The sequence below is a fragment of the Phodopus roborovskii genome, unplaced genomic scaffold (assembly GCF_943737965.1).
Source record: "Phodopus roborovskii unplaced genomic scaffold, PHOROB, whole genome shotgun sequence".
NCBI classification, from domain to species: Eukaryota; Metazoa; Chordata; class Mammalia; order Rodentia; family Cricetidae; genus Phodopus; species Phodopus roborovskii.
The window spans coordinates 107,684-229,579 of record NW_026126461.1 but is presented as its reverse complement, the minus strand read 5'-3'; the positions used below and the strand labels follow the sequence as shown (position 1 = coordinate 229,579).

The 121,896-nt window shown below is 42.1% G+C and overlaps 4 protein-coding genes across 5 annotated transcripts; 1 reads left to right on the top strand and 3 right to left on the bottom strand.

Moving 5' to 3' along the window:
* Window positions 1-333: 333 nt before the first annotated feature.
* Psmd1 (proteasome 26S subunit, non-ATPase 1) lies at window positions 334-72,892 on the bottom strand. Its single transcript, XM_051190703.1, has 24 exons — window positions 72,724-72,892; window positions 66,759-66,802; window positions 65,901-65,974; window positions 65,584-65,753; window positions 63,979-64,184; window positions 61,326-61,469; window positions 59,190-59,416; window positions 56,179-56,239; window positions 54,698-54,826; window positions 53,018-53,106; window positions 52,141-52,219; window positions 51,186-51,359; window positions 48,795-48,906; window positions 47,131-47,327; window positions 46,154-46,249; window positions 44,378-44,442; window positions 22,340-22,454; window positions 19,174-19,290; window positions 11,042-11,144; window positions 9,495-9,664; window positions 7,281-7,373; window positions 5,218-5,304; window positions 4,242-4,388; window positions 334-505 (listed from the first exon to the last, which is right to left on the bottom strand). The coding sequence occupies exons 1-24, from the start codon at window positions 72,737-72,739 to the stop codon at window positions 359-361; spliced, it is 2,862 nt and encodes a 953-aa protein (XP_051046660.1). The 5' UTR covers window positions 72,740-72,892; the 3' UTR covers window positions 334-358.
* Htr2b (5-hydroxytryptamine receptor 2B) lies at window positions 28,221-40,179 on the top strand. The gene is made up of 3 exons (XM_051190704.1): window positions 28,221-28,582; window positions 36,698-36,898; window positions 39,287-40,179. Exons 1-3 carry the CDS (start codon window positions 28,252-28,254, stop codon window positions 40,177-40,179), a joined length of 1,425 nt encoding a protein of 474 aa, XP_051046661.1. The 5' UTR covers window positions 28,221-28,251.
* An 11,164-nt stretch (window positions 72,893-84,056) lies between the features above and the next one.
* Window positions 84,057-88,955, bottom strand: CUNH2orf72 (chromosome unknown C2orf72 homolog). Of its 2 annotated transcripts, none has more exons than XM_051190702.1 (3): window positions 88,322-88,955; window positions 86,139-86,252; window positions 84,057-84,310 (listed from the first exon to the last, which is right to left on the bottom strand). In XM_051190702.1, exons 1-3 carry the CDS (start codon window positions 88,953-88,955, stop codon window positions 84,186-84,188), a joined length of 873 nt encoding a protein of 290 aa, XP_051046659.1. In that variant the 3' UTR covers window positions 84,057-84,185. The 2 variants fall into 2 exon arrangements, with proteins under 2 accessions (XP_051046659.1, XP_051046658.1); XM_051190701.1 differs by having other exon boundaries at window positions 84,059-84,310; window positions 86,139-86,255.
* A 23,655-nt stretch (window positions 88,956-112,610) lies between these two features.
* Window positions 112,611-121,067, bottom strand: Spata3 (spermatogenesis associated 3). The gene is made up of 3 exons (XM_051190653.1): window positions 120,227-121,067; window positions 114,656-114,821; window positions 112,611-112,725 (listed from the first exon to the last, which is right to left on the bottom strand). The coding sequence occupies exons 1-3, from the start codon at window positions 120,525-120,527 to the stop codon at window positions 112,611-112,613; spliced, it is 582 nt and encodes a 193-aa protein (XP_051046610.1). The 5' UTR covers window positions 120,528-121,067.
* Between the last annotated feature and the right edge of the window lie 829 nt (window positions 121,068-121,896).

Sequence of the window (121,896 nt, the reverse complement as noted above, 5' to 3'; positions counted from 1 at the left end):
TGCTGGGGAACAAGCACCTTGCTATACAGCCAAGCCTAGCCTTGAAACTCCTGCGTTGGTTTATAGGCATGTGCCTCCATGAGTGGCTTTGTTTAGCCGTGGTTAAGAAGGCTCTTTTCTGGGGCCAGCTCCCCACTCCCTGAAGACTTAAGAACAGGGTGCAGACTACTGGCTTTGAGGAGCTGGCAGAGCATTACAGCACAAAGCCAAAGAAAGACAAGTACGCAGTAGCCCACGTGCAGATGCGCCGAGAAGCTTTACTGCTATTTGGGTAAACAAGGAACAAATAAAGGGAGGAGTGAAGCCACACTCTTGCTCCCCTCCAGCAGTGACTGATGAGCGCTCACCCCAGTGGTCCTTAATCATCAATATACTCGAATGGCTCTGGGGGCTCTGGCTCTTGCTCCTCCTCTTCAATTTTTGGGCCGTGTGCTGCCACAGGTTCCACAAGTTCTTCGATGTCTTCACTGGTGTCTTTCAGAATTATGATGCCTCCAATGGAGAGCTGCACACATAGAGAAGGAAACAGAGTAAGCGCCACTCACCTTTCACAATGCTCTGCCATCTAGAGTGGGTGCTTGTTAAATGGGCCCTCAACACTTGCTGCGCAAGGTAAAGGGTGAGGGGTTACTACACCAGTGTAAAACAACTCCTCTCCACTGAGGACCAGCGCACGGTGGGCTCTATGTGCAGCCCAACTAAAGAAGTGCTTTCCAGCCAAAGAAATGATTATCAGCCTCGGTCTGATTGTGGGTAGAACGTTTACATAGCATTCGACTTCCTTCCTACCTTACTGAAGACAGTGGTCTTGGATCAGCGACTTTATTACCACTCGAGAGCCTCTCTAAAACAAGGGAAAGTTAGCCCCAACCTAAGGACCATCCCCAACCTTTTTGCTTTTATTTATGTGTATGTTTTGTCTGTATGAATGTCTGTGCACCAGGTGTGTGTAATGGCTGAAGAGGCTAGAAGAGAGCAATGGTTTCTCTGAAACGGGAGTTACAGATAGATAGCAGTGAGCAGCTATGTGACTTTGGGGACCAGAACCCGAGTCCTCTGGATAAGTAACAAGTACCCCTAGACCTTTGATATGAATGCATATTATAGTTTTTTGTTGCCCCCCACAATAAATGTTGTGGCTTTAATGGCTGAGTCATCTCCCCAGCCCAGTATTATAGTTTTTGAAACACTCTAGTCTAATTGTGTGACTCATGAAAAGTTACAAATAAAAGGCAGTTTTTTTCCTTCCAGCAATTCCAGAATGTCAGAGAAAATAATGAATATAAAAACATCTGAGTGTTTTCACTGTAATCTAGAAACCACTGTGATGTAAGTAATGAGAAACCAGATGGAAAGACAAAAGAAAGTAGTAGCAATTCTATTAAGCCCTCTCTTAGCCTATTAGCTGATTCAAACACCAAACTAGTGAACCATCTCTGGCATGCTAATCTTATTCCGTTTGCTTGTCTGTGTCAAAGGAAATGGAAAGCTGCTCCCTGTAATTGAATCAGTCAACAGTGGCAAGGCACATCTGGAAAAAGCACTTCTACAAAGCACATTACAGGGAAGGGAAGAAGAACAAGAGCATCAGTCAAAGGACTCATGTGGGTCAGTGTCTCTGCAGCTGAACCTAATCTGATTTTACTCCTCAAGACTCTGCCCTGCCTGCTGTAAAACTGGTGTGCCTTCAAGAATTTCTAGATTATTTTCCCTCCTAACGAATGCACGCACACCAAAGAATCTTCAGCTATCCCTTAAGAAGTTTGCTTTTCTTGCAAAGAATGCATTCTAAGAATGGACTCTGCCTTAACTATCAACAGCCTAAGAACAACAGAGAATATGACCACTGCCCTCATCCTCCATGGCTAAAAGTTACATGAATTCCTAGTGGAGTAAATGGAGATGAACCTCCAAGCAGAATAAAATATCGACTCAGAAGAGATTTCCAAGTTTCTGGAAACCTGTAACTAGGGGTTCTAACGTCTACTATATGCTCATCAGAGCTAAATGATCTCACTCTCACTGTGCAACACAATCCACACATCCAAAGAGCTGCTTATAGTTGTATCTCATTTTAGGTTAGTGCTTTCTGTGCTGGCAAAAATGTTCATTTGCTAAGGAGAAGAGAAGACAGATATTCTGTTGTCTAAAAGGCTATTAAGAACCCAAGATGGTGAATTCTTGCTGAAGCAAAGTAGGGACATTATCAGCCTTCTTTTTCCTTCCCGAGGGGGGCATTGAGATAAGAGTCTCAGTATGTAGTCTTGGTTGACCTGGAGCTCAGACTACAACTCACAGAGATCCACTTGCCTCAGTATCTCAAGTGCTGGGATAGAGGAATGAGCCACCAAGTTCCACAGAGTTTCTTTCAAACCCACCATCTGAGGCACATATTAATGACCTTGCCATTGAGAGTATATAGAGTGGACCAAAGGGCAATTTCTTTCTTAGATGTACATTTGAAGGAGTGCTCTTTTATTAAGATGAAGTAACTCACACAATATAAAACACACTCCTTTAATGTATAAAACCCTGCACCAATGACAGGAAATCAAGCTGGAACTGACCTGGAAATGCCCTCCTCCACAGTATCACTAGAGTAGAGGCAATTATTGTACTGATTTTGCAGGTGAAGAAAATGAAATGCAAAGGAATTACTAAGTCACACCACTAAAGAAAGGAGCCGGGATATAAACGCAGGCATGCCCACATTCAGCTTGAAACCACGACACACCAATGAACAATTTCCATTTCTTGTCTTTGTCTCTGAAAGCTGATAATCTAGTCAGGAACACCGTGGCTCACAACCGAAACAAGAGTTGTTTTTAATTTATCACTGGGTTGATAAAAAATAAACTTACTCCCACATGATGATCCATCAATCTCATATATGATATTTTAGACAACAGACTCAATATCTGGATATCTTGCATGGGTTGGTTACAGGCTTTCTAAACTTAAGACAATTGGGTCAGGAGTAGCATTACAGGCACTGAGGAGCCCTAGTCAGGAGGATTGTCTATTGGTTCAAGGCCAGTCTGGGGTGCAAAATGAGTTCTAGGCCAGAGTGGACTATAGAGTAAGATCTGGTCTCAAAAAAATAAACAACAACAACAACAAAACCAACACCAAAAAATAAAGTGACAAAAAATAAATTGAAACAAGAATACAGTAACATGCAAAAATTTCTGGTTTGAATGTGTAATGTTATGCAGAGGCTTAGTTTGAACACTTGTGCCCAGAGGATGGTATTGTTTTGGGAGCTTATGACCCTTTGGAATGTAGGGCACAGGTGGCAGACATAAGGGCAAGCCTGGGCTTGCTTCCCTGACCCCACTTCCTAGTCTCCTGAGATGCAAGGAGCCCCAGCACTCATAAGAAAGTAACCAATATACACCTGTTTCTAACAAGAAACATGCTGTCTTAGGGTTGATGGACTATCACAAAGATCCTTTTTTATTGTAAATTTTACGTTTAAGACAACAGTATAATTATGGTCACTTATTTGGCAGGGCCAGGTTTTGTTTTCAGTGCTTGCAAAGACCACCCCCTCACCCCCAATTCTCATGACAGAGTTTCTCCGTGTATGGTCCTACCTGGCTGTTCTAGAATTTACTTTGTAGAGCTGGCTGGCTGGCCTCTGCCTCTCAAGTGCTGGGATCAAAGGTGTGTGCCATTGCACCAGACTGCATATTAATGTCTTTGATCTGTGCTTATTAATTAAGATAGTTCTATTTTACAAATGGAGTAAACAGTAAGAAATATTTAGCACTTGGACCAAGGTCACAAAACCTATGAAGGAGTTAAAACTCAGTCCAGTGTGTCTGGCTTGTAGTTATGTGCCTTAATCTGTGACAGAAGAGGGAACATAGTTCTTAGGAATTACTATGGCAGGGTGGCGGTGGAGAAGGCCTTTAATTACAGCACCTGGGAGGCAGAGGCGGGGGAGCTCTGTGAGTTGGAGGCCAGCCTGGTCTACAGCCAGCGCTATTACACAGAGAAACCCAAACCCAGTCTTGAACCCTTGAACCCTACCTCCTCATTAAAAAAAAAATTACTAAAGAAAAGAAAAGCTCTCCAAAAATCTCTACAAAGCTGAGGGGAATGTTCTTGTTTGTTTTTAAGGTATTAGTGACCTTGCTCTAAAATTTTTTGGGGATTTATCCTCTTCTGCCAGTCCTACCTAGTCCTACAGACTAATATCCCACCAGCAAACACAGCTAAGAGCAATCAGAACTTACTGGTTTGAAAGGCTGGTATCTGCAGGTCTCTGTCATGGTTAAGACCTTTAGCTGGGCAGGCATAACTCGTGCTGGATTATCCAACAGCTGGAAGTTTGGTTCAGGTTCTTTTTTCTTCTCTTTTTCTTCCTTCTTTTCTGCTTCATCCTAGGATGAGAGAAAAGCAATCAATAAAGGATCACTTTTGTCCCACATTACTTGAGTCTGTCTGATAAGTCTATAGACCACTGTCAGGTACAAAAGGCAGTGACAGATACAAAGTACAACTAAAATGATAGCAGACTCTACTTGGGTGAGGATGATATGAATTGTTTTAAAGGGTTTTCTACCAACAGAGATCAGGAGAGGGTCTATTTAAAGAGATGACCATCAGTCTTCCTGAAAGACTTTCTCTTTTATGGAGTCACTGTCTACTCAGAACTTTGTTCTTCAAAGCCTACTTTACTTGTAACTTTCCCATGGAACTCATTCCTGTTCTGTACTCGTCTACCTGCCTACAAATGGACACTGTTATGGGGGTCATGTGAACTGTCCTCTGTAAGTTCATGCATGTGAACATCTGGGAACTTTTTGGACATGGGGGTCTCACTGGTAAAGGATGGGCCTAAGGGATGCAGAGTGGCTCTGCTCTGCTGCCAGCTTGAATGCTCTGCTTTCTGATCATGATATGAGCAAGCAATGCTACATACTACCTCTGTCAAAGATGAAACCCCAGCCACCATGCCTCCTGTCCAACAGACTGGATATCCCTTAAAACCATGAGCCCAAACCCTCTCCTCTCTGCAGCTGTTACAGCAACAAGAAAAGCTATCTAATACAGACATGGTTTTCTAGAGTCTCTAATGTAATGAAGTGATTCTGTATGCTAGAAGCAGGGTAATTAACTGAAAAAGCTAAGCTAAGTGCAAAGCACAAGAGTGTTTAAGGAATCTCGACCACAACAGGTATTAAGATGTAACCACTGATCTACACTTACCACTTCCATCTTCTCCTCTTCCTTTTTTTCTTTTTCTTTTTCCTTTTTTTTAGCTTTGGCAGTAATAGACAACACAGCAGTGGAAACCTAGAAACAGTCAAAATGGCAACTGTTATAATCTCTCACCTACACACTAAGACACAAGTCCAAGGAAACAGTCTTGCAGGGTGTCCCTGTTTTCCTCACACAAGCATTATGAGAGGGTTGCTTTTTGTATTGACAGTGTAGTTCTGTAAACAACAAACCACTGGAGAATAAATGGGAAAGCAAGTAGGACATTAAGGTATATCATTTGCTTACTATCATCTTTAGCTACTGGGGCTGTGTCCTAAACAACCACGCTCTTCTGATCTGCCTTGGGTGTGAATTTGCTATCATCTGCTTCTGAGACACAGACTTGAATGCTATGTTCTTGTTGGCTTTATGGGGAAAGCACTGGAAAATTCTTGGTCACAGAGATGTTCTCAGAATAGATACCTTGAAATGGCAATACACAATAGTTAGCTACAAATGGTCTTCCTTGATGAATCTCACTTGAAATCAAGGGGGAAACAAAACTTTGAAAATGGAGTAATATATGTTATGAAAGCATATTCGTCACTTGCTACCTTCAATTTGGTCAATTGTAAAATTACTTATACAGAAAACAAAGCAAAATCAACCAATAGTTAATATGAAACATCTTAAAATAAAGAACAATTTCCCACACATTAGCATCATGAAAAGGTTGCTTGTTTTAGGTGATATACATGAAAATAAATAATATTAGTTACTTTTTTCTGTATAACTGCCTTGGCTATCCTGGAACTTGCTTTGTAGACCAGGCTGGACTGAAACTCACAGAGATAATGCCTGTCTCTGTCTCCTGAATGCTGGGATTAAAAGTGGGTGCCACCACTGCCTGGCAATATGAGTTACTTTTGACCACACAATTCCGTACCTACTATTCTAAGTGACAGATAAAACTGCACAAGAACACAGGTGTGTACATAAACACTTTTATTGTAGCCTCATCTGCAGTATATCAAATTAAAAAAAGTCCTTAAATGTACATCAGATAAAAGAAATAATAAAGATATTGCTCTGCAGCTTTGGGGAAAAGTTATACACTGAAAATACTGTTACAGTAAGATGTAGGAGGTAGGGTCAGCACATAGAAAATGCTGGCATTTTGGTGTAAGAGGTACTGACAGAGAGAGCAGAGCAAACGTTTGCATGTTATAACTCTTGTGCCATGGGGCTGGGATACCAAGAGAGGAAAAGGCCCTTTCCTTTATTTTTAAGTCTAATGTTAGTCATCACATCACATTTGCTTAAAAAAACAACAACAACAAAAAAAAAAAAGGTAAGAGCACACGTTCTTCCAGAGGATTTGAGTTTGGGTCCCAGCACCCATGTCAGGCAGATAGGCTGAAACCTAACTGTAACTCTAGCTCCAGAAGGGATTGATGCCCTTTTCTAGTCTTTGAGCCCTGATGAGCCCTGAATGCACGAGTGTGTGTGTGTGCCAAACCTGACGACCTGGGTTTGATCCCCATGACCCACAGGGTGAAGGAATCAAAACTAATGCTTAAAAGTCCTTAACCTTCACAGATACTGTGTCGGGAGTGCACGAGCATCTACACACACACCCACCCACCCACCCACCCCCACACACACACCCACACACCAGGGCTGAAGACATAGCTTAACCGTTAAGAACACACACTACTCTTCCAAGAACCGGAGTCTGGTTCCCAGCACTCATGTCAAGCAACTCACAACTGCCTGTAACTCCAGCTCCAAGAAAGATCTCATGTCTCTGTAGGCACCCACACTCAGATGAATACCCCACCCCATCCCACATAACACATAACTAAAGTTGTGTAGCATGATGGCACATGCCCTTAATCTTTGTACCCGGAGGCAGTAGCTGTGAGTTTGAGGTCAGTCTAATATACTAAAGTCCCAGGTTAGCCAGGACCCCATAGTGAGACCCTACTCAAACCAAACTGTATCACTTAAATAGTCAATAGCTCCTCTAACAAGAAAAAAAATGTTACTTAAAGACTCAAATAACATACCTTTTCCTTTTCTTTTTCTTTTGGTACTTCCAGAGGGGCAGGATATGCAAATGTGGATGGTTTACAATTTGATTTGTATTGAACTTTCGGCATCTGAAGAAATAAAACATTCTTTTGTTCTCTCCATGGAAATAATATTAAGACATGTATTTTGTTTTTAACAAGCATATGATGCAAAAGGGAGATGGACAGTTTCCATGTAAGTTAAATGATCAAACAACAGAGCTGGTTCCATGTTAGTGCTCTAGAAAAGTGTTGTGATCTAATTTTGGTACTCAGTTTCCTACAGATCCTAAAGCTTTATCACAGAACATGTTATCACTTTCTCTTGTGTTTTCTCACAAACCACCCAGTGTTAATTGGCTAGGTACTACTTATGCTGTGAACATGGGAACAACTGTTATCTACTTAGTAAAGAGCTATAGGTTCCTTCTGCTCCGTAAATGTTCACGACCATTCCTTGTACCACACTGACAACTTACTAGTCTGGATACAGTTTCCATATCACATAATCATGCTTTCTAACACGGGCCTAATGGAAAACTAGCTTTATTACTTACAGAACAAACCTGCCCTCTAGCCTGCATCTTTCTTTACTTAGCTACTTTGCATTGATGAAAAATGGTAATAAGCACCATATTTGCTAAGACAGAAACTTATCTTGTCTATCTCACTTTCATTGTGAAGAATGAAAACAGCATAAAATTGTTTGGCAGATGCAAGCCTCCAAAGATTACATAAGAGGTTTAATAACAATGTTAAATATTAGGGATTAGGAAAACAAAATTCTGTTGTTTTGAGAAATAAAGATGCTGAATATTTGCCACTGTAAGCACTTTTAACATTGAAATATTTACTGAAGAATAGTTGTATAGCTATAATGAAATATTAATATAAGGAATTATTTAAGACAAATTTGAGCTTAAAAAATTTCATTCTGAAAATTTAACAAATCATCTTAACAACAGTGATGACAGAATATAAGAGGTATTTAAAAGTCCAAAAGCCTTTAAGGAAGAACAAGATGAATCACTAGGTCACAGGACTGAGGAAAACCCAATCACAAATCTCATTAAAAAATGTGATTAAAAATTGTGAGTACGTAGCACGTAAAGCTTTTAACCTTTGTAATCAGTTTTATCCCATCAGACTCCCTGATTCCTCACTGCTGGTCTTGTTTTCTGCCACTACTGAAGGAATACTCTCCTGTGTTTTTGTCCCCTATACTAGTAATTCTTTGTTACCTAGGCAAGGAGGTTTTTGTGCTCAGAGACGCACTAGGGGAACCAGTAATGTTAAACATGCAGGGTTGCCTCTTCAAAGAGAGAAGTGTCTAATCTGTTTTCTGCCCAGAGGGAGCGGATGAGGTTAACAGCCTGGTGACCTCTGTGCTATCTGTGTGACTGGACACTACCCAGGATCCTCCCCCAGACCCTTATCATGAGCTTGTTTTTCTCAGTCGATCTATAGAACTCATCTTTATGGAAGATAGGTACTTTACAAAGTAGGCATAGCTTTGCTGTACATATGAGACTGAGTTAATTCTCGTCAGGAAAATTTTCACCAATCTGTGCTATGCTTAAATATGCCTAAAATAAACACTCAGGGTCAGACTCTCAAAGTTTCTACCAACACTGGCTACTGAACTGTGTTGAGCCTCTTGCTGCCTTTGAAATACAAGTGGCCAAGCATGGTGGTCCAGGCCTGGAATTCCAGTGCTCTGGAGGTTAAGGCAAAGGGACCCTGACTGAGTTCAGAGGTCACTGAGCTACACAGAATGACTCTATCTATTCCCCAAACCAAAAATACTACTAGCCAGGCATGGTGGCACATGCTTTCAATTGAAGTATTCTGGAGGCAAAGGCAGGCAGGTCTCTCTGAGTTGAAGGCCACCATGGTCTACATAGTGAATTCCAGGCCAGTCAGGAGTGATACCCTCTTGCGAAACAAAAACCAAACCAAAATGCCCAAAATGCACAGAATGGCTTATAAACACTCTTATTTTTGTATTAAGTATCCATACCATCATTCCCTCTCAAAAGATGTGTCCAGTGCTACACAGTCAGCAAACATTTCCTTTCAAAACTGCTACACACAAACTCTACTCCATAAGGACTAAAGGCTAACTCAGACTGAATGAAAATATGCTACCCACAACGATCACCTTTCAAGTTTCACAGGATATCCCACAGAGCTCAGGACTCACAGCCATACCTTTAAGTCCTTGTTAAGGCCAATGACACAGGTAGGAGTATAAGCCAACGACAGGAAATGCGAAAGGGGAAACCAGAACCAGAACTGGGTAAAGACAAGGACGCCAACCACAGAAGGCATATGAGTGTGTCCAGTCCTGGACTGTAAGGAGATTGTAACATTATGACCACCTGCGGAAAAAGGGAAAAACCATGAGCAGAGCAACCCACCAAGATGAAAAAGTATTTCCAGGTACTGCACAAGGGAAGCAGCTGGTGATATATTTTTTCTGTTTTTCTTTAAGACAGAGTCTCAATATTTAGCTCCGGCTGTCCTGGAACTCACTATGTAGACCAGGCCAGCCTTGAATTCACAGAAATCAGACTGCCTCTGCCTCCTGAATGCTGGGATTAAAGGTGTGTACCATTGCACTCAGTGATTTATTTTATATGTATGAGTGTTTTGCTTAGGTGTATGTATATGTACCATGTGGGTGTCTGATGTTCACAGGGACAGAAGAGAGTACTGAATCATTGAAATTGTAGCTACAGGAGGTTGTTTGTGACCCATCTGATGTGGGTTCTGGGAACTGAACTTGGGTCTTCTCTAAGAGCAGAGAGTGCTCTTAACCATTGAGCCATCTTTCCAGCTCCACGAAAGGAAAATTCAACAATTAATTCTGGATTCCACATATTTTTTTCCCCGAAGATAAATATGATAAACAATGAAATCAGCTGATTTTAATCAGAAGTTTGTACTGTGAGAGGTAAAAGGATTGAACCCCAATTTGTTCTGTCTCTTGCCACATCCTTTAGACTACTCCTTTGGGAAGTCTAGAGAAATACAGTGTGTAAGCCAGTGAGTTAGAAGGAAGAGCTGAGCCATCAGTTACAGAGTTGGATTTTTGCAGGATGTACTGGTACATGACCATCTATGATCCTGGGAGGCTGAGATAGCAAGAATGGTTTGAATTGAGGCTAGCTTGGATTACAGAGTGAATCCTGTTACTCTTTCCCACAAAAGAAACCCCAGCTGAAAGTCACCGAACACTTTACTAAGTAGACAGAACTGTTCTAACTCTTCTCTAATATTTTCTGATCCTCCCAACAGTATAAGGTAGACCTCACAAAGCAAGAAAGAGAACAAAGAGAGAAAATAACTTGAGCTTATATAGCTGTTACATAAAAGGATTAAGACTTGCTGAGCACTTGTCAGCTACTTATAAGAGGTTGAGGTAAGAGGATAGCAAGTTCAAGGCCAACCAGGGCAACGTAAGACCCTGCCTCAGAATAAAACATAAAAAGGGTAATATGCAGTTACTCAATGGTATAATTATATATATTCCATGTGTGATGTCCTGGGTTCAGTCCTTAGCAGGGAGGCAAGAGGGAATGGTGTGACATATATGTTTGTGCTTGAATAACTGAAAATTATCTATGGAAACTATACACTCCTCAAGCTCTACCTTGGAATAATTTGCTTCAGATTTCCATGATGTCATACGAGACATTAGATTAGCTGTTTCATTAGATTTACATAATACATCTGGAAGACCTAAGAACATTTACCTGCATCCAGTATGCCTTGGGCCAGAATAGCGCCAAATTTGGCCATGACATCATCGTGCTTGTCATTGATGACTTTGGAATACAGCTGCCTGAACTGATTCACCTGAAGAAGCAAGAAGAAAAATTACGGTCTAACTCTGTCCATTTGTTGTGCCATTAAAGAGCACCCAATAGACTGTGTTAATGGTATTGAGACTGAGCTCTCAATTTCAAGACATTTAAATGATGGAGATGGACCAGATGTGAAGGCAGAACAGTTCTGTGCCTGAAATCAGTGTTCTAACTTCCTAGTGTGGTAGCACCGGCTGTTTTCAGTCCTCATTCCACAGTGGATGACTCAGACTCAAGGGAATGCTGAATGAGATCTCATTCTGCACCAGGCAGTCAGCAGGCCCAAACTGTCAAGCAAACACTAAGGCTTTTCTTTTCTTTTTTTTTGCTGCACTTTGAATTACATGTATGCTGCTTACTGCCAACTGAACAAATCTCCTAACAGGCACAGCCCTTTAGTTCTACCTTATGTAAATGACCCTTTACTCAGACTGTGAGTGTAATCATAAACATTAAAGATGTGCATTCTGAACACACACCGGTTTTTGAAGACATGGTCAGAATCAGTACTCTTATGAGTCAACCTAGGGTGAGATTATCAGTAATTGTTTATGCTTTAGTATTTTCCTAAAGTTACTATATAGTTCTTTCACATAAAAATACTTATAATGTATTCTTAATAAACAAAGTGATTTCTTTAATTGTTTGGGTGGAGGTGGGGCACCATCTTATGCTTCTTCCATGTCTTACACTTCCTTGTTTTCCCAACAGTGCTTTCAAATGGTAGGCACTCAGGAAGATGTCTGCTTGTTCAAGAAGCACATGCTCTGCCAAAAGCAGAAAACACCAGATCTCAGTTTCCTAACATAATGACTTTAGAACACATTCAGAATCTCTTCTGTTTGTACTGGTCTGAAGGCTACAGCGTGACCCTGTGGCCGAGTAACAGAATCAGACAGCCCTGGCATATGACTCTCTGCTCTTGGAAGCCTTTGGGTAAATTACTAATCTGTCTGTCTGTCCTGTGTCCCTTCTCTTTTCAGATGGGTCTTCTTGTAAGGCGGTCCAGGTCTCTTGAGCACAAATGATACTTTTGCTGAAGCCTCCTTAGTGGCTGGGATCATAGGTATGTTATGACTGTATCTAACACTTACTAGCTTTTCTGCGCCTTAGCTTTTCCCTCTCATGGAGGTTTATACCATCTCCCTCATCCATGTTCTAAAGACTAACAGAAGCAATGTGTGGTCACATGAATGAGTCATTTCATACTTCAGTGAGCATGGATGTCTTATGGAGGCAGACTCTACTACCTTCTGGACTATCAGCTCTGCCACCTAAACACTGCTAACAAAACAAGATTCTTAAAGATGGCTCTCAGTTTTACTCACCACTAAGTCATATACTTCTAGCCATACATCTTTAAAAACTACAACATCCAACATACTTAAATCATCACTGAGTTCACAACTAATTTTAAATAATCTAAGGTTTGATGTTTTTACTCTGACTCAACAGGTCAAATACCTTTGATTCTGAACTTGTTTTAGATAAATACTTACATTACCTTATAGAGGATGGAAATATTTAGCTAAAGACTAAAAAATATCCCATGAACTTATAAAAATAAATACCAAAGCACTGTATGTACATTACAAAGGAAAATTTAAATACAATCTTATCATATAGTTTTCTAACTAGCTTCATTGTTCAGAATATAATTGGTGCCATGGCCAGGCACAGAGGCACACACTTACAACCCCACCCGTCACTTGAGAGTAGAAGCCAGCCCAAACTACACAGGGAAATCATCTGTCTCAAAAAAAAAAAAAAAACAGTAAAATGAAAAGAATGGTAATATACCCCCTCTCAAAATAAAACAAAACAAAACAAACAAAAAACTAGAACTTGTGGAAAATAATAACTTAAAAAATTTAGTTTATTCTGTGATCCATGTGTTCTACTATGTACAAGTTTCTGAAATCTACCTTTTCTAAAATCATACATTTTAAATATTCATCATGCTCTGCATTTGATACCCTATACTATTAGAAAAATCAGAAAGGAACAAATTCTCTGGAGCTATTTCTTCTGCAGAGCACACTTCCTTCCCTCCTTCCTTCTTCATTCTGGCTGCAAAAAATTATCTTGACATATCAGGAACAGGTTTGTCATCTGTGTTTAGAACTTAAACTATACAACTGTAATTCTTCCTTGAGGCCAGATGAATTTGGAATTTAGATTTAGAAACCTAATATGAGGACTGGAGAGATGGTTCAGTGGTGAAGAGCAGTAGGACCTGGGTTTGAGTTCCAGGACTCACAGGGCCATTCTATAATTCCAGTTCCAGGAGATCTGAGCCTCTCCTGGCCTCTGCAAGTATCATGCACAGCACCCGTGTGGCATACAGACAAAACACCCATACACATCTCCAAAAAAAAAAAAAAAAAAAAAAAAAAAAAAAAAAAAAAAGACACACAACCTTTGTATTTCTGGTAGAGTGTGGGACAATATTCCATAATCAAATTAGTACGTCTTTAGCAGCAAACACACAGATATTTACCATAAGTGGGATAAAAGCAACAAATGACTCATTTCTGGGTCAGATTCTATAGTCAATTGGGCCCTTAAAAGCAAACCCATAAGGTTTCAAACCTTCCTGGATTTTGCAACAGTAAAGGGCTATGAATTTCATTTCATGTAAAGTCCATATATCTTTGCTCAGTTGACTTTGCCCCCTATACTCCTAGCCCTCTTTCAAATGACTTACTGTTACTTCAAACTCTACATATCTAAAGTAAAAATGATTCTTATTTTTCTTTCAAGATATTATTACTGATAACTTCACGATTTCACTGTACAATGATTTAAACTGAGATATCTCTGTCACTCATATTTTGATCACTGGTTCTTTGGTGGTGATGTTTTAGAAGGCTGTGGAACTTTTAGGAGGTCAATCCTAGCTGGTTAAAGTAGGTAACTAGAAGGTCACTTTGAAGGTTATAGCAGTGATTCTCAACCTTCCTAACATCCTTTAATATAGTCTCTAATGTTGGGGGGGTGACCCCCAATCATAAAATTATTTAATTGCTACTTCGTAACTATACTTTTGCTACTGTTATGAATCATAATGTAAACACTTAATATGTAGGATATTGAAACGCATAGGTTGAGAACCACTGGGTTATGGCCATACATACCCCTGCTTCTGTTCTCAATGTCTGCTACCAGATCCACTGCTATGCAAACAGCCACCATGGAAAGAGTCATTCTGTCATGTTTTCTTTCTATGATGAATTAAAATTCCTCGAAGCCATGAACTCAGATGGTTTCCATGAGGTATTTTGTTCACAGCCATGCAAAAATGGCTGATAAAACTTGTTATCCCAATCATACATATTTTCAGCTTTCATCTCAATTTTATTAATTTTAACTATGTGATACTGTCTCCTTCCTTCCTTCCCTCCCTCCCTCCTTCCTTCCTTCCTTTCTTATTTTTTGAGACAGGGTTTTTCTGTGTCGCCCTTGCCATCCTGGAACTCACTCTGTAGACGAGGCTGGCCTCAAACTCAACAGATATCTGCCTACCTCTGTTTTCTGCGTGCTGGAACTCCACTATGATAGTGTCCTATATCTTAAATATCTTACAAAATTTTGTGTTTATAAACATTTTTCTATAGAAAATGAGTATTTAAAATCTAATATTTTTAAACTTACATAAAAAATAGTTCTAGCTTAAAAAAAAGAACGTGTGTGTGTGTGTGTGTGTGTGTGTGTGTGTGTGTGTGTGTGTGTGTAGAGGTTAGAGAACAATTTTTGGGAGTGTAGCTTCAGGGATCTAACTCAGGTCATCAGGTTTGGTGGCAAGTGCCTGTACCTGCTGAGTCATCTCTCTGGCATAAAGTTATGCATTTAAAATATTTATCAAATTCTAAATGCTAACCTTATACTTCTGGAAGCAGAAATGCTATTTTTTTTGATCAAGGGAAAAGAATTACAATTCTTTAGATTCATTTCTGATGAATCATGATAGCCAACAAAAGCCTAATCTAACCAAACTACAATTTCATTGTAGAAGTAAGAAGTTTAACAAGTTTGGCTAAACACGACCCTGCTTCTAAAACAGGTACTTGTCAATGGTGGGACAACATCTACTTGTCAGTGGTCAGAGAAGATTCTTTGCACCAGATCACAGAATAAATGATGTTAAGACAAAGAAGAGCACTAGATTTCATTATTATTAGTTCTAAATGTACTTTGTGTGTGTGTGTGTGTGTGTGTGTGTGTGTGTGTGTGTGTGTGTGTGTGTGTGTGTGTGTGTATCCTCAGAGGCCAGAACAGAGCATTGGATACTCTAGAGCTGGAATTCAGCAGCTAGTGAGCTGCCTGATGTGGGTGCTGGGAATTGAACTTGGATCCTCTATTAGAGCAGCAAGGACTTTTAAGGAATGAGTCATCACCTCCCCAGCTCTGAGAGCTTATTTTTACATTGTAGTTTTTTCATCTTTTTACACACTATATTACCATGTAAATGTTCAAATAAACTGCTAATGGTGGATTTCATTTAACAAGACAAACAACAGATGATTCATGAAGAAGGGAGTTAGGTTTTTGAGAGAAACTAGCTCCAAGAACCCATTAAAAGGTTAAGTGTGCACTTAAAACCTTCTAAATTCTGTCTGTAATAATACAGAAATGTTCCTGTGATCCTGGGTTTATGTTTCTGGGTGTGAACAAATGAGAAACTGATATAAACAAGGCAAAGACATACTGGCATTACTTAAACCAAGAGCACAATGTGCAGGCTGTGTTAGAACTATGACGTAATATTATACAAACACTTCAGTCTTCCATTATGAATCTTACACAATATCCAAGGTCATTTTCCTTTGTAATTCTATGAGGAAGGAGTATAATTATCCTCTTTTTAATCATTTTTTATGTATATGGATGTTTTGCCTGCATATAAATCTCTGTACAATGTGTGTGTCTGGTGCCCACAGAAGCCTGAAGAGGGTATTAGCTCCACTGGGACTGGCATAGTTGTTGAGTGTGTGGGTGCTGGGAATTTAACCTGAGTCCTTTGGAAGAGCAACCAGTACTCTTAACTGCAGAGCCATCTCTCAAGCCCCAGGATATAATTCTTAATTCCCTGATGTTTGTGTTTGAGTACTGATTTGAAAATGTAGAACTCTGGGGATTTGAGAATTTTGTTCTCTCTAAAAATACAGACATTATTAAACAGTTTTACTTTTGTAGTCAGGATGTAAACATAGACATTTGATCAGCCAATGCATATTAATTACAGAGCTAGCAGCTATAGGTACATTTAAATCTTTAAATTCTTATTTTTAAAATTTATTTTTAGTACATAGTATTTATGTGTCTGTATGTGTGTAGGTGCATAAGTACCACAGTACACATGTGGAAGTCACAGGACAACTTGTAGGAGTTAGCCTTCCATCCCTCCACTTTGTGGGACCTAGGGACAGAGCTCATACTTGCTGGCAGGTGCCTTTATCCACTTTGTCAGTATTACTTAAATGTTCTTAGTTCTGATACAACTAAAGACATTTTTCATACCATTGTTCATACCAGTTGAGACTCTCTCTATTCAAGATCAAAACTTGCAATTGTTTAAAAAAAAAAAAGTCAATTACTTAAACTGCTGTACCTTGTCTGTTTTTCTAAATGTGATGTTTCTTAGTCAATTTAAAAATGAAAACCAAAATACTGTAGTTTATTCTACTTCAAAAGGGTTCTGCTATCCTGTTAGTTTGAGGTTATGACTACTAAAAACACTACAATTCTTTTTCTTAAATTTTTTTTCTTTTAAGATAGGTTTCTCTGTGTAACCCCAGCTCTCCTGGAACTTGCTCTGCAGACCAGGCTGGCCTTGAAACCAGAGATCTACTTAACTCTGTACTGGGATCAAAGTCGTGTTCCCCACCCCTCTCTCTCTGCGTGCGTGTGCGTGTGTGTGTATGTGTGTGTGTGTATGTGTATGTGCATGTCTGTGAGATAGGCTCTCATGTAGCCTGGGACAGCCTCAGACTTACTAATGTAGGCTGGTCTTAAGCCCCTGGGATTACAACCAGGCACCTTCATACCAGTTTCATTTTAATTAAGTAATTTATTTATTGTGTGTGTATGGCATATGCATGGAGGCCAGAGAAGAGTACCAGGGATCCTACTTTCTCACTCTCTGTCTTATTCCCTTTAGACAGGTCTCTTTCTCATTGGACCTGGAGTTAGGCTGGTAGCTGTGATCCTCAGAGATCCTCCTGTTTCTGTTCCTCACAGTGCTGGAGGTACAGGTGCATTTGTGGCCATGTGTGACTTTTACATGGTGCTGGGGTACTCAGGTCTTCATTATTATGTAGCAAATACTCTTACAGCTCCCACACCTGGTTTAATCACTGAAATTCTATAGCTAGACTATGAAGATGGCTAAACTTTTGTCTAGTTAACAACAGAAGCAATGTGAAAGCAGTATGTGAGGTCTAAGTGGATAAATATTTATATATGACTATTTGAGGAGGTACATTCTTTAATGACATTGCTCAGCTGGATAACCTCCAAAGGCTCAGTGCAACATCAAAAGCAGAAATAAAAGCTGCTCATATGTTAGCTGCTATATTTAAAGCATGAATAAATGTGGTCTGTGTTTGCAAAGATGTTTATGTTCTGGAAGGCATAGTATATTAAGCAATTTTTGGGAAAAACAAGATGAGAAGTCAAGAGTTTATGTGCAATAATGCAATAATACAACTTTCAGAAACTCTGAAATGATTTTCAGAGAAGCAGTGGATAATGAGACAAAATGACAGTGGCTGCTTAGAAACTAAAGGCCCGTCAGACCAAGCTCCGCGGAGGCAGAGGACACTGCAGAGTCTGGCATCTCTCTTTCCTGACTCTCTTCCTCAGGACCCACTGCTGAGGCTGCAGATGCAGAGAGGCCAGTGGCCTTGCTCCTTTCCCCTCCTTTTTTTTTTTTTTTAAAGACAATGTACTCACTATGTTGTCCAGGACAGCCTTGAACTTGTGACACCCCTGCTTTTTTTCCCCCGTTAGTAATGTTTTCTTTTTTATTGCTTCTCAGATATACACAATCAATTCAAGGCTGCTAAATGCTCTAAAAGTTTAAATACAATATTATGGACACAGGCTAAGTACTTTTCTTTCTTCTTTTCAGTACTGGAGATTAAACCAACACATATAACTTAACCACTGAGACCCCCCTGCCCCATCTGTTTCAATACCGAGTTAAGGTCTTTGCTAAATTTTCTAGGCTGGCCTTGAAACTCCCTGTAGCCAAGGTAGTGCTAGAACTTGAGGCCCTCCTGAAAAGCTAAGATTACAAGCAGGTACCATAGGTACCACTTTGCACACTACCACTAAACACATCAAGCAAGATATACAAATATACAAATAATACATACACACTTCCTGTTTTCAACAGAATAAGATGTTTTGGCTGTGTCCAGAAGCACCACACAGCAAAGATTAGTATAAGTTAAGCGACTGTCATGAGTGAAGTATTAATTAAGTGCCTCAAAATCTGCTATGCTTAATCAATAGCAGGTGCAGCCTATCTTTCTCCTTCAGCAAAGATCCAGAGAAAGAGGTTTCAGAGGGACCACTTGGAGGACTTGTGGCCAGAGGTCACTATGCACTGAATTTCACATTAAAAGTGACAGACATTAGTCATTAGCTGAGATACTAACATCAAGAGCTACTTTAAAAAGTTCCTGAGCCACTAACACTCTGCCCAGGATTGCCTAGGAGGGTAAGAATTCTTTTAAGATGGAGGTTGGATTTACACATAAAGTGAAGGAGGATATCTCACTGCCTCAGAAGGCTGGGGAAGAAAAGTCAGATTGAATTTGCATTCTCTAACAGGATACCCAGTCAGCCCTCTTGAATCTAAAAGCACACGGGGAGGCAAAAACAAAATATCAAAACAAACAAAAAGCTGATTATATTATTTTACCCCATGAGTTATAATTTCTTACTTTCAGTGACTAAGATAAACTACTAAAGAAAAGACCAAACCACCTCCCTTCCAGAGTTTCTTTGCTCACCTTTGGACAAGTGATTTCGGTCTGTTGGATCATGATGAGAGCTGAAGCTATCAGGGCCCCTTGCCTCACGTAGTTCACAGGGTCATTTGTCATTGGCTCTAGTAAATTAATTGCTTCCTGAAATTGTTACAAACAAAAACACAAACAAAACTTTAAGTGAAGTTGAGATGGCTGCATTTTCAAATTAATTAGTTTCAAAGGTATTTTAGATTAGGGCAATGTTTAAGGTTCCTCTTTCTTTCTTTCTTTCTTTCTTTCTTTCTTTCTTTCTTTCTTTCTTTCTTTCTTTCTTTCTTTTTTTTTTGAGACAGGGTTTCTCTGAGTAGCCCTGACTGTCCTGGAACTTGCTCTATAGACCAGGCTGATCTCAAACTCATACAAGACTTGACCCCTGAATGCTGGGACTGAAGGTGTGTGCCACCACTGCCTGGCTAAGTTTCCTAAATAAAAGTAATCACTTGCCAAATCTCTTTCAGCTAGGTACAGATACGTAGGCCACACAAATTATCTATAAATAAAGCAGACTTGTTTAGCACGAGTAATAACATTTTTCATTGTATTAACTTGTCAGATACCATGTTTCAAAGAACATTTGCTCCTAGATATCATATTAAGTTTAGAATAATATGGAAAGAAAAAGATCCAATTTGTATCAAACTTATGAGAGCTGATATAAATATAAAATAAAAGTGGAAAAATGCTTAGCAAAATATCTTTCCTTTGTTTATAGAACATATGTATTCAAAAAAAAAAAAAAAAAAAAAAAAAAGCAGCTAATGAGACAGCTCAGCAGGTAAGGAGCCGGCTGTTAAACCTGAAAACCTGAGTTTGATTACCAGGACCCACACATAGAAAGAGAAAAACCTAACTTCTGCAAGCTGTCCTCTGACCTTGACATATGTGGGTGGAATGCATGTATTCTCTCCCTTCTATAACAAAGAAAAAAAATTCTTACATATATTTAATGATCTCTCTAATAAAAACAAAGATACAAATTTTTCTTTTTTGAGACAAGGTTTCTTTGTGTAGCCCTAGCTGACCTGGAACTCTATAGACCAAGCTGGCCTTGAACTCAGCGATCCACCTGCTTCTGCCTTCTGAGTGCTGGAATTAAAGGCATGCACCACTTTAATTATGTGTATGTGTGTAAAGGTAGGGGTAGGTATGTGCATACGATTCAGGTACCCTTGAAGGCCAGATGAATGTGTGGGATCTCCCAGAGCTGGAGTAAAAAGGTGGTTGTGAGCTACTTGATGTGGGTGCTGAGAACCAAATTATGAACTGCTATAGGACTAGTCTGTGCTCTTAACTAGAGTCATCTTTCAAGCCTCTGATACACACTTCTTTGTTTTTTGAAACAGGGTCTCACTATATATCCCTAGCTGGCCTAGGACTTGGCCTTGAATCCAGCAAGCTCTATCTGCCTCTGCCTCCCAAGTGCTGGGACTAGAAAAATGTGCTACCATGACTGTCTTCATAGATGTTTACATAAGAAATTTCCTCCCTAATAAATCAAGTGCCAAATATGATTGCCAGTCTAGCAGTTAACATTTTACTCACAGAAATCTTATGTTTCAGTAAAGGGGCATAGATATTAAGCTAAATAGTTATAAAAGTAAGTAAGGTGGCAATAAGTGCTTATTAAAAACAAACAAACAAACAAACAAACAAAAGACCAGGAAACTGGTTATGGTGGCGTAGTCCTGTAATTGTAGTATTTGAGAAGCTAAAGAGAGAAAATTCAGACTGAGCAACAGGGCAGGGCTCTGCCTAGAGAGGGAAAGGGGGGGAGTAGAGAATGAGAGAGAGAAAGAGGGAGAGGGGGAGAGAAGGAGGGAGGAAAGGAGGAGAGGGGAGCAGGACAACCGATTAGGATAAAACATCAGGAGAGAATACAATAGCTCTAAAAATTATTTTTTAAAAAACTATTTTATTTTTTATGTACATTGGTGTTTTGCCTGCACTTATGTTTATGTGGTGGTGTTAGATCCCAAGGAACAGGAGGAGTTAAGGATAGTTGTGAGCTACCATGTGGGTGCTGGGAACTGAACCAGGGTTTTCTGGAAGAGCAGCCAGTGCTCTTAACCACTGAGCCATCTCTCCAGTCCCAGCTCTAAAAATTCTTTTTAAAATTAATTTACTGGTGTGTGTGTATGTGTGTGCACGTGCCTGAGTTTGTGTTGGCATGAATGCCATACTGTGCAAATGGAAGATAACCTCTGAGAACTGATCATCTCTTTCTACCACATAGGTCCTAGAGGCTGAGCTCAGGCTGCTAGGTTTGGTGGCAAGCACCTTTACCTGTTGAGCTATCTTGCCAGCCCAAAGGAAATTTAGAACCTTTTTTGCATTAAATAATGTTTGTATGTATACAGTGAGTATCAATGATGTGTGTAGGATGAACGGGGGGGGGGGGGATATATCTAATACAAACACTCTTTATTAGAGGAAAAAAGTCACACAAGTTGGGCCCGAGAGATGGCTCAGTGGTTAAGAGCACTTGATGCTTTCCCAGAGGACCTGGATTCAATTCCAGCATCCATACACAGCTCCAGGGGGCCCAATGGCCTCTTCTGGCCTCCACAAGCACTACATGTAGGGTTTGGAGATATACAAGCAGACAAAACGTATTTAAAAAAAAAAAAATACTGAGTTAAAAGAAAGGTCCACCCAAGGTGTCTAGGATGTACACACGTGTGCTATTTGAGACAAATTATGGTGATTGTATCAGTGCTGTGAATCGAGATTTTATGTCACAGTCATCTGGGAAATTGATACTTCTGGCCTCCATAGCACCTGCACTGATGTACACATACCCACACACAGACATGCACCCATGTATGTAATTAAAAATAACAAAAAAAATGAGTTAATTTTGGGTGGCTTCAGATAGCAATCTTAATTTCCACAGTACCAGTTAAACAGAGGGAATAACCATGTGACATGGCAGAGCAGTTCTCAATGGTTACCCACAAGTACCACGTTTGTTCTTAGGGGCCTCAGGCACTGCAGAGCGGTAAGGCGGGGAGCACTGCAAAGCTCTGTGTGCCGAGCTCAGTCTCAGACATCACGCTGCATCTGTATTTCCACAGCTGTTTCATACAATTCTCTGCAGCGGAAAAGCCTGGTGCCAAGGAAGAACTGACCCCACTGGTTTGGGCCTTACCTTGTTTCCTGTGCCAGCACAGCAGATCCCCAGGGCCATCGCAGCTCCGTAGCGCACATGAGGGTTGTAACTCTCTGACAACAAAGAAACAACACTTGGACACTGTTCAGGCGTCCTAATAGGAAGCAAAGAAGACAGTGTTATAGACAACAAGCTATAAACCAAAATGGAAGAACTTTAAACACGTTTATATTGTCTTATTTTAAGACACAGGAAACAACGTACAATTATAACAAACAGGTTATAGGATTACAAATCTTCCACAGAGCAGGAAGATCACCACTTGAGCACAGCCTGTGTTACACAGGAAAGTCAGAGCCATCAAGGAACACACATTTCTAAGATTATTAAAAACAATTGAAAAAAATCTCCCAGAGAATTCTACACAGAAGACTGTCAGGGGCTTCTGAAGCAAGTTCTCTGCATGCTGGGTATTTTCTAGCACCTTTCGGAGTGTAGAATAGTCAGGCACACGCAGCACATTCCTCTGTACCCGCTTTCCTACTTTCTGGGCACTATACATTTTGTTACATTAGACAAGGCAATTACAGAGTCATTATGATATTTCCAGGGCAGCACAAATGTATAAATACTCCAATTCCAGCACTCTGGAAGCAGAGGATACCTGTGAGTTTGAGGCCAGCCTGGTCTACATTGTGAGTACCAGGCCAGCCACAGCTACATGGGGAGTGGGGTGGGTATGATACACTGAAATAAGTAACAAAATTCAGATATTTTATTTCAATGAAAAGTTCTTTGCTTACAGCTAATAATCATTTTGCCAATGTAACATTTGTGCAAACCTTCCAAGGGGAAGATTTGAAGACGGGATTGCACACAAATCACTGACATCATCTAACCATAAATTGCACATATGAATTTCTTTGTTTCAACACTCTTGGCTTCTATCTACTATTTCTCCACTGAGTATTTTTTGCAACTATAACATTACATCATGCTAATAAATCAAGATACTTTCAGAATATGGAATCTTTCCCCTCCACTCTCTAGCTCTCTTTACCAACAGAGGAAAAACTAGTTATATATATATACACACACATACACACACACACACACACACACACACACACAGGCAGAAAACACTGTTTTTAGCAGGGTCATCCATCACAAAGGAAGTTTTGAAGATATAAAAATTTGTGATATTTTTCTGGTAGAGTTACAAGTGCCAGATGATATCAGAGGCTTGGCACAATGCATAGGAACTAAAATATATTAGCCCCTGTGAGGCCTTGAACTAACTCCCTACAATCCAAGCACCATCCTGAACAGAATCTAGGGGCCAGTAGGAAGTCTTTAACCGAAAACATCACTGATGCTTCAGTCAACTACAGAAAGGAAGAGAGGACTAAAGAACAACCCCCCCCCCACTTCTCATAATGACCATTTGTCTATATAATTCCATTCTATTCATTCCCTCAGATTTCCCAACTAATATGCCAGTGAATCAAGTGAAACCCTTAACTCTTATTTCTGCTTGCATGGCCTTGTTTGGTTCACTGACATAGAAGGAATATAAGCTTAGAATCAGAAAGAGTGGGGTTCTAATCCTAAGGTGGTTATTTATCACCAGGGAGACAAGCTCTGAATTTTACTGAGCCTTAATTATTTCATCCACAAAGTATTATCTCAGACATGTCTCTATGCTGTCACCATTGAAATCTAAATGCAAGACCAGAAACTGGCTTTGGATCAGATCAGGCATTTGTGTGTGTACCTAATATGTTGTAGTTGGATCTCTAGAAAGTCAGTGTAACTCACAGTCAAAGGCTCTTTCAAAACAGTATTAAACAAGCTGGGTTTGCTAGATAGCTGGTTATACTTAAGCTTCTCACTTTCAGAATTCCTTAGCAACTTTTCGGGGAATTAGTGACCCACAGAATTTAACAATTTGTCATTTAGTTGCAGTAAGGGCAGGATATTTCAGATAGGGAAAACTGACTCATAAAAAAAGAGTTCACCTAAAATCCTATCTTAAAACTTGGCTTATTTTATAATCTCCATCTGAAAGTGGTAGGAACATGCCCTACTCCCAACATTCAGTTTTCCTTCCCTTCCTATTCACTGTACAGAACTCTAGGTTTCACTCTATTTTCATGCATGTGTATAATGTACTCTGACTTTACCCACCCCTCTATCATCTTTAGTAGAAAACCACTTGAAAGAGAATACAACTGGGACTTAAGTGTTTTGTTTCTCAAATGGCATTATTATTTTGTGAGATGTAAGGAGAAAAAAATTCTCCCCGGTAGCTCAAATACTAGGAGCTGTTATATGATTTTACTAGCTAGCTGACTGCAGTTGAGACTTAAACTGGTAGTGAGCGCTGGAAATGCAAAGGTTTAAAAAAACAAAACAAAACAAAAACCCTGTCAGTTTTAGTCTAATAACATTCCAGATCTGACACATTCTTGAGAAAACCTAAGTGTTTAGACAAGGAAAGACAGCCTTTAATAAACTAGCTTAGGCATTTAATCTCTTTTGAAGAGCACAATAAAGCCATAAGCTCTTCATAGGCTAATGTTAGGGTTTCCGGCAGACAGCTCTAATAGACAAAGGAGTTTCTAAGCAGTGACTGAAATTGCAAAAACACATCAAAAGCAAAATTTGTAGAGTAATCTTTGCACACATATGTATATATAATGATTTACAGTAACAGTAAATGAAATCATGATAAAATTGCATAATCATTTTGCAACTTATAAAGAATCAAGAGACCTCAACATGACTATCAATGATTGCTAATACATCATGAAAACAATTAGACTTTATGTAAATCATCAGTCTTAGCTCTCAATTAGGAAATAGACAAATACATGGGGAGAGAGAAAAAGAATCTGAATATTATCAAGGTTCTAGGAAATGGGTCAGTGAGATGGCTTGGCAGGTAAAGCACCTGCTGTCAAACCTGACTACCTGAGTTTGACCCTTGAGACCCACGTGACTAAAGGAGACAAATGCAAACTGTCCTCTGATACATGTGCTTGGCATACACAGTCCTCCCCATACCATGTACACACAAACTAAATAAAATAGTAGCAAAATATTAAGAAGAATTTTAGGAAGTACAGAGAACAAAACAATACATTAAATTACAATACTGAGATGCAATCAACAGAAAGTACTATGAGAAACCATATAGGGATGACGCAAAAGAAGGAAGAAAGAGAAGAAGAAAAGAAATAGATCTTGAGGATTATCAAACTGTTGATGGGGACAGGAAATCATTTTCTTCAGTGTTATAGCCACCGGTAAGATGCCCATGCTCTGTAAATGCTGGGACACAGACACACATGAAAGTAGAAGCAGGCTAGCTGGGAAGAGGAGAGTGAGTGGTGAGTGGGAATGGGAGAGGATGAGTGTCTGGGGCAGCTGACCTGTCGAAAAGTACCTGACAAGGGGAGTGAGGATTGAGAAAGAAAGAGGCAAAAGACAGAAGCTAGAATCGGGAGGGCTCTCAGTGAATACTGCCGCTGTCTTAAATTTATACCCAAGGCAAAAGGAGGAGGGCAAAAGACTTCCTTTCTTTGGTTCAAGGAACAAATAAGTGTAATCACCCCCTTAATTCTCAAAGCATTTGGCCTTTGGCCAAATCCTGCCGTTTGACCTTGAGGAGCAAAAACAAGCTTGAACTCTCTGATCTTAAGTCAAGATGGAATGGGGTCACTGTGGACTCCCACGGATAAGGCAGAGTAAGAGGATGTGAAATATGATGGAAATATTTTATGAACATGTATGAAAATGTCATAATAAAAAAATACACAAACCCTGCCAGGTGGTAGTGGCGTCAGCGGTGCACACCTTTAATCCTAGCACTTGGGAGGCAGAGACAGGCAGATCATTCTGAGTTCCAGGACAGCCAGGGCTGTTACAGAGAAACCCTGTCTTGAAAAACCAAACCAAACAACAACAACAACAATAAAAAACAAACAAACAAACAAACAAAAAACCACAAACCACATCAGTAATCTGGATGTAAAGAAGTAACTAAATTCCAAAGGACCTATGAAGATCTTTAAAGAGGAAATACTATTACTAAGCCAGTCTTACAGTTTAAATTTCAGGAGCAAAATTGTAAAGACTTATACATTACTTTTCAAAAAATGGACAGAAATTCTTTTTTTTTCTATAAATTATAAACTTTTCTCAATTAAAAGTCAGTGGAAAAAGAAGTTGCCAATGAACCAGCTCCCAAATTCAGAGGCTGTTTAGAAATGAGCAGTGACAAAGTTTCTGCCAAAATCTATGTATACAAGCACATGTAGAGCTTTCTGTGCTCTTCTATATAAGGCTGTGATGTGAGCAAATTAATTGTGCTCCACAGCAAAGGCAGAAAGCTGGATGAGAATCTTGTTTCACTGCTAGAAATTACTAGTTCCAAAACCTCTAGACTATATCTTTTTTCCTCAAAAGGGAAAAACAGCTGAGGCTTAATTCCAAATAAAATCATCTTACACTAAAATAAGAGTTTATTACATTTCCCCCAAATCAAAGATGACACATAAGGACGTAACTTGAATAAGGGTCATGAACTGGTTGGACACAATTAACGAGTGGTTTTTATGAATTACAATGAATGCAGCTATGGTCTAATAATGACAGTATGGAAGAGGAAATAACCTCTCTGGCAGGCGTACAGATGCACAACACATTTGTTTCACTGCTTCCAAGTACCAGTGCTGGAGACTCTGAGTAAGTCAATGGGAGGAGGATGTCAGGAGAAGGAGTCCCAGTGAACAGACACAGGACGGCATGCTTAGGAAACACACGCAGATGAGAGGTAAGTAGTTAGCAAATACATATGGAACTAAGTTTTTGTTGTTTCCATCTTAATCTTCAGGAGCTGTGCTTCCACAGTCTTTTATATCTATTTAGTGGATTACAATTTATAAAAACAAATTTAACGGGGTTTGTGAGTATAATGAACAAATAACTTCATCTTCCTCTTAAGGTGCTTCTTAAGGGAACTGGGAAGGGCAAGGGAAAAATAAGCACTTAAAAAAATGGTTCAAATCTGGCAGACTTAGGTGACCACAGTTAAGACTCTGTAGAAGGATGTAGTTATTACTAAAAGCAAATACTTGGCTAGTAATACTTCAGACTACTTTCTCTTCAACTGAAGGAATTATAAAATGAGTCATAAAAAATCATTTAAATCAACACCAATCAGACAAATGACTACACAGACTCAGATTCTCAGCTGGTAAATCCAGGCCTTAGGTGGGCTTGAGTCTTACTGGGTGGGCAGCCAGTACTTGCTAATCCATTACTTGCAACTATTTAGAGCTTTTATTCTGTATGTTTTCTAAAACTAAGAGGGAAAGTATTCAAGGCTCAGATAGCATGGTGTGTACTATCTCCTCTCGTATTACCTCTGTGGCAAATAAGAAACAGCATTTTTGTGGGCACTGGCTGAACTGTGACATATGCATACAGGAGGGGGGTACTTTGTGGTTTTTTATTTTATTTTATTTTTAATGTTTTCTGGAAATGACACAACCTCTCTGTAACTAGGGGGAACTCTCGGATATTTAAGTTCAAATTCATCTTTTAAAATTACAGAAAATAAAAAAAGATGAAAAACTAACTTTTTTCCCCCCTTCTTCTTCCACATCTATTGGTGTTTTCTGAAATCATTGAGTTTTCTGAAATCTAAGCTTCTAGAAAAGACTAGAATGTGAATGTCTTACCGGCAAATGTGGGCAGATGTGTACACAATCTCATCTTGGAGAACCTAAATCTTTAAAAAGGAATATAAGCCAACTTTGGCTTTGAATGGCTGGCATGGGTACAATGCCTTCCAAAAGCAGATGACTAGCTTAGCTACTGACCATGGTGACCACTGTCTGGAAATGGACTGAATCACAGAACAGCGAACGCCTTGCTCTTACAGAATGTCTGAACAAAGCACAACTCCTGAGCACATTTTACAGAATATATGTGATCACCTGATTTCGTCTAACCATTCTGGATTAAAGACAGAATCAGTAGGAAAGGAAATGAAGCTGACTGCCGAGGAACAGGGGAGCAGAGTGCACTGGGCAGCACTGCTGATACTCATGGTGATAATACCCACCATCGGTGGGAACATCCTTGTTATTCTGGCTGTGTCACTGGAGAAAAGGCTGCAGTATGCTACCAACTACTTTCTAATGTCCTTGGCGGTGGCTGATTTGCTGGTTGGATTGTTTGTGATGCCAATTGCCCTCTTGACAATCATGTTTGGTAAGTATTTCCCCTTGTTCCTGACACTGAAACCCCCAACTACTAAAAGCCTGACATTCATTTGATCTTTATTTCCTTTGGAACTAAACATGGACCTGGACTAAAGACACAGACGGGAACATTCCCTCATTTTTTCTATGATTTGTAATAAATGTGAAAGGATACAAAACAAATTCTAGGAACAATTTTATTTCCACCTTAGCCATCTTATAAAGCCATTAATTTAGCAATATTATTCACAGATTCTGCATGCATTACCTAAAAATTATATTAAGTAAAAAACAAAAAACAAACAAAAAAAAAAAAAAAAAAAAAAAAAAAAAAAAAACAACCCACACTTTTCAAATTCCCTTTAACAAAGTAATCAACAACTTTAACAATTCTAGAACTTTAATAATAGAATCACTGTATCACTGAGTCCTATTCCTACTACAACTCTTGCCTTGAACCTTTAAGAAAAGATGTTTATTTACAAAAAGAAATGGTCTGGCTCAGAGTACCTCAAGATAAGACCCATCTGTTTAATTTTTTTTTTAAATGATCATCTGTGTTCCCAATAAACCTGTGAGCCCATAAAATAAGTGGAATGGATTCTGAGTTACTATAAAAATATAGTTTGACTTTCAGTAGGCATAAGGAGTTTCTTATGTGTGTACATCATCCCAAACTATGTGAGTAAACACAAATGATTCTGTTGAGGAATTATGAGGGCTCCAAGTCTCAAAGCTAGCATTAAAAGAACACTTAATTAGTCAATATTTGGGATAAACTGATATTCCACTAATAAATCACTTAAGAAAATTATAGATGCTCAAGCTTCCAATAATTGTACTTACATGTGGAGAATTAAACACACAAGTTATAGAACTAAAATTTACTAACCCAGAACACACTGGCATATTAAATTAAGAAGGAAAAAACCCCGCTATCCCAATTATTTTTATAAGAAACAAGAGGGAGACATATAAAATGAAGAACTTGTATCTTCACATGTAAGATGATGAGTTAAAACTGCCCACTGCAAAGAAGCACTTGCCCGGCTTTAAACGACAAACAAGAATCTACTGCCTTAGTAGATTCATCAGTAGTACTGTTTTCTCTTCTTTCCCTTTCTTTTGGAGATTCTGTAATCTCCTGAATAGCCTAATGATATATGTTAACCACAAAGACTAAGAAATACACTGTCATACAATGTGAAGCTCAAAGGAAAGAGGGAGGATGTAGGCAACGTATGTGGAAAAAGACCTCACAGGAGTAAGATCCCAATTCTCAACTCCACATTCATAACAATAGCTTAAAGATAAAAGTACACCCTTTGGTGCTTCACTAGGCATATGGAAAATATTAAGATGTATTATCTTTGTTTTACTAACATGAAATTAAAAACACTGAATAAAGAATTGAAGGAATTTTACAGAAGTAAATTTTAACTTGAAAGCTTAGTCCATAAATACCAAATATCTGCTATATGCAAAATTCTGAGCTAGGTAGTTAAGTCATTGCTTAGCATAAGGAATCTTAACAGAGAAAAGACTACAGTGTTCACATTAACTGACAAAAACTTCACAAGGTTTCAAATAGTAGGCATCCCATGAGCTGAAGAAATTGCTTATATAGAAACTATTTCTTAAGATATTCTTAACAAAAAACAGTAGAAAACTAAACATTTTAACATAAAATATATAGAACACCTACATATTTAGGTCTTAAATTATAACACATTTAATAGTATTTTATTCTTCAAATACTTATAAAACAATTAACATAAAATGTCTCATAGTCCCAACCAGTAATTATGCTGTTATCAGATTTGGGGGTGAGGAATCAACCCTAACTAACCTGGGAACATAATCATCATTTAAAATGTCACAGCATGAATTCATTATTTAAGCCATAGTCTGTGACCACAGGGCATATGGATACAAGCTACCCCTGGAAAACATCAAACGAATGTTCATAAACTTGAAGCTGTGCACAGTGTAAATGGGTGGGGACCTGACTTCAAATAGTAGGATCTTTGTATAGCCTTTCCCAGCCTGATAAATACAAAGACTTTCTAAACTAATACATTTTTATTATTTTATTTTATATAACAAAGTCCAATTAAATGAAAACAAACATTTATACACAATATTTGGGAATTTGGGCGTCATTCTTTCCAAACTACTTCCTGCTGGTAAGGGGCGCTGTCATGGGGGATTCGAAGAAGATTCAGAAATCCTGGCTGTAGTCTGTAGGGCTGCTCTAAACTAATACATTTGCATGAATTTCTGATAATTTTTAAAAGTAAGTACATGGTGTATGATTTTCTCTAATTACATAGGGAATCTTCAGAACTTCTGAAGTCTACAAACCAAACCTAAGTGTTCTTGGTTATATAATCAAAAAGCTATTACAGCAAGTTCAATGAAAGCAAGAAAAAACATTTATAGCAGTTAAATAATCTAATAAAGTCAAACTTTAAAAAGAATGAGCTAGAAATAACGAACTGGCCCTGGTGTTCTTAACTAAGGGATATTTTAGTCAAACATTTATTTGTAATATTTAATTCCATATTGTCTGAATTTCTGCTTTACCAAGATTATGGCAATCTTGACATAAAACAACTTTTCTGCCAAATCTTCTTTGGGAGCACTGGATGCCACCTTTACAGGTTTACTTATTTACTTACTTTTTATTTCTACTGTTTTACCTACTATTCTTAAAATCCATGATCACAGTACAATAGCTTTGGACACAAACTCTAAAAATACATACATTAGAAATACTTGGGCAGTGAAGTCTGAGGCAGGGAGACTGCAAACTGGATGCCAGCCTGAGATTTATACAGCATGACCCTGTTGCAATAACAAACACCTTCAAACCACGAGCCACTGGCGAGATGGTCCATGGTAAAAGTGGGTAAAGGTGCTTGGTGGGCACCCCCCATCATCTCCAAGATCCACACAGAGAAAGGAGAGAACTTACTCATTCCTGTTGTCCTGTCCTTCACACGTGTACCAAGACCCATGCCATGGCGCACGCGCGCACACACACCCCAAAATAAAGTGACAACAATAAAGGAAGACAAAGCCAGGCACTTGGGAGGCAGAGGCAGGCAGATCTCTGTGAGTTTGAGACCAGCCTGGTCTACAAGAGCTAGTTCCAGGACAACCTCCAGAGAAACCTTGTCTTAAAGAAGAAGAAAGGGAGAAAAAAAAAAAAAAAAAAAAAAGAGGGAAGGAATGAAGAAAGGAAAGATAAAAAGAATATGTGAGTAAGAAACAGAATTATCTCTAATTTTTTTTCCAAATACATTAATTTTTTTTATCAAATACATTACTGAAAATGTGAAGGCAAATGTATATAACATTTGGTTATTCATTTGTGTTTTCTTTCTTTCTTTCTTTCTTTCTTTCTTTCTTTCTTTCTTTCTTTCTTCCTTCCTTCCTTCCTTCCTTCCTTCCTTCCTTTCTTTCTTTCTTTTGTTATGTTTTGTGTTATTGTTCTTCAAGACAAGGTTTCTCTGTGTAGACCAGGCTGGCCTGCCTCTGCCTCCGGGTACTAGGATAAAAGGTGTGCATGAGCACACTGGGCTCCATTGCAACAAATTTTAGTCCATGTTCTATGAGCCACAGTGAGAAGCAGTACCCATGGAGGGGGTGGAGCAGAGTGTATTAAGGTGGATGGAGGCTGGACTGGAAAGACTTTCTATTTATCAAATGGGAGAACAAGGCACTAAAACACTTTTTGGAAAGTGGAAATATAAAAAGGCAAGGACATTTTCTACTATGTACTAAATAGGTGAAAACACTTAAAACACTATCATATTAGCCAATCCCAGGAAATGCCATATGCTCAGATGAGAGGAAAACACACACAGACACGGACACACATGCCAAACCAAATCCCCCAAAACCAAACAATACCAACCAAGTAACCAATCTAGAAGCTTTGTACAATCTAAGCACTAACCACGTATTGCTTTTTGAAATATATATATATATATATATATATATATGCGCACAATTATTTTGTTTAAACAGAAGTTACTTGGGGCTGTCCTGCAACAATTAAGTTTCTAAACTGTGTGCCTTTGTGAACCTTATAGGCATAGTCTTTTCAGAATGCCTTTAAAATTCTTAAAATGAGGGAGATATTTTGCAACACATTTTGAGACTGATGCTAAATATCCTTTTTTTTTTTAAAAATGATGTAACTTAGCTTTCCAAACTACAAACTTGCCTAGTAGGCAAGGAGATTTCACATGCAGTGAATCTATCTCATCAAAACATGAAGCTTCTGGCTTTAAAAATAAAAATTAAAATCTTACAATTAACAAAAGAAAACCCAAGTAACAACATAATCCTCTTCCAAGCAAAAGCATGGGCACAGCCCAATTACAATATACATAATTATTAATGTTCAGTATAGTAACAAACAGCAGTAGAACCCAACTTTTACGATAGATTTTAGTGTAGTTGTTGTGTGTGTTCCTGCTGTGTCCTCTGTGTTCCCCAGTACAGGCTTAGGTTCAAGCAGATGCACTGCACTCCTGCTCTACTTGACGATAAAGACACGGTTTTACACAGGTGGCCCGCCGTGTTTCTGAACACGTGTGCCTCCACTGCTAGTTTGAGTGACTAGTCACCGTTCAAAACAGTGACAACAAACACTGTCATTTTCAGTGCTTTCTCTGAACACCGTTTCAAAGGTTTCACACATATTATTTTACTGTATTTCAAACCAATACTGTACCAAGCTATAAAACAGGTAATACTAGTGCCCTCACAGACAGACTCTACACCAGGTTAGCTAAATTGTTGGAAAGGATAAAAGGAGTGGCAGCAATATGTGAATCCAAGAGGACTGACTCATGCTCAGAATCACTGCTCTACTCTGCTTTCTCAAAGACAAAAATTGATCCGACCAACCTGAAGTACTGTATTCAGCATATGGGATTAACAAGAAAGCCTATAGAATTTTGGGGATGATGAGGTAGAACCCAGTATTTCAATTAAAAATACAATTCACATTATGTGACAGGATCCTTAGGTCTCAGCTAGTACTTGTACAAATCCTAGAGATCTATTTTCTGAGGAAGGTACTAGAAATAGGCAATGCCTATGAAGTTGCTGAACCTTGCAGGGAGGCAAACAGAAACTTAGGCAGCACGTGAGTGGCTACCTGCGTGTACATGGTCTTTACAGTATGCAGTTTCACCATGCAGTGGTCTTCTGACAGCTGAAGCAACTACTTCTCAATTGTTCCTCAAATGTTACTCTATGACATTTAACCTACAATTATGTTGGGTACCCATAGAAATGCCATTATTCAAATATTCTTCTCTGGTTGTAGTTCAAAGACAGGAATGGAAGAAAGCTGAAGATGGGATCTGTGGGTTGGCATATAGCTTAATGGCAGAGTGCTTGCTTCGCCTTGAGGCTCTGGTTCAATTCAGGGATGGTGGTGGTGGTGACGGGGTTTGAAGAAAAGGGTACAGGGCGAGTAGAATTTGTTTTTCAGAAAAACTTTATGTGGATCCAGGAAAAGCAGTTATTAATTAGTCTATGTGCCTGATTAACGTCTCACAGATTATTTTTCTTTTTATTTTTTAAACTTAAATCTTTCCTGTTTCACTTATTACAAATTTAATTGATATCCAATCCAAGTCCCACTGAAAATTGGTGGAACATAAGTTACAACAAATAAATGTAGTTATAAGTCAAACTTGATGCTTGCTATATGCTACATGGGTGCCCACCACAAGATTACATCCCTAGCTTCTTTTGTGCTTTCCTAAATTGTTACACTTTTGTTTTGGATGTATTGTCAAGGTTGGCTTTCAACTTACTGTGAGGCCCTGGCTAGCTGGAAAGTTTTCATTTTCCTGCCTCAGCCTCTAAGTGATGGGGTCACAAGCAAGTGTCCATTCTTGCTTTCTCCTCCCCTACCCCCCGCATTTGTTTTTTCAATCTTATTTTATGTGTGTATTTTGCCTGCATGTATGCATGAGTACCATGGGTGTGCCTGGTGCTTGCAGAGGCCAGAATGGGGTTTCAGGTGCCCTAGAACTATGGCTACAGATGGTTGTGAGCTGCCATGGGTGCTGGGAATCAAACCTGAGTCCTCTGGAAGAGCAGCCAGGCTCTTAACCCCTGAACATCTCTCTAGCCCCTTTCTTGCTTTTAATAAAAGGTTTCTGTTAATTTAGTGGCATATTGTTTTCATAAAAGTATCCATTAGTATTTTATAAAAGGTGGAATCTTAAAGATCTCTCTTAATTTCACATTACTCCTGTTCTTTCTTAAAATTCTATACCATTGTCAGATATTTCTGATTAAAATAAGAATGTTCTAGTGACCTGCACTGATTTTAATTCCCACGTCTCCAAAACTGGTGTTCATAAATATATTAACTCTGGTGGAAAATCAGGCTAACGGGCTTCACAGGCCTAATTAAGTCAGCGCTGGAAAGTTTGCCTTTTTAGCCTATAAGAAGAAATACTGTGGGTCAAAGAGTCAAATTCCAAAGACATGTACTTTTTATGTGTTCCCTGTGGCTTCCTGCTCATGGCTACAAGATTTATGACCAGAATTTTCCAGACCTTTATTTTCAAATGTAGAATACATAATTAAGGATAGCTAAGGAAGCAAGTTTAAATTAGTAGTAAAGTATTTTATTTTTATAAGTTCTACAGAGACTGTGTGCACTTGAGGATAAAACACTGTAGCCAGGTGAGGTAGAAAGTTCGCATATTTTTAGGTCAGCTTAAGTCACATAGTGCTATCTCAAACAAAACAAAACAACAACAAAAACAAGAAATTCCCAAACCGAAAAACAAAACAAAAACAACAGAATCACAGTAATGTCAGTGGTAGAAAACCTGCCTAGCATATTTCAGGTCCTGGATTCCATCTCTAGCAACACACATGCTCTTTCTTGAGTGTTTTAATTTTGATGCAGGCTCTTGCTATATTGCCAGGTTGGATTAATGCCTGGAATAAAGTGACCCTTCCCTGTCAGCCTCCACAGTAGCTGGGACTTTAGGGACTACACGATCCTATAGTTCAGACTTGAATATTTTTATTTCCCTACTCCTAGCCCAGGACCTAGAGTATAGCTTCCCTTTAGTTCCCACTGTGAAACTCAATCATTGATTGTTTTCCTTTAATGTTAAGTGGTTAAAGAATGCATTGCCATTCTTGTCTTAGGTCATTTTCCACTGATGCTAGAAAACTGGAATGCTACAGTTAAGAAAATGGAATTGCTTAGGTTCTATCTGCAGGTCTTTGCTTTAGTTTATTCTGAGAGACTCTCATGAGGTCCTAGTGTGCTTATGTGTGTATGAGAATCAGAGGGGTTGATGTTAGGTGTCTTCCTCAATCACTTTCCATCTTATTTTTAGAGACAGGCTCTCTCAGCTGAAGCCAGAACTCGCTGATTTGACTAGGCTGGCTGGCCAGCAAGCAAGCCCCAGGGGCCCTTTGGTTTCTTTCTGTCTCCCTAGCACTGGGGGTTACTCGTGCAGACTGTCCCCCACCTGGCTTGTATATGGGTTTCAGGGATATGAACTTAGTACTCATATTTGCATGGAAGCACTTTACCAACCAAGTCTCCTCAGCTCCCAGATGCTCCTTTCTAGGAGACATTCTAGGAGACACCAGTAAACGCAGGTACAGCTTTTAAGACTAAAATAGCCGTTACTACAAAGTCTTTCATAGAATAGATGTTTAAACTTTAATTTCCATACAGAAATTAAATCACCATACACCAAATCCATGTGGGGATTTGGTTCACTGCATTCTCATACAATGCTCATATATGTCAGATGGAACCTAAGAGCCTGCTTTTCCAACCAATGCCCCAGGTGATATCCATCTCTGTTCACTATTTGTAATCAGAATACACAATGTTCTAAAGAGCGTTTTCAATTAATATTTTAATTTTGATGAATAAATGTCCTCCTCCATAAACTTATACTCAAAGACTTAATTATATTTGGATTGACTCATTTGCAACATCAATAACATCTCCACAGTCATTTTAAGAGGCTTAAAAATATGTACTGGCTTAAGAAAAAAGATTAAACTGAAGATTGCCATTCTATAAGCAAAAAAATTCTTTTTCTTTCAGAGGCTATATGGCCCCTCCCACTGGTCCTGTGTCCTGCCTGGTTATTCCTTGATGTTCTCTTTTCAACTGCCTCCATCATGCATCTCTGTGCTATTTCAGTGGATCGCTACATAGCCATCAAAAAGCCAATCCAGGCCAATCAGTGCAACTCCCGGGCTACTACATTCATCAAGATTACAGTGGTATGGTTAATTTCAATAGGTATGTGGGGAATGCCAGAGGTATTGGTGCAGCGTCCAGTCTTTATTTCCATATGGCCAGAATGCCAGGTTTGGTATCTAGGAAAACTGAGAGGTCAAGACAATCCATTGATGTCCAAGAACTTGCATATCGCATTCACTGTGCAGCTTCTAAACCATTACCAGTAAAACCTATGCTAGCAGCAAGTCCATGTCTTCGGAATTGCTGAGATACCACCACACTTCAATTTTGATATTTAGGAAGTTTAAATCCCAAAGTGTTGATATTTGCCAACAAATCATTAAGGTCTAATTAGCACAAGGAATCTAGCCACCAAAGTAGCAAAAATGAAATGCATCTTAAATCACATCTAACAGCATAAACAAGATAGGAGAAACAGCCAACCAAGTCAAACTTTGTAAGCAAGTACTAAAGACCATAAATTCACCCAGGAAGTCGGCATTCCAATGTGTACAGACTGAAGGCAGTTAAATATCTACTTTAGTGTCTTAACTGTCCAAAAAAAAAAATCTAAGGTAGATGTTAAGCCAATGTTTAGAAATGGTTTATAGAAAGAAATCAATTTCCTTTAAACTGTTCTATGCTTCTACACTAATCTTTTTAATTTTTTTTTTAAGATTTATTTTTACTTTCTGTCTGAGTGCTTTGCCTGCACGTATGTATGTGTGTTTTGTGTATGCCTAGTGCCTGAGGCGGCTAGATGAGGGCACTGTACCTCTTGGAACTGGAGTTTTGGTTGGTTGGTAGCTACTTCTCCAGTCTACTATCACCTTTAAGGCTCAAAGATAGCTGCTATTAGATACCTCAAACCAAGTACAGTGTCCATTCAGAGCTCTCTTAAGTTAGTGCCAGAAAAAAAACTTGCAGATCTGTAACAAATGATCTGACCACCACATTCACTGATTCTCAGTAGAAAGAAATTTTTTTTTTTTTTTTGACCAGGAAAATTATGAATTCTGAAGAGTTGGGGAGTAAAAAAAAGCAAAACCAAAATAAAACAAAACAAAAAACTACTGCTTACTTCTCTCTAACCAGTGTTAAAAAAATGTGCTCAATAAAGAAAAACTTAGAGATTATCTTTACATTCCTGAAACAACGGCTTTAGACACAAACTTCGTTGGGAGTAAAAAAAATCAAGGTATGCTACTAGCCTGGCATGTGACAAAAGAAGAGTTTAAAAAGCATCTGCTCAGAACAGAGAATTTTTTTTTTTTTTTTAATCAAACAGCAGATGACCAGAATGAGAAAGTCACTGTCTAGTGAGGGAAAGAATAGCAGAAATAACAAGGTTACAGTCAGCAACCTTTTCTAAATGAGCAGGAAAATGGTGATAGATAAATTAAGGCTGGATAACATGACTTTATCAACATCAAATTTTTACTAAGTATAATGCGCAAGCTTGTAGGAGAATAAAATCGTGCTCACACATGCACGAATGCACACACTCAGACTCTTCCCCCAACCCCACTCCTTACTTTTACCTCTCTGGCTATCAAATACAAGTTGTTCTGGCTGAAAGAAGCCATAGTTAACACACTAGTAATGAGTATGGCTGTGCTCTGGTAAAACTTACAGAAATAGAATGTTAGAGTGCTTATAGCAATAGATGCTGACCCCCTGGCGCAGAGCACACAAACCCTTCTTTCTAGTGATAACTATGAAGCAGGTGGGAAGGGTCCAGGCGGCCACTGTAAAGGATTTGAGGAGCTACTGGATATTATAAATACGTTGTGAAGAAAACAGAGTGCTTTTGGACTCACAAAATAATACAAAATAAAAGATCAATCAGCTCACATATTTAAAAATATCTGCTGTTTTGAAGGTGTGACCTTGTGTTATTTCATTTTCTAATAACTACTTTCCTAAGCAACATCACATTTAAATACCTACTTTATAATACTTAAAAGTATTTAAAACACAGCATGAGGTACACAGATTCTCAACTATTAGAGGAACTCTTAACCTCGAAAGTAAGTCTCATAATTTGTACACACTTGTTTATTAAGCAGCAATTTTTAAAGAAAGACCCATTTTGTTTCTCTAAAAAGTTAGGATTAAAAGACATTCACAAATACCAAAAGATCAAATTGTTAGGTGAAACTGTATAACCTCAAGATGGTAAATAAATAGATAGCATTTGAAAATTAAGACACCAAATCTCTAAATTCTCTCTAAATTAACTACTCTGAGCTCTTTCCCAACCTGTTAAAAGAAGATTTGCTCAGTTGGATTTCATTTGTCAAGGATCCACAGATAGCACCTGACAGACTTGAAGCTGAGGTCCCAGGATTTACAATGCACTCATCAGCACTAAATTTAATCTCAAAACAACTAATCTAAGAACAGGTCATGAAAATGACTCCGTTTCTCTTGCTTCGTCTTCCTCAGGCATTGCCATCCCAGTCCCTATTAAAGGGATAGAGAATGATGTGACTAACCCAGACAACATCACCTGCGAGCTGAAGAAGGAACGTTTTGGCAATTTCATGCTCTTTGGCTCCTTGGCTGCTTTCTTTGCACCTCTTGCAATCATGATCGTCACCTACTTTCTCACTATTCATGCTTTACGAAAGAAAGCTTACCTGCTTAAAAACAAGCCACCTCAACGTCTAACTTGGTGTACTGTGCCCACAGTTTTCCAAAGAGAAGAATCGTCTTTTTCATCACCTGAAAAGGTTGCCATGCTGGATGGTTCTCACAAGGATAAAACTCTACCTAACTCAAGTGATGAAACTCTTATGCGAAGACTGTCTTCAGTTGGAAAAAAATCATCCCAAACCATTTCTAATGAACAGAGAGCCTCAAAAGTCCTTGGAATTGTATTTTTCCTCTTTCTGCTTATGTGGTGCCCCTTTTTTATTACAAATATAACTTTAGCTTTGTGTGATTCCTGCAACCAGGCTACTCTCAAAATGCTCCTAGAAATATTTGTGTGGATAGGCTACATTTCCTCAGGGGTGAATCCTTTGATCTATACCCTCTTCAATAAGACATTTCGGGAAGCATTTTGCAGGTACATCACCTGCAATTACCGAGCCACAAAGTCAGTAAAAGCACTCAGAAAATGTTCCAGTACACTCTACTTTGGGAATTCAATGGTAGAAAACTCTAAATTTTTCACAAAACATGGAATTCGAAATGGGATTAATCCTGCTATGTACCAGAGCCCAATGAAGCTCCGAAGTTCAACCATTCAGTCTTCATCAATCATTCTCCTAGACACACTTCTCCTCACTGAAAATGATGCTGAAAAAACTGAAGAGCAAGTCAGCTATGTGTAGAACATGACGTCTTCATCTAACTCAAGTAAGATGATGAATATGACGCAAGTGCACCAAGAAAAATGCATAGAATTAAAAAAATCATCTCCTGGAAGCAAGAATTAATACTAAACAAGGTCAAAACATGGATGAAGTAGTTCTGTATGGCTACAAAAAAAAGCAACCCCTACTCTGGTTTTCAAATGAAATAAAATTATATAAATCGACAAACTTTAGTCTTCAAAGAAAAAAAAATCAATATCATAAATTATTTTAAGTTCCTAATTGTATGTAAAGTTGTGCTAAGAATTAAATAAAATGAAAAAAATGTTAACTCTCTTAAGTTTTTAAAAACATAAGGCATAAACAATAGTGACAGGACCAAAAGACAAAAACAGATGACTAAAACAATGATTACAGAGCTAGGGAGATGATGGTTCAGTGCTCAGCATGCAAGAATGAGGGCTTGAGTCTGGGCTCCCTACACCCACACAACTTGCCTGTCTGCAATCTTATTGCTGGGAATGCAGAGACAGGAGGATTCCTGAGCTTGCTGGCCTTCTACTAATGTTGAATCAGTGAGCTCCACATCCAGTGAGACGCCCCACCCTCTAAAAATACCACAAAAATATGATATATACTGGATCCCCCCCAATATACATGTAAAACCCTAAAACCAAAACAAAGAATGACAACAAAAAACCCTTCTGATAATATTTATAAGAGTGACTTAATAGTGATCAGGAACTATGGAAACCCGATCCAGAGACCTAAGTAGTTAAGTGAGTGATGTCATAGACCATGTTTACATCTGCTTGTATATACCCAACGATGTGGCTGAACTTCTAGTACAAAATTTTTCATTTATTGTTTGTTATTTCACCCTGTGCTATTAGAGCTGGAAACGAGTCCTATACTGGACAGCTAGCAAAATTTGTAAATGATATTCAGTTTAACTGTCCTCAGTTTTTGCATCTACATCTTGTGCCATTCTTAACAGGGATTAAGTAAAAAGCAGTCCTGTTGGTGTATTCATTTAATGATACCAACACAAATGGTAAACAAACTTAGGCTAGAGGAGGTGGCAATCAAGAAGACAAGCCCATATTTTAGCTTTGCTATCTAAAGCTGAGCTGTACTTAGACCTCCTGGTCTATCAAGGATACTTTCTAGGCAACTGAGTTTAGGATAATTATTATCTTAGGAAATGTGCAGGATGGAGAATCTCAATGTAAGTAAACCAGCCATATATTCCTCCAGTGGAATAATCTTTTCCTAGAACATGGATCTATGCATAGACCCCAACAGGTACATATATATGTAGGGGTTCTGTATCATCTGGCAGGCAAAGTATATCTCAAATTTAAATTAACTTATCATTAAAGCATTAGGCATTTCCCCCTAGTGGTCCTAATATTTTCAACAGCATTCAGATGTGTTAGTTCACTTAAAAAATAATTTATACTTCCCCATCCCCAAAATAGATTAAAACAAACAAAAGCCAGGTTTGGGTTATAATTTGGTTTGAGGTTATAATCTGATAACTCTGACATATGTTAAGATTTATATTCTTGTCATAGCAAACATTATTTTCTTCCCCTTCCTGATGCTATAAACTCAGGGCCTAATGAATGCCAAGACAAGTGTGCTATTGCCAAGCCACTCCCCAACCCTAAGGCGGCTACTGTCAGACATCACACTGATAACAGTCTAAGGTCTACACTTTATACACCTGGAAGCACACAGGTGTTTCAGGAATTCTACTCACATGGTTACCAGTAATGCTACCAAAGCGTTCCCAATATACTCTATGCTGTTTGCAGATTTCCATTACTGCTCACCTACAAAAATAATAACAGAATCTATATAAACTAGCTTCAGATGTCACTTTAAAGATTCTTTGACCTTGTCTATAGCTAGTGAGATCATTCTAGCATTTCCAGACAGTCTACTGACTGAAATGTAACATTAATATCAACTATTTGTAAAAAGGAACAACATAGTTTCAAATTTTTACCACTGGTATTTAATTGTAATTTCTATTTTATGAATAGAAAAGAAATCTGTTATTTGATGGGCTAAGCTAGAGAGATTACTAAGTGCTTAGAGCACTGGCTGCTCTTTCAGGGTTGATTTCCAGCACTCACATGGCGGCTCACAACTAACTCCAAAGAATCTGATGGTGGTATGAAAGCGACACACAGATACACACATAGGCAAAACACCCATATAAATTAAAAGGAAAAAGAAAAAGCAGGTCTCAGTATATGTAACCAAGGTTAGCCTTAAAGTTATTAGAAGCATGTATTACCATTATGCCTGTCAATTTTTTAAAATGTATGTTTCATTTGTTTGGTTTTAGTCTGTCCTCTGACACACTGCTGAGGATCAAACTCAGGGTCCTGCAGATGATAGAAAACTGTCTTACCACTGAGCGACATTCCCAGTCCTATTTTTATCACTGATCATAGACATTATAAAATAATAGTCTCCAAATCTGGAGAAAGGCTGAAAATAGTACATCTGCATGGTCTATTCTTGTGAATAAATAGAATAGTATAGATGAGAATTTTACACAAAGATAATTTCATTTAAGAAAGAATGAATATATGTTTTTGATATTTATTTCCAATAAGCATTATCTAAAGTTTTTTTTTTTTTTTTTAATCAAGAAAAAATAAATTTTAAGAGGCCAGAGATGATGGTACATGCGTGCAATCCTAACACTTGGGAGGCTCAGGCAGGATGATTATGAGTTAGAAGCCAGCCTGGGCTATACAGTCATACTGAGTTAGAAGCTGGCCTGGAGCAAGAACCTAGCTCAAAACCCAAACCCTGATTCTACCAGAGTAAAGGGAAAGACAAAATGGAGGGCTCTAGAGAGATGGCTCCGATGTTTTTGCAGAGGAAGGACTTAGGCTCCACTCCCAGACCCCACGTACAGTTCCAGGAGATCTGACACTGGTTTCTGGCCTCTGTGGGCACTGCACACATGTGATGCACACACATACATATAGATAAAATACTTGTACACATACAATAAAAAAATTAAAAAAAAAACTGGAGCACATACTTGGAAGCAAATAATGTCACATGAGAAAAAAAATGTAAGAATTTTAGACAAAGGACAAACACTTCTCAAATATTAAACACAACAAGGAAATCTGAGGAACAGTATTTTGTTATAGCCTCTTCAAGGAAGACAGAGCTCTGACAAAAACACAAGGAAGAGAAAGCTAGATTTATCATGAGACTGTTAGGAATCTAGGGCTCATCATTTAGCTCTACAACAACACAAACTTCATGAAATTTAATAGCCTTAGCTTAAAAATATGTATTTAATATGGGCAAATAAGATAGTTTAGTAGGTAAAGGCACTCTGCTGCCAAGTCTGATAACTTGAGTTTGACCTCTGGGACCCAAATGGTACTAGAAGAGAATTGACTCCCACGTTTTTTTTCTCACTTCCACACCGGCACAATGGTACACACATGCCCACAGGCATATGTATATACAAATAAGTAAATACAATAAAACATTTAAAAAGAAGCTTACTGATTTCTAAGTTCCTTTTGCCTTTAAATATTCATGTTTGGAGAATATGCATTAAAGTAAAAATTTAAAAACTTGCTCTTTGACTTTAGTCCCCTGAACTAATTGACCACATTTAATATTCTTCATCTATAAAAAAGGTTTAAGCAAGAGAGTTTCTCAATCTTCTAGCCCCTACCTATTCAAGAAGGTACTCTGGAAAACAACTTATCAAGGTGCTTCAATAAGCCACACACAGGGTATATACTGGAAACCTCTGCTATTTAGAAAGCGGAGGCAGGAAAATCTCTTGAGCCTGAGTTCAGGACCAGCCTGGGTAATACAGTGCAAGTACATAATTCATTTGACTCACTAGCGCCACCTGGCAATCATGGTGTGAAAGGAGTGTACTAACAAAAGATGGCTCACAGGTGACACCTGCTGCTGAAACTGGGATTTAGCACATATATGAGCCACAGGAAATAAGGGGCAAAAAAATTAGAATAAGCAGATATTACAGGAAACTGAATAGAGAAAATTATTTTACTTCTCAAACACAACATTGTTCCTTTTCATAGACACAAAACCAATCTTACTGGCCCCTCTTTAAAGTTCAATATGTTCAGGTCTTTAAGAGTCTACTTAAGAAATGGAATACAAACAGAATCTAAAGCTAAAAAATTATTACCTGAATAAAATGAAGCCAAGTGATTCTACTGCTGCTCTCCTGACATCATCATTAACATCACTGACCTAGAGGGAAAATTTAAGATGAGTGTAACACACATTATAACATACATTCCTTTAATAAAATGATATAAATGCCCATTAGTCAAATGTAAATTAGGCCTAAATAATATTTCTTCATTAAGTTTTTCTCCTTCCTAAGTATATCAAATGTATTATATACCTTAAATGTATACAGTAAATAAATATAAGAAATAATGACAAATATAATTTTTAAAAAGTCTTTCTTGGTTCACCTTTAATCCCAGCACTAGGAAAGCAGAGAAAGGCCTATCTCTGTGAGCTTAAGATCAGTATTATCTACATATGATATTCAAGGTTAGCCAATGCTACATGGTAAGACCCTATTTCAAAAATTAAAAACAAAACAAAACAAACAAACAAAAAACCCTCTCTTTTCTTAATTTAGAAAAAATAAATCCCACTTTGAAGCTTCTTAGATGCCGTTGTGGCCCGGTGAGGTTTAAGACTAATTCAGATGCATTATAACTTTTGGAGGTATAAGGGACACAAGCATTCCTTCAATGTTGTTTTCAAACAATATGCCCCAAGATCAAGCAAAATGCAATTTAATTCATACTATGTTGACTGTGGTAGTTTGAATGGAATGGCCCCCATAGGGCTTACAGGGAATGGCACTATAGGGAAGTGTGGCCTTGTTGGAGGAAGCATGTCACTGGAGGTGAGCTTGGGGGTTTCAGAAGCCCAAGGCAGGCCCGTGTCACACTCTGCCTGCTGCCTGCAGAACAGGATTCTCAACTACTTCTCCAGCATTATGTCTGTTTGCATACTGCCATGATGACAAAGGAAAAAAACCTCTGAAACTAAGCAAGCTCTGAATGTTTTCCTTTATAAGAGTTACTATGGTCATGGTGTCTCTTCACAGCAATAAAACCCTAAGACAAGGATCCACTAGGTGGTGGTGCAGGCTTTTAATCCCAGCACTTAGGAGGAAAGCGCAGATGGAGGTCTTGAGTTTGAGGCCAGCCTGGTCTGCAGAGTGAGTTTCAGGACAAACAAATAACCCCACCCCCAAAAACCTACCTAACCAAAAAAAAAAAAAGACAATGATCAAGCAGAAATGCTAATAAAGTGGGACAAGAGTCTTAAGAGATGAGCAACCATTTTATACCTTACTGCACTGGAAATGATGGTTTTCCCTTTTCCCATTGTCCAGATGATAGAAATTCACTAAGTTACACGTGTGTGAATACTATTTGAGAGGACAACATTATTCTTAATAAACTACATACAGACTGAGAAGACTGTGGAAAAGGCTTGTTGGAAAGCATGGGCATCAGATTTACTGTGCAGCAGAGCTCTTGAAATAGAGCATGTTCCTGTTAGAGGTACCTAAACCTAATTTCACTGACTAGAAAAAGTAGTTTCTTGACAATCTTTAGAGCTGCTTATTTTAGGATGAGCACATATTCTCATGACCTTGTCTCTTACAAATGAGAATGCTCCTTGGTGTAGAGTTTCAGAAAACACACTTGACTGTTTTTGAAGGCTATTCATGTTGAAATAGTATTGTTCTACTTCATTCTGAAAATCTACTGTTGAACTATGGTTTACTGTGTCCGATGAATGAAGATCAATAGTTCAGACCACCGAGGTCGGTCACATATGACACATGGTGTAGGTAACTTCCACCCTTCATTGTTCACCTGCAAACTTTCCCTTCCACTTTACCCCAAAAGAAAAGCAGAGTACTTACAGCAACATGTAGCAGGCGTCGGATAGCTTTGTTGTTACCAGAGCCACAATAAGCCATGGCTACAGTATACATTCCAGATCTCCGAAGAATTGGGTCCTGAGAAAGAATAATTCCAATTAATCCTCAACATACTTCCAAGAGTGGGTGTTGCTGGGCATTTTGAAGCAAGCCTGTGGTCCCAACTACCTGAGAGGCTCAGGTGGGAGGTTTGAGTCCAGCTGTTACAGGACAACCTGGGCAATGCAATGAAATCCCCTCTGAAAACAAACACCTCAGGTATAGTAGCACAGACACCACGCAGGCTCATTTAATGAATGAACCATAAACTTTAAAACAATTCGTCTGTGATTAGTAGTTTTCAAAGTGAACAGGGAAAATACTGCCCTCACCTTTTTTGGTTTTTCAAGACAGGGTTTTTCTGTGCAGCTCAGGTTGTCCTGGAACTCACTCTGTAGACCAAGCCAGCCTCAAACCTACAGAGATCTGCCTGCATCTGCTTCCTGAGTGCTAGGATTAAAGTGCCATCACCATATTCTAATTTGCCTTTTCCTTATCTAATTCTTGGGCATGGAACACTGAGTGGAAGGAATGTGGAGACAGATAGCTGAACAAATTAATTAGTAATCCAGCCAATAAACTATAATGTATTGAACACATTACAGAGAAGAGTGTAGCTCTGGCCACCTGCTGCACACAATACCATCATATAAATAAGAGATATCAGAAAACCTTTACTCAAGTATAAAGAATGCCAGTTTTCTGATGAAAAAATAATAAACATTCAACCTTATTAAAGGACTATTACACTGGAAAGAGACAGGTGGGTCTCTGTGAGTTCCAGGCCATCCTGGTCTACAAAGAGACCAGGCTGTTACACAGAGAAACCCTGTCTTGAAAACCAAAACAAGGACTATTAAAGCATTCAAAAACATTATAGAATAAGAATGTAGGTTGCAGGGGAGAAAATAGGATCTCACCTTATCACGACAGAGAGACTCAATGAGAGCATCAGCCTCTTCCATTCTCCCGTACATCACTAATGCAATGCCAACTGCTAGACCACGCAGAATCTTCTCATGTTGAGTTTCTTGTGCATAGCCAACCATATCCTCAATGGCCTGAGCGTTTTTAGAACCTAACATAACCAAACCTAAGGCCAGGCCAGCTGCCTCTCCTGGAGTAAGAAGTAAAATGAGCACCAGTTATATTTATAGAGTTAATGAAACATATCCAATTGAACGAAGCTCCTATTTGCATCAATTACCAAAACAACCATTAGCCTAGACTACTGATAGGAACTAAATTTTAGGTTTATTTTATGTGTGAGTATTTTGCCTACATGTATGTGTATATAACCACACATGTGCCTGGTGCTTGCAGAGGCCAAAAGAGGATGTTAAATTCCCTAGAACCAGAGTTATGAGTAGTTCTAAGACACCATATAGGTTCTGGGAACCAAACCCAGTTCTTCTGTAAGAGTGGCAAGTGCTTTTAACTATTGAGCTATGTCCCCAGCCCTTGCCACCCTCTAAAAAAATACTTTTTATTATTATTTACTTGTTCATGTGTGAACCTGATTGCATATATGTGTGCATCCAAGAGGGTCAGAGGAATGTTGGATACCCAGAGCTTGTATTACAGATAGTTGTGAGCTGTCTGATGTGGGTGCTAGGAATTAGAACTCAGGACTTCTGTAAGATCAATATGGACTCCTAATTGCTGAGCCATCTCTCTCTCTCCAACAGCAATTCTAAAAAAAGAGACATCTTTTATACCTATTTTCCATTTAAGTCTTGACATATGACCATCAAAACTTGTAATAAAGTCAAAAGACATTATGGTAATTTCTATTTTTTTTTTAAAACATTTTCACCAAACACCATAGAATATGCTTAGGACACAATAGTTCTTTTTTAAGACTTTCTGTTTGTGCCAGGCAGTGGTGGCCCATGCCTTTAATCCCAGCACTGGGGAGACAGATGCAGGTTAATCTCTGTGAGTATGAGGCCAGCTTGGTCTACAAAGCTACACAGAGAAACCCTGTTTCAACCCCACCCCAAAACTAAACCAACCTATCAAACAAACAAACAGAACTGTCCTATTTGTCCACATTACTTCAGTTACAGCACTCTGGATAGGCCCCTTTAGAAAGCCTACATTTAAATTAAAAAAAAAAAAAAAAAAAAAAAGAAGAAGAAGAAAGGAAAAAGAAAGTAATAAGACAAACCTACTAAATGGAGAAAATCCACTCCCTATTCAACAAGAGAAACCCACTGTATTTTTAGGATACTAGCCTTCTCCATCCTGCCCAATGCAATGCCAAGTGCAAAACTAGGCAGAATTTTCTTATCCTGAGTTTTTTTTAAATTTGTTTTTATGTGCATTGGTGTTTTGCCTGCAAGTATGTCTGTGTGAGGGTGCCAGGTTCCCTATAACTGGGGCTATAAACAGTTGTAAGCCACCATGTGGGTGCTGAGAATTGAACACAGGTACTCTGGAAGAGCAGAGAGTGCTCTTAACCACTGAGCAATCATCTCTCCAGCCCTTCAACCTGAGTTGTTTAAAGAGGCTATAAAAAGAAAAAAAAAAAAAATCACAATTACATTAATTACAAAGTTTGTTTTCAGTGACAAATGCTTACCTGTCACAGCATCATCCTGATAAAGGTTGGTTTTCAGCAGATCATATACATCCTGTCGTGCAGTTCCCATTGCAGCCAAACCAAGGCCTAGGCTGCCTCCATGTCTAACAATCTAAGGCAAAAAACATTGGTTCAGATAATCTAGAATGCAGTACTTTAGTTCTAAAGTACACACATATGTTCTCTCTCTCGCTACTCCCCTCACCCCCAGGCTGGTTTCAAATTCACTATGTAGTTGAGGATGATCTTAAACTGTTTGACCCGTCTTCGAAACTGTCAAAAATATTTTGACAGGAAATATACAGAGGGCGGCTTGTTAAGAAAGATCAGATAATCAAGAGCCACATGGTAACCTCACCAATTTTAAGTATGACGTCTGTGGTACAAACAGTGACTGGAGAAGTATGTGAGAGAAAATAGACAGTGTACCTCCATAAATTTACAGGAGAAAGACTGAACACTAAGAGGCAAGTACCAGTGAAGGATTAGGAGGCAGGCAGGGGAAATCTGCAGATGTTTGTGGGCCCAGGAGAAAGCACCTACTAAATATGGTTGTCAAGCAGGATGGGGCCAGAGCACAAAGCTCGTCCTCATCTGAAAAGGAGGCTTTGGAGGTCGTCCATTTCAATGCAGTTTGCTCTCACTGACAACACTCCAGCACTGCTCTGGGAACCCTTCTTCCCCATTGGCTGAACTTGGTGGATCCCACCCCACTTAACTGAAGCCAGGGAAATAGAACAACCCATCTCTAGAATTTTAATGTTTTCAATTAGAGAAATCCAAGAACAAAAATATTTTAAGTTTGGTCATAATAACAACAGGTTCCTGAAGACAGAACCACATCAGCTCCTTTTGATATGTAAGGCGTCACCCAGAGTTGCTCAGCTTTAAGTAAAAACCTAGTTCATCAATATCCTCATCAATTATATAAGATACTTCTGATTATGAACTCCTTGCTTCAGTCAGAAGAGGCTTCTTTTACTAATGTTTTGTTGTTTGTTTAGTGTGAGAGGAAATGAGGTAAAGATGTGTGTACAGACATAGACACCGTGTGTGAGGAGCTTGTTAGCCAAGACAGACTATCTTCTTGGCTCAATTTGTTTCACTGAAATTTGAGGCTAAGGTGTTCTGCTTCATTTAACTACTTTCTAAAAATTCACTTGAACCTGAAAGCTAAAAGTCGAAAATCCTATCTCAGGTTCATTTAAAATAACAGGACTGCTTAACAATTTTTTTTTCAAAAGAATAACATTAAAGACCTTATCAATGATTAAAATAAGCAATAATACTGATTTCTCAGAGTATATGCTATTTTGGACATCCTGCATTTCCTTTAAAATGATAGTTAATCCAGGTGAGAAATAAGATCAATACAGTAATAACATTCCAAGATACTTAACTGAGACTACTGTATGTTTTAGGGACAATTAAAATGATGTCTTGCTTATTTCACCTGGTTTTAAAGGACTAAAACGTACAATTTTAACTTGCAGAGAAAGAAAAGGGAGTTACCTTAAAAAAAAAAAAAAGAAAAGAAAAGAAAAAAAGGATAGTGGGAGGACTGCTTTGTGTAATTTTGGCACTCAAGAGAGTGAGGAAGGAGCCTGGGTTAAATAGCAAGACCCTCTCAAGAAAACCAAAACTCAAACAAAAACAGAACCAATACAAACTCCTAAATTACTATGGAAAGTATTATTTTTGGTATTCCCAAATCCTTAGAAATCTATCCACTGGAATACTGAGCAAATTTATAATCTCCTTTGATGGGAGATGTCATTCTGTATATGTTTCTCATACTGGTTAATAAATAAAGCACTGTTGGCCAATAGGAAAGGAAGATAGGAGGGATTAGGAGACAAGGAGGAAGAGGAAGTAGTAAGGAGGAGTCAGGATGGAGAGCCTGGAGAGAACAGAACCGCCATTCCTCTGTTCTCGGTAAGATCACGTGGAAATACACAGAAATGGGTTAATAATTAAGACAGAGCTAGCCGATAAGAAACTAGCACCTGGCCAATAGCATTGTATCAAATACAGAGTCTCTGTGCATTATTTGGGGCTGGCGGCGTGGCGGCAGGACAAGACCAGGCGGCGGGTGGAAAAACCGTACTCCTTACACTCCTTGATCAGTGGTTCTCAACCTTCCCAATTAATACCTTCCCATTAATACAGTTCCTTATGTTGTGGTAAGCCCCAAGCATAAAATTACTTTATTACTACTTCATAACTGTAATTTTGCTACTATTATGAACTGTAATGTAAATATCTGATATGAAGGTTATCTGACGTGTGAATGGGCCATTTGATCCCCAAAGTGGTTGCAACCCACAGGCTGAGAATCACTGTCCTAGATTCTCAAATAATGGAAATTTATTTTTTCATCCCAATACTTACATCATTGCTGGCATTCTTGAGCTGATTAAGGAGATAGTCAATTATGTCTCCACCATGATTGGCATGAATGAGACCCAGTGCATAGAGACCTCCACCTTCCTGATAGGCTGATCCTGGAGAAGTATCCTTGGGAAGGTATGTTGCCATTAACTGTAATGCTTCCTTCTCATGACCCTGTCACAAGAGGTAAGAAAAAGGTGGAGGAACACAGATGTACCATCTTCTCCACAGAATGCCCACTTGCTGAAGAAGGTAACAGAACATGCTCTCATCCTAACAACTCCACTCCTCAATATGAGTCTTTAAGAGATCTAGGCACACCCTGGTTAGAAAACAGTGGCAGCATTCCCATTGGGCTACACCTGGCCTGGCTCTAGAGTGTTAGCACCTAGCCCTAATCCATTTTTTGTTTAGCAGATACCTGTTGTTTGTTTCTTGTTGCCCTATATATGAATTTTGCCTGAGAGTTTCTCAAAGACACAAAGCCTATGTCACTATGGGGACAGGCTTTGAGGTTTCCTATGCTCAAGCCACGCCTAGTTCAGTTTACTTCCTATTGCCCACAGATCAAGATGTAGGCTTTTAAGCTCCTTCTCCAGCACCATGTCTACCTGCATGCTACCATGTCCTACTGTAATGATAATGGACTATACCTCTGAAACTATAAGCTACCCCATTAAATGATTTTCTTTATAAGAGTTGCAGTGGTCATGGTGTTTCTTCATAGCAACAGAAACCCCAAACTAAGATAAACTGTCACAAAATGGCTTAGTCATCACAGGAAAGGGATTTCTGTTGGAATACACTTTTTTAGTGCCTTCTTTATCCTTTCCTATCCAAGGACTGGTCTGACCTGACAACATATAACGAATTACAATAAACTTATGCTTCTTAGCCCCAGAAAAATGGGCCTCTTCTCTGATGGTCAGTCACAATGAATAAAATGTATTATTACCTTATGTATTACACCCAAGCTGGCAGTTGCAGTAAATTTGGCCCAGTTAGTGGCTCTGGCCAACCATTCCAAGTTATCTCTATAAGAAAAGAAAAAAAAAAAAAAATGCAACCTGAGCATTATTAATCCTAACTTTCCTCCTAAGTAAGCTGTACCCTTTTTGGAGAGTCTAGCACTATAGCCCAGACTGGTCTTTAATCAGTGACCCTCCTACCTCAGCTTCTCAGGCACACATGTATGTCTTACTATTCTCAAGGGTTTTTTTTTTTTTTTTTTTTTTTTTTTTTGAGATAGGCTTATCTGCGTAGCCTTGGCTGTCCTGGAACTCAGAGATCCTCCTACCTTTGCCTCTCCAGTGCTGGGATTAAAGGTGTGTGCCATCAATGCCCAGCTCTGAAGATTCTTAAAATGCATGATATATAGTCCTACTCTGAATAAAAGGAAAATCATACATTTATAAATATAATTTATATCAATTGTTCCTTTCAGTTACCAAGGCAACTAATAAAAGTAATGAATTTCACTTTAAATAAATATGAAACAAAAAAATATATGTAATAAGCAAAACAAAATTCAAGACTACTGAAATACTATCAATGGAGTCTTTGTTAAGAACCACTTAGAGGTCTGGAGAGACAGCTTAGTGATTAAGAGCAGGTACTATTCTTATAAGAGAACCCAAGATCAGTTCCCAGCACCCAAGTCAATGGCTCACAACCTCCTGTAACTTCAGCTCCAGGGGATCTGACACCATCTTCTGGCCTCCAAATGCAACTGTACATACTCTACCCATACACATAGGAATACAGATAATTTAAAAAAAAAAAAAAAAAAAAAAAAAAATTCCACCACAGTGGAATTCTCCAGGCATATTTACCTAAGAAACTGGTCACTGGTAGTACCACAGTGCATGAATGAATTTGCTATTACAGTTGCTGTATGACATACAGAATTTCGTACTGCATCCTACAAAAACAAGTACAGACTCCTTATCACTGGCAAAGTATTTATACATACATACACTCACTCACATACACTTGTACACATCCAATTTTGTACCAAAATTAAAATATGAATCTGGAGACATTTCCTTATAAAGATGAAATAGCTAGTCTGCAAAAACAAAACAAGTAGTATTATTTGTGGTATAATTATTACTAACCTAAGGTCACAATCAGATTTTTGTTTTATGGGACAGATATTCATGTAGCTCAAGCAGGCCTGAACATGCTTGAACTCCTGATATTTCTGCCTTCACCTCCTAAATCTATGGATTCTAGGCCTACATTACAACACCTGGCTCAATCACAGATTTGAAGTGTGAATTTATAGATTTCCTACTCCTCTTCTCTTCTGAATAGTTTAACTATGTAGTTAACTATTCAGAAATTTCTCTTCAGCATCTTGTTTAAGGGTCCAAGGTATTGGGGTAACTTAAGTAGCAATGCTACGACTCTTCTGACCTGCATGCACCCTTGGCAGTCACCAAATTATAAATGCATCAATGTAGGAATGTAGTTATAGTGCCGGGTATATAAACCAAGGCTTTTTTACATTTCAGACAAACACTCTATTCCTGAACTACCTCCAAAGCCCTAACTTATTGACAAATTATGTGAGTCCGTATCTTTTTGCCATCTGTAAACGTGAATTTAAGGTTTCAAAAGGCACTATATACATGCCTAAATCGAATCCTGTTCAGTCACTGAACCGTGTACGGCTGTAAGAAAAGAACAAGTGTCTATGAGAAGGGATACTGAGTAAGGAAGAACAAATATTTTTTTAATGCTATTTATCTTTTTACATAAAATTTTTTACTTCTAAGAAAGAAAAGTTTATTTAGTATACTGCAAAGAGAGCAGTGGGCACAGCAATAATAGATGAGTACACCTGTCACCTCTTGCTTTTGGAGACAGGGTTTCTCACTGGCCTGGAGATCAAGAGGCTAGGCTGGTTAGCTAGTGGGCCCTGAGGAATCACCCATGTTCCAAACATTTACCCTCACATCCACCTTTTTTTTTTTGGTGGGTCTGGGTACAGAACTCATGTCTTTGTGTTTAAAAAACAACTAAGCATTTACCAACTGAGCTATCTATCACTCTAGCTCTTTAGAAAATTTCGGAACTAAATAGTAATCATGCCTATTCAAAAATTAAAATTTGTTTGGATCAATATCTCAATAATGTAACAACAAAATCTTGATTGTGCTACAATGTTCAACTGTTAAGTGAATACAAAAAAATAAAAATGTATTTAAAATCAAACAAAAAAATTCACCACATTTCTCAACAAGAGACTAGCACACATAAAAGGAAATCAATCTTTGTTAATTCCTTTTCCTCCAGTAAGTGAGAGTTTTCACTACTCACTGATCTATTTTAGTGCTGGGGGGTAAATCCAGGGATACATTCACACATGTTCAGTAGATGTTCTTGCACTGAATTCAGCCACACTCATTGGTATTTTTACAAAAACTAACAATTTCCTTCATTATAGGAAACAAAACAAAGCCTTCAACAAGATGTAAAAGAATGCTCCATTATGGGAAATGTTCTACCTTTGTATTTTTCAGAATCATGAGGTCTGTGTTATTATTTCGTATTAAGAATTGCAGGTGTAATTCAATAGCCATTTCACCACTTAAAATTTTAATCATTTTCAATGTCTGGTCCTTGGGCTCTGGACTCTGCCAAAACAAAAAAGAATGAAAATTTATTATTAATAAAATTCACTAACCCAATTTTATTTCATCAGCCTTAAACCAATGAAAGCAGTCACAGTTGCATGCATGCACACACACACACACACACACCCTTACCCTTCTTCCCTCATATTTTAACGATAGTATCTAAAAAATTCAACTGTCAATGTTTGGAAGAAACACAATTTCCTTTCTTTATCACATTCCACTGAGATAAGACTACAAGTTTGAGAGAAGAACAATCTATCCCAATGTAGCTTTTAAAACCAAGATTTATTTTATGATTCTTTTTTATTTGTATGTGTATGTGCTTGTATGAATGTATGCCATGTGTGTGCAGGTGCCCTCAAAATTCAGAAGAAAGCATCAGATCTCTCAGACATGGGAGCTACAGAGCTACAGGTGGTTATAAGCCTCCCAACATGGGTGCTGGAAACCAAACTAAGGTCCTCTGAAACAGCAGCATACACTTCTAACAACTAGGCTACCTCCCAGGCCCCCATGGTAGCATGCATCCATCCTTTCATCCATCCATCTTTTTCAAGACAGGGTTTCTCTGTTCAGCCCTGACTATCCTGGACTGACTCTCTATACAGACCAGGTTAGCCTTAAATTCAGAGATCTACCTGCATCTACCTCCTGAGTGTGGGGATTAAAAGTGTGTACTACCATTGCCTGGCACTCTTATTTATTTTTAAAGATGTGTTTAGCTGGGTGGTAGTGGTGCTTATATTTAATCCCAGCACTTGGGGGCAGAAGCAGGCAGATCTATGTGAGCTTGAGGCCAGCTTGGTCTATAGTTCCAGGACAGCTAAACATGTTACACAGAGAAACTCTGTCCTGAAAAACCAAAGACTTGTTTATTTTTATTTTATGTGTATGGGTGTTTGCCTTCATGGATTGGTTATGAACCATTTGAATGCCAGGTGCCCATAGAGACCAGAAGCAGGTAAATGATTCCCTAGAATTGGAGTTACAGACAGTTGTGAACCACAATGTAGGTGCTGGAATTAAACCTGGGTTCTCTGGATGAATTTTCAAAAATACCTTTTACAGAAAATCCATTTTTATAAAATGACTCTGGCATAAAAAACAAACAAAAAACTTTCAAAAATTCAAATATATATCAAGTATTTAAAACAATGTGCTGGTCTTGGTAGTACTCACCTTTAATCCCAACACTCCTCAGGCAGAATTTATTCTACTCTGATCTATTACAGTGAATTCCAGCCATGCTACACAGTGACAGTGTCCCTTGATCCTCCCTGCTCCCCCACCCCTAAAGAAAAGAAAACCCCCTTGAGACTACTTTGAACAGTAACTGAAGGTCCACTCACCACATCCGGTGTCTTCCCTACCAGTGCATTGCCTGTCTTCTCCTCCGTTTCCATAGGGTCACTAAAATGAAGAAAGTTAACGACCAACACTTCAATAAATCTCTTAAAATAGAAGGTGCAGGCAATTTAGTTGTACTGTAGATCTGAACAACAGCCAAATTATTCTAGAGGAAAATATATTTACTTTGTGGGTATTACTCATTAAGGAAGAAGATTCTTATATCTCTACGATGGAGGAAACAGATATTGAATTTCCCCCAATAAACTCTTTAAAACAAACAAATCTGGGTTAGCAAACTCTGTGAATAATAAATACAACAAAATCAGGGGACAAAAAAGTATCCTGTCCATTCCCAAAATAGTTCAGTGGAGATGAACCACCAGCAGCTAAAAAAAAAATAGTGTTAGGTAAAACTATCTGGGACCCCCACAACTTTAAAACCACACAGCCAATACTACCCTCTGGGTCAAAGTATAACACTCTAGAGAAAACAATGTGCAGAGGAAACACAACACACGAAGAAGTTTAGGGAACACAGAAACTAGAGAAATGACCTGAAGTGAGCCACCTTTGTAAAAGTTTAGGCAACCTTGTTTTAGTAAATAAAGTAAAATTTTATCCAGTATTATTTATGAGACATTATAGACATTGTGGCTCGTGCCTGTAATTCCAGCATTAAGGATGCAGACAGGTAGAGCTCTATGAGTTCGAGGCCAGCCTGGGTTGTGGGCTTGCCAGGGTTACATAGTGACTCTTTCTTTAAAAAAATAAAAAGAAGAGAAGAAAAAGAAAATGATTTCAGATAAAAAAGGGAATTGAATTGGCTAAGTGCATAGCTCATTTGTTAGAGTGTCTGCACAGCAATTTCTCCAGGTTCAATTTCTAGCACCACATAATACTGGTCACAGCAGCTAATGCCTATATCACCCCAGTACTCTGGCCAGCCTGGGTAGAGCTTATATCTCAAAACAAAACAAATTAGAAAAACTAAGAAATTTAAATACAACTAGTAGAAATTTACAAATGAGAAAAAAAATCATTTTAGAAAAAAGATTAATTCAGAAAAAATTAACACAATGAACATAATAGCAAATAAACATAGAATGACTTTTCAAAAGAATTCAAGAACAAAGAAAAAAACTTTTAATCAAGAATTTCTAAGCCTGGCAGTGGTGGCGTATGCCTTTAATCCCAGCACCGGGAAGGCAGAGGCAGGCTGATCTCTGTGAGTTCGAGACCAGGTCTACAAGAGCTAGTTCCAGGACAGGTTCCAAAAGAACAGAGAAACCGTCTCAAAAAACAAAATAAAAACAAAACAAAACAAACAAACAAACAAACAAAGGAATTTCTAGTTGGGCAGTGGTGGCACACGCCTTTAATCCCAGCACTCGGGAGGCAGAGGCAGGTGGATCTTTGTGAGCTCCAGGCCAGTCAGAGCTGTTTGTTATACAGAAACACTGTCTTGGAAGAAAAAAAAAAATTTATATTTCCATATAGTACCAACAAAAAACTGGAAATAAAATTTAAAATACCACATAATAGGATCAAAAACAACAATACACACTTGAATGTTATCTGTAACATGCCACTGAGAAAAAGAAAACAAATAAATGAAGAAAAGTAGCATGTGCATAGATATGAGCTGAACACGATCAGGGTTACAGGTTCAGTATTATGAGATTTCAGTGAAGAGATTCAACACAATTCCAGTCAAAATCCACACAGGCTCAGAGAAATAAACAAATCTACAATAGCCACAATGGAAAAAAAAAAAAAAAAAAAAAAAAAAAGACTGAAACTGTGAGTCTGGGGGTTTGAGATGTACCTCAGTGGTATAGTGCTTACATAGAATTTATAAGGGTCCTCAGCCTTGGGATAAGAACATCCTATATTATCTGATTTTAAGACATAAATCTTAGTAATACTAAAGATAATACTCATATAAGGAAAGAAATAGATCAGTGGGAAAGAAGAGATAAAATGAATCTTCCAAGCTTCCACAGAACAGCCCATTAAGCTCTAAGCATTCAAACTTCAAATACCTAACAGTCCTTCCAAAAAACTGCATGGTCAAGTACTTCACAGCAATACCAATTTGTCCATTTGGCTTAAATGTCCCAATCTCAGTCCATCATGAGGGGAAGTCAGGAAGGGAAGACACGCAGGAATCAGAAGGCAGAACTAAAGCAGAGGCCATGGAGGACACTGCTTACTGAATGTTCCTATGGTTTGTTCAGCTCACTCTTTTCTACAACCCAGGGCCAACTGTACAGGGACAGCAATACCCCTGTGCCTACCACATTAATCAAGTAATTGCCCCATAGACTTGCCTATAGGCATCCTGATGGAGGGTCTCAACTGAGATCCCTCTTCTCAGATGACTCGAACTTGTGTCAAGTTTGCAAAAACCCATCAGCATACCATGTAAATAGTGGTTATACTGCACTGTCTAGGGACGGAACCTCCCCAATCAGTCTAGCCAATCAATGCAGAGCCTGTGGATATAACTGTCGAGCCTTGAAGGATACTTCCTATACCCAGAATTTTGCTTGAAATGTATGAGGAAGGCATTAACAGATGAGAGGGAAGACATAAACATTTTAAGTAACTGGTCTAAATGTATAAGGATATGTGGGGGAAAGTGCATATTGCATGAGACCAAGATACTGTTTACTTGGCTTTAATAGAAGTGCGGAGCCCAGAACATTTCTTACTAGTTAACCCTGATGAATCTGAGACAAATATCTTGGCACATCCATCCCACATATTTTAATATAAAATTAAGTAGTCACATGCTATCTGACACGCTTGCCCTTCCACTTAATCATTTCTTTCTTGCTAGAAGGATTTATCTTGGTGGTCCTTACTCTGCCTATTATAGGGCAATCTATAGAAGCTAATAGTTAAACTTATTTATTCTTAAAATCTACTATCAATGAATTTTCTATGTAGTCCCCAGATGAAATAAAGATTGTGCAGTTAACGCTAATGCAGAGGAAGATACTTATACCTGTCTTTCTCTGATCCTGGCACAGTACCCGTATTAGTAGATCCAGGCACAGAAGCAATGGGTGTACCAACAGTTCGAAGATTCTGGATTACAGATGATAAAAACTGCTGGCTAGCACTTTCATACAAATCAAAACAAATCTGATAGGCCATCAACAGGTTGTCTTCCTTTACCAGCTTTTCTAAGATATCACTCACAGCCTGAGGATCATCTAAGAAAATTAAGCACTGAAATAAAGAAAAAGCATACAGTAACTGAAAACTTCATATGAAGAAAGTTAGAGTACAACAAAATAGTCCACAATAAAAACCAGAACAGACTTATCTAGTCTAGCATTCCATTTCAGAATCTAATAGTAAGTAAATTTTTCCTAAAAATGACATTCACAGACCTAATATTGTGCTTTGTGGCTAGTAGCATTCAACATTAGCTGCTGAATCAATTTTCAATATTTTCTTTTCTTTCTTTTTTTTTTTGAGACAGATTTCATTGTGTATCTCTAACTAGCTGATTGCCCTGGAACTTGTTATGTATATAGACCAGACTAGCCTCAGCTCAAACAGGTATCTGCTTGGCTCTGCCTTCTGAGTGACTGTGATTAAATATGTGCACCACCACACCCAGCAATCTTCACTTCTTTTAATCACATCCATAATTTATTCATGTATTTGTTTACAGTTTCTCTGGGTAGCTCTGGCTGTCCTAGAACTCTGTAGACTAGGCTATCATGAGATCTGCCTGCCTCTGCCTCCTGAGTGCTGGGATTAAAGGTGTGTGCCACCACTGCCTGGCCACAATTTATATCTAGTACTTTTTAACCTGTATTTCCTTTACTGCCATATAATGTTCAGAATCAATCATTGATTTAACACATAATGTACTGTGCTGGGCTAGGACACACATAATCAAAATTATAATTTTAAAGCATTTCCCTTACTTCAGTTGAAACTTCTATGTGTTTAAACAAAACTAGTCTTTCAATAACTCCGTTTAATTTTTAAAAACTCAGCTTAAATGTTATTATTCCCTAATAAGTAGCAAATTACTCAATTTCAAGAAGAACAAATAATCAGAATTATAATAAATTAAGAACAGGAAATAATGGAAACAAAGTGACTAGTAAGGAATGCTTAAGTAAGGCAGAGTTAATGTACCCAATAACCACAGTAAGTCATTAAATTTTACTAAAGCGGGTAAAACACCTAAAATATTATTGTCTATAAGGAAAGAAATTGAACCAGAAGAAGAGGCAAAGAACCATTATATATGAACATTAAAAATAATAATTTAGAAACAGAACTTCAAAAACATGCAAAGAAAAGTAAAAAGAAATACAATGTTAAATATTAAATTGACTGTGGGTGACATTAAAAAGAAAGAAAGAAACAAACCAACAAATAAACTTAGAACCCTGTGTTGACTTGAAGCAATTTCAATGTGGACATTTTTTCACCTGGTACTTTCTACCTCAAGTTACATTCTGAATTATTTTTTAAAGGTGACATATGTATATGTAACACACACACACTATATATATATATATATATATATATATATATATATATATATGTAAAATTGTATTCACTATAGTTAATATGAAACAAAATGCTATGCACTTAATCAGTATATAAAAGTATATACAGTGTATTAATTGCTTCAAAGCAAACCATGCATATCTCCAGTCAAGTAGACCTAAATGAGTAGTAAATTGGGGAGACTGTCTACCATTACCTTTAGGCAAGGGCCTAAGAGAAGAAGAGAAGGGGAAAAGTCAGGCTTTACTTCATATTTTCTATGCTACTTGAAAATTTTAAGTGGTAAAGAAATTAAAAGAAATAAAATATACCCAATGTTTAGTTGTGTTTTGAGTAATGAGACCATATATTATATCAAACTGAATAAAGAATATATATAAATACAAAGAATACATTGTAGCAAAATAATTTTTAAGTGTTATGAGAGTCCATTTATCAGTAAGAAGGAATACAAACCATGTCTCTTATCCTCACAGGATGTGTAACGATCAACTAAGTTACCTGTATGAAGCCATCATAGTAACTCGGCATAACAAAACTTGACTATGCTAGCATGCAGCGGGGCGGTGGTGTAGCATGGAGTAAGGTGATGGAGAAATACCTGACAAACATTGATGAAATCGGGCTTCTCCAAGTTCATGTAGATTTTAACCAGGACTCTCAATACTTTATTCCGAAACTGCTTATTCTGCATTAAAGACATGCAGAGCTTGAGGCTGTAAGCTAGCATTCCTGGAACATCATTCTGAAAAACAATTTAAAATCGTTTCATTATCTAGTTACTGAAGCATTGTGTACATTTAGAGACCAAACTGGCTTGTTTTTGTCTTCTCCTCCTCCTCCACTGGTTTGTTTTTGTCTCCTCCTCCTTTTTTTCTTTCTCTTTGCTTGAGACAGGGTTTCTCTGTGTAATTTTGGAGCCTGTCCTGGTGCTCACTTTGTAGACCAGGCTGGCCTCAAACCTACATAGATCCACCTGCCTCTGCCTCTCAAGGTCTGAGATGAATGGCGTGCCCCACTATCACCTGGCAGAGATCCAAATTGTTTAATTAATTAATTAATTTAGTGTTTAGAGCAGTCAGTGATTTAAATTCTTAATAAAAAATTAGAAAGCTGCTGGGCGGCGGTGGCACATTCTCTTAATCCCAGCCCTCAGGAGGCAGAGGCAGGCGGATCTCAGTGAGTTCAAACCCATCTACAGAGTGAGTTCCAGGACTGGCTCTATAGTTACTGAGAAACCCTGTCTTGAAAAACCAACCCCCCCTTTCAAAAACAACAACAAAAATAAAACCAAAAAACTAGAAAACTTGAAACCAGTTAAGAGGTTAGTTTTTGTGATGGAGGCATCAGTCAGGAAAGCATTCTGCCTCTGAGGTGCCTTTCCAGCTTTTCCAGAGTGTCTCACAACGCAGTCAATCCTTCTTACATTCCAAGTGCTGGATTAAAAACACGTGCCATACACATGGCTTGGAGGAATCTTAAGAGTGATTACACAGCCTTACAGACTACAGCCAGGATTTCTGAATCTTCTTCGAATCCCCCATGACAGCACCCCTTACCAGCAGGAAGTAGTTTGGAAAGAACAACGCCCAAATTCCCAAATATTGTCTATAAATGTTTGTTTTCATTTAAATGGACTTTGTTGTATAAAATAATTTAAAAAAATGAAAAAAAAAAGAGTGATTACATATATATAATAGCCTTATGGAAAAAAATGAAATGAAAGACTAGGCACACTGGTATACATTCATGATCCCACACCTTGGATGATATAGGAAGAAGGATCAGGAATTCAAATTTGAGGTCAGAGTGGCCTGCATGTGACCCTATTTCAGAAAAGCAACAAAACCAAAACCAAAATAAAAATAAAAACAAAAAGGAGTGACAATTATTTAATACTACTAAGTGATCAATCAGGACATCACTATGTGAGCATTCACAGAATAACAGTCATACTACTATTATAAAAACCTTACTGTCCAAATCCAAACGCTGTGCTTTACAATTACCTTCTCCTAGCTTGCTGCTAGATAGAGCCCCTTTGACCTGCTCCTCGCATTCTCTCAAAAGTCAGAAAGCACAATGTGATACGACTATCTTCGTCTCTCACTGACTCAAACCTCTGATATTCTTGCTTTGTTAAATGGACATCTTGTCAGATACCTTCTAAATAGTTTCTAACCATGGGTTAGTGGGGCTATCGATCTCAGTCAGTCAGCTTCTTTTTGCAGTGGACAATAGTCAATGCAGAGACTTATTACTGGTCAAAGAGCTGAGAATAAATGACTGTTGAGTGCTCAGGATGTTTGTACCCACCACTCCAAGGAGCAGGGAACATTGAGGAATAGAGAGACTATAGATTATTAAAACTGAAGGGTGAGGAGGAACGAGGCGACTGCACAAGGCCATCTTGTAGACATGATAGGATCATTGTACTCATGAATTTATTGAGGCTTGGTCACTTGCACAAGATCTGCAGAGGCTCAAGCCAGACAACATTCCACTGTGGATGAGGGGAAGGCTCAAGAGACTAGAAGCAGCAGAGGCGCTAGAAGCCACTGATGGCTGCTGGGGAAGGGAAGTAATTTTTCTTTGGGGTGTGGCCACTAGTGGCCTGCAATACAGTGGGAGCACTATGCACATGCAGGAAGCACTAATTAGACTCTACAAGTTATGAGAGAAAGGACAGGCCAGTTTGGTGACACAGCAGGTAAAGACACTTGTTGCCAAGACTGACCTAAGTTCAATTCCCAAGACCCACGTGAAGGAAAGAACCAATTCTCATTGTCTTCTGATTTCTCTGCATGCACCGTGGCACACGTGTGTTCTACACAGACAGCACACAAATAAATAAAGTGCAATGAAAGAAAAACAGGAGGTCATGAGGTGGGAAAGGGACATGCTGGGGACATCTAGGAGTGTGAAGAGGAAAGTGGGAGTGGATATGACCTAAATACACCACGGACATGCATGAGATTGTCAGAGAATCAATAAAAAGTATTCTAAAAAATAAGTATGACCAGGTGGCAGGGGCAGTGCACACATCTTTAATCCTAGCGCTCGGGAGGTAGGGACAGGCGAATCTCTGAGGTCGGCCTGGTCTACAGAGCTAGTTCCATAACAGCTGGGGCTACACAAAGAAACCATGACTTGAAAAACAAAACAAAATCAAACAAAAAAGGAGTTTCTGCTTGAACACTTTGTTCTACTGATTTCCCCTCAATCCCAATCTCTAAATGACATTGGCTACTTACAGATTCCAGTATAGTCTTCTCAAAGACATCTAGTCTCCTGGTCTCCAGGGCAATGCCAATCGCTTGCTTATACTTGTGATCATCGAGACATCGCTGGAACATTTTATTCACAATGCCTTCCAATCTCTGGTCAATTGGCTTTTTTTCTCCTTCAGGTAAATCTGCATTTTCTACACACTGTTTGGTATAATGATCAATGCATTTTGCTATGGGGAAAATAAAATAATTCTTTTGTAAACTTTTTAAACTCCCAGAAAAGAAGAATGTATTTATGATCATGAACACTACACATAAGTACAAAGATTTAAAATGTTAGGACTTAATACTCTCAATTAAGTCATTTTTATGATAGTTACAAAAGAGGACCACACATCAACACCAACAAAACTGGTATTATCCCAAACATTTCTAATTATATTAATCATTTGATTAATTCAATTAATACAAATAGTTGCTACTTCATTTTTAAAAAAAAAATACTTGTCATTACACAAAATATTTAAAAAGGCCTGTAATAGTAATTACCACAAAGAATATATTTCACATCTGAAAATAAATATCTTGAAATTAATAACTAAGTAAATTATCTTTGTAGAATAATGATGCCACAGGCTCAAAAACCAACTCCAAAGAAAGCCAAATACTTTCCAAGTAATGGTAGCCAATCAGAATAAAACACTGTCTTAGTATGATATGGAACCCATATCCACCAGGAGTGCCTGAGAAACCCTGACTCAAATAAATAAATAAATAAATAAACAAAACAACAAACCCCTTTCTCTTTAAAAGCGGATAATCTCAAGTCTCTGTTACACTGGCAGAATACCACACCAATATTTCTAAAATCGATAAATGAGCCAGATGTAGTGGTACATACTGCAATCCCAGTACTTCAGAGGTGGAGGCAGGAAGATCAAAAGTTTGATGATAGCCTGAGCTAAGAGGGAATTGTAGGCTATATTGGGCTACATACATAGCAAAACCCACCTCAATGAACCAACAAAAAATAACAATAAAAGTTTTAGAGTGGGTCAATCTAGGTTTTAATCTCTTACCCTCCTATTTGATAGCCATGTACCTCTTCATCTTAAAACACTAGTTTTCTCATTTGTGCAACAAGGCTATCAACACCTTCTCACTAGTCAGCTGTTACCAAGACTATGAAGAGTGACCACAAATACTTCCTATATTAGCAGCAACTATATAAGATAGCTGTGACAGATGCCTATAGTAATCCCAGCACTCGGGAGCCCAAGGCAAGAAAATTCTGAGTCCAGAATCAGCCTACTATATATTGAAAACTTGTCTCAAACAATCAAAAAGACAATTATAAAAATCAGTATTATTTAACTGGTTACTCATAACAATCTGATGTCTTCATTTCACCAAACTGCTTACTGGACTAGAGATGACCATCACTGCCGAGACAAGCTGCACTCAGAGGAAGCTGATGTAAAAATGTAGCCTGTTTCATGCTATTAGAGGATTGTGAACTTCCAATTAAACTAAAATCTATCAACATCAGATAAAGTGAATAAAAAGGCTATATCCACTACAGCAAGTAAAACATCTGCAAGATAAAATCCTCAGATGGAAGATAATTACCTATAATAGTTTCCACATATTCAGAATTATCATTGACATTGAAGAGGTCACCTGCTCCAAGAGCATAATTCAGAGACTCCTCAAAAGCCCCCAGATGATAAAATACTTTAGATGCCACCAAAGCTGCAAACTGCCGACTCCGGAAACCTTCATCTTCATATAAAACTTCTCTGAAAGAAATAAGGACAGGGAAGCTATCATCTTCCTTGAAAACTCAAAATACAAATATCAAAGCAACAAATCAGCAGTGGATTCCTAAATGAGTTAATAAGCAATTCTACTTTATCCAAACTTGTAGAAATAAAGTATTTTCTTACATTTTGTCTACAGACTCTGAAATTTCTGCCCAGAAGTCATTGACAACTGCATTCAATTTGTGTAGTGCAAATTCCTGTAAAATAAAACAAAACTGGATTTTAAAAAGACTTAACATCATGCTTCCTTTTAGTGTTCATCAATTGATTGGGTGTGGTGGTGCCTGCCTTTAATCCCAGCACCCAGGAGGTAGAGACAAGTTCAAGGCCATCCAGAATAGCCAAAGTTTTGTAGAAAGACCCTGTCCTCAAGAAACAAAACAAAAAAATGACCACAAATTTATTGCCAAATTTTTAGTAATATTTCTCCAAATACATAAAATTTAAGAACTAACATACTTAGATTTACTCATTTTTTGGTTGTTTTCAGACATTAAATAGCAAACTATATACGTACTATTACTTCTTATAATGAATGCTTGCTTCTTCGAATACAGGTATCTAGAGTCACTTGTAGAACATTCTAGTTTTTTTTTTAACTTTAAGGACAACTGTTTTATTACATTTTTTAGCTGTGTGTATGTGTGTGTGCGTGCCTGTGTGTGTTCATGTGCCACATTGTGCCTGTAGAGGTAAAAGGACAATTTGTAGGGGTCACTTCCCTTCTACCATATGACACCTAAAAAGAAAAGTTTTGTGCTTACTGTTGATAATGAAACTGGAGGGTTACTCATGTGCCATTTTACCATTTGTTACCCTTAAATTAATTTCTAGTATCAAAATGTTGTCTTTTCTAACTAGATTTCAATGCTGGCTATAGGCTGTAAGATGACTACTTCAAGTGATAGGAAATGTAGATATCAAAACCAAAGACGTTTTACAGAATCCATAGTAAGCCAAGTGACTTTTTTCAACTCATACCTTAAGCTGTGGCTCTTCTTCATCCAGAAGGGAGATAATCCCAGCTGTAAGACAAGAGATTACAGCACGGTTAGAAACCTGCATGAGAAGACAGACACTAACACTTGGTCAAAATCTAACAACGGGGCTGGTGAGACAGCTCAGTTGGTCAAGTGCTTGCTGTACAAGCCTGAGGACCCGAGGTGGACCCCGGCAGCCATCTAAAAAGATGGGCATGATCCTAGTGCTGCGTAGGGAAAGGCAGAAACTAGCAGATGCCCTGTCTCAAAAAAGGTAGACAGGGATAGAAGATGCCTGCTGCTGTCAACCCTGACCTGAGTTTAAGCTCTAGTACCAACTTAAAAGCTAGTTATAATCGCAGCACTGACACACAGACACACAGAGCTTGTTGGCCAGCTAGTCCAGCCCACTGGCGAGCTCTGACCCCCTCAAAAACCAAAGTGTACAGTGATAGAAGAAAACACCTAACATTAACCTTTGGCCTCTACATTCACCTGGCACATATATGTGCACGCACACTCAAAACACACTCGTACATACAATGCATATATACACAAAACAGAAGATAAGGAAAAAGTATTTTTAGTGACAACTTCATTAGGGAAACAATCGTTTTTTCTTTAAAACTGTAGAAATGAATGGTGTTAGGGAGACGGCCAAGCAGGTAAGCGTGCTTGCTTAGCAAGCATGAAGGCCCAAGTTCAAATCTCCACATAGCCACATGTACCAACTATCCAAGCTCTGGTGGAGTGGGGCAGAGACTAGAGGATCATTGAAGCTTGCTGGCCTATAGCCTAGATCCAGGTTCAGTGAGAGACCTGGTCTCAGGAGAAGACAGAGAGAGATGGGGGTCAGGGGACAGGACAGACAGAGATAGTACAAGCAAGCTAGTGAGCAGGAGACCCAATGTACTCCTCTAGCCTCTGCAGAAGCACACTCATCTGTATAATACTCTAATATGTTCTCTATCTCTTACACACACCAACAACCTTTTATGGAGGGAGGGAGCGTATGTATATGCCATAGTAGACATTGAGGTCAAAGGACAACTGGTGAAGTTGTTTTGCCTTTTCACCGCATGGGTCCTGGGTATCAAACTCAGGCCAAGTTCTTTACCCACCGAGCCATCTCAGTGGTCCATAAATAAAAATATTTTCAAAACAATTGTAAAAGTCTACATTTTGGAGCTTTTATATTTATCTGTATCAATATATAAAATGTCACCAACCACCTATGTGTCATTTTTTTTAAGCTTTATTTATTTATTACATGTACAGTATTTTGCCTGCATGTATCCTTGTAGACCAGAAGAGGGCACCAGATCTCATTACAGATGGTTGTGAGCTACCATGTGGCTTCTGGGAATTGAACTCAGGACCTCTGGAAGAGCAGTCAGTGCTCTAAACCTCTGAGCCAGCTCTCCAGTCGTCCACCCCCCTCCCCCCCCATGTGTCATCTTTTTGCCTAGCCCAACCACTTTCAAACTATGGTTCTTGGTCCAACAGTGTTGCTGTTACTTGGAAACTTACTACAAGTGTAAACTCTTGGTCTTGCCTCAGAACCTCTTTACAAGAACACATGGAGTCAAGACCCAGGCATAAGGGTTCCCTATGGTTCTTGTGCTTGATAACACTCACCTGATATACTGGCCAAGCCAGGTAACATTTCTACACAACTTTAGAATAAAATCTATTCACACAAAATAAACCAACAACTGCTGAGTGTGGAGATACATGCTGCAATCCTAGCATGTGGAGAAGGCAGAAGAATCCCAAGTCTGAGGCTGGTCCTGACTCAAAAGTTGAATAAAATAACTTACAAAAAAGTTTCAATTATTTCAGTGTGTCTATATTAAAGTACCTCTACCTATCACAATAACAGGTTACAAAATTTATTTTTACATTTATCTACTCATTGTGTGCGAGTGAGCACACACGCCACGCTGCATATAACTTTCTTAACTTGTGGGAGTCCCCTCTCTCCTCCCAGTTGCGTTGCAGAAAGTGAATTCAGGTCATCAAGCCTGAGCCCTTACCAACTCAGTCATCTTGCTGGCCCACAAATAACAATTTTTACTAAATGATAAACAGCCTCACCAAGCACAGTGTCCTCTACACACCTCACCCTAGGTCCAGAGCGTCAGCAGTAATGAGAGTCCTCCCAAAGAACTCAAGAGATTACCAGGAAAATGATAATGGGGAATTCTGTCCTTTTACCATAAAGTCAAATTTTCTCGAATATGTTTCCCATATTGGTTATAAAATCATCCGGGAACACTGAAACTGGTTAACTAAGAAGTGTCCCTGTCATTTTAAGTTCAAAGATGTAGCTACTTCCACATGGTAATACATATTTGGCAAACAGCTCAGGCAGTTTTTGGGTAGCCCCAAAGGAAAAGGTACAACGTTTAGCAGCAAAATGAGGGCACCTCAATGTTGTAAAGGCAAAAACCTTGGTATGCTGGGTTGGCACGACATACCCAGGGTAAAGAGGAGAAAAGATAAACTTGAAATGAAATCATTTTAACCGTTAAGTACCTTAATTGACTACTGAAACACTTTTATTGTTAGAAGAAAAGAAAGATTTTGTGTGTACGGGAGGGCAGACCGCAACTGTTGACACGGATGGAGAATGACGATACCACACTTAATCCAAAGACACTGGTTGTCTATCACAAGCAGTGCAGCGGGCATCAGAGTGGCCTTTTCACCAGAAGAGATGGATCTTTGGACTCTCCCGTGGCTTCAGCCATGACTGATTTCCTCCACGGCTGTCCTAGCACAGAGTGGCAGTCTTCAGCGGTGGAGCTCGGCTAAATCAGACATGCTCTCTACTCCCCACCAACACTTCCTACTTAAAGACCGAATAGAACCCAACTGTGGATAGGCAAAGACCTAGGAGTGTGCCTTTTAAAAACATGTATGGAGCTAGAGAGATGTTCAATAGTTAAGAGCACTGGTTGCTATGGCAGAGAACCAAGGTTCAGGTCCCAGCACCCACATGACAGCTCACAACCATCTGTAACTCCAGTTCTGGGGAATCCAATACCCTCTTTTAACCTCCATGGGTTCCAGGCACACAGGTGGTGCACAAATATACACAAAGGTAAAACACACACATAAAATAAGTAGATCGGAATAAAAATAAAGCTTTTATCATAATTGACAATAAGTAGCAATATTTTCATATCATTTAATCAATAGAGGTAAGTCCTGGAATTACTATTTGAAAGTTGAATATGGTTGATTCTGGAGGTCAAAAAAGGATAGAGGGTAGAAAACTATTGTTTTAAAGCTTGTCAGCATTACTTCCTCTATTTGTGTTAAAACCAATCCACCCAATTTCATGTTTCCTTCTAGTAAGTACTAGTAATCTCTTTGTCCCTAAACCCTTTCATAGTAAAATCTCCTGGGATGGGGACAAAAAAAAAAAAAAAAAAAAAAAAAAACAAACCAAAACAGAACACATTAGTCTCTAATTCACCAGTGTTTTTAGTGACTAACACACACCCAGTGAGTGAATGAATAAATGGATACACTAGAACCCTGACTCTGGCCAGGGTAGCACCCAGGATAGATCCTAAGCCCAGGTCCTAAGCCAACTTGAGCTGGCAGGAAACAAAGTGACAAGAAGCTGACAAGTCAACAAACTTAAATTATAGTTATAAATGTATACTATGCTATCATCCCAGTATTTCAAGGTAGGGCCTCAAATTCTTAGTTCTGACACCACAAAGAAGCTAAAATTTCCTTATTTTCCCACCAAGTTTTCTTTCAGTCTGTTTGAAAACCTTGGGACTGATTTCTCCATTCAAGGCAAAGTTTTTATTTTTTTACTTAGACTCACTTATTTTACATGCATGAATATTTTTGCTTGCATGCCTACATTTGTGTGTGCTGCATGCATGCCTGGTGCCTAGGAGTTTTGAGTGCCACATCCCCTGGAACTGAAGTTACTGGTGGCTATGAGCCACTTTGTGGGTGTTGGGAACTGAACTTGAGTCTCTACAAAAGCATCAAGTGCTCTTAACCTCTGAGCCATCTCTCCAGCCCCTCAAGGCACACTGGCATACACTTAGTGACCTAAGAACTATGGAAACAGATTTCCTGCCCAAAATTCTACCATGGAGTTCAGTCTAATAGTATTAAGGCAAGTTAACAAGGTCATTACAGAATTGTGATGGAGAGGTGGCTGCCAAGGGGAAGTCAGAATGTTTTAATTGAGTGATAAGGTTGAGATGAACTTTGAAGACCTAAGATACTTTGTAAAAGAAAAGGCTAGAGTGGGAATAGAACTGTGCAAGAACTTTTAAACAGGAGAGAAACTGAACAAAAATCCAGTGTGGTTATGGTGTAATGAGGACCAGGGCATTACAGACCTGAATTTTATTCTAACCATCACTGATGTTACACAAGGTTTCCAAAGCAAATTCCAAGACCTAGAAGAATGGACTTAGAAAAAGTACTGGTGGAAAAACAAAAGTCTAGAGGCTTGTATAATAATGTAGGCAAGGGATGATGGTGGCCTGGACCACATTCCAAATGAGGTGGCTATTTCTGGGTCCACTCTAACAGTACTCCATCAAGCACCCAGAGGACAAAGATCAGTACAGCCAACACAGTGAAGGCAACATCTACTGACAACCGGGGCAAGGGCTGGACCTAAGCCTATATTTACAAGTGGCAAGAAATCTAGTGGTCGCCTCCAGAGCTAACTAGAAAAACAGGCTTCCTTTGGTGGGAACTAAAATTCATCTGTAGCCATCGGACAAAAGTCTAACTTTTGTACAGGCAATGCTTCTTCATGTGCTTGCAAATGACCACCACAGGGGGTAGTTGTGCACACTTCTAATCCCAGCAACTGGGAGGCAGAGGCCGGGGGGAGGGTGTCTCCGTGAGTTTGAGGCCAGCCTGATCTACAGAGTGAGTTCCAGGACAGCCAGGGCTACACAGAGAAAGCCTGTCTGAAAAACAAAGAAACAAACAACAAAGAAGGGTGTGTGTGTGTGTGAGACAGAGAGAGAGAACTGTCAGTTTCCCAGCATCTCTACCAATTAAACCAATCCTCGTACAGATAGATGGTCTCAAGCTCCCCACCATACAGACTACTGTCTACTTCATAACCTGTTTGTTCACAACCAAATACTTGTAGAGCAAGTATAGAATTAAAAAGGGCAACCAAGCAAGGGTATGTAAGCAACCAAAGTTGAAAAGGCACGAAGGCTGGTAACAGCTATTTGCAAACCAGTCTGCAGGGAGCGGCTTGAAAACCTCCAGTCAGTAGTTAACCTCTACACCGCCCCACTTCAATCGCCACTACACGTAACCTACGTATAAAACTACACGTGTATTGAAATCGGCTCTGCAGCCCCGAGTCCCGAGCACCTAAACACACACACACACCCCTAAGTCGGCGCTCCATTCAAAGCTGCTTTTCCCGAATGAAGTTCTTAGGTGAGTTCGGTGGCCCCACAAACCAGCCACCTCAAACCTAATTTCGGACTTCAAGGAGACGGTATCTCAGTCCGAGCCAGGAGCACTTGGTGTAGCAGTTAGGCTGCCAGGCCAGGAGCTGCTTTACGATGCTCACGATGGCACCGGGGCCCACCCCAATCGAAACACCTGAGGGGAAGGATTTGTGGGACACTTGGGCAGGAAGCGGGCAAAGAGAAGAAAGGAAATCTCCCTGCGGTCCAGCGGATGCCTAGGAGCCCGGTCCAGTCCTGGCACGGGGGTGTGGCTGGAGAGAGATGCCCAAGTGGTCACCTGGTCCGATCCCTACAAACCCAAGGGGTCTGCAGTGGGCTGGCCAGGCGCCCAGCGCTCGTCCCCAGGGTGGGCCTCGGGTAGAGGGGCCGCGCAGGCCGGCGCTCGACCCGGAGGTGCCCAGTCACTCGCCCTGACTCAGCTAAACGCCGGCGCGGTGGCGGCTCCTCCCTGGGGCGCCTGCTCCCGGCCGCACTCACCGGCTGAAGTGATCATGGCTGCTCCCTGCACTCGCCCGTCCGCTAGTCCACAGTCCTGGCCAAGCCCTGGATCTGTCAGCTCAGGGCCGCTCGCTCCGCCGCGCCTCCAGGTTCCCGGGTACGCTGCTCACTCACTCCCCTCCACAGGCCGCCGGCTCGCTTCTAGCCGAGGACCCCGCCCGCCCTAGGGCTGCCCGCATCTCCGCCTGAGGTGTGGCGCAAATTCGCCTCCACGCCTGTGTCTTTTGTGAATCTGCCGCCTCTCGAGACTGTGCAAAAGGACAAAACACATGGACTTTTGTAACTCTTCGCGAGGTCAAGGTTCTGACAGGCTGGGAAGGAACATTGATCTGCATCTGCTATCAGGCTTCAAACTAGACACCCTTGCAAAAAAAGAGGCCCATTCATCACCCGCCATTGCTAAGAGAAAGGGAAGGTATAAGCAGTGCTCGCAGCGCCACCTATGGCTATGGAGGTCTCACTGCGGTAATGCTCGCCAACTCAAGACTTAGGGAGTGTAGCAAAGTAATTTTCTTAGAAAAATGACTGAGGGAAAAGGATCTTGAATTCGAGGCCAGCCTAGGCTATATAAAGAGTGCAGTCTGGTGGGGATGGGGGAGGTGGTGGTGGGATACGGCCAAAGAAACGACTTGATCAGCTAAGTGCTTGCCATGGTAGCATGGGGACCTGAGATCGAATTTGGCTTCCCATTGGCTGATGTAGTCCCAGTGCTGGAGGAGGCTTTCTGGAAGGCTTGTCCAGCCAGTTGGTGAGCTCCAAGTTCATTAAGAGTTTCTTTTTCAAGAAGTAAGGTGGCTTGGTGTGGTGGCTCACTCAATTAATCACAACACTCTGGAGGCAGTGACAGGCAGATATCTGTGGGTTCGAGGTCAGTACAGGCTACATACTGAGTTCCAGGACAGCCAGAGTTCCATAGTGAGATCCTGTCTCACAACAAACAAGATGGAAAAGCAATTGAGGAAGCCACCCATTGTCAACCTCCAACTACTTGCACATAAACACGTGCACATAAACACGTACTTGGCACAAATTTACCTCCATGCCTGTGTCTTTTGTGCAGTTGCCACCTCCGGAGGATTCTCTCCTCTCCCCAATATACAAAAATAGACTTCCCAGGTGTCAGACGTGGTGGTGCATGCCTTGAGAGTCAGTGACAGGCAGATCTTTGTGAGTGCCAGGCCACTTTGGTCTACATAGTGCATACCAGTCAAATAGGGGTTTTATAGTGAGACCTTGTGTCGAAAGGGCAGGGGCTGGTGGTGATTTGGAGAGATGCCTTTAGTGATTAAGTGGTTCATAACTGTTGTAACTCCAGCTCCAGGGGATTTGGTGATCTCTTCTGGTCTCCTCAGGTACCTGCACTCGTGTGTGTGTGTGTGTGTGTGTGTGTGTGTGTGTGTGTGTGCGCGCGCGCGCGCGCATGCCCCCCCAATAGATCCTTAAAATTTATCTTTTTAAAAAAGACTTTCTAATGAAAAAGAAGCTGGTCTCCAAAATACCAAAACCCCACCAGTCTTTATTATGATAATGAGTTAATAATTATAGATGAACAATGAGACTTGGGGGGGGTTATACAATAGCCCAGGCTATCCTCAAATGCATTATATAGCTGAGGATGACCTTGAACTTCTGATCCTCTTGCCTCCAGTTGGGGAATGCAGAGATTATACTGCTGCTTGAACCCAGGGCCTCACACACACTAAGTAAGCATTTTACCAAGTGAGCAATTCCCATAACCCCACGAAGAGTATAAAAACTGCATGTTTGGAACAGCTAATGCTGTACATTTACATGTTTCAAAAAGCAGAGGTATGGCTGGTGTGGTGGTGCACACCTTTAACTCCAGCACTCAGAAGGCAGAGGCAGGGAGATCTCTGTAAGTTCAAGCCTGGCCTGGTCTATAGTGAATTTCAGAACAGCCAGTGATATGTTGAGAGACCCTGTCTCAGTAAAACAAAACAAAACCCAGAAGTATGTGATAATATATAGGAAAAATGTGTCAAAGGAAGGGACAACATCATATATTCTTCCCCCACCTAACCAGGGTTCCCCTCCCCTCCTAGCAATGAGTCCCTAATACATCTTCAGAAGACTTTCACACACTCTTTTATGGTGTGTGTGTGTGTGTGTGTGTGTTCCTGCACCATATGCATGCCTACTGCCGTTGGAAGCCAGGGTTGAGCATCAGGTCCCTTGGAACTGGAGTTAATGATGGTTGTGAGCTGCCACGTGGTTGCTGGGAATCAAACCTGGGTCTTCTGGAGAGCAGCCAGTGCTTTAACTACTGAGCCATCTCTCAGGTCAGTCACTCTCATGTAGCAGTTTCAACAGCAGATTTACTTCAATAGGCGATGCTGAGAAAATCTTGACAAAGGTTAGTAGTAAACAGTGTTGTGTCTGTGGGGGGAGTTGCTAGGGACCAAACCCATAGTCTTATTCACTTTACCATTTAGTCTTATCCCTGGCAAAAGTACTGTTCAAGCTGCTAGCTTTGCACCACCAAGCTACTCTTTGAATAGCAGTGACTGCAGCTTATTTCTGTGGCCTTCTCAAAACAATCTAACACAGTGAGACAAGTCAATGTTTTACAGTTGCCAGAAAATTAAATGATTGCTAACGTGCTTGAGTGTATATGTGACTCTTCAATCAATAATTTAGCATTCTGAAGCCATGCTTGCTTAAGCCAAAATCCTTTGAAGGGTCAGCGACAGGAATCAAAAGGCTCTGGCCAAACAGGTGTGCATAAGAGACAAGCAGATTGAGAATTTGGGGTACAACTCCACAGAGGTACCCCCACATAAATACACTTGTGTGCTCCCAAACCCCTAGAGAAGTCACAAACAATTGCCAACAGGTAATACAAGAGTGGACTGAAGAAGCAGCCTGCCTCCATCTTAGGCTTAAAAGCATCATTTAGTAAAGACAAACTAGGTTAATTCCTGTTTGTGATTAAACCCCTGATTCTCAAGGCTTGGGCTATGCCCCACCTCTAACCTTAACTATTAGCACACCAAGGTGAATACTGGCTTCCAAGCTGACTCATACCTGTGTGCACTCGTGTCTCTTAGCTCCGTTCACCCTGCCCCTACCCTAAACTGCTCCAGCCCATGGGCCTCCCTTCCTCCAGCTTCTCATTCCTATAGAACTCTGCCATTTTGGCCATTCACACTCTTGGCCCCCCCCCTCCCTTGCCACTTTCTCTTGGTCCTCTCTTTCTCTTCCTCTCTAACTCTACCCCCTACCCCACCCCACCCCGATGGCCATGTTTGGTTTACTACTTTCTCTCTCTGCTCTGGACTCTTCCAGATGCCTCTGACTGTATTCTGTATCATATGTACAATAAAAACCTTCCCTTCAACCATGTCTTGGTGCAGCCATGTCCTTACATTGTACAATTAGGTATTTGTTTTTGCAGTGCCGGAAGGGAACCCATTGCTCTTTACACAGTAAATGTGCACAATGTTGACAACTAGTTTGTACATCATAGCCCCAGCTCCGGAATTTGATATGTTAACAACTAATTAAAAATATTTTCAGAGTTTAGGGTGTATCTCAGTGGTTAGAACACTGGACTAGCACAGGTGAGGCTCTGGGTTTGAATACACACACACACACACACACACACACACACACACACACACAGAGAGAGAGAGAGAGAGAGAGAGAGAGAGAGAGAGAGAGAGAGAGAGAGAGAGAACATCAGGGTGGCTAGTTTGCCCTGTGTAGGAGAATCGCCGTGTTTCCAGTTTGGATGGTTTGCTTGTCATTGCCACAATTTTATTAGAGCTTTACTCTATGGCTTTAAAACTATCTTACCCTTTTCAGGATTTAAATGAGCTCTACTTTTGAGGACATAGTGAAAGGACAGAAATAATTCCTACAGGATGCGTTCTGTTCTTAAAGAATGATCAAAAGTTATGAGAACCATAAAACATCTCCAGGTTCATTTCACCCACCTAGGGGCTGGTGGGCAAGCCTGGGCAGCAGTTAGGCAGGAAATTGGCTGGTCTTGAGGCGCCCTCTGGTGGTCTCAATGCTTCTTGCTGGTAGCAGACTCGTGGGAGCATGGCCCAGATCCCCAGCCAGCTTGAAACCTCAGACCTGGCATGTATCCCTTGCAGTAGAGTGGTGCAGTGGCTGGGCATCACCTGAGCCCCGCAGCTCCGGTCTCTTCTGCAGAATGGCGTCCGGTCTATCCGGCGCCATGGATTTCAAGGCAACTCAGCCACTCTGCTGGGGCTGCTTCGTTGACGACCAGTGCCATGTTTTTAGAGATAAAGTTTTTATTGTTGGGAGCAGAAATGTGACCTGCAGCAGATGACAGGAATCTCCCCGTGTGGATGCTTGATCAAAGGTCAAACGCCTGTCCACGGCTGAAATTGGCGTGGGTAGACTGAGGCACCAAATGATCATTGAAGGTGGGGGTGAGGGAAGGGAATGGCACAGGGAAATGTCCTGTGGCTCTCTTTCTCTCTCTCTCTCTCTCTCTCTCTCTCTCTCTCTCTCTCTCTCTCTCTCTCTCTCTCTCTCTCTCTCTCTGATGGCTAGTCATCTCCCAGGAATTAGGAGTTAGGAATCCCTCCTCTATAAGTCATTAGTGCCTTCCTGGTTCTCTCAGTGATGTTCACACCATGAACTACAAAAAAGCAGTCACGTTGCATTTTTGTTAGATTTTTCAAGACTGAACCCAGGGCCTTTTGTATGTTAGGCAAGTGCTCTTCACCGAGCTACTTACCCATCATCAGCTACGGGTCCACTGACCATTCTAAATGAGCTAATGCCACGGAGGAACTAAACTGTAAATTGCATTTAATTTCAATTAGTTGACATTAAATTTTTATATTCAAGTAGAAAACTTACTGATTTAATGTAATCAACTGGTATGTCAAATTAATTTCGATTCATTGCATTTCTTCCCAATTGTACAAATACTCAGTCCAGTTACTGAAAAACTTCATAGACGGAACAATTTGAGGAGGATGTGAATAATCTTATGACTAAATTTAATGGACTCTAAATACAAATTAAGCATTTTCAGTGCCGTGGTGTGCATGCAAAATCAGAGGGTAACTTGAGTCAGTTCTTCCTCTGAAAATAAATGCATAGGCTAAATGGTTATCTTATTGCATGAGTAGAGTGTTTTGCCTGTATGCATGTATGTATGTGTATCACATACATGTCTGGTGCTGGGAGAGGTCATGAGAGGGCATCAGATTCCCTGGGACAGGAGTTATGGATGGTTGTGAACCATCATGTGGGGGCTGGGAACTGATCCGTGGTCTTCTATGAGGGCAGCAAGTGCTCTTCACTCCTCAGCCATCTCTCTAGCCCCAGGCTCTCTCTTTCTACCGTGTAGGTTGCAGGGATCCACTTCAGGCCCTAATTAATTGGCAGTGGTTACTTTTACTTGCCAAGCCATCTCACTGGCTGTGGATTAAGCTCTAAAGTTCTCACAGGGTTCAGTGATTTGGCAAAACAGGATGGGAAATGCCGTGGAGACAAAGCAGGCACTCAATGCTTGTAATGCCAGTACCTGGAAGGGTGAGGCAGGAGCATCATGAATTCAAGGCCAGCCTGAGCTGCACAGCTGAGTTCAAAGCTAGCTTGGGTTAAATACTGAGTCTTTGCTTTTAAAAATGTAAAATGTTTTACTAGTCATTCCCAACTGAAGTCAATTTCGGTCTTAGTAAAGTATATATGGGATGGGGGTGTGCTTCAGTTAGTAGTGGGCTTGCCTAGCATGTACAAAGTCCTAGGTTTGATTCCCAGCCTTGCCTAAGATCAGGTGTGGGGCTAGAGGGATGGTTCAGTGGGTAAGAGAGTTTGCTGTCCAAGCATGATGACAGGAGTTCATATCCCTAGTATCCACATAGAAATCCAGGCATAGCCACACATACATGTTACCCTAGCCCCGGGAGGGGGTAAGGGTATAGGAGAGTCATTAGGACTTGCTGTCCACCAGCCTAGGAGAAAACTAGTGAGTCCCAGGTTCAACGAAAGACCCTGTCTTAAGGGAATGAGATGAAAAATGATAAGAAAGGGTATATTCATGTCCTCCTCCTTTGGCCTCTGTGTGTGCACAGAAGCTCATTTCAGGTCATCCTCAACTACAAATTGAAGGGTAGCCTGGGATATAGAAGATCCTGTATTTGAAAACAAAGGGCTGGAATGATGATTCAGCAGTTAAGGGCACTTACTGCTCTTGCAGAAGACCTGGGCTCAATTCCCAGCACCCACACAGCAACTTAGAACCTTCAGTAATTCCAGTTCCCAGGGATACAATGCCCCTTCTGACCTCCATGGGCTCCTGCACACATACTGTGCATATCAGGCACACACAATACACATAAACTTTAATAAATGTGTTTTAAAAGTATATTAAGCTGGGTGTGGTGGCTCATGCCTTTATTCTCAGTACTTAGGAGGCACAGGCAGGTGGGTCTCCGTGAGTTTGAAGCCAACCTGACCTATACAGTGAGTTCTAGGCCAGAAAGAGCTACCTAGTGAGACTCTGCCTCAAAACAAAACAAACAAACAAAACCACAAACAAACAAACAAACAAAAGAATGCTCACGATCAACCTTACCTGTTTCTTTGCCCTTTTCCCCAGGGCGGCTACTAAAAAAAATCAAAAGTGTCACATGTGCTTGCCATAGATTTCTTTTAAGCCCTCTAATTCATGGCCCTACTTTCTGGAGCGGTCCCTGTGGTCTGGATCTGGATAGACTGAAGGGGAGACACCCTCTTGTCGGGGACCAAGGAGCTGAGAGTAACTGTCCCCACATCTAGGGTTCTGGAGCAGCCAGCCCCCAGGAATTGTAGCTCAGAGTGAAGTTAGCCTAGTAATGATGCAGGTCGCCCTCAACTTGGAGACCCCTTCAACTGGTAATGAAGAGAGGGAACTTGGGGCCAAGAGACAGTGGTAGTTTCAATGTAATTGACCCCCATACTCTCATTGGGAGTGACACTATTAGGAGGTGTGGCTTAGTTGGAGTGGTTATGGCCTTCTTGGGGGACGTGTGTCACTGTGGTTGAGGTTTCCTATGCCCAGGATACTGCCCAGTATCTTTGTCGGCTTCCTGTTGCCTGCAAGATGTAGGGCTCTCAGCTCCAGCACCTCGTCTGCCTGCACACCGCCCATGCTCCCCGTCATGATGATAATGGACGGAACCTCTGAAACTGTGAGCAAGCCATCCCAATGAAATGTTTTCCTTTGTAAGAGTTGCCATGGTCATGGTGTCTCTTCTCAACAGTAAACACCTTAACCAAGACAGAGACAGACCTAGTTCTTGCAGCTAGATCTCAAAACCAAGGCTTGGTCACAAGGACTAAGCTGGGTGCTCCAAGCCCCGCTAAACATTTCGGGTAGGAGCTATGGAGAGTTAGGGAAGAAAGTAGACAGGGTTCTCATCCTTCCCAAAGCCACCCCCCCAAGGTAGGACCCCCCCAACACCCTGTTCTCCCCTCTCACCCTATGAGCCAGGGTCTTCTCCCAGTTGGCAGCCCTGTGTGTGAGGCTAGCAGAAGACTCTGGCTCAAGGTTGAAGGCAGATAAGGATGCACATAGATTCCTGGTGGTCCAGTACCACCCCACCCCCACCCCTGAGCCCCAGTACCAAGGTTGTGCAAGCAGCAGGCTGTCCTGGCTAAATTCCACCTCTGTCCCAATGCTTGATCCACTAACTCACAAAAACAGGTCAGAGTACTAGTGCAATCCTCAATAAAGCCAGCTTCCTCCACTCACACGCAGGGAAGGCTCTGTTTACCATGCAAACAGGACAAAGTCCAGGCTACGTCCCTGTGAAGCCAGCCCTACCTTGTCACTGGCTTTTTAAAAAATTATTCCTTTTGATTTTTTTTTTTTTTTTTTTTTTTTTTTTGGAGAGACAAGGTTCCTCTGTGTAGCCCTGACTGTCCTGGAACCCACAGGCTGCCCTCAAATCCACCTGCCTCTGCCTACCAAGTGCTGCAATGAAAGGTGTGTGTCACCACTGGTGGGCTGTCACTGGCATTTTAAAGCGTGAACCGCCTTCACATCTTCAGTGATCAGTGGTCATCACCATCCTGCTGAAGTTTGGTCCTTGCTTCTAGCAAAAGAAGAGAGGCTCACTGAAAAGGCCTCCACATTTGGTTCCTTTACAGGGTTTCCTGAAGGTTTGGTTTGACCAGCCAGGGACTCTTTGGGGGCAAACACTTGAACAGGAGATGACACAAATCTTACAAAGGTTTTCCCGAAAGCCGATGAAGGCCTGGGTTAGCTCTGGTTAAACACACACATATGCATACATGTCCACACCCTCTATTGTATATCAAAGCACATGCTATCTTTAAATTAAAGAGAGAATCTCCTTTTAAATATTTACTTGTGGCACTGTAAAATGACTCAGTGGGTAAAGGTATTTTGCTGCCAAGCCAGATGACTTCAGTTTGATCCCCTAGGCCCACATGGTAGAAGAAGAAACTGACTCCCACAAGTTGTCCTGATCTCCATGTGCTGTGACATGTATGTATGTGTTCCCTGATAAGTAGAAAGTAAAAACAAATAAACAAATCTATTTAATACCCGCTTCTCCTTCCCAGATACTCATTTTCCAGTTCCAGCCAGGAGGCTGTGGAGAAATCCCCTGGGCCTGAAGGCTTTTAGGGGTATTTCATTTGTTCAGACTCCTCCCCAGGGCGTGAGGACCGGTTAGAGAAGGGTGACCCATTCTGCTTCTCTGAGATACCAGAGAGGCACTGTCTGCTTTATTAGATATAAGGTACCAGGGTTGAAGTCAAAAGCAGGGGAACTAACCTCCCATTACAGGTTAGAACCCCAGGACCGGTGGAGTTTGGGGGCAGTTCCTCACACGTGGCTCCCAGGGACTCCTGACTTTCTCCAGGTCTCCAGCCTTCCTTAGGCCACTCCAACCTTCATTCCTTCCTCTAGAAGGGTCCCACAGGATCATCCCAGGTGAAACCCAAGTCTTTCTGCCCCGCAGGGAAACAGTACTAAGACAGATGGCAGGATGCTGTTTGCTGCATCTGTTCGCCAGCTGGGAAGCAGAACCCAGACTTAGTACAAAGACCTTTTCAACCACATACAAGATACAACAGGCAACTTAAACCACAACTAGCATGGATGCTGTGTAAATCACCCTTTAGACCAGAGGCTACAAGCTCAAGCGGTACTGTGAGTGAGGTGCAGGGGGAATGGGTGTAGTGGGTATTCCGACAGCAATCCATGACTTTGGGCTGTCTGACCCCATAGAGACAGAGCTTTGTAACTCTTTAAAAAGGCAGAGGGGGCAGGCAGGCTCGCTCGCTCTTGTGTGGTGGTTGGATCGGATCGCTGCTTCCATTCACTCCCATGGTAGAACAGAAGACCGCGGCAGCTCTCCACCTTGTTATCAATCATGAGTGTTCCCTAATAAATCTTTGATATCCTTTCTTTGGGACTCTCGTGAATTCACATACATTCGCCTACAGATGGGGCTCCAAGTCTGGGCTGGAGAGAAAGGTACATCCTTCCTTAAGGAAACTTGACTGATTTAAATGTGCGTTATCCTAAATTTTAAACATGGGTAGCAAATACGAAAGCTTTTTAACCCTGTAACTTCCACCTTAGACAAATTCCCAACGTAAATTTCAAGTCCCTTTCCTTGATGCAATAATGAAACTCGAACTGAAATATTACATAGGATTGGTAGGTCAACATTGTAACAGATATATAACAGCATCAAATACACCACTCTCCCCATTTAAGAACAACTTTAAATCAAAATAATTCACAATTCTTTTTGTTGTTGTTTTTTTTTTTTTTTTTTTTTTTGGCTTCCTATTTGTAATTGCAGGTGATGGCAAATTTGAATTTGACTCCCCTCTCCTTACCTCCCAAGAACTGGGATTGCAGACATGTGCACCTCATCCACTTCATATAGTGGTTGGGATCAAACTGGCATGCTAGGCTGTCCCTCTACTAACCGAACTACACCCCCAGCCTCTAGTTCATACTTGAATAAAATATGCCAGTTGGGACCATTTCACGTGGGACAACCTTGCATTACTATTTTTTTTTCTATTTTTTTCCAAGACAGGGTTTTATTGTGTAAGAGTCCTGGCTGTCCTGGAACTCACTTTGTAGATCAGGCTGGCCTTGAACCACTGAGATCTGCCTGCCTCTGCCTCCCAAGTGCTGGGATTAAAGGTGTGCACCACCACTGCCCGTCAGCCTTGTATTATTAAAATGATGTCTGCTTCTACCTCATGCCAGGAAGATGCCAACCCCCTGCACCACACTCTCTCCATGAGACTGAGAGGGAGTAGGATCAGGCTGTGGATCACCAAGAGGAAATCAAGGCACAGAGTAGGGAGGGTCCCCTCCCTTGGTACTGTCACAGAAAGAGTTGAAGTTAGGACTTCAAGGGTTGTAGCTCCTCACAGGGAGCTATGCAAAGCCATGCGGGTCTATCCACTTCTCTCTGACAGTACCTTCTCACATCAGGGAAGCCACTAGGGCCTTCCCCTTCCAAAGACTGAATTCTCCAGGAGCAGGCAGGGACAAGAGGCAACTGGTAGGCTCTGTAGAGTATATCACCACCCTATGTGACTCAAAGACTCTGAGGGAAGATTCCAGAATATTTGGGCTAGGACCCGCGATCTAGTACAAGTCAGGGGGCTGAACACCCTTGGTGATATAGGCAGCTCCCAGCAAACTTTTCTGCAAAGGATTTGGCACAGTAATCAGTGTCCACACGAGAAAGACAGAGGCCACTTTTTCCTATAGAATGCAAGGTGCTTTTGGTCCTGGCCCTGCAACACACAGACCATCTTGGCTCTGGCCTGGCAGGACCCCTCACTGCAACAGTCAGGCTTTCATTTTGGCTTGTTCTAGGAGCCAAGGTCCCAAGAAACCTAAGGGAATCTCTTCACAGAATGACAGGGAGAAGGGATTGGCTCTTCCATTTTTCAAAACTGTCACAACTGGTATTCTGTGTAAACCAGTTATTTGTGGTTGGGCCATCATACACACTGTGAGATGCCCACTAATTGCCCCACACACAGGTTTCCAGTGTTGCCTGAGGCGCAGCCTATCACTGGATGGAAAGCCACTGGGATGGTCGTCCCCTCAATCATCCTGGAAACAGAAGCCCCAGACACTGAGTGACATGTTTGCAAAGTGGTTCAGTGTCTCCTTGGATCAGAGAATTGAAGGCACAGAGAGACAAGATCACCACACCTTGGTAACAGTGAGAAACACTATGTGCGGAGCAAGTCCCTCAGGGCTTGCTGCCTAGCTGGCAACAGCGAAAGCAGAAGCCCCCAAGCAAGTGGGATCTTTGTAGTCAGTCAGTCTCCATCTGCTGAGGTCAACACTGTGACAAGGAGACTCACTGAGGAGGTCCAGACCCCAGTGTGCAGGTTAGGGCCAGTCTAGGGGTCCAGCCTTCATCTTGCGTCCTCTAAGGGCTCAGTGGCATGTGGACAGCTCTATCCTGGGCTCTAGATCCACTCCCACGGTCTTCACAGTCTCCATTGGGAAATATGGCTGTCAGTGCAAGCTCTTCCTCTGAGGCCTGGGGGTGTTCTGGAACATTCGAGAATGAAAAGATGAAGTTTATGAATCAACATCCAAGCACTTCAAGGGAAGAAGTTGGCCCAAGGTCTATGTTCAAAGCCCCCCAAAAGGGCTGGTTGGATGGCTCAGCAGGTAAAGGTTTTTGCTGCCAAGCCTGACAACCTGAGTTTGAGTCCCAGAATTCACATGGTAGAAGTAGAAAACCAACTCCCTAAAATTTGTCCTGTGACCTCCACGTGCACACCACGGTGCAGACACATCAGAAATGTAAAGAGTCAAACAAATTACAGGTCTAAAACCATTTTTTTTAAAGACACACCCCCTTTGACCCAGCAAGCCCGTGTTTAGGTGTTTATGCAAGGACACACTTAGGAGTGTGTCACTGCGCTCCTGCCACCATCTTGTCACCAGTCTACGGGCCAGCGGAGAGAAAGAAAAGCCCCAGGTGCTGGATGGTGTCTGTGAGCTCCTGGGCCGATGCTGACCAACTTTAAAGCCAACTCCACTATTTTTATGAGAGATGATGAGTTTTCTTCCAGCTCATGCTGGCTGAGTTTGGGCTTCCCTGCCAACTGATCCTCAGTCAGCATCTGGGGAGCCACAAGGCGAACAACCCGGGGTTTCTATGTATCCTGGGGCTCTGCATTAAGAATGGGGCAGGGCGCATAGTTCAGTTGAGCGCTTGCCTAGCATGCATAAGGCCTAGGTTCAGTCCCCAGCACCACACCAACTCCTGGTGGCTGCCTGTAATCCCATTACTTGGGAGATGAAGGCAAGGGGATGAGAAGTTCAAGGTCACACACAGAAACACTGTGAGTTCAAAGCCAGCCTATAATGTCCAAGACAAGACAACATGTATAAAATTGTCAAGGAGTACATAAAGAATATTTTTTAAACAAACCAAATAAACAGCAAAAGGTTGTGCATGTAGCTCAGAGTGAGGTGATTCCCACAGAATCACAAGAAGGTGTCTTGTTTTGTTTAAAATAAAAGATGTTGTATAAAACCACACACACACACACACACACACACACTCGGGTCTTCAGGCTTCGTGGCAAGCACCTTTACCCACTGAGCCATCCTACTAGCCCAGTGTACGTTCCTTTAAGTCACTGTTTGTAGCAAATTATTAGGCAGTGAAAGAAGGCTCCGAGGACAGCGAATGGTCAGCTTTGAATAAGGGACACAATCAAAGCTTACTTTACAGCATCACTCATTGTCTGACTCCTAATCTTTCCATACCTCCATTTACCAGCAAGATGGCTCCACCCTGGAGTTACTGCTTGTCTAGTCTTAGAGCCTTTGTAGGTCCAGGTCACCAAATATCCCTCCAGGAGCTACTGTGGTCCCCTCCAGCTGGAACCTGCCTCTAATCTCTCTCTCTCTGTTTCCACTGCAATCTTTCTGCTTGTGTCTAAGACCCTGTGTCCCTGAAGGGCGTCCTGGCCCCCATGTGGCCCAGCTCTCCACTTCAAGGCCTTCCATTGCCACCTGCACCTCAGGCCTGAGGACCTCGGAGGGCTCGTCCTTTTCTGGATATATCCGCTGGCCAGCTTTGCTCAGGGTACTCACACACCACTAGTTCCTTAGCACTTACGGTTCTTCAGGGGACACTGGCCTGCCCCACACCCCCACTATGCATGTGGAATTCCTGTCCTATAGATCTCCTCACGTCTTCACCAGGTTGGAGAATTCTTAGGGCAGGAACTCTGCCTGACCCAGCCTGAGCCCTACTTGGAAGGACAGATACCCCGTGTCCCTGCTATTCTCAGCATGGAGACAGTGTGTCCCTAACGCCCCTGTATTCACTCAGGATCCAGGCAGCCAATGTACTTACCTTGAGCTGGGCCTCGGGAGGAGGTGCATCCTCCTCGGTTCTTCCTCTGGTTCCGAGGACCCCAGGAAAAGCAAGTCAGTAGGCCAGGGAGGCCCGGTCTTTCCCAGGCACCTTCTGCTAGAAAGAGTCCAAATCCCCAGGGCAGAGGTCAGCTAGTGCCTGCTTCAGAACCAAGAGGCTTTCTTCAATAACCCAGGACTCCTGACTTTCTACTGCCCTGCTTTCATCTGTCGGGTTATCTCACTTCCGACTCATACGTTTCTGTGATATGTGCACATGCTGGGGAAACCTTACCAACAAGATGACGTGAAATCAGTCACAGCTGCATACCACTAAAGTAAAGACCCAGAGCAGCCATTTCTCCTCCAGTTTTAGCTCCAACTCTCCCTTCCTTCCTCGTTTCCCTACCTCACTTCTTCATTTGTTTATTTGTCCATTCATTCATTTATTGTTGAGACAGGATCTCTCTATGTAGCATAGGTTGACCATGAACTTCCCATCCTCCTGTCTCAACCTCCCAAATGCTGTGATTACAGGTATGCATCGTTGTGCCTGAAAGGATGATACATCTGCTAAGGTCCCATTTTCTAGAGTGTTAACGTTTATTTCAAAGCAAGGATTTGGTCGTCCATCTTGGGTGCCAGGCAGGGAGTTAGGAAAGGGGAACCCGGGGGTTGTTAAACTCTCAAGAGGACAATGACAGAACCATGTGGTCATTGCTGAGAGAGCCAACGACCGACCGAAGGTTCTGTATTTCACTAGTGACTGCAAACAGGAGTGAGTGCATAGGATTTTCAGAAGGTTCCCTGAGGGAAGAGGTCCAGCTCTGAATGGAGGAGGGATGGGGTGAGCTGCAGAAAGAAGAGGAGAGGGGGTTTTCCAGGCTGGGTCACAGCCATGTGCACAAAACCATGGCTTGAGTTAGATGTGCCCGGTGGAAGGAGAGCTAAGAGAAGAAAGGCTTAGTGAGTTCTTTTTAGGTGCCAGCTCATTAGTCTGGGGAGAAGTTGTGTGAATTCCCTTCTTTCCCTCAAGGCCAGGTAAGAATCAACTGACCCGATATTATCAGAACAGGAATATATAGGGTACTTATTTCCCTCACTTTTCAGGATGCTGGAGGTTGTTCAGCCTCTATAGAAGAGAAACTGGGAGGCTAGGGGAGCCTCCAGTGAGAGAACTATTTTTGACAGGCTGGCAGGTGCAAGTGTGACATTTGGAACACCAGACAGTGTCTCCCCCATAAGAAAGGTCTGACATTTTCCAGTGGCTGGCTAATGACCAATAGCAAATGCCTCGGAACGCCCCAAACAGCCACTTACTAACTCAGATGTTTCCTATGGTAAAGAGTAGATTGAAAGAGAGTTAAGCAGTCCCAACCTCTGACCCGGCTCCACTGAAGGCCCACATTTTAATCCCACTACACGGCAGAATTCCTGCAAATTCTTCTGCCCTAGGACATCTGATCTGTCTGTGATGGAACAGCCCCCGGCTGGGTGATGTTCTCACACCCTTCTCTACACTTTGGGAGAGTGTGGAAGGAAACAGTGATCCGGTGATCCCCTGTCTCACCTGGCAAAGGCAGCCAGCGATCAATGGAGATGTATCCTAGGCGGGAAGCCAGGAATCACTGAGGTTACTGTGGTCTCTGTCCCTCGCGCCCTTCCCCACACCAGCTCCCTGGCAGTCTATTTCATGTCTGTGCCAGGGACCGTGTCCGCCTTTCACCCTTCCACGCCGAGCCTCCCAGCGCTTCTCACCCTTACTCCAAACGCCTGCACAGAGTCCTAAAGCTCCAGTCACTCTCCCTGCCCCTCCCCGCCTCCGTTCTTCACCATCCCCCACGCACACCACTCAAACTTTTGCACCCCGAGACTTTTCCATCTTCTTCCCCTATCCCCAGTCTTCAACTCCTACATTTTTGTTCAGAGCAATCCAGCCCTGTCATTTATTTACTGACCAGTTGTACCCTCAGCTCCTTGTCCCCCATCTCATGTTCAGTCGGGACCTGGCCTGACAGACCCAACTCCTTGTCCAGTGCCAGCTCACCTTAGTCTGAAAGGCCTTGTGCTCCGGGCTTCAGTTTACCTCGGTGCACAACAGAGTTGGGGTTCAACCGGTCTAAAGGGACTCAAGGCTTCCCCAGACGCCTTCATCCGTACCCAGCCCGACCCGCGCAGCCTCACCTGGTCGACCTGGCCCGGCAGCTTGCAGGGCCCTGCGGGCCGCCTCCTGGACCGCCAGGATGGAGGCCGGGGATCCGGGACGGAAGGCGGCAGCCTGCACCGGGCCCCCTACCTGGCGGCCGAACACCGTGCGCAGCAGCGTCTCCAGCAGCTGCAGTTCCGGCGCCACCGCGTCCTCCGCTCCCGAGTCGGCTACCAGGACGCCGACCAGCGCGGCGCCCTCCCGCCGCCGGCCTCGTACATCCCGCAGCATCTCCCGCAGGCGGCGCCGCGGCTTCCGGGCGGCCAGGGACGAGGCGCGGCACAGCACGAAGACGAGCGGCGAGCGGATGGCGCGCTCTGCCTTCGCCCCCGGAGCCCGATGCGGCCCGGTGGCTTCCGCGGTGCACGCGCTCTCGGTCTCTGCGCAGCTCTGCTTGCCTGGTTTGTTCAGCTTGCCCGGCTCCGGCCCCGGCTCCGGAGGGAACACGGCGAGGGAGAAGTCCCGCAGCAGCGCGCGGCTCTGCTCCCGCTCCCATAGCTCGCCCACCAGCAGCACCTGCCCGCGGCCGCCCGCAGCCTCCACCAGCGCCTGGAAGGACGGCTCAGCGGGGCTCGCCGGCTGCTGGGCTAGCGCCTCCAGCTCGCTCTCCATGCTGGCGGCCGGCTCCTGCTTGGCGCCCGGAGCTCCGCAATCTCCTCTACGGACACGCCCCCGAGGGCCGAGCCTCCCAGACCCCCGGCTCACTGGCTGTGCCCTGTACACTCCTGCCCTAGCACATTGAGTATCACTCACTCACTCACTCACTCACTCACTCACTCACTCACCCACCCACCCACCCACTCACTCATTCATTCACACACCCATTCCCATACATACTTACTGAGCACCTAGTGGGTGCAGGCTCTTGGGGAGCAGAGAGTGAGTGGACATTAACGTACTCACAAATGTACCGGCTAAGGGAAGACGGTTTTGAACGCCGGAGCAGATTTATTTATTTATTTATTTATTTATTTATTTATTTATTTATTTAATGTGTATGAGTGTTTTGCTTGTGCACTGGTACCAGCGTCTGATCACTGGAACAGGAGCTATGGATGGTTATGAGCAGACATAGGAATGCTGGGAACTCAACCCAGGTCCTTTGCAAAAGCAGTAAGTGCACTGGGTCATTGAACCATCTCTCCAGCCCTCCTCCCCACCCGCACCCCCCACCCCCCATGAGACAGGATCTCACCGTTCTAAGAATCTAGAGCTCCTTTAGCCTCAGTTTGGGATAACACGCCTGTGCCACCATTCCTAGCTTCTGGAGCTGATGCTTATTTTGGAGGAGTCCTACAGGGCTTGGGGTTAGGGGTTTCTTTTCCAGTGCTTTGCAATCAAGATGGAGCAGAAGAGTGGGTAAGACCAGGAGTGAGAAACGAAGCATGGCGTCCTAGTTTTCATTTCTGTTGCTGTGATAAAAATACTCTGACCACAAACAATTTAGGGAAAGAAAAGAAACAAAGGGCTTATTTTAGCTCACAGCTCCTGGTGGGAGCGCATCGCTGCAGCGAAGTGACTGACGGAGGAGCTCCAGAGCACTGGCCACCATCACACCCAGAATCAAGAGCCCAGAGAAAATAACACTCTACTTTGTATAATCACACCAAGGAATGGTGTCACCCACTCTTAGGCTGGGTATCCCCACATCATTTAAGTCAATCAAAATGATCCTGGACATCACCCTACACCCCCCTCCCCCGACTTGCTCACAAGCCAACCTGACCTAGACGATCCTACATTGAGACAGGTGATTCTAAATTGTGTTAACAACTAGAATCAACCATCACACAGGGCATATCTCCTCTACCCAGCTCTCATTTTTATTCTCTAACACTTCCTTCAAATGGACCAAGGTCACTATTTCTACAAGTACTTGTTGACCTCTGAATACTGCCTGATGTAGTGTGGGGCTGTTGTTCCCCATGAACCATAATCTAAAGCAATGGTTCTCAACTTGTGGGTTGAGACATCCCTGGTGGTTAAACAACCTTTTCACAGGGGTCACCTCAGTCCATAGGAAAACACACATATTTACATTATGATTCATCATAGTAGCAAAATTACAGTTATAAAGTAGCAAGTAAAATAATTTTATGGTGGGGGGGGTTACCACAACATGAGGAACTGTATTAAAGGGTCACAGCATTGGGAAAATTGAGAACCACTGATTTAGAGTTAGATGTGGGATGCTGGCATGCTCTGGAGTTGGGGTACATGTGTAGGTAGGTGCGTATCGTGTATGTATCTATGTCTGTGTGTCTGCATGTCTGAAAACCAGGTTAGAAGCAGGAACATTTCCTATGATTCTCATGGACCAGGGCAGCTTTGTCCAAAAGAACATCCTGTGAAATGTTTTTCCTGCCCTGTCTGTGCAAATGCAGTCGCCCCAGGCACCTGTGGTCATTATTATTGTACACAGAAGAAGAGCCGGTGCAAATGACTTTTACATGCTATTTAACGTCAATTTAAGTGGCTTGTGTCTAACCTCTTTATTTCTCCTTTCACTCACTGCATGGTAATTGACCCAAAGGCTGTTGGTATCAAGACTTTTTTTTTTTTTTTTTTTTTTTTTGAGGCAGGGTTTCTCTGTGGCTTTGGAGGCTGTCCTGGAACTAGCTCTTATAGACCACAGAGAACCACCTGCCTCTGCCTCCTGAGTGCTAAGATTAAAGGCATGTGCCACCATTGCCCGGTGGTATCAAGACATTTTAATGACCATATAATTTTAATTCACCATATAACCCAATTCTCTCTTTGAAATACCTTCTTCCCTACCCTTTATAACTATGCTACAGCATCATGGAGGGGTTTGCATGTCCATAAAATGAATCTTTCTTGGGTAGCTACTGTATGCATGAAGCAGTCAAAGGTGTCCAAGATGCAGCCCTTCCCTAAGTCTCATTGTCTAAGCAGTTGTTTTAGCTAGTATTTGGGAAGGCAACATATTTCTTCTCCTTCCCCCACCCCCATTCTTCTTGGTTTTTCACGACAGGGTTTCTCTGTGTATCCCTGGCTCTCCTGGAACTCGATTTGTAGAATAGTCTGGCCTCAAACTGAGAGATGCACCTGCCTCTGCTTCCCATGCTGGAATTAAAGGCGTGTGCCACCACCACCCAGCTAAGGCAACACACACACACACACACACACACACACACACACACACACACTGGTTCTCACTAATGGGTAATGAGACTCTTCCTTTGCAGACCGACTCTTGAATTCCCCTGGAAGGCTGCTATGATGTTCAAAGCAGAGGTCGGGACCTGGATGTTTAGAGATAGATGCAAGGCGGGGTTCCTTCACCAGGTCAGTGATGCAGTCACTTCACCTGTACAGACTGGGCACCCATGCTGGTGCTGGGCAGCATCTGTGAACAGGCAAGCTCACCTCTACAGAGATGGCAAGTGAGGGCTTGGGGGGGCACTCAGAGGCAGTAAACAAGTAAACACACAGCAGACAGTTTCAGATGTGAAAAAACAATATATAGCTGACAATGCAGCCCTGCTCCCTTCTGAGGGCACAACTCTGATACCCCAGGAGCAAGGGGTGAGTGAATAAGGACCATGACAAACTAATGTAGAAACAATAGGCACCCTGCATGCCCCCTACCCTGGGCAATAAAAGGGGTTAGGTTAAGAGAACTTGTCACAGTTGCCCACCCCACCCCATTCCTAGCTCAACATCCACTGTGATACCTGGAGACAGAACAAAGCTGTGCCATCCAGGAAAGGGATTAGAAACACAATGATGACATATTGTGTCCCCTCCTTTTACTGCACCGACCCTAGGACCCAGCTCCTGTGAAGAACAGTGGCCAGAGAGGGTGCTCAGGAATTACTGAGGCAAATTTATCTAGATAAGGAGGGCGCACATGAGTGTGGCCAAAACCACATAATGCCAGCAGTAACTGGCCAGCAGTAACTGAGCCTCCATTCCTTAAGCTTCCAGAAGTGATACAAAGTGATGCAGGCTTTAATCTTTTAGGTGCAACTGTTGCTAGCCTAGGCAGCTCACATCCAGGGAAACATGAGCTCACTGGAAACAAGAATTATCACTCTATAAAGGCTAAAACAGAGGAGACTTACAGGGCATAGAAACTAAGTTTCACCTCAGTGTAAATATCACACTGTAACAGTGGCATGCACAAATGAAAGTATGTTCCTTGTCTTACAGATATTTGGAAGTTGTCTTAGTTAGGGTTTCTGTAGTTGTGAAGAGACACCATGACCTTGGCAACTCTTATAAAGGAAAGCATTTATTTGGGCTGGCTCTCCTATAGTTCAGAGGTCTAGTCCATCATCATCATGGTGAGATATGGCAAAGTGCAGGCAGACATGGTGCTGGAGCATGGGCTGCGAGTTAATACAACTTGACTTACAGGAAGCAGGAAGTGGACTGTCTCACTGGATATGGCTTGAGCATATGAGACTTCAAAGTATGCCTCTACAGTGACACACTTCCTCCAACAAGACCACACCTCCTAATAGTGCTACTCCCTTTGGGGGTCATTTTCTTTCAAACCACCACAGAGGTATTCAGGAAGTGGCTAATAGAGAAGATCTCCCTTCCGTAGGTCTTTGGGGACTCCGCTTTTAGAGCAGTGATTATTCCATCATCATACCACCAAAATGGCAGCCAAAGCTCTAGTCCTCACATCTCCCTCTGAAAAGCTTGATGGTAGTACTGAAAAAAGAGCAAAGCTCAAACACTCCATTAACATAACAGGGGGTTGGGGGTATGTCTCAGCGGTGGAGGACTAGCACATACTCATCAATACATACATGTCTTAAAAAAGAAAAAGAAAGAAAACTGTGCCATTTAGTAAGGAAAGGAATATGAATGAATTAAAAGCTGCAGGTGAGAAGGTTGCAGAAACAGTAGCTATAATTGTCAGCCAGTTTAATACAATTAAGAAGAAACCTTGCCACTCACACTGAGATGATAGAGAAGGTAGCTTGACCCCACCTATGCTAGATCCCATTACAGATGGTTGTGAGCCACCATGTGGTTGCTGGGCATTGAACTCAGGACCTTTGAAAGAGCAGCCAGAGCTCTTAATCATTGAGCCATCTTCCCAGCCCCTTAAATATTTTTTAAAGAAAGATTCTAACTTGCGAAAATTCAAATTCATTTGAAAAGAGGGAGGCTGAACTTAGAATGCAACTAAAGGGATTCCATGCTTGGAGATAATCTATGGCTGGCTACCATTTGCTGTTAAGGAGCCCAGGGGGCACTATAGCTGTGGTAGCAGGAGGATAGACTACCTTTCACTATGGCATCAAGACCTTGGCATAGTCATCCACGCAGTGCTGGCTTTATACGCCTGAGGGGGGGGGGATGCATGAGTTACATAATGGAGGCTTATACCAAAGTTCCAGAAAGACATGAGACCAGGCAATGAGTGTCAGGGTCATATACCCTGCAACGAGATCACCCAGAAATTTCATAAAACTGTGAAGGTGAAGCCTTAGTTGCAAGGGGGGGGGGCATTTTGGAGATACCCACCAAGAAAAGCTACAAGCATAGAGTAGAACAGGCCTAAGGGAGGCTGTGTGTGCTGCAGTCGGCAGAACCTAAGAGGTGGTGCTACCAATGGCTGTTGGAGCCCAGGTGACATTGTAAAGGGCCCCCCATTCAGGACCTGGAGCTGAAGAACATGCCATTTTCCATGGTGGGTTTCCCTCAAGTTTCGCCTTATTTTCCTTTGCTAGGCGCCTGCTGTGGCATAGTCCTTTACACTGTGTGAATATATGTTGCTGTGATTGGTTTAACAAACAAGCTGACTGGCCAGTAGCTGAACAGGATACAGTTAGGTGGGAGAGCCAGGCTGAGAATGATGGGATTAGGAAGGGCGGAGTCAGAGGAGTTGCTAGCAGATACTGAGGGAGCGGAGCGGGAAGTGAATGTGCTATGCTAATAAAGGTACCACTACCCGGCAGAGCGTAGATACGGGAATATGGGTTAACATAAAACGTAAGAACTAGTTAGTAATAAGTCTAAACTATGGCAGAGCATTTATAAGTAATATTAAGTCTCAGTGTGTTTGAGAGTTGTTGGTGGGACAGAAACTTCCGCCTACATGTTCCCATTTCTCTTTTTTTGGAGTAGGAATGTTCATTTTGTGTTATTGTATTTGGAAGTATATAATTTGTATTTTTTATTTTACAGGGGCTAACAGTTAAGAGGTTGTATGAATCTTGGAAGAGGTTTTGCACTTACATTTTTGAACAATTTGGAACTGTCAAGACTACAAGACTATGGGGACTTTGGGAACTTTCTTTCTTGCTTTTTCTTTTTTTCCTTTGCTTTCTTTTTTCTTTTTTTTTCTTTTTTGAAACAGGGTTTCTCTGTGTAGCTTTGGAAACCAGGTTGGCCTCAAACTCACAGAGATCAGCCTGCCTTTGCTTCCTGAGTGCTGGGATTAAAGGTGTACACCACCACTGCCCAGTCTATGGGGACTTTTGAAATGGGAATGGATGCCCTTCACACTATAAGATTGCCATGTGTCTAAAGAACCCGGGGGATGGGATGTTATGATTTTAAAATGATGTGTTTGGATTGGAAAGGTAGTTCAGTGGGTAAAGGCCTTACTTGCCGGCCCAATGATCTGAGTTTGATCTTTAGATCCCATGAGGTGGCAGGAGATATCTGAGAGTTGTCCTATGACTTCCACATGCATGTGGTGGCATGTATGCGTCGCTTATACATGCTTGCACCTGAACTTCCATGTGTGTGCAAAGCAATAAATTAAATAACAATAAAGTAATGTGTTTAGGTATAAAATTGATCAAGAACAGACTTGTAATGATTAATTTACCTGTGTATGTGTATGAGGGTGTTTCTGAATAGATTTAATAGACAAAAGTCCCATCCTGGATGTGACTGGCACCATCCTCTTGGCTGGGATCCTATACAGAAAGAAAAAGTAAAAGGTAAAACGTGATCTGAGTACTGGGAGTCATTTCTCTCTGCTTCAAAGAAAAATTCATTTGTAAGCTTTATTGTATTAAAAAAGACAAACCTTGAAACAACAACAACAACAAATCACACCCAGAAATGAACCAGACCCAAAGCATGTACAACTTAATGAATACAATTAGAACTGTCATTCTGAAGCTGTAGAACTTCACATTGGGTCTCACACTTGCCACTTTTGGAATATGGAGACCATGTGACCAGTTGTCTCATGTCCCTGCTGTTCCCTTTCTTGCTACCATACCTTGCCCATCACAAGGGACCATGCTCTTAACCCACTAGACAAAACAAACCCTTTAATGCTCAGGTTGCTTTTGTCAGTGCAACAAGAAAAGCAATTGTGTGTGCTGGCTGCCTAGGTTTTCGTCAACCAACACACTCTAGGGTCATCTGGGAAAAGGAACTTCAGTTAAGTAAATGTTTCTATCAGATTGGCCTGTAGGCAAGTCTCTGGGGGCATTTTCTTGATTAATGATTAATATGGAAGGGTCCAGCTCTCTGTGGGCGGTGCCACAGATGGGGTTGGTATAAGAAAGCAAGATGAGCAAGCCAGTAATCAGCACTTCTCCATGGCCTCTGCTCAATTCCTGCCTCCAGGCTCCTGCTTTGTCTTCCTTCCCTGACTTCCCCTGGAGGATGGAGTGCAATCTGCAACATGGAATGAATTATTTTCTTCCCAAGTTGCTTTTAGTCATGGTGTTTGCATAGCAATAGAAACCTACTTAGAATGTACAGCAAGCACAGTGGATTAAATCACTTTTCAAACCTTTTTAGAGCCAAGCCAGCGAAGCACAGCCTTTTGGCTCTCTCTCCTGGCCCCTGTTCTTTTCGTCAGATAGAATCTCTAACCCATGAGAGGAAAGCAGAGTGCCAGAACTCTTTGTTGTGGCTTCTCACCTCATCTCTGGCTTGTACCCTGCTCTATCAGTGCCAGGCATGGGGTGGGGCTAGAGGTAGGTAGTGATTCCACCAAACACCAGAGCACAAGCCTAAGGTGTTAACCCTGATCCCCCTTCCCTACTTATTATTTGCCTTGGGGTGGAGACTATGTGGGTGTTTCTCTTGTTTTTATATTAGCTTCTTAGCATCCTTATTGACCTCCCTCTTCCTCTGTAGCAAGTCAGGGTTATGTTCACAGAAGGGGCTCACTTTTCAAGGTCACTACCACCTCAAAAGTGAGCACAAGCTAAGAGGATGGCAGGGCCAGGGTGAGTCAGGTGAACAGAAAGGGAGTTGATCCCTTTAGGTCACCTCTTTAGAGAGTATGGGCATGTCAAGGAGCACTTCCTGATAAGGCTGGATCTCCTGAACTATCTATCCTCTTCTTGGGCTTTCAATCCCCAGGTAACAAATCCCAAACTTTCCAGAGGTGGGATTCGAGGTAGACCAGATAGAGGAGGGAATGTTAAACAAAGGTTGGAGTCCATGGCCAGCGAGTTTATCTTTAGCTGTGCTATTTACACAGCAAAGGTTCTGGTATGAAATTAACAGGAAATTACAAAGACCTTAAAAACAAAAACCAGGCAGGATGCCAAGAATCTTTCTTCTTCCTGGTCATCCACACCCTAGGAAGCAATAGAAATCCAAGGGAGCTCTTCTTTCTTGTGTTCAATGGCTGTAATCAGAGACTGGGATTTCTGAAACCATCTGCCCTTCCTGTCTACTTCAGCAGGATTTAAGTGGGGATCAAGGGTGGCATGGAAGGGCTAGTTTGGAGAACAGAGGGCACATTTTTGACCTTTTTGCCTTGTGTCCCCTTCCTCTTCATTGCTTCCTCTCTTTCTGCCCATTTTTACTTTAAAGGTTTTCATTTTCCACCATCCATTCTTTCTCCCTGCTTCTCTCTCTCTCTTGCCTGACTATTGTTTCATGGACCAAGCAATAGCGGGTGGGAGGGAGAGACCAGGAGCTTCTTGGGGAGTTGCTGTAGTTCAGAGAAGAATGAGGGTGGTACAGACAGAAAACATTCTGACAGGAACTGTGGGCACTCACTGACCAGCCCTGGGCTGTGGTCTGGCTGCTGGGTGGCCAGACAGGGCACCACTATTGGAAGAGTTCATTTCTTCATTTACTTGGCAAGGGTTAGTTTCAGTCTGGCGCAGGAAAATATATTTTCATGCCAGCTGGCATTCACATGGAGGTAATCATCTCAGTTGTACTTGATGAAGGTATCTTAAAAAGTCTGGAGGAGGGGCTGGAGAGACGGCTCAGTGGTTAAGAGTGCTGGCTGCTCTTCAAAGGACTTGGGTCTCATTCCCAGGTCTCACATGGCAATCCACCACTATCTATAACTCCAGTTCTAGGGTGATCTGATGCTTCCTTCTGGCCTCTGCAGGTACCAGGCAGACATGCATATACTGTACAGACATATGTGCAGGCAAAACATTCATACACATAAAACAAAACAAAAACCTGAAACTTGAAAAGCAAAACAGAATGCTGTGAGACAGAGCCCTGGCATAAGGAAGCCACTACTGTATTGTCAATATACCCGGGAGTACTTAACAATATCAGGAGGAGGAGCAAACAGGCTCCTGGAGTGTGCCTGCACTGACTGAGGTAGCTGGAGGGGACAATCCTATGTGCAGAGACACTCAGCATGCAGTGGCCTAGAGTGCATCAGCACTTGCCACCTTGGTGTCCTGCCCATGGCCCCAAGGTAACTTCATGGGAATCTGTCATTATCTGACTCTCTGGCAATGGGTACAGCTGACTTGTTAATTAGTATCATAGCGGTCTCAAAGCCACTTGATTTGAGTCTCTCTCATTTTTTTATTTTTTGAAACAGGGTTTCTCTGTGTCCTGGAACAGGCTGTCCTGGAACTCATTGTGTAGTCCAGGTTGGCCTTGAACTCACAAACATCCACCTACCTCTGCTTCCCGAGTGCTGGGATTAAAGGTGTGCACCACCATGCCCAGCAAATTGGGTCTATTTTGCAATCTAGTTGGCCTGATCAAGCAGGGGGTTGAGCCTAAGTTTCTATGGTTCAAACTTCGTGGGGAAATGGTGCTGGCCCAATGTGCTCAGGAAGCAACCATGGTCTTTACAAACTTGTGTGGGTTGATCCTTCCTTATTTGGATGGCCCCTGTTGTGGTTTGGCTGTCTAAAGTGTGTCCCCTCAAGGGTTCATTTGTTGGGAGCTTGGTCCCCAATAGAGTGACAAGGTCACTAGGGTTCTCTTCCTGTACTCTCAAAGAAATCAATCCCACACAGGATAAGAAACTCCACAACTTGGTAACCCTGCACCTTTGAGCTATAGACTCATTGAGCTAGGTTTTTCAAAGACAGTGGCTTCCCGTCTCTAACCCTGGAGAACAAGACACAAGCCAGAGATTTACACTGCAGGCTTTCAAAGGCAGGGACATGTTGCCTTGAGCCTTGCGTGCTGTGAAGCCAGTGTCCAGCACGCAGTGTTACAGCTCTGATCTTGGCCTGCTAGGGCTCTGGGCTCTTAGCAACTCTAGATGGCTTAGCAGCTTTCTAGAACTGTCCAGTCACTCATGATTGGGACTCCATTGTAACTGCAAAGATTCATAGCCTCTTGCCTTCCATAGTCTCCACTCTCTTCAGCCCTTGCACTCAGTTATTCTCTGGAACTTTCTTTTTCTTCAGATGCTGCTGGGTTGTCTGGGGCTAGAAGCTCTGGGAATTGCCCATTCCCTGTGGAGACAGTTGAGTCTACCCTAAGACCAGAGGTAGACAATGGGTTTTTAGAGGCCTGTGTTAACTATACAGGGGAGACTATGGGAGGGAAGTCCACCACACAGCTATTCAGAAGTTGCTCAAAAACGCAGACCTTCTTCCCGCATTCTGCCTGTTTTTGCTCAAGTGTGTGTGTGATTGGTGAATGAAGAGTGGACTGAACATCTTCCAGGACTAGAAGGACAGTGTAGGCGAGGAACAGATCTCTCAGAGATATAGGGCAATAAGGATTGGGGGAGGTGGACTAGGCAGGCAAGCTGGAGTTCTAGGGTACAGATAAACTAAGGGTGCCTTTCTTGGTTTCTAGAAAAATATTGGAACCAACAGAGACTGGGTGGTGATGGCACACACCTTTAATCCAAGGCCAGACCCTGGCCTGCAGAGTGATTTCCAGGACAACCAGGTATGCACAGGGAAATCCTGTCTCAAAAAATAAACAACAACAACAACAACAACAACAACAAAGCTAACAGAACACATCATTAACAAACTAAATGATACTGAGTTTGCCAGGCAAGAGACAGAAGGATAAGTGGAAGAAAAGAAATATAACAGACACATAGAAAAGTCCGAGGTGTTAGTAGTTAATAGCAGCAAACTAAATACATAAAAAGCAGAGATCGCCAGACTGAATTTAAAAAATGCAGAGCATTCACCAAGGTTGGGTCAGGAAACTAGTCTCAATGAACTTCAAAGAACTGACATTCATCCCTATTCCCCATGCTCCCAGACTGCAAATGCAACATGACCAGCTACCCCAGGCTCTTGCTGCCACGATGAATTGTACTCTTCAACTGTGAGCCAAAATACTTTAAAAAAACCAAAAAAAAAAAAAAAACAAGCAACAAACACACATGATGTGAGGTATTAAGTCGGTAATCAACCATAGCGATATTAAGTTGTAATCAGTAATCAATCCTAGGACTATTAAGTTGTAATCAGTAATTAATCATAGGAATAATAAGTTGCAATCAACCACCGTAGGATATCTAGAAATCACTAGACTGTATGAGAATTGCACAATATACTTCAAATTGACCCATGGGACAGATGAAAAAGATCATAAATGACATTAAAAATATTTTTAATTGAATGAAAGTGATAGTAGGGAGTTGGGGAGATGGCTCAGTGGTTAAGAACAGTTCTTGTAGAGGCCCAGGGGCTGGATCTCAGCACCCACATGGTGGCTCACAACGATCCTTAACTCCAGTTCCAGGGAAGATGCCCTAACAGACACATCACAGACACCAGGCACATACATGAGGCACGTACATACACACAGGCCAAGCACTCATACACATAAAGTAAAATAGACAACTCTGAAATGAAATGAAAATAAAATACTAAAAGTTGTGGGATGCAACCAGATTGGTAAGTAAAAGAAGTTTTTAAGAACAGCTATGAACTAATGGTTACAATGAGCCCTCTTGACTCTCACTCGACATTTTTGAGTGAGAGAATTCTGTAGTTTTCCTGATTCTGTCCCAATACTATTTTTCCTTTGTGCTTAGGGGAGACAATTGGTCTTTGTAGTTCACAGATCTCTGTAACCAGTAATGGCCTTGAAATATTTCACCTGACTCACCTGGGTCTGACTTGGATGGTGACCCTTTTAGACCTCAAACCTGTTTTAAGATGTTCTGGAAGTAGATATGAGTCAGGGAGAGAGTCAGAAGGCAGATTGTGATAGATTATTGAGTTAGTGGCCCTCGGGAGAGCCACACCTCCTGCTATTAAAATTCTTAGGTAGATTTGTATGGATTCAGGCCATGGCTAACAGGACATTGGCCAAAATAAGGCAAGCCAACTTGAACTATGAATAAATACTGGGGTGTGTCCAGTTGAAACACTATTGGAATTCAGCCACTGACCATTTCAGACATTGCCGAGAGAAACCAAGAGGTTGAGAGACATCCTGGGTTCTTGCTTCTCCCCAACTCTCCACCAAAAGTTGCATGAAGAGCCTCAGTTGGACTGTGTGGACTGGAGGGAAGCACCAGGAATAACACACCATTGTTCCCAGTTGCTAACTTTAGTTTCTGTGTGGCTGCAGGTAACTGAAACACAAGCAGCTTTGGAGCTGGTGTTAGGTCTCAGACTCAGGACCGATGGCTGACCTAGGTGTCTATTGAACATATCAAAGCAGATGCTGGCCCATAGGGCCGGTTGGTCACTCTTGCTCTCAGCATAGCCAGTGCCTGTTATAATGCCCTGGCTCCTCAGTGCTTCTCGTCGGGCTCCCTACTCTAAACTTTCCAGCCCAGGGGCAGGTCTTCCCCGTCCCCCAGCCTCCGATTCCTATTTAACCCAGACATTTTGACTACAAGCCCCTCTTGGTTCTCTTGGTCTTTGGATTCCCAGGTATTCTCTTTGCTCTCTCTCTCCTCTCTTGATCGCTGCTCCCACAACCCCCGTACTCTTGGCTGGTTCAGTATGAACTCTTCCAAATGCCTCATATCTACAATAAATCTCCTCTTCATCCCATACCCAGGAGCAGTCATGTCCTTGGTTTCTTTTGTTTTGTTTTCCATTCAGTAGGGATGGTCTTCCAGAATTATCCCCAACTGAGGCCAGCTCCAGGCTTTTATTAACACACATGAATTTGTTGTTCAGCCTACACTGACCCTTGGGAAGTTGTATGATCTTGGGTAAGGCAGCTTTCTTTAGTTAAAACAACGCTCAGGGAGAGATATCGCTGTGGTGCTCAGCAGTAAATACACCAGAATCCCAGGTAGTCAGGTCATCTGTGGGCAGTACACTACTTTATCCACTTCAGTAGTATTTCTATAGACTTCTGTGTTTTCACAGAATACAGAAAGGGTAATGTTCCTGATGCTCAGACAAATTTCTGTCAAGAATGTGTTTGGCTTTAAGAGAGGAGTAAAGAATTAGATTGAAGACACAAGGTGGGTGGGTCCATCCAATCAGGATTTCTGATTTAATGTGAATTAAATTCTTTCATCTTTCATCACAGTTGACCATCATAGGATGAGAATCAAGTTTCAGATTTTCCAACCCCAGAAGGCCATCTGGACCAGTCTGGGCAGGTAATGATAGTAAAGGTGTGAGTTAGCCTGTTTGGGGGTTAGGGCTAGAATGTGTGTAGAGAAGTAGGGGGCTACCTTGAAGACTTGGGCATGGACAAAGGACAACATATAGAAATCAGAGGAGAACAGCATCGAGAAGGATCTTTTCCAAAATGTCTATCGGAGGATGCCCATTGCAGTGCAATTTATAAACATGAAACACCAGAAAGCCTCTAGATCCCTTGAAAGAGAATGTTTCAGAAGGAAAAAGAAATACTGAGACTTGACACATGTTGAAGCTCATAGTATTCCATGGCTTTCTATTAAAACAACTAGATTTTTATTTGAATATCCTGCCTCCCCTCAGGATCTATCTACTTGCATTATTATATTATTATTATATCATGTTATTATCTACTTGCATCCGAGAGTAGATAATTCTAGCCTAACTCACAAGTGGCCATGAGTGGTGTAAGCCAACTGAGTAATTCCAGTTCCCTGGTCCCAGTCATGGGAGTTCATGTGACCTAGGTTGATCCAGGAAGATTGTACCTTAGGACTTTTGCTTGGGATGCTAGGAGACTGACAGGTTCTTGGGCATGCTCTCTGGATGGGAACAAAGATCTCTTGTAGCCTTAGGTACTATTGGCAGCTGTTGGAGCTCAGAAAAACAATACTCCAAAGTATGGTGCTTTGGTATGCTCCTTTAAATGAAAGAAGGCTGTACGGGCTCAGCAGGCAAGCGTCTTTGACTGACTCTCTGCCAGTCTCCTGTCTCCCCTCCCTCCCAAAAGTCAGAGAAACTAGAATTCTTTCTCAAGGCGGGGCATAGGAATAAGAGTCTTTCTCTAAACCGTCAAAATCTAGAAGTCAGGGGATTTTCTCCCGTGCGGACTAGCTATCATTTCAGATGCTTCTCCCCCATAGCCATGAGGGAGGAATGCGGCACCAAGGCCATTAAGAATCTGTGAAGACAGGTCCTGCTGGGTTTCACCTGTTTGTTAACTTTACATTGTCCAGCTACATGTCAATGTGGCTGTCTATGCTTCATCAAACTTAAGTCTGGAAACAGTTTTCCCTGGAGCTTGGCTCGTCATTCATGTATTGATTTTTTTTTTTTTTTTTTTTTTGATACAAGAGTTTCTCAGTGTAGTCCTGGCTGTCTGGGAACTTGATCTGTAGACCAGGTTGGCCTTGAACTCACAGAGATCCGATTGCCTCTGCCCCCCCCCCCCAAGTGCTGGGATTAAAAGTGTGCACCACCAATCAGGTTCTCCTTCTCCTTGCTGCTTCTTTTTTCAATCTATTGTTTTTGAGACAGGCTTTCACTGTAGCCTTGGCTGGCCTGGGACTCTTTTTATGTAGACCAGGCTGTCTTCAAACTCATAGAGATCTGCCTGCCTCTGCCTCCTGAATGGTGGGATTAAAGCTGTGCCTCATTAGGTCTAGAGGTCTCTGGCACTTGAGTGTCAAATAAAACCGATTCAGTATTACGCTCCTGTTAGCCTGTCTTTTGTTGTAGGAGGACAGATCCTTAGAATGGGCGAGGAAGGAGTCACATCTTTCTGTCTCAACACAATCATCATCACCATCAGGTGAAATTAACTCCGCACAGGTTGAAAGGGAGGTGAGGAAAATCAGCCTGTGGATAAAACTTTCCTCAAAGCCTGCTACTTATGGATTACACAGTTACGCAAGCCACTGGATTCCTCTTGTTGTCTGAGGGAGATGGACCTGGTTTCATCTCCTTTGTTTGTGACTGTAACTGACATTATTGAAAGAATTCACAGAGTGATATGGTGAACCAGATACTAATGTATGCCTGGCTGGCTTACACTTGATCCACTATAAACCAGGCATATGCTGGAACAGCATGTAGCCATGAGACATTTGTTGGGTTTGGTGACACTCACCTGTTATCCCAGTACTACTGGAGGTGCTGAGGCAGGAGGATCATGAGTTCTAGGCCAGCCTGGACTATCTTAAACAAACAAAGAAGGCTGAACATGTTGGTACACATCCAAAATTCAGGAGGCAGAGGCAAGAGGATCACTGAGTTTGAGGCCATCATGATCTACACAGTGTCTTTCAGGCTACCCAAGGCTACATAGTGAGATCCTGTCAAAAAACAAAACAAAGTAAAATCAAAACGCCCTCACAAACAAAGAGATTTCGTGAAAAGGTTCTCTTGGAAAGTGGAAAAAGCAGGTTACAAATCTTCCGTATGAAATTCTACAGAATCCAGAAGAAAACACCTGTCTTAACCGAAAGACTGTTTGGTGGGGATGGGGAGAACAGAGGAGAGAAGGAGCCTGAGCTCTTCAATTATCTCGGCCCCAGTGACTCCTATATGGTGCCTGAGAGGAGAGAACACCTTACCCTAGGGGAGAGCCTGCCAGGAGGAAGGGATCCTAGGCTACTGGGTGGGGGCTGGGTCAGGAGCACCAGAGGAGGGCAGGGAGCACAGTCAGCCAGCCTTATGCTTCTTGTCAATCATCTTCAGAGTCTGGGATTGGAGTCTGTACCCAGAGCAGTTGAGTTCTTGGAGTGGAGGGGAGCTCTGGGCTCAGTGAGTGGCTTTATCCAGTTCTCTAGATTTGAGCTGTGGATGAGCAACAGCTCTGTTGGGTTGAGTCCCTAGCCATCCATGATTAATGTGGTACCCAAAATGAATGGGCCAAGTGGCAGGGCTGGGGTCAGGATGGGGCACTGTCTACAAAAAAAAGCAGGAGGCCTGATAGCTGCAGGTCCCCAAAGGGGTGAGCCTCCCACTTGGCTGCCAGCCTCAAGTTCTGCTCCCTCTAAACAGGAACATTTGTTCATCAGCAGCCTCCACCTCGGGAGGCCTGGCCTGCTTAGTAGCTCTCATCAGGGATACGCAACATTGGTATTTGAAAAGAAGAATCCACTTTTGAGCAATTTGCATTTCCAGCAAGCTTTCAATAGCCGGGCTTGTGAATGAGGTCTTTCTGTGTTTGTGAACAGAGGCAAGAAGAGAAAGCATCCACACTGCATCCCCCAGCAGCTCCAGGCCTGGGAGGCAAGAGGCTGCCTTTGCCAAAAGCAGAGGATGCTGGGATGTGTGTGTGAGTCACTTTTCCCTAGAGGTTTCCTGGGAGCTAAGCTGTGAGAGGTAAACTTGCAGCCAAGGCCCAAGGCGGCTTCTTTTCCCAGCTTTGAGCCTCCTCTTGCTCAAGGGTAGGCTTTGTACAGAGGGCTGAGCGCCTTGATGGGTGGGGCCTGGCCGCTCCAGTTTGAACTGGAGGTGGGGGGGGGTTCACCTTCCTCTTGGTAAGGGTTTCCTTTTCATCCCTTATGCCTTAGTTGGGAGTCACCTGTGGGGTTTATGAATGCTGCCTTGGACTGATCCCCAGCTCAGCTTTGTTCTCAAGAGGAGGAAACAGCCTGGAGAAGGAAGATATTTAACACCTGGCTCCAAGAGTTCACCAAAGGCTTTGGCCCCAATACAAGACCTCATGGTAGGTCCTTGAGGCATTGCACGCAGCACCCTTTGGAAATCATTATGAGAAAGGGGGGAGGTGTTTAGCTCATATGTGTCCTTATGTATGACTCCTCTCCGCGGACACAGGTCCTTCCTCTGTAGTTTGCGGTCAGCCTGTTGGAGCGACCACCAGGAATGACAAAGACAGAGGGTCCCCAGTACCTCTGTCCTTGCTCCTATTGTGGGTACACCGTTTGCACACGGGGGGGGTCACAGAGCTGGGGAGTCCACATGTGCAGTTTTGACCCCCCAACCAGAATGCATTTCAAATGCCATTGGCATGCATGAGCCATCGCTGCAGAGGATTTTATTCTAGGATCAGATGTTTAGCCCCGGACCAGTGGTTCTCTCCTAATGCTGTGACCGTTTAATAGTTCCTCATATTGTGGTAACCCCAGACCATAAAATGCCATTGCTGTTTCATAACTGCAAATTTGCTAGTTATGAATTGTAATGTAAATATTGGTTATTTAGGACATCTGATATGTGACCCTTGTGGGTCACTGGAACCCCCAAAGGGCCCCACAGGTTAAGAACCTGTTCACAGAGGATGGTACATGAGAGGACAGGCAAGTTTCTCGCTCCATCACCATACCCTGCTCTCTCTAGATCTTTATAAGCTAACAAACAGGTTTCCTTGGCTCCCTAGAGTCAGTCTAGCAAACCCGAAACCGAAGGAAGCTTGGGGGAACTCTGATTTATGTCACTGGGTCAGAAGCACGGGGCCTGGGTATAAAATCTGCTGGGTGGGGGCAGTCTTGGGACCTTGGGACCTGAGCCCTCAACCTGTAAGATCTCCATGTTGTGTCAGAACAGGATTGGAAGACCCAAGAGTTGAGGTGTTGACCACAGCATCAGCGTTGCTTGCTGGTGGGGAGAGGTCTCCCTTTCTCCTGAGGTCACAGAGGTTTTTATTTTAGAAGTCTTCAGTGTTGTGAGGCACGAGAGCAAAGGAGAAAGTTTTGGAGACACAACTGGGCTTGAGACAGGGTCTCCTGTAGCCCAGGCTGGGCTTGAATTTACTATGCAGTGGAGGATGATCTTGAATATTTATTATGTATACAGTGTTCTGTCTGTATGTATCTCTGCAGGCCAGAAGAGAGCACCAGATCTCATCATTAAATGGGTTGCTGGGTATTGAACTCAGGACCTCTGGAGCCATCTCTCCAGCCTGATCTTTAATCCTTCTGCTTCTACCTGGAGAGTGCTGGGATTCCAGGTGCCAGAACATCTGGTCTATGTTGCATTAATGGTTGAATCCAGGGATTTGCACATGCTAGGCAAATACTACCAATTGAGCTACATCCCCAGCCCTGAGACCTTTTGCTTTTGTTTTAATGAGGTAACTAAACTCTTTTATGAGGACACCACCTTCATGAACAATTTATGTTCCAAAGGAACCACCTTCTAATGCTGACATATTGGGAGCTGGCTTAGGTTTTAACATACGATCTTGGGGGTGTGGATGACAAAATTCTCATCTAATAGGAGGTAAAAAACCCCTTTTATTATTACCCATGTTAGGTTTGTTAGCAGTGCACTCCAAATTAGTCTGACAAGAGGCAGGCTAACAAGAGAAAAACCAAGTTACTAATGAGGCAGTCCACACACACACACACACACACACACACACACACACACACACACACGAGTGTGCAGAGAAATAAAAAGGGTGGGCTTACAGCGCATCTTCACAAATGGAGAATTTGGTAGGGAAGCTATAAAGGCCTGAGTGTGTCTGGTAGCCAACTATGGAAGGACACAAATGCGGGGACAGATGATGCAAGTGTTGTGTGGCCTTGTGTCCTTGTACGCTGTCTCCAGGGACAAGACTGTTTACCCTTCCTGGGGTGGGGTCATCTCATAGTAATAGCAGAAAGTATGCTCTGTTTTCAGGTAGATCAGAGAGGTCAAAAAGCTATTTCCCAATGGGGTTCAGCTGAAAAGAATCCTTATGCAGAGTGGCATGCTATGAGCCCCTGAGTAAACATGACCCATTATTCACCTGATTCCCTCCACAATCAACCCATTTCACCTTCCTCTGAATTTCCACCATCTCCGTACCACATGATTGTCTTAACCATGACTATAAAACCACTCACCGCTAAACATTTATGAGCTGTGAGATTTATCCTTAATAAACATCAATAAATAACAAATTATTTATCCTTAATAAAGAATCTAAACAGTGAGTCAGTAGAAATGTGTTGTGTTGTTCAGTAGAGTACCACGCACTGGTTCATTAAATGACTTGGCAGTGTGGAGCCTCCAGAATGCTCACAGTCCCGGAGGAGGAGGCTTAAGCTGGTACAAACACTTTAGAAAATTTCTACCCGGCAATTTCTTTTCTAGGTATTTAAAGAAATGAAAACTTTGCTTTTATTTAAAAAAATTAAACAATCATATTAGCTTTATTTATGAATCCTAACCTGAAAAATAACCTTAATCAGTAGCAGATGAATGGAGAAATAGACTGACACTTAGAAATAAAAAGAGAACAATGGCTACATATAGGGCTGACACATAAATTCAAAACATCATGTTGAATAAAAGCAGCCAGACAAGAGAACCCATGATGGCTGAGTCCATTTATTTTGGTTCCTAGACAGGCATGCGGTCCAAATCTTCCCATCAGTCAATGCCTCAGGGATAGGGTAATAGGTCGTTAATAGAGAGGTGCTGTGGGCAGTGTCTTTGAGACAGGGGGAAGGAGGCGAAGGGGGTTTGGGGACAACAGTATGTTCACGGGGAACATAAGGTGATTTGGTTCCTAGCGGCTCATGGTCCCACCTGGAGTCCTTGGTCAGGAATTTAAAGTAAATGATTGTCTAGAATGTACAAGGCCCTGGGTTTGAGCTCTAGAAGTGCATCAACTGTGCATGGTGGCTATGCCTGTAGTATGTATGCCTTCACTGATGAGGTGAAGGAAGTATTGGTTTAAGGACTCCTCGGGGAATGTGGTCCCCTCCACATGGGGAATTTAGGATGCATGAGGCCTGGGAGACATGGCCAGCTTGGGAGACCTGAGGTATCGAGACGGATCGAGAAGATGAAAGAGCAAGAGGGCAACTATAGTGAGCCCGGCTTGTGTGGGTGAGCAGCTCCAAGTATAGCTAGCTGCATAAGCCTGCACAGCCTGTGTGCTGGGCAGAGGACCATGTTTAACCAGGGTCTAGGCTTTGCCAGGTTGTCATTTACACCAAAAGGGGTTCTAGTCAATATACCAGGGAAATGAGTTTGTCTCCTGTTATAGGAGTCAGGCCTTGCAGACATGGTGGCCACTGGGTCTCTGATATTTGTGGGTTTCTTCATCTCAAACTGTAGCACAGGGAAGAAACACGATCCTCCCATGTCCCTTATGCGTTCTTCAATTGCCTGACTTTTCAGAGAAGGCTTTATAGGTTCAGGGAAGGAATCCACAGATGACCACATCTGTTCCCTGGACATTTCCCTCAGCTAGTGGTGTTTGCTGGGATCATTTTAAGATCCCAGTAACTGACTAGCCTGACCTATTCCACCCAGTTCTTATCTACTGCTACAGAAAGATCAGTCCCCTGTCTCATCAGAGACAGGCTGGCTAGATCCCCCTCCCACACCCACACACTTGGCCAACTCTTAGGGAAACAGCAGGCTCTTTCCCCACCCTTAGCTGCCCTATAATACTTGGGTACAGTGTTCCCTGACATCTACTCTTCTCCAAATGAGGTTTCCTTCTCCAAATGAGGACAGAAGTATAGCCATCTCTCTCCCAGGAGGCCTCCAGCAATAGTAGACGGCAGTAGCTGTTCAGTACTTAGTTTCCTCTTGGGTGGGATTACTCTGATGGTGTGTATTGCCATCTCCCAGGGTGGCACCAACAGGGTCTGGCTCCAGTTGCCTTCAGAGCACTGTCCCCAGTGCTGTCCATCTCCTTTCCTTGTAATACCTGCCTCTTCTGGGAGTATTTTCTGGGATTTCTGTAGACTAAGATTCTACCCTGACTGTTTTAAGGGGTAGAAGGAAAAGCCCACCCAGCACTGGCCAGAAGTAGCCACAAGTTGCAAGCAGGTCAGGACCCCATCACAAATGATGCCAAGAGGGGCCATTTCCTAGAGATAGCCCTGCTGGGTTCAGGGTCCTTGCCTTGCCTTCCAGAAAACAGACTTTTTTTTAACCTTACCCCTACTGTCCCTACTAATTGGTCTGAGGTGCAACTGACTAGTTAAATTAGGCATTGCACTGATCCTTGCTATTCTTGCTTTTAGAGCAAAAAAAGTGATGGCTGCATTGTTGGATGTGTGCAGAGTGGGACTCTACCTGAGGAGAGGCCAAGACCAAGAATGGTAGCTTCCTATTCCAGCTAAAAGCATCCTAAAGGCACTTACCTCCCCAACTGTGTGCTGGATCCAACTTTAATATTTCTGAGTAAAACACACTGAAGACAGATTTCTTTCTTGGTGTGGCAGCACTCACCTGCAACCCTAGCATTCTGCAGGCTCTGGTAGGAGGATTATAAGTTTAAGGCTAGCCTGGGCTAACCTAAAAAATAAAATAAAATGAAGAAAAGAGGCAAGGTATTTTCTCTCTATTTATTTTGGTGACAAGTGAGATCCTTTGATGGAAACTGGATCTGTAATGGAAGATAAACAAGGAAATGACAGGGCCATTAGCTTAATTAACCCCTTGTCACCTACCTCAACAACTTTCCACTTTTACAGTCTTACCTGTGAGTGTTCAATAGCTAAATGCTTTTTTGTTTTGTTTTTGTGGTTTTTTTGAGACAGGGTTTCTCTGTGTAGCTTTGGAGGTTGTCCTGGAACTTGCTCTGTAGACCAGGCTGGCCTCTAACTCACAAAGATCCCACCTGCCTCTGCCTCCCAAGTGCTGGGGTTAAAGGCGTGCATCACTGATGCCTGGTGCTAAATGCTTTTTGTAAAAAAGTAAATTATCTTAGAATTCAAATTCCTTTTATTCTTCTCCTCCTTTCCTCTTCTTCCTCCTCCCCTTTCCATCTTCTTTCTTTCCTCCCTCTCTTTCTCAACATCCACTGTCTGTCTCTGCATGTGTGTACTGATTGACACATATATGTATGAAAGCCAGATGTCAACATGTTGTGTCTTCCTCAATTGCTCTCCACCTTATTTTTGAGACCAGGTGCAGTCTTTCACTGAACCTAGAGATCACTGGTTGGCTAGACTGGCTTCCCAGAGAACCCCCAAGGGTCTTCCTGCTTCTACCTCTCCAGTAGTGGGGTTACACTGCTGGGTCAGGCTTTTTACATCGGTGCTGGGGATCTGAGCTCAGGTCCTCATGCTTGCCAGGCAAGTACTTCATTGACTGAGACATCTCTCCATCAGCAGTTTTTAAAACTCAATCTTTCTAGCAAGAGAGTTCTGCTGGCATTATCTTCACTTAATGGGAAGAAAATGTGATGTCAGAACCTGCCCCAGGCTCCAGGCACCGGATACCAAAGGGACATCTAACCCTAAGCATGCATGTTTGCAGAATCCATACTTCCAAGCAGTTCTCGATGCTACAGGAATCTCATAGATGAAATTCTTGCATCCTTCAGGTGCGCAGTGTCACTGTCTACCCCTCTGGGTGGTGGCCCTGCACAGGGCACCTCTGAATGTCTTTGAATCTTCATGACCCTTGTCTTCAGAGGGAGCTGTTACTTTCCACTAGAGATGACACTGGCCGAGAAGTTAAGAACATGCCTCTAACACCAAGTCCAAGTGGCCGGGTCTAGATTAGAGATCGTCAGTTAACTCCAAAGCCAGCTTCTTCTTGAGCAACATGTTGCTACGACAACAAGACACAACAGCCACCAGCTAGCTCCTACAAACACCTCCTCGCTCTGCAAGTGCGAGGAGAGGGAAGTCAAGGCTCCTAAGTGCTGTGGTTTGTCTAGGAATCAGGGTGGTTTGATACTATTCCTTGGATGACTCTTGAATAGACAGCAGGAGCTCCAGCAAAGACGTTGCACCCTCACTGGAGTCATTTGCAGGGTTTGGATATTTATATATTTTAAGCATTGATCCACAGACCTGTGCTTGACCACGCTCATCACCTGTCCACTCCCATGGAAGATAGAGAGCTACGGGGTAAGCTGAAATGTCTCTTGGCTTTCACTCCCTACCTCAGCATCACTTTTTCAGCATCCACTGAATGAGACCTAGCTGTTGGGATGACTGTGGGCGCACTTGGTGATCACCCCCTCCAGTTCCCTTCTCTGCTGATGCATTGGCTCTTTGAATGGTAGATTTTGGCTAATGATGACCAAGAGCTACCCCTTCCTCCAGTGACTGGCTCTCAGCCTTTTCCACCAAGACCCAGATCTCCTCCCTACACCCATATAGTCACATATCAATCAAGTGACACAGGGGCATGGAGGGGGGAGCCTCGTGTCTCTTGAGGGAGTGGCTCAGTTGCACAGATAACATTCTGGGACTCCACAGATCCACGTTGAGGCTTTCCCTTCTCACTCTTGCCTCCCTGCCCACCTCTGCTTTCTCCTCCTTGAGGAATCGGGGGCACCCAGTCCTGTGTCCGGCTCTACTTCTGGGGCCCAGGGGGTTCAGGTGAAACAGGAGTGGTGACTAAAGACATCCTCATGCAGAGATGGTTCAATATGAGTGAGGAGTGGGAGATATCACACACATTCCAAAGAACCATGTGGGAACAGTCACGGGAGGTGGGCACACCAGGGGAGCTGAGCCACCAAGGAGCGGTCGAGCTGGAGATGATGGGGAGGGTGACCAGCTTTCTTAGATGTGAGAAACCTCTACCCCACCCACCCTACGTCTTCCCATCCAGGACTAGGGAAGCCATAGCAAGTCAGGGGTACATGTGTGAGGTGGCAGGGGCATTGTCATGGACGGTTCTGATAAAAGGTCTCCAGAGAGGCCTCAGAGAGCCATGGCAGCCCATCTTAAGCCAGGAATGAGTTGCCTAGGTCATAAGCTTTCCCTGACAAGCTGAAGGCCTAGTTCCCCTTGAGATATTGCTATCTAGAGAAGGGGGACAAGGTGAGCCTCCTACCTGCCGGACCGGGGCCTGAGGTCCAATTCATAAGGATTCAGCAATGAAGTAGGCAGCTCCCAGGGCTCCCAGGGCCCCCAGAGCCACAGCAACAGTTCCGAGAGCCTGAAGCACGTGAGTTACGGGGAGTACAGTGTTTCCTTGAAGGTTTTCTACAAAGCAAAGCAGAGAGGTGGGGGGGGGGGGTTGGGGAGAAAGGTTTAGTGTCTGTGTACTAGAAGGAGACAGTGTTATTTACAGGGTCCCCTCCTGATATTCCTCCTAAAGGAAGGAAAGAGTGCCCTAATGGGTTCTCCCACCCCTCCCAACAAGTTTCCAACAAGATCCCTGGGGCATGAGGGTGGGCTGGCCTAGGCCCAATGCCTAGAGGGTAGTAGGGTACAAGGGTGGTCTGGACCATGATGTTCCAGGCCGTGTACCAGACACCTCCCACTCAATGTCCTCTTTAAGCTTCACAACAACTTTCTAAGGCATTTCAGAGATTTTTAGATATCAGAAGATTACATATTAGTTACAACCACTACAAAGGCTGGGACAACAAGTGAGTGTACTAGTAAATGCAAAGAAAGCATTCAGGAAACACAGTATCCCGTTTGATAGAAAGTCTAACGTGAATGCCTATTTTAAATCATCTGAGAGACTGCGGAAACAGGGGCTCCCATGGGAAAAGAAAGAAATCCATGCCTCTTTCCCTCACTTTCCTAAGTCTGAACCTTGTTTTGGTTTTTCCTATAGCTTAAAACACCCCTCCTCTTCATCTTAAGTTGTAGCAGACCCTAGGATGCTTTTGGAGCTGGCTCATACACTGGGCACACAATGCTGTGGCCCCTGGCACGCTGCCTTACTCTGAAACTTCCAGAAGCCCTCCTGTACCCAACACTACCTGTTTTGTGTAGAGGTTTCTAAACACGTGCATCTTAGCTAGCTTCCCTCAGCTGAACACATCAGCAGAAGGCAAAGATCTTGTTTAGGTGTCCCTCATAGTACCTCGTATCCTACCAGAGCAGGCTTTGAATTTTTACTCATGGGAACCCAAAGCCCCACTTGGCAGCAGATGAATGAACACATTGTGTGGGCGAGTGGTGGGCAGGCTCTTCCTAGATGGGATTGACTAGATGGTATCTCTGGCTCCAGGCATGTTCTGTTCCCCAGAGCAGCCGTATCTCTCTCCCCCCCTCTCCCTCTCCCTCCCTCACTCTCTCCTCTCTCTCTCTCTCTCTCTCTCTCTCTCTCTCTCTCTCTCTCTCTCTCTCCATTTCAGATCTGCAAGAGAGGGAGCTGGAAAGGGTCAGGAGAGGAGAAGGACGTGACAGTGGCTGAGGTAGGATATGAGACCTCCAAGTGGAAGGACCTCTTCCACGACTTTTTGTGAGGTCTTGAGTACAAGTGGAGCTGCTCATTTGGGTAAAGGACCCTCTCCTAGTCCCAACATATAACCCAGAAGACATCTTCAATCTGTTCTTACCATGGGCAGGGGCTGTCGCATGAGTGACAGTGACTAGATGACATTTCTTCTGGTGTCTTTGTGGAAGAGGAACAGCAGGGCAAAGCGTGGGTGATGCCAAGATGGAGGAGGGGGCTGCTAATAACAGATCAGTCTGGAATATATGGCCCTTATGGATACTCATGGTAACCACATGGCATACTCTGGATGGGGCAGGTATTGCTAGTATTAGCAGAAGGGGCCTATGAGTTATGATCCAGTTTATCAATGAATTCCAGGGATAATTCACATGCAGTGTATTAAGTAGAAGCTCCCTGTGCATGGGATGAATGAAAAAGGGAAGTGAATGGACAACCAATGTGTGATCACAAAGTTTCCGGGTGACTAGAGTTTATAGTGGGCTGGGGAGGGGGTGCTGTTGGAATTGAGGGCTTTGGTGGAAAAGAGAAAAGGTTACTACAAGAGCCTGCCCTCCAAAGCAGAATTGGTTATTTAGTGGAAAAGGCATTCCTTTGGAGAGACCTGTAGTTTTTTTTTGGAGGAGTTTATTATACACACTTGCTAACAAGGTCTGAAGACAGAGCCTGGCCCTGGGAACTACACACTCAAGGCTTTAGCCCTCCCACTCGCTCTGGAACCTGTAGAAGGTGAGAAGGTTTGGGAATTCTCTCCCTGGCATGGCTTCCCGAGGCAGAAGAACATCGAAGATGCGGCTGTGGCACAGCCCCAGACGTCGCCAGCAAGCAGAGCTGCCAGGGCAGGCTGCACAGGAGCAGGAGTGTGGAGCCACACAGGTCAGAGGCACTGCTGGACAGAGAATGAGAGAGGTAAGGGCTGCACCTGGTTCCTGGGGGTAGGACACAGTCTTGAGCTGCAGTGCTAGCAAAGGAAACCCCAGGCTTTTAAAAGGCATTGTCAAAGACTCAAGACAAGACGCAAGATTGAAGGACAAGACAGCAGCTTTCCTATGGCGCCACCCCTTCTCAATCACAAGCGGGGACTAGCCGCTTGGAAGAATAGGTTGGTTCTAGACTGATGTTACTTGGGAAGAATTACAGCAATGAAAACGTGATTGCTTACACCTGTAGAGTGCTTCCTGTCATTATCCATGTCTAATTGTGACAGCAATCCTGTGACATGGAATGCTGCTGGTTTCATTTTTCAGACAAGGGATTAGAGGCTCAAAGAATATAGCAAGCGCATTACAGAGGTGGTCCTCAGCTCAAGCCCCCTAACCTATTTTTTTTTTCTTTTCAAGACAGGGTTTCTCTTTGTAGCCATGACTCACTTGGAACTCACTCTGTAGACCAGGCTGGCCTCTGAGACCCTGCCTTTGGTTCCACAATGCTGCCCCAGGTGTGCAGCACCACTGCCCAGCAAGATCTTTAACTTTTTACTCAGTGAAAATCCTTCTCACAGAACTGGGAGGAAGGGACGCAAGAAGGTGATGGTAATATCCGTGAGAAGCTGCAACAAGAATCCCAGAGTTGGTGCTGCCATGTTTCAGGTGTGTAGTGGGTAGCAGTCCATCCCAAAGACAAACGTCACAGCTTCATTCTTCTAGAAACAGTTCCCCAATTCTATCACTTCTGTGCTCTTCTTGGACATGACTTAGCAACACTGAGAGATTGTATCCTTTGTTTCTGGACAAGCCATTTTTTTTTTTAATGGATAATTCCTACCGAGTTTGACAAGGCTCTGAATACTTCCTGCTTAGACTATCTACAGAACACATGATTTTCTTGGAATGGGGGAAGCAAGGATTCCACAAACAGTATTTTTTTTTTCAGCTTAAAAAGTTGAATTGAGTTATAATTCTCCAGGTTCTTACATTTACTATTAGTGTGCTAGCTGGCTTTAGTGTGTTTGTGAAGTTGTGCAACCATCACAACTATGTAGCTTTGGGACACTTTCATCTCCTGAAGAAGAAACCTCACCTCATCATCATGTATCCTCATTTCTCTCTTCCCTATCCCTGGCAATAGATTACTCTATTCTGGGCATCTTTCAAATGAAATCATATATGTTAACTTTTAGCAGGATTAGCTTCAATCAGACTAATATTTTTAAGGTTTATCTGTGTTATAGCTATCATCAATAAACAGTCATTTTTCTTGACAAGTTGTGTTTCATTGTATTCTGATTATTTTATACCACATTTAGCTTATTCATTCATTTGGTGGACATTGAGTTGTTTCCAGCTTTTAGTTATTATGAAGTGCTGTTAGGACATTCACTGGTATTGTTTGAGCCACAATAACTTGCATTAAAAGGGCTTGGTTTAGAAAGCACCATCATACATTTAAAATTCTTCATCTCCTATTTCCAACCTTACTTCCTGCTCTTTCTCAGATGGGGAAGATTCCTTGAGAAACAACATGAGGTGTTCACTATAACATCAGTGAATGTCAATTCGACTGGACTAGAAAAATGCCAAGATTATCTGTAAAGCACACCTCTGGGTGTGTCTATTAAGGTATTTCTGGAGAAGAATTTGATCTGTGGAAGTTCTGACCTAATGAAAGCGTTAACCCCTTTCATGGATTCACAATATGGCATTATTTGGCCTTGGTAAATGTAGTGAGGTATCCACCACATCTGCACCTGTTGCACTGACTGATCTGGGGTCCTGGAACCCTAGCTCGCTCTCTTGCTTCCTGGTTGGGTTTCAGAGAGCATCTGGGTGGCATCCTTGGAACAGGAACCCACAGTGGTCATCTGTTTCAGGTGTAAGTGATTCCTCCCTGAATAAAAATAATTGGACCTATATTGTGTCCCAGTGAATCTTATTTCCCACTTGATATCTGGTGTCAGAAGTGGGATATGAAACCACTCCTCCATGGGGAGGAGTCCTAATATGGGGTTGAGGGCATCTTTGTGTTTTCTTGCAGGAAGAAAATGAGGCCTGGTGGCTGCCAGATTGTTTGGTGAGATGCATGGAGCAGAGGAAAACCAAATCTGAGACTTCAGGAGTCTGCCCAAGCCAGTTGAGTGAGACCTGCTGAAGCTGTGTTCCTGACCCCTTGATGTCATCGATTCTACAGTCCGAGAAAGAAAAGAAACAGTCCTTTCCAGGTTTCCAGTTTCTCGACAAGCCTGCTGCATTGGTGTCCCAGATCTGTGAATTTTCATCCTGGACCCAGTCAAGGACTGATCTTTCAGCAGTTAACTATATATCTTGGGACACAGAACTCATTTTGCCAGCTTTTCCCTTTGGGAGAAAAAAGAACTAATCTAGGACAATTGAACACTATTATCAATGTGATGTATGACAAAAAACAAAAACAAAACAAAACAAAAACCCTCCAGCATTTGAACAGGACATGAACAAAAGTTTGCAGCTAATATTCAGCATACAAGGACTGTGGTATCTCAAACCTATTTTTGAACTTTACAAGCAGCAGAGCATTGGACTTTAGATAGGGAAAAGGAAAAAGCTCAGAATTGTGGAGTTATTCATACTCTGCCCATCATGAGAACATTTATTGAAATTATGAGAATTGTAACCCAGTTGATTTGTATGTCTAATGTTACTAATTATACTAGAAATATTGACAATTGTAACCTTTGCTATGCTATGTAAGTGTTTATGGATGTAAGAGGTCAGAGCTCATTCTGACAAGATTTTGATGTGATACTTATGGGTCTTTAGATACAATGTGATTAGAAAAGCAAATTTAGACTTTGATAGAGCCAAAGCCATTAGAGACACCCCAGACCAATTTTAAAAGGCCTCTCTTTTTGCAGGAGATTGTGTAGCTGTAAAAATGCATATATTACCTAGCACTGACAAGTTCGCTTGTGAATTCTTGATGAAAAGTTGGTTTAGAGGTGTGTGGCATCGAGCTATGCCCCCCCAACATTCTTTGTTACAGAGGATGATAACCCAGAATGGGAAAGCTCTTCTTTCTTCCAGGCAACCTAAGACAGGTCACACATGACAGAATGTGTGCTCCAAGGACAGCTAAGCACTGGTAGGTTGAAGGAGGCAACCTAAGACAGGTACAGCCATCTGTCCTGTTGCAGAAGCACAGGCATTATTTTATTAATATAAGAAGGGGGAATTGTCGGGACCCAAATATAGGAATCCATTCCATCTTGCCACAAGTTCAGAGAGCTCAAATCACTCCGATTGTCCTTAAGACATTACTTTAAAAGCTACAGGATGCCCTATCTAAGTAACAATAGACTTGGGCCCAGATGGGTTTACACTCACCCTGAAGGCATAGGATAGGTGCAGTTATGGAGTGTCTTTAGGATTAAGGGATGTAATTGCTATTTGCCCTTTATGCAAGATAACAGAAGTCTTCTGCCATTGTACCCACTTTTGGTTAATTACTTAAATTGAGTATGAAATAAACTGAGTGCATTCAGTATGGACTGAATCTGCCCTCTTGACATCACTGATAGCTAGTCTTTCCCTTGTCCACACTCCCTGGCTCAGGAACGGACCTGGGACTGATCGGCTGGTTCTGATTGCGGCCCCACAAACCCATCTGTGACAGGTAAAAAGGTAGGAGGTGGAGCCTAGCAGGAAGACATGCTAGAGGTATGTCTTTGCAGACTATAATTGTCCTTTCTGTACTCCTTTTCTCTGATTCCTGGTTGCTTCATTCTGAGCTGTTTCTTGCCATGATGCTTAGATAGTCTTAAAACTGAGCCAGTGTGAATAATTCATCTTTTCAGTTATTTCAGACATTATGTCAGAGCAATGAGAAAGTTAACAAACATAGTGGGCCACGCACATTTCTTGCTTTGCCCCTTCAATGCCCCACTATCTTCTAAGCAACCACATCAAGATTTGAAAGATTCAGTACAGGCCAGTTTTGCCTTCTACTGATGACACCAGTTCTGAGGCTATCATTGAGAAATGTTTGTCTCCATGGCTGATGTTCACATGTCAAGGCCAGGCAATGGTGTTCTGGAAACTCCTTGGATTTAGAGCCCTCATTTTTTGTGTCCTGTATTTGTTTTCTACTCAGACTGTCTTAGGATTGCTGTGGCCCAGAGAGTGTGGCTTGCTTAAGGACACAGTCATGGCTTGAGGAAAAGTCAAAGAAAGATGTCCTCCTTGAGAGTCTAGCTGGCTTCTTGGAATTGGAAGGTCAGCTGTGCTTAAGGACAAGGATTCAGGAATCAGAATAGACTGAAGTCCCCCTTTCAACAGTACCAAAGGTGTCTCCAGGGTGTGTTGGCTAGTTTGAACCTGGGTTTCCTCATCAATAAAATGGGCAGAGGAATAGTACCTCTCCTGCAGTATTGTCAGATAAGAAGATTAACTTAGATGTCTGAACTTGAGTGCTGGGTACTGAAAGAATGGCCAGTGGTCAGTTTGGTTGGCTCTCTCCATTATCCTTAGCAGTCTGAAGCATCCCAGTTCCCAACTCCACCTGAGCTCCCTTAATACTGTCCAAAGTTTTGCCTCTTTAGCTATCCAAGAAGATGGGGCCAGCCATTTAATTTTAGACAGAGCTGATGGCTACACAGTGTTGTTTGTTTTAGACATTGAGCAGAACTCTTTTTAGTGTCTTCTGTGGGAAAGGATGATGACTTAGTGAATAGAAATACAGGCTGCTTATTTGAAGGAAATATACTAACAATTATAACATTATCTGTGGTTTATCTGAAGTTAGCATTTAGTCAGGAATCCTGTATTTCTGCTATCCTCTCTGTGGGTTCTAGGTCAGACCTCTTGGGACAACAAGAAACAAAAACAAAAGTCTTCTCCCATCTTCCACCTGACAAATAGAAAACCCCAGTTCTCTCAAAAGCTGTCAAGCAGCCATCCTCACTCCCTCACCCCCATCACCCTGGTCTATCTTCTTTGGAACAGCCAGGCCTCTGATGAGAACAGCCAGATTAAAAAATAATAATAATCATAAAGCATATGGCTGCCTGTCTTCTAGAGCGCATTTGCTTTTAATTTCTAGACAGTTGCTAAATGACTCCTAATGACAGACTTTTACCATACAGCCAAGTTAATTACTATTTTTGAATTCATGGCTATTTCCAGTAAGGTCTGGGTCGTATGGAATGACAAAACCCAGGAATACTAGTCTCTCTGGGAGTATCTGCCCTTCATACTTCATAAACATGGCTCTAGGTAACATACTAACCGTACATCATCATCATACAAGAACTCGCCTCTGGTGGCTCTGGGACTCTATCAGCAAGACGGCTAGAACTGATTAAACAGGAAGTCTGCCCACCTGATTTCCTGGACGGACAGGTGGGTTCAATATTTAAAGGTATCAGGCATGGAGTTGAGACACGGCGGTCCGCAGCTGGGAAAACCTGGGGTGAAGGCTGTGGCAGTACAGGTTCAGGGTTAATTAGCTGTGGTGGGGTGGACTCCTGGTAAGGCTGTGGCTGCAAGGGTGGCGAGATGGGGTCTGGACATGATGGCGGGGTTTCTGAGCTGGGCTGCTGTGAGGAATCCGAGCTAGCCTGCGGCGAAGTGGAATCCCTGCGGCGCCTGGAATCAGACTTTTTCTTTTTGACCTTCTTCATGGTGGTCCTTCTAGACTAACACCGCGGAGCTACATGGAGCTGTGGATTCTTAGCTCCCTCCCTAGGGAGGCCGTCTCCCTTATGGGTTTGGCTCTGGTCTTTGACTCTAGCAAGGTCCCACAGACAAGAGTCACCCATACCTCCTGTGAGGTCACAAAAGCCAGGGTGGATCCCATGGCTAGGGCTCTGGCACCGTCTTTGTGGAGCATCTTTTCTTTTCCAGGGCTTCCTGCCAGAACAGGCAGGGGCCAGCAGCTGCCCTATCCCTTCAAGGCCTGATTAAGATAGTCTCTGGGCCTATGACAACTGGATCCCCTTGATTCTGTGACCAGAGCACCCGTTTTGGGCACCTTTCCATTGCATGCTCCTGGATCCGTGTGAGCTATCTTTTATTCGAAGACATCCTGGATGGGACTCTCAGCTCTGTTACTGGTTTCCACATGTCCATCCCCAAACACAAACATCTATGATCGCCATATATTTAGTAAGTTTTAGGGAACTTAACTGAAAATTTGGCTTCTTTTAGCATTTTACCTCCCACACCCCATTGCCTTCTGTCCCCTCTGAAATGCTTCTTCCCTCCTTGTGGGAGGGGACTGTGTTCCTGTGTGTGTGTGTGTCTGAACTTTTATATGAACCCTGGAATTTGGGCAAGAATTCTACCTTAAGCTAGCTCTCAGAAACCTACTAATTTCTCAAACTCATTACATTGGTGAAACAGACTTATTACCTCCCAAGACACTGGTTCGGTCAAATAGACTATGAATCTTCCTTAAAATAAACAATGTGACTTTCATTTTAGGATGGAAGTGTGAAAGGCTAAATGTCACACACTGCAACAGAAAAATGTGCTCCCAGCAAGAGACAGAACTTCCTCCATGACCTAGGTAAGCTGTGTAGGGGAGTAACCTGTCTTATGCAGAGTCCCACAGCTGTTTGGGTGGGGATGGGGATGGGGACACGACACAAGGTCAGGGGAGAGCTAGCAAGCCAAAAATGCCCCACACAAAAGGCAGACCAGTGGTCAGTAGTGAAACGAGAGGCTCTATTTTCAGGCTTCTAGAGTCAGCAAAGACTTTACCAATTATATTACTATTAATTATTATTTTGCTAAAAAGGGTACTGAGGTTCATAGAAGTTATATTACATACATTAAATACCTCTTCACCCCCAGATAATTGTACCACTCAGGAGTAAATTCCAATTAAGGGTTCTGTTTCTTTGTGACTCCTGTAGAAAGTAGGGAATAAGATTATACAGGCTTTGAAGTTAATGAAAGAAAAGAGTTTAAAGTTCCTTGCATGGGAAGATTGAAGAAAAGTATGAAGGTGAAGTTTAGAGCTGGACCCAGTGACACTGGGGTGTGTTT

Coding starts and splice junctions, on each gene's coding strand:
- CUNH2orf72 (XM_051190701.1), bottom strand. CDS start 88,955: ATGGAGAGCGAGCTGGAGGCGCTAGCCCAGCAGCCGGCGAGCCCCGCT. Junction 86,256..88,321: donor TGCCGGGCCAGGTCGACCAG/GTGAGGCTGCGC, acceptor GACTCTTTCTAG/CAGAAGGTGCCTGGGAAAGA. Junction 84,311..86,138: donor CTCCCGAGGCCCAGCTCAAG/GTAAGTACATTG, acceptor CGAATGTTCCAG/AACACCCCCAGGCCTCAGAG.
- Psmd1 (XM_051190703.1), bottom strand. Junction 48,907..51,185: donor TCAAGAATGCCAGCAATGAT/GTAAGTATTGGG, acceptor TTTTTGCCTTAG/ATTGTTAGACATGGAGGCAG. Junction 4,389..5,217: donor AAGAGGAGAAGATGGAAGTG/GTAAGTGTAGAT, acceptor CTCTCATCCTAG/GATGAAGCAGAAAAGAAGGA.
- Spata3 (XM_051190653.1), bottom strand. CDS start 120,527: ATGAAGAAGGTCAAAAAGAAAAAGTCTGATTCCAGGCGCCGCAGGGAT. Junction 114,822..120,226: donor CTGTCCGTCCAGGAAATCAG/GTGGGCAGACTT, acceptor TCTGTCCAGCAG/TGCCTCTGACCTGTGTGGCT. Junction 112,726..114,655: donor AACCTTCTCACCTTCTACAG/GTTCCAGAGCGA, acceptor TTTGCTTTGTAG/AAAACCTTCAAGGAAACACT.
- Htr2b (XM_051190704.1), top strand. CDS start 28,252: ATGTCTGAACAAAGCACAACTCCTGAGCACATTTTACAGAATATATGT. Junction 28,583..36,697: donor CCTCTTGACAATCATGTTTG/GTAAGTATTTCC, acceptor TTTTTCTTTCAG/AGGCTATATGGCCCCTCCCA. Junction 36,899..39,286: donor GGTATGGTTAATTTCAATAG/GTATGTGGGGAA, acceptor CGTCTTCCTCAG/GCATTGCCATCCCAGTCCCT.